This window comes from Colias philodice, chromosome 26 (genome assembly GCF_061535455.1).
Source record: "Colias philodice isolate Cphi_HAF_F1 chromosome 26, ilColPhil1 Martin Lab GWU primary, whole genome shotgun sequence".
NCBI lineage: Eukaryota > Metazoa > Arthropoda > Insecta > Lepidoptera > Pieridae > Colias > Colias philodice.
This window is the reverse complement of record NC_143111.1, coordinates 9,700,393-9,823,070: the sequence shown is the minus strand read 5'-3', so window position 1 is coordinate 9,823,070 and position 122,678 is coordinate 9,700,393. Positions and strand designations below refer to the sequence as shown.

The window sequence follows — 122,678 nt, the reverse complement described above, 5'->3', positions numbered from 1 at the left end:
AATCTACGTATCAATTATATAAAAAATGTACTAGTTCAGAGAGCGTACTACAGTATTCAGGAATATATGGACGATAAAGACCCATGGAGGGTTGTCGCGTAAAAACCACAGGACAGTTCTTTGGCATATTATGATATATTATTATGTAGTTAGATATAAGTTACATCTTATATATAAAATTCTCGTGTCACAATGTTAGTCTGCATACTCCTCCGAAACGGGTGGACCGATTCTCATGAAATTTTCTGTGCATATCGGGTAAGTCTGAGAATCGGCCAACATCTATTTTTCATATGTACCACGGGCGAAGCCGGGGCGGACCGCTAGTATTATGTAATATTGACATGATTTAAAAGAGCAACTATGGAGTTTCTTGCCGATTCTTCTCCATAGATACTGCTTTCCGAATCGGTGGTAAATGTTAAAAATACTTATGTAATGACGATTCGAAAGTGCTACTAAATAGTAGTCTAATTGAATAAATGAATGTTTGAGTTTGAGTTTGAGTTTGAAATTAAATTACCAAAATATAGCTTTTGAAAATTGCCCACGTCTATGTGACCCCCCCCTGGCACTAAGGCTGGATCCGCCCTTGACAGAAACATGATCATGTTTATGGTTTTTCTTTTTATTTAAGTGAAATACATTTAAACCAACTTAATACAACTTTTAGGTCTATATAGTTCATTAAAAGAGGAGTAAACTAAAGAAATTAAATTAAAATAACACTAACGACTAGATTATAGGAAAAAAAAAGTCGAGAGAATGAATAAAATCAGTAAAAAATTTTAATGAACGGCGAACGTCACGCTGCCGTAGACCCCCTGTCCCCCCCTTGTATGCGAACGTATTTTATGAACGGCCCCTTATGTCTTTCTCTTTCCAACTTACATTTATATGTTTCAGATTCCAACACTTGACAGGAGGCTTGGTGCTCAAATTGATCATCTTCACAGAGGAAACCCTGGCAGAAGCAGCAGCGGAACACTCGGCCACCATGCTCCCACACACCTTAGACAATTTTAACATTTTAATAAAAAAATTTACAAAATAGATTGTGTAAAGAATGAGTTCTTATAAATGTATACCTCTTTCACACTCAATGCAGACAGCATCAGCTAGAGGGCAAGTGCATGCGTGGGATTGTAAGCACTTCCTTCCATGGCACACCCATGCCTCGCAAAAGTCACAGATTGCACCCTGTAATCAAAAATTTGAATAGCAAGTTGTTTCAAAACATCTAATCGCAACAAGATGCGATGCGAACAACGAAAACACCGAGATTTCTAAATATTAAAACAAATGCTACTGACCACCATCCCCATGCCAGTGGTGTAGACGCCCGGGTGGCGCACCACGCAGTCACCGGACTTCAACATACATTTCACCTTCCCGCATTGTGCGCACACAGGCAAGCGCTGCAGGGCTGAACAGAAATAACAGAAAGCCCGACTTTTCTGTTTCCTATAAAACAATTAACATGTAAAATCAGGCAAACAGCACATGATCAACGTAACTATTGAATGAGAAAACATTTACTTTTGGCACTTATCGCATTCCATGGGAAGATTGCAAGGATGTTGAGCTAAGTCAATTTGCCCTCTTGCATTACGAATTTCCTTCTGCCGTAGCTTTTGCTTTTCAGCTTTTTTACGCTGTCCCGTCTTTTTCTTTGGCATATTTACCCTTTAATTGATAGCTGTAATTACTGAATTAGTTTCACCGACTTTCAGACTCTAATCTACTAATAGAGTAGACCACCACCAAAAAATTTTACTTTCACGTTGCAAATTGCAAACCCTCAGTGCAAACCACTGCTTGCAATTTGCTAAAGACAAAAGTCAAAACTTTGAAGTTTGAAATTCTACGTCAATATAACATTGTCAATGTCATAACTATGTCATGAAAACACAGTTGTAGTTACAGAGCATAATGCGACTCAGTGGCGCACAATGCCGAATTAAGCTGATGATTAATTGGAACGTGAATTTGTTTTCAAATGCACCAAGTATATAATAAAATGCAAGTATATTCCTGTAGACAAATTTGTTTATAGATTCGAATTCTAAAATTGTATTCACATTTTAAATGTGAAATATAAAAAAAAAGTCAATGTATGTACCTTAGAGTATAGATAGTATCTATAGAGTGCGAACAACCAAGTGGGAACAGTAGGCACAGGTGAGAACAACACGACGCTCCCGCCGCGGCCCGCGAGCGCCGAGCGCTCGCAGTCGTGGTTGAGTGCTCACGCAGTGCGTTGCTCTGGATTTTTTTTCATATTTACGAATAAACATGGTGAAATATGCAGTTCTATCTTGCAAAAACGATACTAGAAAATACACAAAATTGGAATCCACTATCACATTTCATCAGTAAGTCGATTGTTATACTTATTTTTATGAAAATAAATCTAGCATCGCGGGGGTGAGGGGGAGGTGGGAGGCGGACACGCGCAAGCTTGCTCGCGCGCCTCACTGCCGCCATGTTATCGTAGTGATGTGACCTGATCAACGCTGTACTCGATATAAAGTTTACTAGAAGAACTATATTTTAACAAATTATTTATTTAACTTTAAAATTAAAACTCTTTTAAAAATGTATTAATATAAATAAATTTGTGGTGTGTTTTGTATGATACACTTTCTAATATTATGAATGCGAATGTATTATAGTGTAAATGTAAAGTATGTAATTTTACGATATATTTTCTGAACCGCTAAATTGATTTTGAAGATTTTGATAGTAGAATGGAAAAAATGAATTAATTTTTTTTTAATATTATTTATTATATTATCATTTTAAATTATTAATTATTTCTTATTTTTATTTAACATTTTAAAACACTGTTAATTATTGTTTGATTTATTATTAAAGAAATAGCACTAAACCCGACATTTTATTAACTTTATTATTTAAAAAGTACTCACGTTTTTCTGATATTCCAATTAAACATATTTTTTTAAAGTACTTATAATTAATAGAAGAAATATTCAAATGGAATAAACAAACTTAATTCAGTTGGTAAACAAATTTAAAATTACATATTTATTCATATATTTTTCCTTTAATAACTTATTGAACATAAAATTTACTTATGATACATATTTATTTACATAACTTATCGATAGTTCAACACGCAATTGATACCTACCCATCCCTATTTGTCACACACACATCGATATAGTATCTATAGCTCATCTGCCTACGATGCGCACTATGCAATTTGTGCAATACACGCGCTCTATACTATTGTATTAATATATACTTTTAGGTATCTACATTCGTCCATACTTATGTTTATTTTTTTAACACAATTTGAATTAACTTTGATTATTTCGAAAAAACTAACTACAATGAAACGAAAGCTTTAAAAATTTTTCCAACAATTAATAATATTACTAACGATAATATATAAACAAAACATTTCGATCAATGGCATCGATTGCACGCATCAACTTACGCACATTACTTTTAAGTTTTAAGAGTGCTCGATTGTGCGAAGCACAGTGCGAAGCGTTGCTGTAGTTGAAACATTCAACGTTAAGCATTATGCCGCATAATGCGCTCTAGTGCTGTAATTGGAAAACGGGGTGTTGAATATGGAATCACCATCCAGTCATTGTGAAAACACCATGAAAACAAAACAAAAATGTGAAACCAAGGGTGAGACAGTTACATCCAAGTTACATCAGTCAGAATCGACATTCGAAATCGAAAATTTAACAATAATTCCAAATGTTTTCAAGTGAATGGTTCACTGGGACGACAACAATTCATTTTGCAACCTTGTCCGCAGTCCGGAACATTGTTAAAAAAATATTTTTTTGCTGTATGGTCGTGAAAAAAATTCCAAAAGTTCTGCAAACTTGGGAAAGTTTTCGATATAATATTTCATATCACGTATTAAATTTGCAACCAATCTAAGTGTACGGAACATTGTTAAAATTGCAATTAAATTATTTTTTGCTGTATGGTCGTGAAAAAAATTCCAAAAGTTCTGCAAACTTGACACAGATATCGGAAATATATACCGAACGGTTGTATAAATTTGCAACCTTTTTCGTTGAACGTAACATGTATATTTTTAATTCGTGGTCATTTTTTCGAGTAAGGTGGTCTCGGAATAATTACAAAAGTTTTGGAACTAAGATGTTAATAATCAAGTTTTCACTTCTGCCGGCACTCCCGGAGTGCAACCCGTCATTTTTTTATCTAGCAACTGAATTTGAAATTCAGCTTTAAAATAATAAAAAAAAAACATATATGTATCTACTTATAGGGGGAAATTTAATATTGGTTAAAGTATATTTTATTGCTACGAAAATATAGTTATAGTTGCGTTTCCGAACATCTTAGTATTATGCTACAAAATTTAAAAGCTCTAAGCATGCCATAGACTAGTCTGGATAGCAAAGATATTTGTTTTTGTAGGTTTATCATTACGCATATTTAGCTTCAAGGATCAAAATATTTTTATCGTTCTTCGTGGGGGAGGGCTCGTTGGGCTCGTTGATACGCTTCCTTAATCGGAATCATTACAATATATTCAAACTTCAATTATTATTGTTCATTGAATATAGGTAGTTGTTCTGAAAATATACTAACTTTGTTGTATACGTTGATTCTTTGTTCGTATGCATGCAGTTTCATTTAGTATCTTAGAATTAATAGTGTGATTTTTAAATTATTGTTCGAAAAACACACTGCCATGGTATCGCCAACAAATTGGGTAAGTACAAATATTTAAAAATACCTATTCTATAAATAAAAATAAATAAACATTGAATTATAAATTTTGAAAATTTTATTCCTGATTATATTTTTCGGTATTTATTTATTCAATAATTCCAAGCTATATTTTACTTCTTTTTAGTTAGTTACCTATCCATCGCAATAGATAAAATTTCGCAGCAGAACGAATAATAATTTATTTGTGCACAGTAACTTGTTAGTTATTGCGTATTTTGAAATTTGAAGACGAGACGCCGAGAGCCGAGTTCCCATTGCTCAGGAAAACGATTTGGTGACGTAGATAGTTTCATAAAAAATCAATTCTTTATGTATATTAAAGGTATATTATGTTAGAGATATAAATGTCTAAATATTACTACCGCTTATTAAAATAGTCCATATTTTCAATACATATTATACCTAATGAAAGAGATCGAGTTTAAAGCTCAATGTACATTGCACTTCTTTATAAATACCTTTGGGTGGTTTCAGCTACATACTTCATATTTGTTTATTTTTTATAATATTTACGTATGATATTATGTAGGTCATCGTAAACGAAAAAACAAAATACCTAAAACCGGCGCTGTGCGAGTCGGACTCGCAGACCGAGAGTTCCGTATTTGAAAATTGAAACCTGTTTTTTTTTTAATGTAGTGGGTAACTGTTAATTTATTATTTTCACAATTTCCCTTTATTTGTGCCATAAGAAGTTGCTTCGTACCAAATTTCGATATGCTGTGTTCACGGGAAATACCCTGTAGGTTTTGATTCCCTTGCGAATGTCGAAATTTGTCGAAAAATTTCAGCATAAACAGGCAAACAGCTGTATCTTTTGATTGCGATTTTTTCAAAACTTCAAGGGAGGGTAGTTAGTATTCAACATAAATTTCAGCTTGATACCTCCACACGTTCCTGAAAAAGGGTCTTCACAGACAGACAGACGACGAAGTCGGGTTATGAGGGTTCGGTTTTTTCCTTTTGATATTAGGAACCCTAAAAGGCAATAAAGGTTCGCATTTATGTGCAAGAGCAACGGACCTTGGCAAGTATTTTATTTATAAAATTTATTTTTTTGTCTTAAAAATAAAATAACTCTTGCGAAATTTTATATTTTATGTTGATAATTTAACACTCAGGGGTTTCGGTGAAAGAATTCTTGTTAAATAGGTCCAGCGGTTCAGTTAACATTATAAGTATAGGTAGTAGTGTAGAATTATATGTATTACAATATGTGTTTACACACATCCAATACAACATTCGTGTCAAGTAGTTGGGTAAAAATCAAAAGAAAATGTTATCCCGTCGGGCGCAGGACCCGCTACTCGTATCACGTAGGTAAGCATTGGCCTTCGCAGACGCTGTGCACCGCACACGGCCCGTCACGTGCCTGCAGAACAGAATTGTCACAGTCCGCTACACAGTTCATTACCTACAAACCATCCTATATCTATATTTAAAGTACGCTTCATCACTTTATAGCGTGTACATATACGTGAAACCGGTATAAATGGAAATTAAAATATGAACCTTGAATTTTTTATCACCTATGTAGCCTTTTTATTTAGTTACCTAGGTACCCAATTTCCCAAATAAGCAGGTTTGCATGTCGTTTTCTTTATGAAGGGTCGCACAAGGGTCGCACTACCTTACTAGTTATATTTAATATTTATATAATAGTAGCTAACAAAAACAAAAACTAAAACCCGCTTAGTTCCCGTTCCCGTTGGATTTCTGGGATGAAACCTGTCCTTTATTCTTTGTTATGAAAATTGTGCTTGTTTTTCTGTCTTTCACGTCAAAACTGAGCGAGATTTTCAGTACAATCCTCCTTTCTGGTGATAATTGGAATCCTAGAGAGTGATATCCCGATTCCCGATACTTTTTATGTCGCGGCCACACACTCGACGAGTGATATGGGAAGTAACGAGGAAAGTAGGCTGAGAGTTGAGACATAGTGTGGCCACGTTACTCGTCATGCCACTCGTCGTGCTCATCGTCCTGCTCACTGCTTACTATTTTGTCGGTTTTTGCGCGCGTGTCAAAGGACCGGCAATACGAGTGTGAGTGCCTGGCCACATACAGGGCGACGAGCAGAGCAATGAGCTGCGCGAAGAGCATAGTGTGGCCGCGCCATAAAAGTGGTGAAAGTTGAAACATTTCATTTTCCTTGGCCTTTGACCATGCGAGCGAAGCTACAGGCGGAGAGCGTTTAGTGTTAAATATTAGCATCGTGCTTGTGATAATGTGATTGAGCTCTATGGTAAACCACGAAAAAAAATATGATAAAGTATACGGAAATCATGAATCATTAAATGTCTGCAAGTCGCATACAATATGCCCGTTGCGTATTTCCAAACTATACATAGCCAGAACGCAACCATAGGAAACTGCTCGTGTATACTTTGTAATGTTGTTTTTAAGTTTGTTATTACAATATATACACGAATTTTGCGTACTGGTCGTGTATACTTTGTAACACGGATTCTTGCTTCTTCGTTCCAAACTATACACGATCAGTACGCAAAATATGTATACCTAACTAAATATAGCTACTACACCACTTACGCTTGAGCGAAATAATAAATATATAGGCAATCAAAGACTTGTACAGCTATATCTATCTACTTTTATTCTTCTTGATTGATTCAGTAAAATATGGAATAAAAATATTATTAGGTAAGTTTAGAAAAATAAATAGGTAACAGATATAAGGGTTACCTATGGGTTAGGTAAGGTTCGTGTTTTAACTACACAAAAAAGGAGCCCCGCGAAGCGGGGCTCCGTCGCCTCGCAACCGTCTTCTTCTGGACTTATTAGATTCTTACATTTTAGCACTATTGTCAATTGTAAGTCGTGCAGTATAGTCGGGAACGAAGACGCAAGCATCCTCGATACAAAAAATATACGATCAGTACGCAACATTATAATATACACAATACACATGCATTTTAATAATAGATTTCAAAACAGCAATACAATTATATTATAGAGGTAAACACGAGCAATGGAAAGACGCCGCGCTTACTCCGAAACATACACGATTAGTCCGCATGCGTACTGGCGCTGTATGTTTTGGAGCGCTATTCTTACTTACTTCACTACAAAGTATACGCGAGTATTTGCGTACTGCTGTTGTATAGATTGGAAGAACTTTGTAAAAAAGTTATTTCCAAACTATACGTGATTAGTTTCACACCGTTGCGTACTGGCCTTGTATAGTTTGGAAAGACGCATGACCGTTGACCATCGAACTATGATGAGATTCATTAACAATTTATCTCGCTTATCTCGATTATACACGGTAAAAGTGTCTTATCTTTATGCTTAGTCGCAAAATGCTTTATACGCAATAAACCTCACAATTTATGTGTTCTTTGTTGAACTATTGACGACGCAATTGTTTACCTACGTCTTCTATTTTACCTTCACCATTTATCAAATGCATGTATGATATCGGTCAGCTGAGGGCATCCACTCGAAGGATAATAGGTAATTACTTATTTGTTAAGTGATTTACTTGAGGATTTGAAATATATAGATAATTGTGCATTTGCCATCCCAGCAATGACGTGTACAAAAGTTATACAAAGGTTCCGTTTAGGGTTCCGAACCGAAAAGGAAAAAACGGAACTCATAGGATCGACTTGTTCTCCGTCTGTCTGTCTGTCTGTCAAGACCCTTTTTTTACACGAACGCGTGGAGGTATCATGCTGAAATTTATATTCAATACCCAAGTACCTTGAAGATGAGAAAAAATTAATCTTATAAAAAGATACAGCCGTTTATGCTAAAAATTTTCGCGAATTTCGACATTCGCAAGAGAATTATTAAATCCTACAGTGTACTTCCCGTAAACACAGAGTCTTGAAATTTGGTAAAAAGCTTGGTAAAAAGCGTAAAAAGCAACGTCATATAGCACAGATAATAGAAAAATTACTAAAAGCATAAATTTAAGGTTCCAATTGGGTTCCAACATAATAAAAAAAAAGGTTTATTCGGAGGCCTCGGTGCGCGACAATACGCACTAGGCCGGTTTTTTAAAGCAAGTTTAATTTTTTCAGATACTTTAATATATCCCAGAATTTAGTAATAAACTGCAATAATTAAATTTAATTACAAGTTTTATCTGCAAGTTAGAAAAATAACTTAACGGCACCGGTTTCCGACTAGCCTCCTCTATCCGACCATTTTGATTTTTATTTGATAAAACGTTTAAAATACGCGCGACATGCGTGAAACTGAAGGCTTTCGATCCAATCATTTATCGTACGTCATCTGTCCAAAATTGGGTTTCAAATTTTAACCGACATTTCGTCAATCCAAGAAAAGCTAGACGAGGGTGTAGTTTGTATTGGATTGAATGCGAAAAAAACATAAAACGGTGAAAATAAACATTTGGATTTTTACGCTAAATACTCTGGTAAGTTTGTGGTTAATTTACTTTAAACGTTTTATTGGTGTTTTAAATTATTAATTTTAAAATATACATGCAAAGATAGCGTGTTTTTATAGGTTTTTTTGGACAAATAATTATGGACGGAATGAGGAGCTTGTCAAAATAACAACATTCCGAAATCCGACCGAATCGGTCGGTAAAAGGAATTTCGCACTTTTTAAAAGAAGGTAATTTTCTATTATGCATGTTGTTTTGTGGAGGTTTCGTATTAAGTTATTTATTCTAAACGCTATGCTTACATACAACACCTGTATGCGACCAATGCTAACTTTAATGGATTATTTGTAATATTCGTTTTAACTGACACTCTTTTTTGATTTTTTTGTTATTCATTTACAAAGACCGGTCTGGTTTAAAAACCCTATATTTTACGTTTATGACACATAATTGCATAACTACGAAATTGTGAGATCTTTATAAGTGTACATATGATATAGAAATGAACTAAAAATGAATATCAATTTCGGTTTAGAGGCTTTATTACGCAAATGTAGGTTTGGTCGGAATCTAGGTGCGATATAATTCCCTGTTTCCGTCCAACTGGGTTGCTTTAGCTTTTGCTTGCGCTGTGCTTGAGTGAAATTGCATGCGTTTATTTCAGGTCATCATCATGAGTGATAAAAAAGAGGCTGAAGTATTCTCATTAGCTGAAATAATACTTTTGGTGAAATGGATTTTAGAATTGGGCAAAGTAGTCAATGGGACATTCTAAATTAGTGTGGATGACCAGTGAGGCATTTTATGAGTTTGAGTTTGAGTAAATGTAATTTTAAACTACTACAGTCTAACATAGAGTTAGTTTTTGTTATTATAATAAATGCTCAAATATTATTTAAAACTAGCGGTCCGCCCCGGCTTCGCCCGTGGTACATATTTAAAATTTCTCTCCATAAGAACCATCCTCGTACTCAAGGGCGGATCCAGCCTTAGTGCCAGGGGGGGGTCACATAGACGTGGGCAATTTTCAAAAGCTATATTTTGGTAATTTAATTTCAAACTCAAACTCAAACTCAAACATTCATTTATTCAATTAGACTACTATTTAGTAGCACTTTCGAATCGTCATTACATAAGTATTTTTAACATTTACCACCGATTCGGAAAGCAGTATCTATGGAGAAGAATCGGCAAGAAACTCCATAGTTGCTCTTTTAAATCATGTCAATATTACATAATACTAGCGGTCCGCCCCGGCTTCGCCCGTGGTACATATGAAAAATAGATGTTGGCCGATTCTCAGACTTACCCGATATGCACAGAAAATTTCATGAGAATCGGTCCACCCGTTTCGGAGGAGTATGCAGACTAACATTGTGACACGAGAATTTTATATATAAGATGTAACTTATATCTAACTACATAATAATATATCATAATATGCCAAAGAACTGTCCTGTGGTTTTTACGCGACAACCCTCCATGGGTCTTTATCGTCCATATATTCCTGAATACTGTAGTACGCTCTCTGAACTAGTACATTTTTTATATAATTGATACGTAGATTTAAAAAAAAATGGTCAAGTGCGAGTCGGATTCGCGAACCAAGAGTTCCGTACAAACATTTTTATATGTTTTAATATTAAATTTATGCTTTTTGCAATTTTTCCTTTATCTGTGCTATAAGACGTAAGTTTCTAATAAATAAAGATTAAATATCAAGATTCTGTGTTCACGGGAAGTACCCTGTAGGTTTTGATTCCTGGCAACACTTGCGAATGTTGCAAAAAAGCATGAAATGTATGTTTTAGTAATTTTTTCCTCCATCTGTGCTGACATTGCTTTTAACCAAATTTCAGAACTCTGTGTTCACGGGAAGTAGTACAATACCTACCTATAGATTTTGATTCCCTCGCGATAAGGTCGAAATTTGCGATAATTTACAGCATAAACGTCTGTATCTTTTGATTGCGTTGGCTTATAAGTTTGATTTTTTCACAGCTTTAAGGAACCGTAGATTTGAGTATTCGGTATGAATTTCATCTTTGTCTTGACAGGACAGGCAGACAGACAAACTTGAAAAATATATATTTTTTGCAATTATTCCTGTATCTGAATCAATTATTCCTGTATAAAATGTTGCTTTGTACCGAATTTCAAGATTCTGAGTTTACGGAAAGTACCCTGTAGGTTTTGAGTTTTGATTCCCTTGCGAATGTTGAAATTAGCGAAATTTTTCGGCATTTACGGCTGTATCTTCTGATTCGTTGACATAGAAGTTTGATTTTATTATAGCGTAAAGGTATTTTAGACTTGAGTTTTTGGTATGAATATCAAGTTAATACATGTCAGCGTTCATGAGTAACAGGGTTGTAAGTTAAATTTTTTTTAAATATTTTTTTATATTATAATCTAAGGAAAAATTCATGCTTTTCACAATTAGTAAACAAAGTCGTTGTCTCTGTGCCTATGTCCCTATGTATGATTAAATCTTTAAAACTGAGTACGCAACGAATTTCGATGCAGTTTTTTTAAAGATAGAGTGATTCAAGGGGCATAGTATATAATTTATAAGGATATAGAAAAAGCGGGCGAAGCCGCGCGTGGTTAGCTAGTCTGCGTTATAAGACGTTTGATTGTACTAAATTTCATGACTCTGTGTACTCGGGAACTACCCTGTAGGTTTTGATTTCTTAGGGAGTGTCGAATTTTGCGAAAAATTTCAGCATTTACAGCTGCATCTTTTGATTGCGTTGGCTAAAACGTTTGAATTTTTCACAGCATCAAGGGACCGTAGACCGTAGGATTTCGACATTAGCAAGGGAATCAATACCTGCAGGTAGCACCCTGTCCCGTAAACACAGTCTTGAAATTGAGTAAAAAGTATCGTGTTATAGCACAGATGTAGTAATAACTGCGAAATCCCTAATTATTTAATTAAATAAAATAAAAATATACATGTATTTCATTGGAGGAAGGCGTCGATCGTCTCTAGCACAGGTATGTTCCTAGTTGAGGCGATCGTCGTGTCTAATTTGTTTTGTATTTATGTATTGTTTCGAAATAAACGATTTTTATTTATTTATTTATTTATTGATATTCACATCAGAACTCAGGTCTATAATAACTTAAATCTGTTATTTAATTCAAATTCTATGTCAACGCAATCTGAAGAAAAAGCAATTAGAGCCGCATAATCTGTAATTCGCAACTATACTTGCAAGGGAATCATCAATCAAAACCTACAAGGTACTTCCCGTGAACACAGTCTTGAAATTTGGTTAAAAGCAACGACTTAAGCACTTACAAGCACAGATAAAGAAAAAATCCTTTAAACAAAATTGTAAGATACAACATAATGAAAAAATATGTTTGCTCGGAATCCTCGGTGCGCGAATCCGACGCGCATTTGGCCGATTTTTTGTTGTAATTTGACTGTATTTTCTATTGTTCATTTAAAAAAAAATTTGCTATTTTATGTCTTATCCACGAACTGGGATATTTCGATATTTGAGGTTTTGTGTGAAAAGTGTAACAGCAAAAGTTGTAGAAAAAAAATTAATTACATACAACTTTACCATTAAACTTTATTCCGCAGTTATAGATTTTTTCAAAAATCGAAAAACCTGTTTTTTGTCCTTAAATTACGACCACAGGTCGACCCTAATGAACTTTTTCTATAATTTTTGTTATATTCTCTTCCGTTACCGTTTGTAATTGATTTCATTGTTCTATATTACTTTTATGTCTCAAAATTCAATAAAAACATCATGTTGAACAGTATTAATTTGTTAATTTAAAAAAGTTAATATTTAATTAGTGGTCCACTTAGGTCGTGGACCTAGCCCAGGGGGGGGTCATGACCCCGTGACCCCCCCCCTGGATCCGCGCTTGCAGTCGTACTTCAAGTAATATAATAAAAAAAGAATTATCGAAATCGGTCCACGCGTGATGCAGTGAAAAGACGAAACGGGTTTTTACGAATTTCCATTGTATTTCTATTATCATAAAGTTGATTTTAGTAGAAAATATTTGGCTGGTCGGAATCTAGCTACTCAGTGGTCGGAAACACGTGTATTTGTACTCAGTCGGTCGGAAAATGGTGCTTTCAGTTAATTTCCAGTCGTGACAGTTAAAATCCAAATTTAGGTAATAAAAAGCCATTATGAAATACAATTATGTGCATATTTTAAAATATAAGTTCGTAATCTTTCATAATATCATTTTTTCTTATGACCTCTAGAGTATTTAATTTATCTTATAAAGGATTCATTTAGCCGTATCAATCAGTGGTCGGAATTCGGTGCCATTACTAAATTGTTTGCTACCTACCCTAAAATATTCACGCACGGAGTCACGCAATTTAATCACGCGATTTGTTGTTTCGCCAGTAGGCCAGTAGAAATCGACACTAAAAAACCCTAAATTCGCAAAGCACGATGTAGATTTGAATTTTTGGTATGTTGTTTGGATCAGTTAGGGTGATGTAAATCCCAATTTGCAACTTCGAAAAAGTTGTGCTCGCTGCGCACCACGTGATAAACTGCGAAAATTTTGGACTTTTTTCACTTTTTGCTCTAAAAGTCATAAACTATGCGTTTCCGACAAGTATGATTCAGTACATAAATTAAGGTTATTAAATTTGCAACAATTTAAGCCTAACCGCAGCTCTCTAAACCTTATAACGACTAAACTGTGGCCATTCGAAGATGGTTCATTTTTCCGGAAATATTGAAATTTTTAGTTTTGCTCCCGTTTGAAGCAAAATATTGGCAAAAACCGCTCGTTCTATGAGAAGTTCGTATAATAAAGTTGTAGTGCATTTAATTTTCTTTCATAAGAGCATAGAACAAAGTCTGTGAGACAAATAGTTCACTCACAATATCTGAAAAACAAAAAGAAGGTAGAAATAGATTTTTAAAGAATTGAAACTGAGGGCATATAAAATCATAAAAAAGATAATACTTTTTCATTTGCAGGATAGGTAATTAACAAAATTACAAAGATAATTAAATTTGCAACAATTTAAGCCTAACCGCAGCTCTCTAAACCTTATAACAACTAAGCTGTGGCCTTTCAAAGATAGTCAGTTTTTCCCGAAATTTTCAAATTTTTAGTTTTGCTCCCGTTTGAACCAAAATATTGGCAAAACCGCTCGTTCTATGAGAAGGTCATAAAATAAAGTTGTAGAAAATTTAATTTTGTTAATTACCTATCCTGCAAATGAAAAAGTATTATCCTTTTTATGATTTTATATGCCCTCAGTTTCAATTCTTTAAAAATCTATTTCTACCTTCTTTTTGTTTTTCAGATATTGTGAGTGAACTATTTGTCTCACAGACTTTGTTCTATGCTCTAATGAAAGAAAATTAAATGCACTACAACTTTATTATAAGACCTTCTCATAGAACGAGCGGTTTTTGCCAATATTTTGCTTCAAACGGGAGCAAAACTAAAAATTTGAAATTTTCGGGAAAAACTGACTATCTTTGAAAGGCCACAGCTTAGTTGTTATAAGGTTTAGAGAGCTGCGGTTTGGCTTAAATTGTTGCAAATTTAATTAGCTTTGTAATTTTGTTAATTACCTATACTGCAAATGAAAAAGTATTATCCTTTTTATGATTTTATATGCCCTCAGTTTCAATTCTTTAAAAATCTATTTCTACCTTCTTTTTGTTTTTCAGATATTGTGAGTGAACTATTTGTCTCACAGACTTTGTTCTATGCTCTAATGAAAGAAAATTAAATGCACTAGAACTTTATTATACGACCTTCTCATAGAACGAGCGGTTTTTGCCAATATTTTGCTTCAAACGGGAGCAAAACTAAAAATTTCAATATTTCGGGAAAAATGAACCATCTTCGAATGGCCACAGTTTAGTCGCTATAAGATTTAGAGAGCTTTAATTAGGCTTAAATTGTTGCAAAAATAACCTTAATTTATGTACTGAATGATACTTGTCGGAAACGCATAGTTTATGACTTTTAGAGCAAAAAGTGAAAAAAGTCCAAAATTTTCGCAGTTTATTATTTGCGTATAATCTTTTTTCCTACTTTCCCAAATTTTGTAATTTTGTTAATTACCTATCCTGCAAATGAAAAAGTATTATTCTTTTTATGATTTTATATGCTCTCAGTTTCAATTCTTTAAAAATCTATTTCTACCTGCTTTTTGTTTTTCAGATATTGTGAGTGAACTATTTGTCTCACAGACTTTGTTCTATGCTCTTATGAAAGAAAATTAAATGCACTACAACTTTATTATACGAACTTCTCATAGAACGAGCGGTTTTTGCCAATATTTTGCTTCAAACGGGAGCAAAACCAAAAATTTCAATATTTCCGGAAAAATGAACCATCTTCGAATGGCCACAGTTTAGTCGTTATAAGGTTTAGAGAGCTGCGGTTAGGCTTAAATTGTTGCAAATTTAATAACCTTAATTTATGTACTGAATCATACATGTCGGAAACGCATAGTTTATGACTTTTAGAGCAAAAAGTGAAAAAAGTCCAAAATTTTCGCAGTTTATCACGTGGTGCGCAGCGAGCACAACTTTTTCGAAGTTGCAAATTGGGATTTACATCACCCTTTTTTTTTTTTTTTTTTTTTTTTTTTTTTTTTTTTTTTTTTTTTTTTTTTTTTTATCGTTGGGAAATGCTTTTACGCATCCCCCTCGGCAGTTTTACTGTCCAAGGGGGTATGTGGGACTCGCTGCGAAGCCATACCCACTAAAACCCAACGGTGGCCGTCCATCACCCTTAACGACGGGGGTTAACAGCCAGGCCTTATACCCCCGCCGTCTGCGTGGCGACTGCCGCGTCTTGGCGACCCTCCGAGGCCCGGGAGCGTGTAATGGGCGCCGATATTAAACAATATCGCCGTTCCATTCCGGACCTATCCTAACCTTACGTCACGGGGGGATCCGGTTTCCTTGCCGCGGGCATAGCTTTAGTATGCGCGTATCTACGAAAACCTCCCCCCGGCCATTTCTCTCTAGGGTGTTTTACGGCTGGCGCTGGTCATATAGACGCCTGCGCCTGCCGGGTCTGCGTCGTCGCAGAGGATCCGCCCCTGGGTCGTTTTCCCGGGCCCTCTCTGCGTCCTCCTTTCTCTTCATTACCGTCGCACAGAAAGTGGCGACGATCTTCCATGCGCGGTCACCGTCGGAGGAGACCATGGTCTCTACAAGAGTCTGCAGAGTCAGCTGGGTGTCTACTCCCAGCAGGCTCTGGAGGGGTCCACGTTCGTCAGTCCAAGCTGGACAGTCTGCAAGGGTGTGTAAAGCCGAATCTTGTAGGCTGCTACAATGATGGCAAGCGGGAGCCGGCTCACGGCCTATCCTGTGCAGGTAGTTGCCGAAGCATCCGTGGCCAGACAACACCTGCACCAGTCGGTAGCTGAGCGTACCCCACCGCCTATCCACCCATTCCCTGAGTACCGGGCTGATAGCGTTCAACGTCCAGGCCCCCACGCAAGACGAGTCTAATTCCCGACGCCATCGGCGAAACACCGCGTCGCGGGCTTCTCGTTTCCATTCTAGGAGCGTTTCGGATGAGAGGCCCTCGTCCTTCGCTCTTGCCTCCGCTCTGCGCCAGTAAACTTGTGAGAGGGCAGCGGCTTCAAGGTGCCAAGGTGCAGTCCCGGCAATGACGCAAACCGCATCATAGGAGACGGTGCGATACGCCCTAGCCACTCTTATGGCCACCACTCGTTGTGACCGCCGCAGTACGACTGTATTACGCGTCAGTAGCTTATCTGCCCATATTGGACACCCGTACAGCGCTTGTGATCGCACAACACCCGCGAAAAGTCGACGACAGCCCCAGCTCGGCCCACCAATATTCGGCATAATGCGGCAGAGGGCCGCTGCCGTCGTGCTGAGCTTGGTGGTCAGTGCCGAAAAATGACTCTGGAATGTCCACCGCGGATCGAGCACCAGACCGAGATATTTCAGTCTGGGCCCAATTCGGATGGGCACCCCGCTCACGACGATCTCTTCCCCCGGCGGTGGGGCCCTCCGGTGACCGTGAAAGCATATAGCCTCAGATTTTTCAAGGGCTACTTTTAGCCCGAGGCTTTTGATTCGAGCGACCACCTGTGCCACTCCAGCCGTGGCTCGAACTCGCGCCTCCCTGAAATCCCGGCCCGTGGACACCACTAGGGTGTCGTCGGCATAGCAGATAGTGCAGACTCCCTGCGGGAGCCCTCCTCGTAGCACGTGGTTGTATCCGATGTTCCACAGAAGAGGCCCCAATACAGAACCTTGTGGAACACCGCATGCAACACTGTGACTACCCCAGCCGTCTTGCCTTTGGAAGGCAATTTGGCGCCCGCAGAGGTATGCGCAGACAATACGGCGGAGATAAGGTGGTAGTTCGTGTCCGGCTAGGCCGTCTAAGATTTTATCCCAGGGGAGGGTGTTAAATGCATTGGAAATATCCAAGGATATTGCCAGTGCTACCCCCCCTTGGGAGACGGATCCTTCACAGATGTCACGCAGCCGAGCTATCGCATCCACAGTAGAGCGCCCCCGTCTAAAACCAAATTGCGCCTCGTGCAGGTCTGGTCCTATCTGCGTCAGGTGGGTCTGAATGCGACTGGAGATAATTCGCTCGAAGAGCTTGCCAGCTTCATCCAGCAGGACGATCGGCCTATATGCAGATGGTGAATCCGCTGGCTTGCCGCTCTTTCTTAACAAGACAAGGCGACCCATCTTCCAGCGCTCCGGGAACCTCCCGCTCTTCAGACATTCAGTTAACAGATCACAGAATCGCTGGTCCAATCCGTGTGACAGAGCAAGGGACCACACTCTACCGTGCACTCCATCCGGGCCCGGAGCGGTAGTCTTTCTTTTCAGACGGTCTACCGCTGCATTCAATTCAGCTAGGGACACGTCTGGAATAAGTTCATCACAGGTCCGGTCTTCTTGATCGCTTCCGACTCGGCTCGCAAGATCAGTTACACTGGAACTATGACCTGGAAATAGGGTTGTCACCACCCTTCGCAGCAGCGCTGGCTCCAATGTGGCTGTTAGAGGCGGGGCCCAAGGACGCAGCTTGTTCATTACCAGCCGGTAAGGGCGTCCCCAGGGATCCAAGTTCAGCGTGTCTAATAATTCAATCCAGGCTCTTTCCTTCGCGACTGCGATGGCATCTCTGAGAGCCTTTTTGGCATTCTGATAGATGGTGTATCTTTCAGTCTCCTCAGCATTAGAGTAATCAGCACGTCTCCTTCTTCGCCTGTATTTGGTAAACCGGCGCCTAGCAGTCACACATGCTGATCGAAGCCGCTCATGTTCCCTCGACCACCAGTAAACTTTATTCTGTGGGAGGGATCTTCTCAGTCTTGACATGGCGGCATCCGAAATTTGCATCATTGTCTCGGCAAACCATTCCGCTTCAGCATCTACATTTATAGCGTCGGGTTTCGGGCACCACGCCCTGATTAAGGACGCTAACTCTAGTAAATGTCCATCCAGACTCTTAAGGGACCATCTCGGATTCTTTTCGGCAGGTGCAAGGTTTATGTTCCTCGTAGTACCTGTCGTAGGGAGAACCTCGAATCTGATATATTTGTGATCAGATAAGGTCTCAACCTCCGACAGGACTCGCCAACCCTGGACACGGCAGGCAAGAGCGGGACTCGCGAAAGTCACGTCCACCACTGAGCCGCCCTGCATGCGCACACATGTGTTTTCGGTGCCTTGGTTGAGTGGAACCAAATTTTGAGCAGCGAGCCATTCTACGAGGATATCCCCACGGGCATCCGAAGCCGCAGAACCCCAGGTCACGGATTTAGCGTTAAAGTCCCCAGCAACGATGATTTGGTTAGGGCGACTCCATTGGATCAGGGAGCCCACTTCCCCCAAAAACGCTTCAAACTCAGGAAGAGTTTTATTCGGTGAGAAGTATGTTCCGATGACAACCGTGTCGATGAGCCTAACAGCCACGCATCCGTGACCCTTCATGTGTGCGCGAATTGGGGTTGTGCCTTCCGCTTGTGTCACCACTATAGCAGCCACTTCGTCCAGGTCTCCAATCCAGTTATCCCGCCCACTGGGGACAGCGTAGGGTTCTGATAATATTCCAAGATGTATCGACCACTGTGCCAGGCTCTGGATCAATAAGTCCTGAGCCCTGGCACAGTGGTTGAGGTTGGATTGCAGAAACCGTAGGGCCATGTTACGCTGTAACGATTTCTACAGTCTCCATATCTGCTCCTTCTGCCTGGGAGCCCGCAGTTGGATTATTGGGTCTTCTTTTAGGCGCCTTGTCAGCTGAGCAGCCGCTGCCGCCCAACCGATGGTCTGCTTTCCTGCCTGCAGCCGCACATACTATGCAGTTCGGCTTAGCAGTACAATTTGCGGCTTTATGGTCCGGCTGCCCGCAGCGGTAGCACAGCCGGCTACGATCGCATTCCGTAGCGCAACGGTTTGCAACGTGACCAACCTCGAGGCAGCGGAAGCAACGTAGCTCCCGTGGCTTTTGAACACTTACCCGCGCTGCAACCCATCCAACGAGGAAACGCGTCTCGGTGACTTTTTTAGCCGCTGTTATAGGGCAATTTACCCACGCTGCGTACAGTCCGGTTTTGTCCTGTTGAATTTGGCTCACCCTGATCTGTTCAGCCGAGCATTCGCCCTTTATAGCTATGGCTTCCTTCAGGTCGTTCGCTGTAATAGACGCGTCTAGGCCTGACACGCGTAAATCCGCCATTTTAACAGGCCTAGACACTTTTATGTTTTGGTCCTTAAAGATGTTCTTCAGTTTGACCGACAGCAAGTCAGCCTTATCGCTGCTGCCAGGTCCAGCAATCTGTATAACAGTGGCTCCCGTGACCGCCTGGCGAAATTTCACACATTCAATTCCGGCCTCTTTCAGGTCAACTTTGGATCTCGCTTCTTTGATAACCGCAGCGTACGTAACACCTTTGGCCTGAGCCTCAGCTGGGATTGTCAGCACGACTGCCGCGGACCTCGGAGCCCTTAGCCTTGGTTTGGCTGGTTGAGACGCCTTACCCGATTCCACCGTGTGCCCAGCGCGTTTGGCCTGTTGAGTTTTGTTCGCGCTCGCCCTGCCCTTCTTTACCACAACTGACCATCCCTCACCAGAAGAGGTGGCTGTAGGTATAGCGGGCGACTCCACGTCTCGGCTTGTGGGAGCCACGACTGCGGGGGACAGAGTAGGCGCAGGTTCTTCTATACGTATTTCCTTGTCATTTATCATTGAACCCTTTCCCTTTCCCTTTTTCTTCTCCTTCTTCTTTTTCTTATCTCCTTTCTTTTTTCCATCAACTTCTTTGGTTTTTGTCACATCCTGAGTAATTTTGGATAGAGTTTTGGTTGCTCTTAATCTTGGTCTCGTATCCTCTAAAACTTCCGAACAACTCTCCTGTCGTATACCAGTGACCTGGCTTCCCGCCCTATCCGCCGCATTGAAGAGTTGTGATTGCGGACTTGGTTGAGGCTGCAAGCTCTTAAGCCGCGCATCGATAAGCTCTTCTAGTTGGCGAATCATTCTAGATTCGAAATCCCGCGACAGCTCCGTCGTTGGTGCAGACGCAACCGGGCCCCGATGCATGAGCAGTCGCATTTCTCTCATTTCGCTTTGGAGAAAGTCTAGTCTTATGCGCAACCGCTCATTTTCTGCGCGAAGCGCACTCGTTTCCTCAGTTAGCGTTCTAAAAGCAAGGGAATCAGCATCTTCCCTAATCGCCTTAGCAGCGTTTCTAAGGTCAGCCACGTAGGTTGTCTTTAGGTGGTTGGACGCTTTGGCGATCTTTTCCACCGTCGCCAGGTTTACCTCAATTCGTTTCCGTACCTCTTCAGTCGCTGTGTTTGCTCCGGTGGTGTGCAGTGAAATCGCGGGTGAACGCACAGGTTTTGGCTCTGGATCTCCTGAGCCTGACACTCTCAGTTCTTCTTCCGCTTGGGTATCCTTCTCTACCCTGTGCGCCTTGCGTAAGCCTGTTCGAGGTTTTCTTCCAGAGGAGGACGGGATGGAAGTATCACTAGAGCTTCCATCATCCAGCCGAGAACGCTTTCGACATCGCCAAAAACGTGACTCCTTGTTTGGTGTGCATAGAGCCTCCCGACGAGCCAGGGGACTCATAGCAGTTCGCGAGTTGATGCTCGTCATAGAGTTGGGAGAGTCCGACTCTGCGGCAGCATCTGTAACCACAAAAGAACGGCTGACCGTTCCACCAGTAGCTGTAGTTGGTGTTGGGGTAGCGCTTGTCACACGTTCCAACACAACGTTACATCTTTTAATCGCCGATTCTCTCGGCATATCTCCTTCCACTTCAAGTTGGGGTTTCATAATGTACTTGGTAAGTTCCCACGAGCATGGGGGATGTATACGGTCCACCCGGGCGGTGCCCCCTGCACCCGGGTAACCCTGTTACGCCCCGGAGGGCGGGCGGTATCCGGGGGTTGGCCGCTACGACTTGATCCACTCGCCAAGCCACCTGCCACCCAGTTGGAAGCAGGAATTCGACGCCGCGCGTAGGCCCCGGGGGGGGCGCCCCAGCGCCGAATTGGAGGGGTTTTTTCTGAGGTCACCTTCCTCTTGGGCCGGCCGATTAAGGCAAGCCCCCTGGTCTCTAACGTGCCGCTAGACATGACGGATTTACATCACCCTAACTGATCCAAACAACATACCAAAAATTCAAATCTACATCGTGCTTTGCGAATTTAATGTTAATTTCCACTGGCCTACAGTGAACGTACGGCGTTCCAAAAAGCGTATTGTAACTTAATTTACCAGTAATCGGCCAGTTACTACAACTAATTATTTTAATTAGCTTACATATAAGACAACACAAATAAAAAAGATTTTCGAAGTTAAATAACACGTGAAAAAAATGATATTGTTGTCTCGTATCCCGATTCCCGAATAAATATTTTTTACTTCTAATGAGATTTTAAGAAATTAGGTAAGATGAGAAAATATTAAAGAATCAAATCTCCCGGCCACGTGTGATCAAACCTGAGCAATCGAATTTATTCTACACTTTCAGTTTTATGTGCTTTAGGAGACACGCCACAGTATTACAATATTATTTCCATTGTAATAATACTGTGGACACGCCATCTATTGACATGATCAAAACAACCCTCTCAACCGATAAATAACCGATATGAAACATTAAAATTAAAACTGAAAGAGAAGAGTCTTCACATTTATAAAGCATTTTAACGTTTTAAACTAAATAAATAATGATAAGGTAAGATGCCTTATCTTTTCTACCACGATTCATGAATGGCCAAAAGAAAAGAATTCTATAGCGCTATAGCTTTTATGTTATTCAGTTGTGCGATAATATACTGAATATTATTTTTATTTAATTTCAGCTAAAGCGGGTGAGCGAGAGCGGGCGGCTCATCCCGTTCTTCAAGTCGGTGTGCATCTACTTCATCGTGGGGTGCGGCGCCGCGCCGTCCGTGTGGCTGGCGGCGTTCAAGTGCGCGCCCGTCGTGTGCCTCGTGCTGTGCGTGGCGCTGCAGGCGCGCGACCGCTCGCCGCGCGCCGCGTACGCGCGCCGCATCGCCGCCGGGCTGGCGCTGTCGGCGGCCGGCGACGCGTGCCTCGTGTGGCCGCAGCACTTCGTGGCCGGCATGGGCGCGTTCGCGGCGGCGCACGTGGCCTACATCAGCGCGTTCGGGCTGCGGCCGCGGCGCTCGCTGGGCGGCGCGGCGCTGTACGGCGCGGCGGCGCTGTTCGTGCGCGCGCTGTCGCCGCCGGCGGCGCTGCGCCGCCTGGTGCCGCTGTACGCGCTGCTGCTGGCCACCATGGCGTGGCGCGGCGCCGCGCGGCCCGGCCAGCAGCGCGCCGGCGCCCTGCTCTTCCTCTTCTCCGACGCCATCCTCGCCTACAGCCTGTTCGGCGGCGAGGTGCCCTACGACCAGGTCGGTGCGACCGCTTTACGCTTCCGCTTTAGCTTTCAGCGATTCCAATGATCGATTGAATGTTACGGCTCGCTTTTTAAAGACTTATGATAATGCTGCCATATTTACTTTTCAATTTATTTTATTGCGTTTTATGAATTATCGGGATGCTTATCTGATCCATTTTGGGCAGATTATGGTGATGTCGACCTATTACTTGGCCCAAATGTGCATCGCAGTGAGCGCCCTGCGGCCGGCGCCGCCGCGTGGCGAGGCAGCTCTAGCCGAGCCGAATGTCATCGCAGCCAATTAATGAGCCACCGCATTTCTTGTATGAGCGCCGCCAATGATGTCTTCCCACCGGACCGGCTCGCTAATGTTTACTTTGTCTCATCTAGGTATGCGACACGCACGTGTATTATTTTATATGTTACTTAGACGTTAGAACAATGTGGCAAAACTTCTTATTACTATTACTTATTGTAACTATTCTATTTACACTAGTAGTGCCAAAGGAACATTTATGTTAGAACTATTAAGTTCTTAAATCTAATTTTATTAAGTCCATAATCCATTCATATAATATACGTAAAGTCTTCGAAATCGTGTATTACTTGAGACAATATTGTATTTATCTCAATACGATTCCATACGAGAACTACACAAAACTACATCGAGATGCTGATGTTCAGCCGTTTTATATACCATGTTAATTGTTGGTTTAATCTATGTATATATTAACTATGTATTAATAAGTTTATTCTTTAAGTAATCGAACAGTGATTGTTTTCTTCCTGTGCGAAGTGCATGAATACCATATGAATACCTAGTGAGATCGGATACAATTTTTCTGTGATACTGCATCGGCTTATTCGAGAGAACTGTCCGAGTTCAAAGAACAAATTAACTATTGGTGACCAGCTGCTGTCGTTACTCGACATCGTATTCTTGGCATTCCATACCAGTTCTTTTCTAAAAGTGAAAACTGGTAAACATAATCATTATGTGTGGACCACGAAATACGAGTAATTGTACTATTCTCCAAAGTAGAAAGGGAAGTAGAATGGAAGTAGGTATCACTTACATATTTATGCATTTGTTATTTTCTAATCAAGTATGAATTAGAAGTTTGTTCAGCTTCTAGTAGTATCTCATTATCTGTGTGCAATGTACTAGTTGCCATTAGTGAATCGATAAGCCCTTGGTTTAGGTAACTACTGTAGTCTTCCTAGTTTTCCTAGTATGTAAGTGAATTTCTTCTGAACACAGTTTTTCACGTAGGTAAAGATGAACGCACAGTTAAACTTCAGACCAATTGAAGTGTTCGGTAGTTCTAGTTTATAAGACTGAGTAATATATTATATAATATTATATTCTACTTATATATTTATATGATACTGTCGATATTATTGTATTTTACGAAAATGTTTTTCGTTACATTCCACTGATCTATAAATTATAATAATTGGAATTTTAAAATGAAAATCTCAAAATATTCTCTCGTATATTCTAAAGGAAAGATTTTATATCTCAGCTAATTATTTTGTACGGAATGTTTTAACTGTATTGCACGCCTCATAAGCGAAGCGTTGAGGTGGGTACTACTGTCACTTCGCGCAAAACATCTGATTTTTCAAACTTAAAATGTCTTTATGTATCATACATTGCACTTGTAAGATAATACATACACACACATATTAAGAAAAAACACTATTTTTAACGTTCATGATATTTTTGATGTCATTTTTGTTATTTAAACTAGTTAAAAAACAGTTTAAAAAAGTTCTGTCTTGGACGTCCGTGTGTCTGTATGTGCGGATCCTTTTTCTTGTTAACACGATAGCGACCGAAATACTTTACTAATCGAGTCTTTTTTTTTCTCTTACGCTTGAGTATGCTCAGGAATAGAACCCTTTCATTTTTCAGGGTCTGATTCGATGTGGTTTAATTGTTATTAAATAAACAAAAATAATAATTAATAAATATTTATTAAAAAAAATTATGAGGCGTGCACTTTTGGATTTTCCAAATTATTTTTTTTTATATTAATTTAGAATTATAGGTAAATAATAAGTTTTACAATAATAATAATTGTAATTGCGTTTCTGGGATATAATATAAAATACTTAAATTATTTATTTATTTATTTATTTGATTTGCCAACAGATGTACATCTTATATTTATAATATATTTTGAGTATGTGACATAATTAGCATGCATAGCAAGATGTAGATCCAATTACAGGCAAATACAACATGCGTTTTTGAGTTGTATCAAATTATAGCTTCTAATCGTAGTGTAAATTCTAATCAGAAAACATTATTCTTATCAGTATAATTTTTATGTAAAACGTTTTTATATGCAAACAAACTAAGGAAGTTGATGTCAACTTTTGTACTATTATATAATCTATTATGTTCCCGACAAACTCTAGCAATGACGCTGTTGAAGCCTAAATTGGTTCTATATCTTTTGACAAAAAATACATTGGTTTTCCTAGAGTATCTCCTCGGAACAGCTATATTAATTTTTGATAGAAGATTAGGACAAATGTACGAATTAGTAACAATTTTGTATAACAACATTTGATCTGCCATCCATCTCCGATGTTTAAGACTTTCCATTTTAAAAAAGTTTAATCTGAGGTCGTATGATTTTAAAGATTTAAGTTTTTGTTGATGAACAGTAAGTAGATAAAGAAATTTTTTCTGGACAGTCTCAAGTCTCTTTATATGACATCGATAAGATGGATTCCAGACTGGTGAACAATATTCCAAGAGAGATCTTACTAATGAACAGTATACAATTTTTAAGGGTAATTTTTAGGGTTTATAAATGACGTCATCATATAGGTAATCTATTTTAAAGAATCAAATCTCTTTGGAATCGAAAGTATTTTATATTTTCGACTTTTGTGTATGTATTTTACGCACACGAGTATATATAGTTATTATATATACAGGGTGTAATCGTTAAGTGTGCACAGGCGATTTTTCCGTAAGTATTACAGATAACAAAAAACTTTAAACTGATATCGAAAGTACTTAGCCTAATGAGTAAAATGGCCGTAATAAATTTTTAAAAATAAATCGAGAAATATCAAAAAAATTATCTTTAAACCCTCCCATACATTAAGTATGAAATATGAATATCCCGTATACATTTAATATGAAAGATTTTTAGCTTTCTTTTTCTTTTTTGGTTTTCTGCTTTAATTACTTCGCAAATTTGAAGTGGCATTTTCCACGCTTTTTCCGGACATTTTCCGGATATTTTCCGGGGATTTTCCGAGCATTTTCCGGGCATTTTCCAGGAATTTTCCACGCTTTTTCCGGACATTTCCACGCATTTTCCGGATATTTTCCAGACATTTCCCTGGCATTTTCCGGTTACTTTCCGGTTATTTTCCGGGATTTTCCAGACATTTTCCGGGAATTTCCCAGGCATTTCCCGGGGATTTTCCGAGCATTTCCCGGGGATTTTCCGGATGTTGCCCAGACATTTTCCGGACATTTCCCTGGCATTTTCCGGGAATTTTCCACGCATTTCCCAGGCATTTTCCGGACATTTCTCAGGCATTTTCCGGGGATTTTCCAGGCATTTTCCGGATATTTTCCGGATATTTTCCGGGAATTTTCCAGGCATTTTCCGGACATTTCCCTGACATAGCCTGTAAATGTCTGGAAAATCCCCGGGAAATCCCCGGAAAATGTCTGGAAAATCCCCGGAAAATGCCTGGGAAATGCTCGGAAAATGCGTGGAAATTTCGGGAAAAACCGTGGAAAATCCCTGGAAAATGCCAGGAAAATATCCGGAAAATGCGTGAAAATGTCCGGAAAATATCCGGTAAATGCGTGAAAATTTCTTTCTTCTTTCTTCTTTCTTCTTTAAAGCTAAAATCTTTCATATTAAATGTATACGGGATATTCAATTATTCATATTTCATACTTAATGTATGGGAGGGTTTAAAGATAATTTTTTTGATATTTCTCGATTTATTTTTAAAAATTTATTACGGCCATTTTACTCATTAGGTTAAGTACTTTCGATATCAGTTTAAAGTTTTTTGTTATCTGTAATACTTACGGAAAAATCGCCTGTGCACACTTAACGATTACACCCTGTATATAACTTGCGGATCTTGTTATCTTCCGGTGGCATATTACATATAAGTATGATATATACATTTTAATGTAACAAAATTTTAATGTGGCTAGCAGACTCCTAACTACATTTTTCTTTAGGAATTTAAAATAAAACATGAACTTTTAAAAAACAACACAAAAGATGGTAACTCAGCTAACTATAACTCATCTCACTATAGGTAATAAGTAGACATCGGATTATATGCATTTGCATATGCAAATGCATAAAACTCGCTAATTACGGCGTTAGTGCATATTTTAGCCTTTTTCCCCAATAGTGCATATTTCGTTAAGTAACGGGAGTTTTGATTGGTCGACTAACCTTTATTAGCCAATCAGAACGCTCAGCGAGTAAACAAACCCTATTTTGGCATGGTAAAATGGCGAAAAATTACAAAATGGGCTCCATTTTAAGTAAATTTTGAGCTATTCAAAATAGGGCTAGATTACCCTAAAACTTAAAACATGGGTTGAATTCCAAAAAAGGGCTAGATTTAGCCCGGAAAGGTCTAAGGTGGCAACACTGGGCTCGCGCCCGTGACAAACGTCACAAATTTGCGCTCGAAAATTAGGTAAAAATGCCTAATGGTATATTGGCACAAAAACTATACTAAATTTCATGAAAATTTCACTGTATTTGTACAATCTTTGATTTAAATATATAAAATAATAAAGGTTTTTTGATTTTGTATTGTGCATATTTTAGGCATATCAGTCGTTTTTAGTGCATATTTCGGCCTTTTTTAGTGCATATTTGCATGCATATTTTGGCATTTTGTTAGTGCATATAATCCGATGTCTAGTAATAAGTAATATAATCATTTTTAGTGGTCCGTTTGTTGTTGGGGATTATTTTGTAATGTTTTGATAAGCGTTTAAATTATTTATATGTTGTTGGTTAGAGAATACTCGCTCCAACCATCATCAGATCTTTTTAATGTACCTATGCCATGACACATTATAAATATACGGTCTACTGTACTGTATTCCGCGGAGTTTATAAGCTTCTTATATATGTAATACAATATTAATTAGTCATTAATCATTATATAATATCTATACTTAAATCTCTGCACTTAACAATACATTGGTCTACTTATATATTTTAGTAAACTTGTAGAGTAAGAGCCAGGCAAGTAATACATATCTTATTGACAAGATTTGCTATTAATCGATTTAATGTATTTTGTGATAATATTATTTACTATATTATGATAACTAATACTTGACTATCGTAAAGGGTTATTTCAGTTTTATTAGACTATCGATTAAAATTACGTGCTATGGAAATCTTTAAAAGATCATCTTTCGCTGAAAACAAAGCAAACGCTTAAAAAGATTGTGGGAACTTGATGGACCCTTAGATTTTGGTGACGAACACGTCTTCCCATCATTTGCCATTTATAAATGCTGTAATTTGTAATGTTCTACGGTTATATTTAGTCTCGTAACATTTGTGTGGTTATGCATGAGATCCTTATTTTGGGATTAATTTTGTATTGTATCTATTACTTTAAAAAATTTTAGTTTCCTCTTTTCCCAGTATTATTACTTACAAATTTTGTTTAAAGAGAAATTACATTTGAAATACAATCATACAACTTGTAAATGTATTCAAGAACATTATTTTCAGCATAAGCACATACATATTATGTATGTACATGTACATATTATATCTTCATAGCACGTGACATACTTCCCGGTGGCAGTGTCTTACAGCGCATTTACACATTCGTGTTTCCATTCGTTCGTCACACGGAATATTCGTGTACGAATGTCGTCGCGAACTGGTAGTTCACACATTCGTAAGTAGTTGTAAGTTCATGTTCGCTAATTTATGTGCTCTTTTATTTGCTCCGGAGTCTATACCCGAGGTGCAAGACGAATAGCGAGTGCACTATTTACACAGGCGTGTTCGTTTTCCTTATTCGTACGAATGTGTAAATGCGGTATCTTTATTATATTATTATAATTAAGTCGTCGAGCGTAGCTTAGACCACTTCGATTTATTGTAGAAAATATTATTTTTAAGTATTTATTTAATACTATGTACGGGCTGTACAGTACTATTTAATATTTTAATGTTATCCTATTAGATGTTTTTGGTTTTATATCGATGTTATTATGTACAATATAAAATAATAAATATATCGTCGTGTTTTATTGTTATTAACCAATACTTCTGGAGGTTTAAATTTTCTTTTAATTGATAAGGAAGAAAATAAAAACCAATATACTTAAAAATGTTATATATTTTATAAGTATTTACAAACTTAACAAAGTAATAATTTTTTATCATTATTCGTACATAATATTACAAATGTAAGACTACATAAGCTCAACGCAGAAAATATCAGTAAAACAACATGACCACTTACATGTCCTTTCGGCGGACTCTCAGTGGCCAGTTAAAATATATCATTACATAATAGTGTGGGTAAAAGTTTACTTTATTGTACAGTCACGAGCAATAATATATGCCTAGGGGGCGATGTGCAAAAATATCTGTCACTAGAACAAATTCAATAATATATGTCTGCCCGTATACAGCAAAAATATCTGACATTATTAGGCAGCATAATAAAGTGGCATCAAAATTATATGACGAAAATGTAGAGCAAATAATTGTGACAACCTCTCGAAGCATAAATATGTGACGTCACCTAGGAGGCAATAATATCTGACACAATTTTATATTTCTGTATTGTAAAATATAATTGATTCCTCACAAAAAGCATAAATATGTGACACTAGCTTTCCGCCCGCGGCTTCGCCTGCGTTTTCACAGAAATACCGCATAGTTCCCGTTCATGGCATACATATGTGACATCACCTAGGTGGCAATAATATCTGACACAATTTCATATTTCTGTATTTTGCATCGATTCCTCACAAAAAGCATAAATATGTGACATCAACTACGAAGCAATAATATCTGACACAATTTCATATTTTGCATCGATTCCTCACACAAAGCATAAATATGTGACACCAACTAGGTGGCAATAATATCTGACACAATTTCATATTTCTGTATTTTGCATCGATTCCTCACACGAAGCATAAATATGTGACACCAACTAGGTGGCAATAATATCTGACACAATTTCATATTTCTGTATTTTGCATCGGCTCCTAACAAAAAGCATAAATATGTGACATCAACTAGGAAGCAATAATATCTGACACAATTTCATATTTCTGTATTTTGCTTCGATTCCTCACACAAAACATAAATATGTGACATCAACTAGGAAGCAATAATATCTGACACAATTTTATTTTCAATTTAATATTGAATTAATATAAAATAAATAAATTTTATTTTAACTACGTTGTTTTAAAACATGATTACCATATTAATTAATATGTGCCGTCGTTGTATACTACATATTGTATGTCTAGATATTATATCCTACTAGCTTAACACCCGCGGCTTCGCCCGCGTTTTCAAAGAAAAACACGCATAGTTTCCGTTCCTGTGGGATTTCCAGGATAAAAGCTCTCATAAGCGTTAATCCAAGTTACCTTCTATGTGTTTGCCAAATTCCATTGTTTTGTCTTTTATTTGTGTGAAAGAGTAACAAACATCCTTACATGATACGAACTTTCGCATTTATAATATTAGAAGGATATCATATCATGACAAAATTAAAGTATTCATATACTTATATGAATACCCACTTGGGTAGATCTATTTTATTTGAAGGTTCAGTGTAACCTTCGTGTATTATTTAGAAATTGTTTTTTTTTTATATTTGACGTTAGCGGCGTTTGACACGATTGCTCCGTTATTCATTTGCATTTACCTATAATATTGCTATTATTTTATTGAGTATCAAAAATTATGGCAAATTATCATATTATCGTAATTTCATTTAAATAAAAAATATTTACAAAATAGAATGTGTCTTTTGTTCATATTCTTACCCCAGCAAAATACAAAACACTAATTCAATAAAAAAACGTTTGGCCTTTTTAAAATCCTATCCTATCTTATCCTACTAGTCCTACTATAATCCTACTTCCTATCCTACTAATCTAGTATTATAAATGCAAAAGTTTGTGAAGATGTGTATGTGTGTGTTTGTTACTCTTTCACGCAAATACTACTGAACCGATTACAATGAAATTTAGCAGACATATAAAGGGTAACTTGGGTTAACACATAGGATAGGTTTTAGCCCAAAATTCCCACGAGAACGGGAACTATGCGGTATTTCTGTGAAAACGCAGGCGAAGCCGTGGGCGGAAAGCTAGTGTCACATATTTATGCTTTTTGTGAGGAATCAATTATATTTTACAATACAGAAATATAAAATTGTGTCAGATATTATTGCCTCCTAGGTGACGTCACATATTTATGCTTCGAGAGGTTGTCACAATTATTTGCTCTACATTTTCGTCATATCATTTTGATGCCACTTTATTATGCTGCCTACTAATGTCAGATATTTTTGCTGTATACGGGCAGACAGATATTATTGAACCCGTTCTTATGACAGATATTTTTGCTAATCTGCAAATAGTAATATATTTATGCTTCTGACTGTAATCATATTGTATAAATTATTATTGTACAGTGACAGGTTGTATTAATCTGTGGTACAATCTCATATATTTATTTAAATTGATACTGTCAGAAGTTAGATTCTTGACAAAAATTATTGTTTTACTTCAAATTCAAAATTCAAATTTCTTTATTTGCAGAATGTAGATTTACAAAGATGTTAGGTAGGTACATATTACATAGGCTTGTTCACTCAATAGATTGCGATGTTGTTTTTGCTTGAGCAATTTCTACATTGTATTTAAGCATTATATATTTATTTATTATATTATTAGCAAAGCATAAATATATTGTATGTCTTAACAGATCGCACAATCACTGTGAGGGAACAAATGGGAGTATGTTTATTTTATTCATGCACCCTCCCTTTTGATTATCATATTATTTTTTACTCAACAGGCAATTTATAGATTGCGAGAGAGGTGAGTACCATGGACCTGTGTCATCAGGTGTGTATGTGGCGGGGACTGTGTAGGTGTAGGTGCATGCGCATTCGGCATTGCGCGCGCGCGCGCGCGTGTGTGTGTGTGTGTGTGTGTGTGGGACGGGGGGGGGGAACATCCGTAAGCGGTGGCTCACGTGTATATATACGCATATGGTGTATGCGTATGCGTGTGTGTGAGTACGGGTACGCGGGACGGTTCACTCGCGGCGCAGGTTGTCGAGGCGCGCCTGCAGCTCGGCGTCCGCGTCGCTGAGCGGCGCGCCGTTGGCCGTCGCCGGGCGGCAGGCGGCAGGCGGCTCACTCGCGGCGCAGGTTGTCGAGGCGCGCCTGCAGCTCGGCGTCCGCGTCGCTGAGCGGCGCGCCGTTGGCCGTCGCCGGGCGGCAGGCGGCAGGCGGCTCACTCGCGGCGCAGGTTGTCGAGGCGCGCCTGCAGCTCGGCGTCCGCGTCGCTGAGCGGCGCGCCGTTGGCCGTCGCCGGGCGGCAGGCGGCAGGCGGCTCACTCGCGGCGCAGGTTGTCGAGGCGCGCCTGCAGCTCGGCGTCCGCGTCGCTGAGCGGCGCGCCGTTGGCCGTCGCCGGGCGGCAGGCGGCAGGCGGCTCACTCGCGGCGCAGGTTGTCGAGGCGCGCCTGCAGCTCGGCGTCCGCGTCGCTGAGCGGCGCGCCGTTGGCCGTCGCCGGGCGGCAGGCGGCAGGCGGCTCACTCGCGGCGCAGGTTGTCGAGGCGCGCCTGCAGCTCGGCGTCCGCGTCGCTGAGCGGCGCGCCGTTGGCCGTCGCCGCCGTCGGACTCGCCGGCGTTTTCGCTGCAACCAACACAATGCATTGTTGTAACGAGTTTCTATACACATAATGATTTTACTATTATACATTCGCACAATCGCTTAGAAATATTTCTAACTAAAGAAATTACAGTTTCGATCATAGATATTAATGTTCTGGTTGGACAAATGTGAAATATTAGTCTATTTATTATTTTCTCTTTTAAATTACCTAAGACAGCATTTTATTTTATTTTTCACGCAAAATAGGCGCTTGACGTCGAGTTGCGGAGAAATGCCAGTATATTACTATTATTTACCTGAGACAGCAAGAGATCCAGTGGCTTGAGGCAGACCTGACAGTGTGTCGGTGAGCTGCAATCCCAACTCATCCAGAATTTGAGATACAACAGCATCACTGTAGAAATAGATAATTTGATAAGAGAAGATAAATTAAGAAGGTCTATTGCTTTTCCATTTTAAGTAAATTAATTATAAATGGATATTAAAGGTGTTATTTGTTGCAATACTGACTCCCAACAATAAGTCAAACAAAATTATATGATTAAAAAGATAGAAAATGAAGCACAATATACCTTTCCTCTTCATCATCATCACCCTCCATTGCTTCATCAATTGAGTCATTCATCATCTCCTCCTTCATGTCCATTATTTCTGATTGTTTCTCAAATTCCTAAAAGACAAGTTTTCATTTATCTTATTGAATTAGTAGTAATATTTGCCTGATGAGTGTTCTTGTAAGGGCTGATTTTTCAATCCTTGGTTAAAACTTATTAGTAGAATAATGTATGAAATTACTAGTATTCTAATTGCCCATATTTGACAGTTTACTTGACATTTTAATATTATCGTGTAATACTTTATTGGATGGATAAGTTAAGATAAGTTAACCAAGCATTTAAAAATCGGCCCTAAACACAATTTCTAAATTCTATGATCTTAACTCTTATATTTCCTAAATATTTGTTAAACTAACAAAGAACAAGAAAGCTAAGACGAACCTGCAATATCTTCTGTATCTGCGGCACATTGAGCTGGCGGTTCATGGAGGCCATGGCGCGCGTGACGCCGCGCATCGCCTGCGCCATGCTGCTCTGAGACTTGAGCGTTTGGATCTTGAGCGACACCGCCTGGATGTTGGCCTTCATTATCATGAACTTGCGCACATAGCGACGCGTGCGAACCAGGTCCTTGGCCATTATTTTCACAGCATCCTGCAATTAGTGCTTTGGACTTATAAATTTTACAAAAATGTATTATATTATATCAATCCTTAAAGTCACTGGAATGAAAGGAAAACACCACCAAAATAGAGTTAAGTAAAAGAAGGAATTATGAATAAGATTTATTTTTATGTTTCATGCAAAATATTAGTGCAAGAAGCACAAAGAAGACAATGTAAATGATATTTGCACAATGTAAAATCGCTTAATCTATAATCACCATTCCCTTTACACACAACACAATAGACATTTGTATAATTTTCCTTCAAGAAGTTCCTATTTTGTCTGAAAGTGCCACAAGAAACAGTTAATTATTGAAAAGTTAGTGCAACATACCATCTGTCCGTCCTTGGCCAGTTTCTTGATGTCGGCAATGACCTTCTTCTCCTGCTGCTCCATCTTGAGGCGCTCGCGGTCGAGGTCGCGCATGGCCTTGTTCAGCGCGCGCTGGTTCTTGCGCAGCATCTCCTCGGGCGTCATGCGGTGTCCGAACAGCCACTCCATTCTACTTGCTTCTAATACATTCAAATGAAAACGTCATGTCTATAGGTCCAGTAAGCTGCTTGTTCTTTTCGTAGTGCTTGTTTAGTTCGTTTCATAATTATTTTCAACTGTTTGGTTGATGTAACATTAATATTAAAAAGGTCTTACCTGATGATGGATAATAAAGTTAATATTTAATTGTATATATTGAGTGATGATTCATCAATCAAAAAAGTAGTATAGGAATAATATTCAGCTTCGTCATATAGCTTAACCTTTGAATTTGATCGCTGCAATAGAATAAAACTAAAAGATGAAAATATTAAAGGAGTTTTGCATTAAAATAATTAAAAAATATTAATCAACACAATGAAACATTAAACATGTTTACAAATTACAACATACAATTTACAAATTACAATGACGGATGACGTCAAAGTTCTAACTCATTTTTTTGTCAAATTTGAGAGGAAGTCTTTTGGTCGCATTTTTGCTCTCAATAATTATTATCGTTGTAGGTTTGCCTTCAAGACGATACTTAATTGAATTTTACGCTACAAATTTATTTTTTACATATCTTTTTTCGTAAAAAAAAACGTTATATAGTAGAATTACTTGAAAAATATTCCACCACAATACCAATGCTACTGGGACGAAAAAAATCTTAAAAAAGAAATATGTCAATTGACTGATGTCAATTCATAATGTCATTTAACATTTTTAACCAGGACGCGGGATTCTAAATGTCATAAACTGTTTTTGAACTTTTTGAATAATTCTTTCAGCAGGAAATTGTGAGAAATCTCGATTAAGTTTATTTATCAAATTTATTGCAAAATGAGTGATGATGATGTTACTATTATGGAAGTGGACGAAGCAGGACCTGCGCCTCCCAAACCTTCGACGACGTCCAGTAAGACAGCACATTTACCGTGGATAGAGAAGTATCGTCCACAAACATTTACTGACATAGTTGGAAACGAAGACACCGTATCTCGATTAGCTGTGTTTGCAAAAGCTGGCAATGCACCTAACATCATAATCGCTGGCCCACCGGGTGTCGGAAAAACAACCACTATTTTGTGTTTGGCTCGAGCTCTTCTCGGTTCCTCGTTTAAAGATGCAGTTTTGGAACTCAATGCCTCAAACGATCGTGGTATAGATGTTGTCCGTAATAAAATTAAAATGTTTGCGCAACAAAAGGTATGTTATGAAGTTAATAGCAAAAAATCTTGTTTAATAAGCATAAAGTCAATGAATGGTAAAATGCATGTTTTTCGTGTTTTAGGTGACACTACCGGCAGGCAGGCATAAGATTGTTATCCTGGATGAAGCAGACAGCATGACGGACGGAGCCCAGCAAGCTCTCCGCAGGACTATGGAGCTGTACTCGAGCACCACAAGGTTTGCTCTGGCGGCTAACAACAGTGAGAAGATCATTGAGCCTATCCAGTCCCGCTGTGCTGTGCTCAGATATTCTAGACTTACTGATGCACAGATATTAGCTAAGGTTTGTTTTAAGTCTGATTTTAAATAATTTGTTTGTTGAATAAAGTATTAAATCTTTTTAGAATCTTTCCAGAATCTAACAGATGCAGTTAATTCTGGAACTCTATTAAGTAGTAGCTAGATAAAAAATTACTTAATTAATTATGTTATCACATGCACTTTATTTCTTAAATAAATTAGCAATTTATTGTCATAAAAATAAAAATTTAAATTAAATGTAAAAACCATGTTTTAGGGTGTTTAAACTATGTACAGATATTAAAGTTTATATTATGTGAATGTATGATATGTATGAATTATTTGCTAATTAAATGATTATATTATTTCACAACTTAAACTTTGTATTACAGGTTATTGAGGTGTGCAAGAAGGAAGATTTGTCTTATACGGAAGAAGGAGTGAATGCAGTAGTGTTCACAGCGCAGGGTGACCTGCGCTCAGCGCTTAACAACCTGCAGTCCACCGCACAAGGCTTCGGCCACATCAGCCCCGACAATGTGTTCAAAGTTTGTGACGAGCCCCACCCCATGCTGGTCAGGGGGATGCTGGAGTCTTGTATCAAAGGAGATATACATGGAGCTTATAAGGTAATGTTAATGGGGAATAATTGGATTTATTTTAAGTTTTTTCACAACATTTAATTATAAACCTCGAGTATAATCAAATATTTCTACAGCTCATGTGTTTTCTAATGTATACTTAAACTACTACTGTAAATTTGTATCTTAATCTGTCTAGAATTTTTTTGTCAATGAGAAACAAACATTCATATGCCCATCCTTACAAACTTAGTATTTTTAATATTAATTAGCATTAGGATTTTTATGACATAACAAGTTTCTGAAATCTGAATGATTTTTTTTTTACTAAATAATATATATTTTAATTTTAGTTTGTGTATAGTAAACATTTTGTAATTATCTGTGCCTTTTACCATACATAAACATAAACTAAATGCAAATGTATCACTCCACAGGTGATAGCGAAGCTGGTGAAGCTGGGGTACGCGGCGGAGGACATAGTGAGCAACACGTTCCGCGTGAGCAAGACGCTGGACGCGAGCGAGGAGGTGCGGCTGGCGCTGATCCGCGAGGTGGGACTCACGCACATGCGCGCGGCCGACGGGCTCGGCTCGCCGCTGCAGCTCGCAGCAATGCTCGCTAGGATGTGTCGCGCAGTTACTGGCGCCCAGGAACTGTGATAGTGGTGTAGTGTGGGGTAGTGGACAAGTGTGGTGATGGTGGAAATGTGTGGAGATAGTGTCAATCGTTCTTCTGGGAGATTGTTAAACTGTTGGAATTTTAGAAAATGTTATAATATAAGAGATTGCCGTAAAATATCTAGTATTATGCCAATGTTGGTTGTGTGATACAAGTTGTAAATGAATTGGGTGCAGGATATGTTAGATGTTAACTTTGTATTGTATCCATAAACAGAATAAGTAGATTGTAATTTTTTATGTTAAAATCTAGACATTGTTGACCTTTGTCTGTAAACAACAGATGAATTATTATTGTGTAATATCTAAGTTAAATTTAATAAATTAATTTTCTAACATTCAGAAAGAAACATCAGTGCCAAAGCTATGTGAACTTGGCAACAGACTTAAGAGCGTTACTCCCGTTCAACGCGTACCGGCCACAGACATGCCACAGAGCAAGTAATATAGGTAGTACCGGCCGTTACTGAGCGCGAGCACGGTATTACGATAATGTTTATTGTACTACTGTGGCGCGAGTTCATTTGGAAGCCATATTTAGAGCAATTTTAAATACATAATTCGTTGTTAAAAAAATACACATGTTTACTAAAATTTTATTGTAATTCTTAAATTTATTTATTTATTTATTTATACAAAACCATTCCTACCATTACAGTTTACCCAATGCGATAGGGAGGTCAAATTTACAATACAATTTATTCATTAATACAAAAAGAAAAAAAAAATTACATTAATTAAGATCATAATATACAACCGCTACAATTATGTTTGATATTCTAGTCAAATATTATAATGATTAATACATTATATATAAAGCTGAATAATTCACTTTTTTTAATAATGTCAAATTTAAAACATTTAAATTAAAATATTATACACTTACTTAATGTAGACACAAACAAAATAAAAAATACCACGCATTTAAAACAAAAATCACACGGAACTATTTCGAAAACTACAAAAATATGCGTATAAGTGGATTGTTTTTTAATGTAAATTTGTGTATTTTTGCAGCCAAGAACTAGTAAATTAATCGGTTTATTGAAATATATTAAAGCTTCGACCATGAACTCCAAAAACGGCGTGTAAAAAAACCTTTATAGTGGGAAAACTATACGAAAAATGTTTTTCAATCAAGAAACCAATTATGAAGTGGCAAATAATAATATATAAATATAATTACTTAAAACTTAATAAGTCATATTTTTTTCGTACTTCTGAAATCAGCATTTCCGGCTATAATCAGATTCTAGGGCATGAAATATTTCGCAAAAAAGTCGTCCCCCGAAATTGCAAATAACATTTTTTTCCCATAGTTTCTTTGTAGTTAGTTGATTGTAGTGCATTTTTATTCCTTATACATACAAATATTTTTCCACTACGAACCTCTTGAACCATTTATCAGTCATTTTTAATCTTGAATGAACAGAAAAAATTCAGAAAGAAGACAGCAAAAAATTTTTGCTATATAACTATAAATGATTTTTTTTCCAATACATACATCTTGGACCATTTATCAGTCATTTTTAACGTTTATACTTTGTAGTAATTGTATTCTCTCTGAAAAATATATTTTTTTTTTCTATTCAACATCAAACAAAAAGAATTGCACTATTTTATATCTACTAGAAACAATAAAAAAAAAATTATAAGCCAAAAAAAAAAAATTATAGGCAGTAATGCCTATAATTTTTTTACACTACAAACAAAACGTTTCACTACTTAGTTACTACATCATATCTAAATCTTTCAAATGAACACAAATGTGTTCTTTTTTATTTGCGTGCCAAGTTCACAATGCCCATAGCCAAGTAGCAGAAAGTTGAAGTAAAAATGAATGAGGCATTATAAGTCATAACATAGATCAATATCATTGAGCTAGCTGTTAGATAAAAGAGAAAAACTATTGAACAGCTAATTGCCACAGGTTAGCTAATCTATACATATAATAAATCTATAGAAGGGTCAATTCTGTACATTGAAAATATTGAAAAAATAAATAGCAGGGGGTGTTACTGGATCGATACCAAACCCAAATATGTGAATAAAAAAATTTTTGTCTGTCTGTATGTGAAGACATCACGTGAAAACAAACGGTTCGATTTCGATGAAACTTGGTATAATTATACCTTATTATCCTGGGCGTAAAATAGGATACTTTTTATCCTGGAAAAATACGTAGAAAAAAAATAATCTTAATTTTTCAGTTTTATCCATACACGTTGTTCTGTAGAACCGCGAACACACGTTGGGTATTATAATAGGCCTAGCCGTATTTGGGTCCAATAGATATTTATAAGATGTTATTGTCAGAGTTACTCAAAATGGAGAAATAAACCATCCACGCGAAGACCCACATCCGCGCGGACGGAGTCGCGGGCGGAAGCTAGTTTTATAATAAAATCAATCATTAACCAAGGGTAAAATAAATTCAAATACAGTAGCACAGACAGTAGAGACTCAGACTAATTAAGTAAACACCAAAATTATAGTTAGATGTGTTTATTGGTGTTGAACATGTTATTTTATAATTAAGGCTTTTTTATGTATATAATAAGTGTTGTGTATGAGAGCTGATTTGATTCAATGTATTCGCTGTACCACCTATGTAAATAAATGATATTTTTGCATTTCTGGTCTTTAATTTATTTATGTTAAAATATGTACATAACTCTTACTTTCCATATTCATAAAAAATCTCGCTGGCTGCTTCGCTCTCGTTATGATGAAAAAAACAATAAACTTAGAGCACTTTCTAGGGCCTCCGGACAAGATCCAGACACAAAAATATTATAAAGCTTATTACAGCTTAGCACAAAAATATTATATTTAGTTTATTTGTTATAATTGTTAAACGCGCTAATCTCAAGAACTACGTGTCCTATTTGAAAATTTTTTACAGTGTCAGATAGAACATTTATCGAGGAAAAAATGTAAGTGAAACTTCTTTATGACCTTATTTTTCAAAAAATAATTTACTTTAGGCAACTTTACAGAAATACGTCGAATCACGCGTGGTAGGGATAAGAAAAAGATGGCGCGTAACGGAAAAATGTCACTCGTAACGAAAAAATTTTACACTACATTTTTTTATAGTGTTTGGGAATTGGGCAAGTCGTATACAAAAAGTAGTATAATAAATTAATACAGGTCGTACAGCTGAGTCGGCGCTTTATACCACAGAGCAAGTAGGTATTACACGTAGTATATTATTATTAGTCTGTGGTATTACTTATAGTGCTTTACACTATAATATAGTTTCCAGTAAAAGTCCATCTTTACACTGATTCATCTCATATCACTGATCTCATATCTGAGATATGAGATAGAACAAGAGAAGCAAGGCCGCTAGACCTCACCTTTTTCTGACGGATGAAATGTGGAGGATTGGATAGTGTTAGTACCTATAAATTGTGCTACCATCGTACCGCGTACGACACTACACTCTAGCTTGGTCAATAGGCCAATTTCCATATATCAAATGATCAAGGTTCATAAAAACAGTACTTCACATATTTTCTCATTAATGATTTTCACATATGTTTTAGAATATACCTGCAGTTAAAAAAAGATGTCAGTACTCTCAGGCACTTCCCGTAGGTCATATTTTTTAACAGACACTTAACACTTTATAGGTGTCATAAAAGTCATCGAAATTTCATCACAGAGTTCGATTACGGAGACTTTTTGAGTCACGACCACGAGTCGGACTCTAGTAGATGAGCTTCTGAGATCTATTACTCGACCTAACCTATACCTCGTGTAATACACAAACCTACATATTGAATACAAATAACAAAACTACATATTTTTAAAACATATTGCTAGCCTTTGCAAGCATATTGCATATGCATACGGTCTACTGCTACTGCTCGACAAAACCTAATCTATCTCAGTAAAAAAGTGACTCAAATTGAATAGCTTTTGTCGAGATATTTTCAAACATTACATAGTTACTTAGGTAGGTACGAACAAAACCTAGTCGAGTAGAGTCTTACCGCCTATTGATTAATATTGGTAACAAATTGAATAGCATTTGTTGCTACAATGTTAGAATGAATAATTATTTATCGAACAAAGTCTACGCGATTTCGGTAAATTTTTGTACTTAAACAGATACTTATACCTTTGTAAATTCACGTACGGGACGCGAATTTCAAAAGGCTAAAAATATACCATTAGAGTGAAAGTGGAAATTGAATTGGCTTAGCTTTTGTTTGTGGAAAACTTTACGAAACGGTGACTTTAGGGCGATTAGCTACCTACTTACCACTAAAAAAAAATTAACTAGTTATGTAAGTTTTACAACTTGATAGTATTTTTATTTGCGTTATTAAGTATATTTATTATTTTTATTTATAACTTTTATTATTATCGTCAAATGCTTTTTAGTTAAAAAGAATTTTGACGTGCTTTTGGCACACATTTGTAAAGGTTTTCTTCTTTACTTTACTTTCTGAATATGAGAGATAATATTATTACGTTTTTTTATGTTTAGGAATAAAATAATAAAAGGAGTTTATGAATATCGAATTTTAAAGTCGATAATGATCATTATGACATCAAACGTATGGCTAGATGATGGCTAGTAAAGTTTTAATTACAAATGTTATCAGAAGACAGTGAACCATAATAGTTACGAAGTAACTATTCTCTAATCTGTGATAATAGGCTTAGCATATAGGTGTGATATAGATATGTATATAGCGCAGATATAAATAATCTCGAGTAATATATATTAACTCGAGTAGGTTTTGTTCGTATGTAATGTTTGAAAATATCTTGACAAAAGTCAAAAGCTAATCCAATTGAGTCACTTCTTTTACTGAGATAGATAAGGTTTTGTGAGCAGTAGTAATAGACCGTATGCATATGCAATATGCTTGCAAAGGCTAGCAATATGTTTTAAAAATATGTATGTAGTTTTGTTATTTGTATTCAATAGGTAGGTTTGTGTATTACACGAGGTAGGAGGAATATTGAAACAACAACAATACTATAAAAATATTTTTATTTATAAAAAATCACGGAAACCATTATAAGTAAATTTATGTTATCCTTAATATTATATAGTCATAATATACGAGCAATACATTGAGCATATACACTATGAGAGACACGAAGGTAACTGCTGGTGCACACCGCGGGGCCATCACCGCGTGCCCTCTATCAGCTTATTGTGCTCTCCCATCAGGCTCTGTAACACCCATTTTACATAGAGATTTCTGACTTTTTAACAATAAAATTAACTTTATAACTATAATATATTATGTTATACGCTATACAGTAACGATTTTATAATTAATTCTACATAAGCTCTAAGTTCATTTTTAAATGTGTAAAATATCTGATATGAGAGCACCTATAGTATTTTTTATTACATAGCTATAATTATAGTATCATTTAAAACAGTGTGACGTCTGAAATTTGGAATGCATTGGAACGTGTGTATATAAGTCAGTGCGCATTAGTATTTGCTGCAGCATCAGGTCGTGAAGTGCGTTCGTCGCGCGGCAGTTGAGTGCCGGCCGCCACAGCAAGTAATACCGGCCGCCGTCAGTGCATGACGCGCTGCACGGACACGGGCACGCCGTCGATCAGCTTGAGGTGCTCGTCGCTCAGCGCCTGCGCCACACACACAATCACAGTCACACCACTACACTCGCCATTTACATTTTCATTTTACATGCAAACGGGTGCAATCGACAAAATTTCCAAGCGTGAAGAGGTGTGAGTGTGCCCCATGCATTCCTCTCCAGCTACCGAGTTACTCCCAGGCATACAAAATATCTAATAATTAATTTATCGAACTAGGTTTACTTAGTTTAAACCAACTTTATCGTGCTTATCAATTATCATACTGTATATATACATTTTTGTTCCAAATAACTTGGGCTTATATAAGAGGTCATTTAAAAAATTATATAACTACTATCCCATTTCGCAAGCTAAAAAACATAGGCCAAATTATGAAAAGGTCAGGTTTTTCCTCTCGCCAAGCCCAAGCGCAGTAACAGAATGCGGCTCACCTTGAAGTACTTGACAGTCTTGACGCGCAGCTCACTGGTGGCGGGCTCGTCGCACACGAAGAGCGCCTGCGGGTGCTGCTGGAAGGCGGACACGGTCCACATGTGGTTCACGCCCTCCTCGATCGCCTTCGACAGCGCCAGCGCCTTGTGCACGCCCGTGATCAGGATCATTACCTGACACCGCACACGAACATTTTATAGACATTTGGGGAGGTGACTTAATGTGCCATATATGTATTTCTGAATTCTCAAGTCAACCCAGCGTAATGAAAGTTATTTTAAAAGAAACTGCTGTCGACAATGGACTAAACTGAATTAGTTTATTGTTCTATATTTTAAATTTTCTTATGGAATCATTAAAATTAGTAAATACAGTTGTAACTTGTCTTTCAATGGCCATATCTTATTCACATAGTGTCGAAGTATCTCTTAAGTACCCACCTCCTTGGCGTCCATGACGGTGCCGACGCCGACGGTGAGCGCCTGCTTGGGCACCTTGTCGATGTCGTTGTCGAAGAAGCGCTTGTTGGCTTCCAGCGTGTCGGCCGCCAGCGTCTTGACGCGCGTGCGCGACACAAGGGATGAGCCCGGCTCGTTGAACGCGATGTGACCGTCCGGGCCGATACCTGCAAAGCGAAAACATATCAATTTATTACTCATGCTTTGCATGTATTAATATTGTTGATTTTGATATGATATAAACTTAAATGAAAGAAACTGGGCTAGGAATTAGGCACTCAATTTGCAGTACTATGATTAAACTTTGTTTTGTTTAGCTAATCTATGTGTAGGTAACTAAAGTATGATCTTCGGAATTCGACAAAGTAATCCTCGATTACAAACGTATGACGTATTAGCGAATATTCTACAAATTTTATGCTATAACAATACCTCCGATAAACAGATGTACGCCCCCAGCCTCCTTGATAAGGCTCTCGAAGCGCTGGCACTCGGCGACGAGGTCGGGCGCGTTGCCGTCCAGCACGTGCGCGTGCGCCGGGTCGATGTCGATGTGCTTGAAGAACTCGTTCCACATGTAGTAGTGGTACGACTCGGGGTGGTCACGGGGAAGACCTGAAATTGTGCACAAATTATTAATTTCTTCATCAGTAGTTTTGTCTTAGGTTAGATATAGTAGTTTCATGAAGAAGGTATAATTACTCATTCCTAGACAAATAAAACTGAGTTGTATTGTACCGTAATGTTGTAGTTATGTATTAGCTTAAAAAAATTGTTGTTAGTCGGCTCAATTTAATTAAAATTCCCTTACAAGTTTTTAAATTATTAAGTATTATCTAACTTAAAAAACATTATTTTATAAAGTTATATGAAATCAGAGGACCTAAAGTATGTTTATGTTCAAGAAATTGAAGCGATAAGTATACGTACCGACATACTCATCCATGTTGAACGTAGTGACGTACTTGAAGGAGACCTTGCCCTCGCGGTGGAAGTCGATGAGCCGGCGGTACATGCCGAGCGGCGTGCCGCCCGTGGGCAGGCCCAGCACGAAGCGGCGGCCCGGGCCCGGCGCGAACTCCTTGATGCGCTGCAGCACGAGCCGCGCCGCCCAGTCCGCCACCGTCGCCGCGTCGTCCAAGATTATCAGACGCATGACTGATGTGTTTTACGCTATTTGTGGTAGAGTGATTTCGGCCTGAAACTTCCTGAAAAATGTAAAATTGGCTATAAATTTAAAGAATTCTTGTAGTGTAAAATAACCCAAAAGTATGGGCGCGTACATTCTCCTGTAAAAATTAAAATATTTTTACAGGAGAATGTACGCGCATAGGTACGCACATAACATTAATAAGCTCCTTCTGTGTACAAGAAAAAAAGGTGAATACTTATAAGACTTTTATGAATTATTGTTCTATATATGTATGTGTATGTAATTTAAACTGGTTTAAAAATTATTGTTATCTAATGTCAGTAATGTATGATATCTAAGTCCAGAATCAAGATTAACGTTAACTTAAAACTTAAAATAATAAAGCTTCACTTTCGAATGAAACTCGCTCTCGACTCCGTCATTGTTAATTTCCTACTACCTATTTCAAGAATCAAGGACAATGGGTCGATTCTGATAGGTCACGGGTCATTGAACTCTAATAATCTGAAGACAATTTGAAATGGTATTATTTCACTGTTCGCATATGGAACCATAAAAGCCATAAAACATACAAAGACCGCTTCGCTTTAGTAAATTTCTTTGATTCTGGTAGTAGGTACTTTAGTTACTGGTTTTTACTGGTTTAGTTACTGGTTTACTTTAGTGACATAAAATATGTATTAGTTACTTAGTGATTTTATATTTGAATATTGTCATGGACCAATATACTCGACTTGTGTATATTGGTCCATGATATTGTTCTAAGATTAGCAGAGGGTGGCATTATCTTTGCTGTGGTACTAGTGTCAACAATATCAGTGCGTATGACCGGCGCGGGCGACCGCGGGCCTCGGCACGCGAAGTGCAATCCACTCGCTGAGTGGGGAGATAAACAAGTCGTCGACCTACATAATAATATAAATAAAATAACAACAATAAAATAAAGATAATATTTGATCTAAAAGTATTTTTATTTATGAAGCAATTTTATTACAGCTAAACAACAATTGATTGGTTGTAATTATGTATTTGCGGTTCTACATAGAGCCTCCTTTGCTCGTACGCCCTTATGCGCTATGTATTCCGTGTTGGTCTTATTATTACTCTGTGCTGTTTTCCTACGATTAAGATCCTTTTAATGTTTTCACCAAATGACAGCATGGTTCTTGAAGATTTTAGTATAACCATATAACATACCTGTTAAATTAATTTAATTTGTAAAATTTTAGATTACGCGGGCAAAATGCTAGTTTGTTCTATAGTATAAAAATAACAAAATCCGGTCTATAATAGTAATGAACACGTTATAATTAAGTATGCATATCTACCTATTACAAAAGATCAAAACATGCAACATAAATTTTCATTTAAAAATTAATCAAAACTAACCAAGTATAAATTTTTATTACAAATTCGTTGTTTGTTTATACTTTGCTGAGTGCTAAATCGTTGGACCAGTTTTGATAAGATTTTATGTAAAGATAGTTTGGAGAAGGTAAGGATAATTATGACATTATCTTACTTTGCTATTTAAACTCTACACTACTGGGCTAGATGATATCCATCTTACCTTAGATTACAAAATAAAAGTATTTATTTTATTTTGTAATTTTTACCATATAAAAATTCTATAATATTATGTAAAGCCAAGCAACTAGTAAGTTCAGATGAAAATCATAAAATCTATTTTCATAAATAATTATTGTACTAATAAGACACCCTAAAGTCTAAAGATTAAGAAATGTTTTTAAGCTAAATAATATATTAATATCATGTTTTGAAAGACTGACTACTTAATATTTAATTATTATAAGCGAATGCCAAGAAGCTTTATAAAAATAATAAACTCCGGTATACCATCTAACTATACCTTTTTATAATAAATAAAAGTAATATAATATACGAAGAGATACAAAGAATCAATTTTAAGAGACTATTTATTTAAAAAAATGTTTGGATTTTGGATTTTCTAAGCTCAAATGGCTTCCCATTCGACTTCGCCGAAATACTCATATCCTTCACCTCCTGTACTGTGTTCTGTTTGATCCGAAAACACCGCAATATTTAAAAGAGAGATTTGAGTTCCTTGTGTCTAATTTACACCCAATTCGATCTTCAAATAAGTCTCGTCTGGTCGTACCGGGGCATGTAAATCATATTTTTAATTCTTCCTTTACTGTGCGTGCCATCAGGCTATGGAATGATCTACCATTAGACATAAGAGAAGCTCAATCTCTACTCACATTCAAAACACTGCTGAAGCGATTTTACCTGTCCAAGTCATGAACTCTGATCTACCTGTTTCATTTAAGTTAAATATTGTTGTATTGGTGCTGTCACCGTATGTGTCTGTTTTTCAACTAGTAAGTAGCTCATTTCTATGTGTATGTATATATGTATATATGTATGTATGTGTATATATGTATGTATATAATAGGGATGTATATATATGTACTTTGTATTTGTATTATTTTATCTACGTATACTACTTTTATGTATGTATGTATGTGTATGTAGGTTTATGTAAGTATATGTATGTAGGTATATTATGGATGTATATATGTTCGCTGTGTTTATACTATTTTATTTATGTATTTTAAACTATAAATGCACCTCTTGCCCATAAACTAATACTTACACTGTTTTTCCTTGACCACCAGGTTGTCTGGAAGAGATCGCTGTCTTAGCGATAAGACCGCCTGTTGTGCTCAACTGTGTCTATTTATTTTATATATTTACTTTTGTAATTTTTATTTATTGGTGCACAATAAAGTATTTTTGTTTGTTTGTTGTTTGTTAATGTCTTTTATTTAGCGAGTGATTAACCTTTAAAAGAGGTCACTAACCTTTTTCGCAGTCGGCCGGTTGTCGCGCTGTCTCTCTGTAGTGTGAACACGGACTATCGCCCTAATGTGCTCTAATCGTTATAAAACGAGTTCACCCTGACAGTAACAAACCGATCACCTATTTATTTACTTTTTTATCATCGGTTTATATTGCAATAATAGATATGAATATGAATGATATCTCGTACGGACTGTCACGTCAACAGTCAATTATGCCCATTGACTTATTTACGAGCGACCAATCGGAGACTTTAGCGTATGAACTGCGTTGTCATTGACTTCATACGAAAGTCGGAGCGCCGCGAATTTTAAAAATAATTTTCAAGCTGTACTTAATTTTTGGACAAATATAATCAGCCTAGTCGTAAACTTAAGTTAGTAAGTTAATCATAACTCTTTATATAGTATGAGCTGAATATTGTTTAATATCCTTGCAATGTGGCCAAAGCTATGTTCATAGGTAATTCTGTTGATAATTCATTCATATACCACCAGACGACCCGTACTACAGACATTTAGTTACCTTACGTTCGCTTTTTATTGTACTTAGGTACCATAAATTTTAAATAGGTATATATTGTGGTAAATATGGCTATTTTTATTAATATACTGACAAATAATGTATGTACACCCAACTCTAACATTAATTTGAATTACCGTAAATAAAACACAAAAAATATTTTAATAGTTTTTTATTATTATAATAGTACTTATGTACGAGATTATATATGAACGTAGGAGCTTCAGTAACGAATTCCGACAGCATTTGTAACACTTAGTCATTCAAGATCCAAACAAACAAGTTTCCACTCTCCTCATGGACAAACATCCCAACAAACAGACAGACACCAAGGCCCGCCTCGCACCTTTCATTTAACGCTACCTATCACTAGACACTAACATTGGCTATATTGTTTAATACATACGTTAATGTTATCGCACAGTCAGCGACTAAAACAACCACGGTTTTGTATCAAGTTAAAAAATCAGAACATCTTGCCATTTACAATAAAAATGTTTTAAACAAAATATCATTTAATTATTCTAACTAAATAAATCTATATTGTGCGTGAGCGACCTAACTAGTGATAGTCGTCAAATTTCAGTAAAAATATACTTTACAACTACATATAAATAAATATAACTCGTAATATCGAGGGGACTTCAGTTAACAAGTGGTGATGTGGGCTTTAATATTAAGAGAGAACGAGTATTAACAGTTGAGCCCCCCGAGTGCGGTGTGATACAGATTCAAACGAAATAACTTTACACATGCGCCACAGGTCCACAACTCACAAATCACAGGTTTCCTTGGCCAACATTCAACCTCCAACAATAAACATATTTCTTAAATTAGATTTTACAGTCTAATTAAAAACTCGTAGCTATTTAGCACTGTATTAAAACCGATTAAGCAACTTATCCACATAAAACAAGAGGAGACACGCCATTGCCAGAGGCACACACCAAACATACTCTTTGAGACATATTTTAATAATATTACTATCCAGCTACTTTTACAAGTTTATTTCTTAATAATATCATATAATCATCAAATTACCATCAATTCTCGGAAGTTATTAAAAGTTCAATTGTAAAATTATATTTGTCATATTTAAAATCCACAATATTTCAAAAATGTTAAGTATTTGTTAATTTCTTGATACTATAAGACGAAGTAGAGCCGACATGCAAATTAAAGAATAATTCAATTCAATATTTTAATTTATAGTCCTGTAGTGAATGGGTTTGTTCACGTTCAAAAAGTAAAAATTAGCTCCAACAATTTAAAATCTAGATGATATCTGTCACCTTTGTATAATGTTTAATTTGACGTTAAAAGTAACACATAATAATTATACTTCCGGATTAGCAACTCACCTTCGACAAACAATTACAATACCACAATTCGTGTTTACGAATTAAGTTATAACAGGAACTATGCATTAACACAACTGTGGAAATGTAAGAGCGTTTCGAAGTTAGTTACGTAACCAAATATTTTTGAATGGAGAGACAGAAATATATAATAATAATAATATGAAATAACAATGTAAAATTTCGCAATTTTGCTTCATAATATACGAAGCACAATACAGCTAACCATGTACATCTAACTCTTATAATACAAATTCTAAAATAGCGTCTCTTTTCACTTTTATTCATAAATATCATGATGTTTCGTAGTGGGCCGTTGAAACCCAATGTTGATCAAATACGCTTGTACATTAGCAGTTAAAATATTATAATAACAATTATTATGACAAATTATTAAAACAATCAACAGAACCAAAATCATTCTCCTTTCGCACTGTGACATTGTACGTTACAGATTTAAGATCTGTCTAATAAAATTCTTACACAAACAGTTTATAGAAGTTGCGTTTATATTATATGAAAATTCCGTATTTACACGAATCGTTTCACTTTTGCACACACAGTTCACTTTAGTGGGGCAGGTATCGTCCCGGGTACACGTGGTGATAGTTGAATGGTGGGGCGAGGGGCTGCGGACGCACCACCAGGGGTAATGGTACTAGTGACATAGATGACATGGCTGGCGATGGCATGCCAACCATCGCGGGCGACATCGGTGACATGTACACCATGCCGGGCGACATGGCCATCCGGGCGGGTGATGACATTTGTGATGACATTGCAGGTGAAGACCTGGGCATCCGGGTGGGTGACATTTGCATCATGCTTGGTGACGAAATTTGCATCATGCTTGGTGACGACATTTGTATCATGCTTGGTGACGACATTTGCATCATGCTAGGTGATGACATTTGCATCGTGCTAGGTGATGACATTTGCATCATGCTAGGTGATGACATTTGCATCACGCTAGGTGATGACATTTGCATCACGCTAGGTGACGACATTTGCATCGTGCTAGGTGATGCCATTTGCATCGTGCTAGGTGACGACATCGGCCCCATTGCTGGTGATGACATGGACACGCGGGCCGGTGAGGACATCGGTGCCATGGCCCGCGAAGACATGGCCACCACAGCGGGCGACTGCATCATTGCCGTGGACATCGCCATGAGGTGTCCCAGCGAGGGGTTCTGTGCGTGCGCGCTGCAGGAGGGCGCGGAGGGCTTGGCGAACGTCGCGGTGCTGTTGGCCAGCACGGCGCTGGTCAGTATGGAGGGCTTGAGCAGCGGCTTGCTGGTGCTGGTGGTGTGTGGGGGTCAGTCGACGCGCGCGCGCTTGGCGGGCGGCTCGCCCTCGCCGCTCCAGTACGCGTACTCGGGCAGCCACTTGACCAGCTGCGCGTCGAAGAACTCCTCCAGCTTCTTCGCGTCCTTGTACAGTTGCGAGTCCGCCTGTAAATTGTATCATGATTATTACCCTTATTAAAAAAGTTTTAATCACAATTATTATAATCTGTTCGTGTGTAATTGTGTTTCAAGTTTTTATATGAAAATAAACATCCTATAACTTGTGTATTAATTCTGTATAAAATGAATGCATGGTAAATTCAATAAATGAGCGAAAAATGAATATTTAATATGAATCTGCGTGTCGTTCGCATATTTTTTCACGTGTTTACGTTTTTATGTATATGTTTGTGTGTGTGAGGGTGTATTTTTATGTGTATGTGTGTACTCACGGGCTTGTGGCGGTACACGTTGCGGAAGAGCGCGCGCACGTCGGCCACGAACTGCGCCTCGTGCGTGTAGCGGCCCGCAGAGCGCGGCTGCAGCTTCATGCGGATCACGTCCAGGCACATCGTGTTGCTCGTCTACCAAACCATAACAAAAAAAATTGGTTGTCTGTAAAGTCAGTTTACTGACGATAGTTGAACGTGACAACGTCCGATTGTGCTTCTTTGTCGCTCGTTCCGCGCTCTCGCTTGCACTTCAACCCTTACATGGAACGCCTCAGAGCGAGGTAACGCCGCATGAGTCATGTTTTTTCGTGCGTGCAGCCGGCTCTATCGAATTATAAGACGTTGTCACGTCAAAACATATCATACACCTCTCTACACACTCATTTACTTAAACAATCCTTTAAAATATTTACAAGCATTGATTTCAAGCAACATCCGGCTCGAAGGACCATAGATGTACGGTTCGTACACCTGAGGATGCTGCTGATAATTAAAACTAAGCTGCTAAGATGAAAAAGAATATGCTTTAATATTGCTATGCTCTGCTATAATGCTATGAGTTGCACACGTACGCGGCACGCGACGTTGTGAACTAAAACTATGAAAATGATGTGACATACAAAAAATGATGATGTTGTATTATTTCCAATGTGGGGTGACTCACATCAGTTGCGTATGGCGGGTGCAGGTGCGCGGCGTCGCGGAAGGGCAGCGACAGCTCGTACTGGCAGTACAGCTCCAGCGTGATGCGCTCCACCAGCCGGCGGCGCCGCCCCACCAGCCCCTCCCCCGCACCCCCCGCACCACCACCCTCCACCGGCTGCTCCGCGAAGTTCACGCACAGCAGGCACTGCCACGACTCCGTCTCCCTACCATATACAACATACTCGACATTCCACAACGCGCTCTTCTATATAGTTTTGCATAGCATTTCATTTCGGGCACAAAAAACGTTATTTTTAAGATTTGATCACGAATAAAGCATTTTGAAAGCAAAAAATAAAATCTATGAGATTTAAAACCTGAATAATATGAAGTCTTTAGCCTACATTGTATAGTATATTTGCCTTGAATAAATATTACTTTTAATACGCAAAAAGATTTTCAACAAGCATTTGATTATGTTACACATAAAAATTTCAGTTAAAACATCTATATTTCATAAAATTTTTCAACAAATCATTACATTAATCAACTTATTAATAATACCTAATCACATTTGCAACAATTCCCACACTATTAGTATACTATAAGGTGTATTACAATGGGGGGTGTCGCAAGGTTCAACTCCAGGGCCGGTACTCACTCGGGCAGCTTCTCGACGGCGGGGATGTGGCAGTACTGGTGGAACACCTTGGGGCACTTGTCGCAGCACATCAGCTCGCCGCCGTCCATGCACACCGCGCACCAGTCCTCGTTCGGATCGCTGCCACCCGTTAACGCTTTACCTGATTATATCAACATATTTTCAATAAATAAAACATTTTTTTTTCAAGTCACTCATACAAATATTAAATGACTGAAACCCAATTTTTTTTCATCCGGCTCGAAGGACCAATGTTACATTGTAATTTAAATGTGATAACACCTAAGAAATGTGATAATTATGTCAACCATAATGTTAAATATATGTGGGGTATACGAGATGAAGAGCATATTGCTATTTATACAAAAATGTGTGAACTAAAATTTACTAATATACAAAATAAATATGATAATGAATGTAATTTTATATGTAAAGACTGTGATAGCAATTGTATAAACAACAATCATTTTAAATTATTGGATCAATTTTACTGTGATATTATTTCGATTATGCAATCATCAGCTGAAAGAAGTATTAATAATAGGAAAAAATGTAAATATAAAATAGTTGGTTGGAATTCACACATTAAACATTTTCATCTACTCGCTAGGCAAACTTTCCTGGAATGGGTGTCCTACGGTAAGCCGCGTTCGGGATACTATTTCGATGCTATGTTCTCGGCACGTAAAGAATTTAAGACTGCATTAAAATATGTTCAAAAAAATCAAGACAAAATAAAGTTAGATATTTTAGCTCAAAATCATTATACCGGAAATTTTATTGAATTTTGGAAGGAAACTAAGAAAATGGATTACAAAAACGTTTTACCTGCTTGCGTAGATGGACAACAAGATTCTAAAGCTATAGCTAATCTTTTCAAGGCACAGTTTAATACGAACCCTATAGCTAATGCAAATGTCAATGGTAATGTGTATGTATCAACTTCAGCTGAGACCGTACAATCAACTGAGAAACATAAGCAAAGTAATAATATCATAACATCTAAGGACGTTTCTCAGGTGATTAAAAATATGAAGCGCGGAAAGTCACCGGGTCATGATGCTCTTAGTATAGAACACGTTTTATATGCTGGTAAAAACATCTACCCTGTTCTGGCTCAATTTTATACTCTCTGTCTCAAACATTGCTATTTACCTAAGGATTTAATTAAAACTATAGTTATCCCTGTCCCTAAGAATAAAACCGGTAGTATCTCGAGCGTGGCTAATTATCGACCTATGTCGCTGGCAACTATTGTGGCCAGGATACTTGAAAAAATTTTGCACTCCAAATTGTCACCATATATTAATATTGACGATGCCCAATTCGGTTTTAGACCTGAATTGGGAACTGATATGGCTATATATACATTAAAAGAAATTGTTAACTGTTATAATAATCAGAATACTAGTGTATATGCATGTTTTTTAGACTTAAGTCGTGCCTTTGATACCTTGAACCATGATATATTATGGAAAAAAGTTCGCAGCAGTGATGTTTCTTCCGACGTTGTTGGTCTTTTTACATATTGGTATGATAATCAGACGAACAGCGTTAGGTGGGGCAGTACTCTGTCCGACAGCTATATTCTCCCGTGTGGTGTTAGACAGGGTGGAGTAACCTCTCCCGATCTGTTTAACTTATATATTAATGATTTGATTGTGGAGCTGAGTAGGACTGAAGTTGGACTTAAACTAGATGGCAGATATGTCAATAATTTGAGTTATGCTGATGATATGGTCCTACTCAGCCCCTCAATCAAAGGGCTACGAAAACTTGTTGGCATATGTGAAAGATATGCTCTTTCACATAGTCTACAGTATAATGTAAAGAAAACAGAAATGTTGATATTCAGATCGGGTAAGGGACCGGATAACATTCCGCCAATCTGCATTAACGGTCACCCTATTAAAATAGTAGATAGCTTTAAGTATCTTGGCCACATTGTTACATCCAAAAGAAAAGATGATGCCGATATTGAGCGACAACGACGTGCCCTCTGTGTCGTCGGCAATATGATCATCCGGAAATTTCGTAGGGCATCCAATTCCGTTAAAGTTCATTTATTTAAGACTTTCTGTCAGTCCCTCTATACTTGTCAACTTTGGACTAATTACACCAAAAAAGCATACGATGGCATTCGAGTAGAGCACAATAACATCTTCCGATATTTGATGGGGCTCGACAAATTTTGCAGCGCTTCGGAGATGTATACCAACTTTAGAGTAAACTCCTTGAATGCCATCCAGAGACACAGGATTGCTACATTTATGTCCAGAGTTGACAAGTGTAGAAATAAAATTGTACGCAGTCTGGCTGACAGAAATATAACTAGTAGTTTGTATAAAACTTGGATCTCAATTATTATGAGATAATTAAGTAATGGCTTTATGTTTTTATTGTATTAAAATTATTAAAATTGTATTCATGTACATTATGGGACTAAATTGTTCTGAAATAAAGAATTTATTATTATTATTTTATTATTAAAATTTAATATTGGTCCTTCGAGCCGGATTAAAAAATCAACCATTTTACCATTGATTTATTACATTCAAAAGCGTTTCTATAAGCAATTTTATTGTATAAATGTGTATGTTTTATTGTCTCGAACGTCGATCGTGAGGAAACGTCGAAGAATTAAAAGTTCGTCGACGTGTACATCTGCCATCCCGCACTTGGGCAGCTCGGTGTATTATGGCTTGTCGCCTCGCAGTGGGAGGGTATATGGGCAGACGACAGTGTACCGTCGGTGGAGGAGTGCACGGGCGCGGGCGAGGCGGGCGAGGCGCGCTCGGCGACCACCTGCACGCCGTTCGAGTCCAGCTTGGCGATCGTCGCCATCAGGTCTTGCACAGACTCCGCGCACACCTTGTCCAGCTCGGAGGCGCCGCCCTGACGAACAATACATTCAAAAAAATTCAAAATAGCTACTTTCATACACACAATTAGTTAATAACACAAAAACAAACATACACACATCCATCCATCTAATCTCACAAACTGGCTATTAATAAGAAATAAGATAATATGCGACTAGCAATAAATGTCAGTAAATAGATGAGGTACGTACGTTGAGACTAGGGCTGGGCGTCTTGGGGTTGGTGGAGGAGACGAGCGGCGCGCGCGCAGAGTGCGGGCGGCCCAGCGTGATCTTGTAGTCCGCCCCGCCCCCGCACCCGGCCCCGCCCGCACCGCTCTCCGACACACCTGCACATTCGTATATAATATGTCTTTATATTCATTTGTGCTTTTAGACACTTTTCAAAATTTCTATGTTTATTAAAATATAAAATAAAAACTTTAATAAAGAGATATATCACAGATAATTATAATTATGTCATTTATAAATTATTTATGATTTCTGCATTGCTAGTAAATTAATTTTAATTACTAACTAATGAAATTTAAACAAAAATTATATTGCTTTTTAATCAGCTCATATAATCTTAATATATATAAATCTCGTGTCACAATGTTTGTCCTCAATTAAATAAATAAATAAATAAGGGTCGTTTTCAAAATAATTGTACATTACTACAAAATGTTTGTCCCCCTAAAAAATCTTCGAAAAAAATATGGTTACGACTGAAATAAATCATTGTTAACGTTTTACAGACTAAACTTAAGCATACTGCATATCATTTCTGATGAAAAGCAATGAATTGCGATTCAAATTCTTACATAAATTTAATGTGAAAATAAAGTAACAAAAAAAGCTCCATACATTTTCTTATTGTCCCCTATGTGGACGACAATGAAAACCAATATTTTTATCAGAATTTTTGTATGAAACTTCCTATTTTTTTGTATCATAATTAAAAAGCAATGTTTGAAGTGTTATATCTGATAGATTAAACTATTTAAATTACCTTAAATAAACGAAGAATGACATATTATAAAATGTCCCTATCAATCGTTACAATTTCGTGACACTGATATATTGACATAATTAACCAACTTCTTGTATCACAAAGAAGAGGAATCTAACTCTAATCATTGGCAAAACTGGTCATGTCACGAAAAGTAAGGTCACATTAACGCGCCGCCATTTTGTTCGTCGTCCAGACATGGAAGAAGTCCTGTAGTGTGCTGTGCAAAAAATTTAGTTACATTTTCCTAACGACGTATTCTCAACAAAAGTAAGTACATTTTGAAGAATTCACCTACCGCAATTGTAATATACTTAAATTATGACTAGAGTAATAGATTACACTTTCAATGTAATGGTAAATGTGATTATGTTTTGTGTAAAAGTATTTCTTAGGTTATTTTTTACATGTTACTGACGAACAATTTCTTGACATTTACTGACGTCAGTAAATTGTAGACGGTAAAGCTGTGGTCTCATGTGTAAAGTATGAAAATAAGATATTAAAATGTGTGTTAAATTAATGTAACGAATAAAAATAAAGGAGAAAAACAATAAATCTCTCAAGATTATTTTTTTGTAACTACAGGCCATACTTTTTTAAACCATGATGTAGGGTTAGTAAAGTCGGGCTTAGGGACTTGACTTTTCCTGGGATCTGATAACTTTTTTATAGTGAAAGCGGATCAGTGAGTCTTGGCCTCCAATTTTACAAGTGGTTTCTGATGGGATAACGCTTGCCTTATTGCATTTAGTGTTGATCGCTTTTCCACCCACACGAGTGATGCTTACTTTTGTTTTTATTTTTATTCAAAATACATATATCCAACAGCTTTTTTTAGTTTCAGAATGCCGCTAACCGGTGCCGAACGGCAAAAAAATACATTGAAAAACTAAAAAAGCAAAACCCTGAAAAATATGAAAAGAAAAGGAAAAAACACCTCGAGAAAGTGAAACAAAGACAAAGAAAAATATCAGATCTTAATGACAGTGAAAAAGAAGCTCGAAGACAAAAATGGAAAGAAGCTAATGATAGAAGAAAATAAAAGGGAAACCAAACAGAGAATTATAAAAATTGATTGTTTCTTGATTATTTTGTAACTAAAAATATATTTTTTTTTTAACTAGTGACTTCTTACTTTTTTATATGTTATATTACCTTATTCTGAATGCAGCCTTACTTTTACAACTTCCTGACATTTCCTAACGAAACAGTTTACTGACAATTTCGTGATGTACAAATATTTTGAAAATGACCCATAAATATTATAGGACATTATTACACAATTGACTCCTAAACCACTTAACCGATTATAATAAAATTCGCACACCATGTGCAGTTCTATCCAACTTGAGAGATAGGATAGTTTAAATATGTAGGTACCACGGGCAAAGTACATAAGATACTAAAAAAAATGTTACATTTAATAAATTAAAATGCCTATTCTACAATCAAATGCGTCTCTACGTACCGCTTTGCCCATGCTGCGGTATGTGCCACTTGGCGGGCGGCGTGTGCGCGTAGTGCGGCGCGGCGGGCGGCGGGCCGGCGGGGTGCGCGGGCGGCGGGCCGGCGGGCGCGGGCGGCGGGCCGGGGTGCGCGGGCGGCGCGGGGGACGGCGTGCGCGGCCCGCCGCTGCGCCGCCCGCTGCCGAACGACCCGCCACCGTACTGGCCCATCACTAAACACGCACACACATGTTACAAATTTATAACTCATATACATATTCACAAAAACTACTTTGATTTAGGATTTCACAATACACATGTCACAATTTTTTAACAGAAAAAATGAGAAACTGAAAATTCATGATCAAAAATTTTATTTTATTTATTTCAGGTAACAATGCAGTAACAGTTAAATTAAATATTAAGAAAGTGATATATTTGTGTTACTGATATATTTTATTGTTAAAAAAACTCTTCAAAAAACAACACCATATATGAGTTCAAATACAAAGCGGTGTATAAAAAACGCCTAATTCAGTATAATTAATATTGTAATATTGATAATAAAACGATCCACGAGCACTTGTATTAATTCCACTTTCAAATTAAGTTTAACTATAATATATTCATCAAATAAAGTAATTTCATCATGTATGTGCACGTGTACCACTCACTGTGTTGGTACGCGTGGTGCATGGCCTGCGCCTGCGCCTGCGCGTTGTGCGCGTGCGCGTGCGCCCCGTGCGCTCCGTGCGCCCCGTGCGCACCGTGCGGCAACATCGCACGCGCGCCCGCACCACCGCCGCGACCGTTCGCGTTCAATAGACCGCGCAGGTTCATGTCGTTCATGCCTGCAAATCGTTATTGTGTGTTCATTTTAGTCAGGTTTTATCGGCCTACACAAGTTGTAGTGCAGTGATCATAATTAAGCTCCTACTTAATTTCGAATGAGTTAACTTGGTAAAACATTCTAGATTTATTAATAAGTGTAATAAAATAAATTTAAAAAATAATCATGATAAAATGAGGTAAAATTGTAAATATGTACGTCTGTTAAGCATTTATACAAATTTGATTTATTATGTACTAAATATAAGCTCAAATCAAAATTTTCCAAAAATATAATTTGTTTAAAAAAACGTTATTTAAATTAAAATTGAAAAGTGGCAATACCAATTTATGTCGTTTCCGACACGTTAATAATTCATAGATAAATCAACGAAATGTAGGGTAAATATGCTCACCGTGCAGCTGGTGCGGGTGCGTGGTGGAGGTGACGTGGGGCTGGCGCAGCGGCGTGTGCGCGCGGCCCCGTCCCACGCCCATGTACCCGCCCACGCCCACGCCCACCCCGCCCACACCGCCCGCCGCTTGCACAAACGACTGGAAACACGCACGTTTCTAACATAGTAATACATCAACACATCGACACACAGTAAACTTCTAAACCTTGCAAAACTACAACTAATTCTTTATAGTATGGTAATTCATAAACATAAAAAGTATATTACACAAATAATATTAATACAAATTGTAATTATGTTATAATTTGACATTACCTGAGTTTAAAATAAACTTACATTGCAATTTAAATAAAAACTTTTCAAATGATGCGTGTTAAAACGCAACTGTGTCTGTTTTGTCAGAAGTAGGTATAAAAATGAATAAACATGCAATGTCTTTGATGATTTAAATTCTTAATAAACTTCAGATTTTAACAAATCATTAATAACACCTACACAACAAATCAAACACCCAAAAATATTACTACAAAAGATACCACTACTACTACTCCTACTACTCCTATCTACTACAGAACTAATCCTACACTAATTTGTGCACATGAGATAACTGTGAAAATCTACTTTGTGCAAAGGACAGTGTTATCGGAAAAGAATATTCTACATTCTACTAGAATTTATCTAAACATTTTAACTAGATAATCAGTCTCATGTACATATTACAATTTTGAATAATTAAGTCTATTTGTAACAAAATTTTTTTTTTCAAAATAAACTAACCTGGTATCTTGCCATGGACTGAGACATGAAAGGAACAAGAAAAGGAAATTTAATATTCGCCAATTATTGTCCACACTTGGATATGATATCTCATGAAAGCCAGTCAGTCAATAGGTTTTTCTTTGGCTTTAATGTTTAAATTTTGTAACAGTATTATAGATTGAAAACTTAATTATTTTATTTCGTATCGACACAAATAACTGAAATTGCAAAATAAATACAGGGTATTTGTTGTAGTGATGTGCAAAGTGGGGACTACATTTGGATTGTAGGAATCAAATTGCACACATTGATCAAAACTTTATAATAGGCATGACGAAAGATTTTGAAATCCTCTTCCATAATGTGTGTATACGTTTACTATACAAGAAAAACCCTATATTTCGGTAATATACTTAAATTTGACGAAGATAAAAGCCATTTTTCAAAAAATATTTATTAACTGTGCCAAAACAGCTCGCAGGTGTCATGGCGTAGGCGTGACGTCACACTTTGGTAAATAAGTAATTATTTGTACGCGTTGCGAAGAAAATTAAAAAAATATTTATTTAATATGTGTTATAGAAACGGATTTCAAAGTTTATAAGTGGTGTGCAGTATTGCAGTGTGAATCCACATAAAAATAATGCTCAAAAATGTGTTAGTAATTATTTTAAGCGAGAAAATAATAAGAAATGATTGTATAAAGTTGGCGCGGAGAACCCCGAACCATGTATTCGTGAACTCGCAATTATATTTCTGTTCTGAGTCGATAAAGCATACGTGAAACAATAGAAAATAAATAAAAATGCGTATTCTCAACATATTCATAACAACAAAAAACATCTGACGTGAGTTGTTTACTTAAGCGTGACGTCACGCGTGTTTTAGTCAAAATGGCCAACTGCAGTATTTCAATGTTTTATTTTATTGATAATCTCATTAATCTTAATGTTTTTAAGATTTCTAAGTCACTATATGTAATTTATCTATTATACATTTTCCCTTAAAAACACTAATACGATCATTTATGGATACTGTCGTCATGCCTATTATACTGTTTCTTTCAATATGAAATAATATAGTGCGTATTATTATAGTGTAGTTATTATAGTGCGTACTAGTGCCTTGCACTTAATTTTCGCAATCTTATTTGTCAATATAATTTAGAAATTTCGTATTTCTAAATTATAGAGGTGTTTTGCACTTTTACAATATTTTACTAGCATCATGTATTTATTCTGTTGCAAAGTGTATACTAGCGTCTAGCACTTTAAATACTATTGCAATATACATATAGTGATGACTCACCTGGTGCATAGCGACTTGCTGCAGCGCCATCACGGCCGAATGCGGTGCGGAGTGCGGCACGGGGCCGGGCGGGTATCCCGCACCCGCACCGGTACCGGTACCGGTACCCGTACCGCTCATACCGGTATTGTTGCCCGCACCGGTACCGCTCGTGGTACCGGGGCTCGAGCTGCCGCCGTCCACTTTACCATCTACTACGATCGCGCCGATCGTTGATAACACTGCAATGGTGTGAAAGAAGCGTTAACAAATTGAATTGTTAGATTTTAAAGCAAGTTTGAACTTTGAAGGGAGTATTACTGGAATTGAGTAATTTAATTACAAAAATTTTACAGACTGTGTGAATATGTATTTTTTTTTCATATTAAATAGCCAAGCTTTTGAATGCCTGATGGTAAGTAGCAAATAGTGATGCAGTCTACGTTTATGTTTGCAGTATATGTGTGCGTACGACTGCGTGCGCGAATGTGTAGGACGGGCGCCTCGTCATGCGCGAGCGTGACGTGTATGTAAATGAATAATTTATTTGAAAAAATGTAAATATGTGTGTGTTAATGTTCGTGTGCGTACGTGCGTGTATGTGAACACGTATGTGTGTGTGTGTGTGTGTGTGTGTGTGTGCGGGCTCACCCCGGACGAGGTCGGGCAGCTTGTCGAGCGCGAGCGTGATGCGCACGGGGATCTCCGGGTTGGGGATGTCGGCGCGCCGGCTCTTGATGCGCTGCAGGTGTGTGTGTGTGTGTGTGTGTGTGTGTGTGTGTGTGTGCGGGCTCACCCCGGACGAGGTCGGGCAGCTTGTCGAGCGCGAGCGTGATGCGCACGGGGATCTCCGGGTTGGGGATGTCGGCGCGCCGGCTCTTGATGCGCTGCAGGTGCGCGCACACCGCGCGCTTGCTGTACAGCACCGCCGTGTCGCTGCCCTACACACACATAGACAAACTTCATTATTTATTGCTATTGCTTGTGACAACACACGTCACAACAATACATTTATAACAATTGTATTTGACACTAGCTGTGCCCCGCAGTGTTCCGCTCCTGTTCGTCTTAGCGTAATGATATAAAGCATCCTATCCATAAATAAATGAGCTATCTAGCACCGAAAGAATTTTTCAAATCAGACTAGTAATTCCTGAGATTAGCATGTTCAAAAAAACTCTTCAGCTTGATAGTATTAGTATTATTATAGATGTGTATGATTGAAATGGTGGATGATTGGACAGCAGTTTCAGATACAAAAAGAGCTATGTGTACCTGGTCAAGCGCAGCTCCGACGAAAGCGAGGCAGTGGTCGGTGATGGCAGCGAGCTGAGCCAGCGCTTCCTTCTTCTCGCCGAGTGTTCGCTGCTTGCCGTCACAGACTTCGTTCAGCCGCAGTACTAGCTGCTTGCCGCGCGTGTTTATCGCGTTCGTTAACCTGAACACAACCGCTCCATATTACTACATAATGCATACAAACATTACTACTTAGGGAAGTGCGTATCATCTTAATATCAGGCGAGATTGTGGAGCATTTCCCTATGGTAAAAAAAAGATAAACTTAACTAAAACATATTAAAACATAAACTGAAACAACAATTTTTTTAATAATTCATGCATAATTGAATAGAAGTGTTTATGTAAAGTTGCTGTGTATTTACGTTATCTGTAGACCATATTTACTATGTGGGTAGTTATGAAATAAAATCAGTCTTGATTATATCTCGGTGTATGTTCATTGACTTCCCGTATTGAGTATAATTCCTTATTTCTAATCGTTTTAATATAACATTAACGTAATATAGATATGTATATAAAAATGAATCGCAAAATTTGTTGGTAAGCGCATAACTTGAGAACGGCTGAACCGATTTCGTTAATTCTTTTTTTATTATATTCCTTGAAGTACGAGGATGGTTCTTACGTAGAGAAAACGTAAATATGTACCACGGGTGAAGCCGGGGCGGACTGCTAGTATAGATATAAAAAAAAAATTGTTGTTTGTAAAGTAGGTTTACGATCGAGATGTTTACGTGATAACGTCTTATTGGTGGCAGCGCTCGAGATTAGACGGGAGATCGGTCCGTCGCTCTCTCGTTATACCTGCGATCGCGCTCGTGAGGTTTTGGTGTGACACAAATTTCTGAACATGTCACCCGACTAAAACGATTTTAAAAACGTTATCACGTTAAAAACACATTATATATGTCTCACTTGACAACGGTCTGCGTGATCTCGTGCACGAGCGCCTTCTTCTTGTCGGCGATGAGATGCTGTCGGTCGCGGATCACCTTCATCGCGGAGCCGAGCAGCACGCGCTTGTAGCTCACCTCCGACACTAGCGCCGCTATACTGGCGCGGGCCTGCACAAATTAAAACATGTGGTTTAAATTAGAAAAAAATATTTTCACAACAAGTTTCTACAAGACTAGAGGTTACACTAAATGCGGGTTGGAAGAGCATTATTTTTTTAGTTAGAGTACTGCTTTGAACGGAGTTTGAAATTTAAATTTAATCTACATAGTACATAATTCAATTGAGATGCGTGTACAGTTTCAATATAAAAAAGAGCGTGTGTGCTGAGCACACGTGTCAGACGTGAAATTTCTTTGGTAAGATTCAAAGATACCAAAATCGTCGCTTTACTCCAAGTGACGGTATTGTAATGACGAGGTCTGAAATTTTATTCTCAACTCGCCTAAAAAAGTTTTTTTTTTCAAAATAAATAAAAAAAAATATCTACCCGCATAGAGTTTACGCTATATGCGGGTAGGAAAGAGTCTTATATATTTTTTAATTAGAGCTGTATCAATACATAAAAAACTGCATTCAATTCTTACTAATATTTTTAGTGCGCGTGCGCGTGCGTAAAGACTGCGCTATTCCCGACAAAAAATAAACTTCTGTACCAAATTTCATACAGGTCAGAACACCTGTGTTGGTACGATTGAGTGACAAACAACCACCATTCCGTATAGTAGTATGTGTGGGGTGTACCTGCGCGGCCATCTCGGTGCTGAACTGGTACTTGTGGTCGCGGTGGTGCTGCAGCTGGCAGTCGCGGCACGTCAGCCGGTCGCACGTCTCGCAGAACAGGCTCAGACGCTCCTGCATATAAGTAACAAGTTTGAACACATGAGTATTTAGTCCATTGAATGAGTGCCTCCAAGGGGGGTCTAGAGTGCGTGAGTTAGTAACGTAAGATGTTTCTTCGGAAACATGTCAAGAGTCCCTAGGTAATAAACATACTAAAACCCCGGGACACTAGGAGGAGCCCCGGAGTGGGGGGAGGGGGGGAAAGGGTCAATTTTTTAATTTTTCGCTTAAATCTCAAAAACGGTACATGTTAGAGAAAAACTTTCAAGGAAAAGTTGAAAGGCCATAAAATTATCTACAAGTTGTAACTACATCATTTTTTCCTATATCCTACCGTTTCTGAGTTATACGCAGTAAAAAATGATTTTGGCTCAAACAATTTCCCCATACTACACATCAATCGATCAAAAAATATTTATTTCTTCCAAAAAACTCAAATGTGCAACTTGTGACCGGTACTGATAGATTGCTCTTAATTAGATCTATAATTGGTAAAATAAACACATTCCTCCATGGAAGCCTTTAGGAGGAATCGATTGTCAAAATATTATATTAGGGCAGTTTGAGTTACGGAACTTGATCTTTTTATTTTTTTCTTCCAAAAAACTCAAAAGTGCAACTTGTGACCGGTACAGATAGTTTGCTCATAATTAGGTGTATCATTGATAAAAATACCAAATTCCACCACGGAGGCGTTTACGGGGAATTGAATTTTATTAGGGTAGTTACGATACTTGAACTTTTTATTTTTTTTCTTCCAAAAAACTCAAAAGTGCAACTTGTGACCGGTACAGATAGATTGCTCATAATTAGGTCTATCATTGATAAAATTACCAGATTCCACCATGGAGGCGTTTACGGGGAATTGAATTTTATTAGGGTAGTTAGTTAAAAAGTTCAAGTATCGTAACTACCCTAATAAAATCCAATACCTCCTAAACGCCTCCATGGTGGAATCTGGTTTTTTTATCCATGATAGACCTAATTATGAGCAATATATCGGTACCGGTCACAAGTTGCACTTTTGAGTTTTTTGGAAGAAAAAAAATAGAAAGTTCAAGTATCGTAATTACCCTAATAAAATTCAATTCTCCGTAAACGCCTCCGTGGTGGAATCTAGTATTTTTATCAATGATAGACCTAATTATGAGTAATCTATCTGTACCGGTCACAAGTTGCACTTTTGAGTTTTTTGGAAGAAAAAAATAAAAAGATAAAGTTCAGTAACTCAAACTACCCTAATATAATATTTTGACAATCGATTCCTCCTAAAGGCTTCAATGGAGGAATGTGTTTATTTTACCAACTATAGACCTAATTAAGAGCAATCTATCTGTACCGGTCACAAGTTGCACTTTTGAGTATTTTGGAAGAAAAAAAATAAAAAGTCCAAGTATCGTAACTACCCTAATAAAATTAAATTCCGCGTAAACGCCTTCGTGGTGGAATCTGGTATTTTTATCAATGATAGACCTAATTATGAGCAATCTATCTGTACCGGTCACAAGTTGCACTTTTGAGTTTTTTGTAAGAAAAAAATAAAAAGATCAAGTTCAGTAACTCAAACTGCCCTAATATAATATTTTGACAATCGATTCCTCCTAAATGCTTCCATGTAGGAATGTGTTTATTTTACCAATTATAGATCTAATTAAGAGCAATCTATCAGTACCGGTCACAAGTTGCACATTTGAGTTTTTTGGAAGAAAGAAATATTTTTTGTACGATTGATGTGTAGTATGGGGAAATTGTTTGAGCCAAAATCATTTTTTACTGCGTATAACTCAGAAACGGTAGGATACAGGAAAAAATGATGTAGGTACAACTTGTAGATAATTTTATGGCCTTTCAACTTTTGCTTGATAGTTTTTCTCTAACATGTACCGTTTTTGAGATTTAAGCGAAAAATTAAAAAATGGACCCTTTCCCCCCCTCCCCCCACTCCGGGGCTCCTCCTAGTGTCCCGGGGTTTTAGTATGTTTATTACCTAGGGACTCTTGACATGTTTCCGAAGAAAAATCTTACGTTACTAACTCACGCACTCTAGAACTTTTTATTCAATGGACTAATTGCACAGAAAATAATTAACAGATAATTAATTAATGAAATCAAGTATCGCCAGATTACAGAAATTATATAGATCAAGAAATTACTTTAGTCAGCACAATTAAATATTTTCGTTTTAATTTACGTCTAAACGAGAAAATAACATTTTATTTAATCAATCATCACTACATAGTATAAAACAAAGTCGCTTTCTCTGTCCCTATGTCCCTTTGTACGCTTAAATCTTTGAAACTACGCAACGGATTTTGATGCGGTTTTTTTAATAGATAGAATGATTCAAGAGGAAGGTTTATATGTATAATAACATCCACTAAATAGTGGAGAAGTACTGTTATTTTTGAGGTTTCTAATGTGATGTCGTAAATAGTTACATTTTTTCCGCTTACATTGCAAACGCAGGCTGAACCCTACGAGTTTTATCAAAATATTGTACTAAGTATTGTACACATTGAAAAGGTCTACAGAAAAGTCCGCGATAGTATATCATATACTATCGCGGACTTTTCTGTAGACCTTATACTGTATATGTCTATCTCTTATGGATAACCCACAATAACTTTTTTTTGTCATTTACTTTTTACGACAAATAATGGCTAATTTTCGAAGCGATTTTAACCAATACAGCATTAATCCTTAACCAATTAAATACCTGGAAAACTCTTTTCAATCAGGACATCCTTTATAACAGTTTACAACCTATTCTATGACCTACGGAATATATGTACCCTTTAAAATTTAATAAAGAAATCGATCCTTATCCCTATAGAATTATTTCATTATAATATAGAACTTTATAATATTAAAGTAAATATATTGTTTACAATATTTAATAGTGAATGGATATGAATGTGATTGTTGCAATTTCACGCAAAATCTTCACAGTCGTTTTGAAAAAAATTTGCTATGCAGATTGATTGGAATGAAATAACCATTGACCGTAAATAGATAACACGTTCCGTTCTAAATTTCTGATTCAATGGTTATTTTATAATTATGTAATATTATGCTCATCTATCTATACTTTCTATAATAATATTATAAAGCTGAAGAGTTTGTTTGAACGCGCTAATCTCAGGAACTACTGGTCCGATTTGAAAAAAATAGTCCATTTATCGAGGCTACTATAGGCTATATATACATATATAGCCTAAAGCGCGATGATATTATCATCGCGCTATAAGACCAACAGCCCCCCTATGCAAGTGGCTTTCTGTTAGCGTAGCGTTCAATAGAATAGACTACGAATGTATGAGATTGACGTAAGCTGTAGATAAACTTATCTCATACATTCGTAGTCTATTCTATTGAACGCTACGCTAACAGAAAGCCACTTGCATAGGGGGGCAGGAGCGGAGCCACGCGGGTGAAACCGCGGGGCGCAGCTAGTTATACATAAAGCAAATATTTATGAGACAACAAATGAATTTGGTAAAAAGAAAAGCAACTGCATGTGCACCTTTGCACGCATTTGCATGTGTGCGTACGAAAGTTTACAGGCGTGCGTGTATATGTACGTGTATATTTAGTATTTGCACGTGTCATGCGTACGTGCATATTTGTCAATGTGTGTGTGTGCACGACCGCGTGTTTATCTATTTGTGTGTGTGTGTGTGCGTGTGCGTGTCTCACCTGCGGATGGTCGCGGCAGAACATGTCGTGCGCGTTGCGCGCGCCCTGCGCCGCCTGCAGCTCGGCCAGCGCCTCCTCCTTGCACTTGTGTGTGTCTCACCTGCGGATGGTCGCGGCAGAACATGTCGTGCGCGTTGCGCGCGCCCTGCGCCGCCTGCAGCTCGGCCAGCGCCTCCTCCTTGCACTTGTGTGTGTCTCACCTGCGGATGGTCGCGGCAGAACATGTCGTGCGCGTTGCGCGCGCCCTGCGCCGCCTGCAGCTCGGCCAGCGCCTCCTCCTTGCACTTGTGTGTGTCTCACCTGCGGATGGTCGCGGCAGAACATGTCGTGCGCGTTGCGCGCGCCCTGCGCCGCCTGCAGCTCGGCCAGCGCCTCCTCCTTGCACTTGTGTGTGTCTCACCTGCGGATGGTCGCGGCAGAACATGTCGTGCGCGTTGCGCGCGCCCTGCGCCGCCTGCAGCTCGGCCAGCGCCTCCTCCTTGCACTTGTGTGTGTCTCACCTGCGGATGGTCGCGGCAGAACATGTCGTGCGCGTTGCGCGCGCCCTGCGCCGCCTGCAGCTCGGCCAGCGCCTCCTCCTTGCACTTGTGTGTGTCTCACCTGCGGATGGTCGCGGCAGAACATGTCGTGCGCGTTGCGCGCGCCCTGCGCCGCCTGCAGCTCGGCCAGCGCCTCCTCCTTGCACTTGTGTGTGTCTCACCTGCGGATGGTCGCGGCAGAACATGTCGTGCGCGTTGCGCGCGCCCTGCGCCGCCTGCAGCTCGGCCAGCGCCTCCTCCTTGCACTTGTGTGTGTCTCACCTGCGGATGGTCGCGGCAGAACATGTCGTGCGCGTTGCGCGCGCCCTGCGCCGCCTGCAGCTCGGCCAGCGCCTCCTCCTTGCACTTGTGTGTGTCTCACCTGCGGATGGTCGCGGCAGAACATGTCGTGCGCGTTGCGCGCGCCCTGCGCCGCCTGCAGCTCGGCCAGCGCCTCCTCCTTGCACTTGTGTGTGTCTCACCTGCGGATGGTCGCGGCAGAACATGTCGTGCGCGTTGCGCGCGCCCTGCGCCGCCTGCAGCTCGGCCAGCGCCTCCTCCTTGCACTTGTGTGTGTCTCACCTGCGGATGGTCGCGGCAGAACATGTCGTGCGCGTTGCGCGCGCCCTGCGCCGCCTGCAGCTCGGCCAGCGCCTCCTCCTTGCACTTGTGTGTGTCTCACCTGCGGATGGTCGCGGCAGAACATGTCGTGCGCGTTGCGCGCGCCCTGCGCCGCCTGCAGCTCGGCCAGCGCCTCCTCCTTGCACTTGTGTGTGTCTCACCTGCGGATGGTCGCGGCAGAACATGTCGTGCGCGTTGCGCGCGCCCTGCGCCGCCTGCAGCTCGGCCAGCGCCTCCTCCTTGCACTTGTGTGTGTCTCACCTGCGGATGGTCGCGGCAGAACATGTCGTGCGCGTTGCGCGCGCCCTGCGCCGCCTGCAGCTCGGCCAGCGCCTCCTCCTTGCACTTGTGTGTGTCTCACCTGCGGATGGTCGCGGCAGAACATGTCGTGCGCGTTGCGCGCGCCCTGCGCCGCCTGCAGCTCGGCCAGCGCCTCCTCCTTGCACTTGTGTGTGTCTCACCTGCGGATGGTCGCGGCAGAACATGTCGTGCGCGTTGCGCGCGCCCTGCGCCGCCTGCAGCTCGGCCAGCGCCTCCTCCTTGCACTTGTGTGTGTCTCACCTGCGGATGGTCGCGGCAGAACATGTCGTGCGCGTTGCGCGCGCCCTGCGCCGCCTGCAGCTCGGCCAGCGCCTCCTCCTTGCACTTGTGTGTGTCTCACCTGCGGATGGTCGCGGCAGAACATGTCGTGCGCGTTGCGCGCGCCCTGCGCCGCCTGCAGCTCGGCCAGCGCCTCCTCCTTGCACTTGTGTGTGTCTCACCTGCGGATGGTCGCGGCAGAACATGTCGTGCGCGTTGCGCGCGCCCTGCGCCGCCTGCAGCTCGGCCAGCGCCTCCTCCTTGCACTTGTGTGTGTCTCACCTGCGGATGGTCGCGGCAGAACATGTCGTGCGCGTTGCGCGCGCCCTGCGCCGCCTGCAGCTCGGCCAGCGCCTCCTCCTTGCACTTGTGTGTGTCTCACCTGCGGATGGTCGCGGCAGAACATGTCGTGCGCGTTGCGCGCGCCCTGCGCCGCCTGCAGCTCGGCCAGCGCCTCCTCCTTGCACTTGTGTGTGTCTCACCTGCGGATGGTCGCGGCAGAACATGTCGTGCGCGTTGCGCGCGCCCTGCGCCGCCTGCAGCTCGGCCAGCGCCTCCTCCTTGCACTTGATCGTGTGGTCCTTCGTTATCTTTAGCCTGCACGATTATAATTTTATTAATCACATAACACAATTAAACATTTACCATTATAATACTTTTATTAATCACTACTCACAATGAAACAATTTCCACTAATAGGCATGACGACAGTATCCATAAATGATCGTATTAGTGTTTTTAAGGGAAAATGTATAATAAATAAATTAAATATAGTGACTAAGAAATCTTAAAAACGTTAATGAGATTATCAATAAAATCTTCTTCTTAGTCGTGCACTCTTGACATAGTGGTCGTGGTTATGGTGATGGTGCTCTATTCCTGTTAGATGTGGTCGCTTCTTTGTTCACTCCCTGTCCAACAATATGTCTCCATTTCTCACGATCGATAGCATTGCGAGCACATTCTACAAGGCTGGACTGGGTCGTTTTACCGATAAGGTCGGTCCAACGTGTAGGTGAGCGGCCTCGCGATCTTTTGCCTTCAATTTGTCCCTGCACCACAAGTCTCTCCAAGGAATCCTTATTTCTGGTGATGTGGCCAAAGAACTTCAAAATTCGCATCTGCACAATCGACGAAGCCTATTTTCGATGTTAAGTTCCTTGAGTATCGAGACGTTGGTTCGGAACGACGTCCACGGTATTTTCAACATCCGTCTCCAACACCACATCTCCAGCGCATCAATTTTTCGGCGATTCTGCATTTTGAGCGACCAGGTTTCCGCACCATATAGAAAGATAGGAAATACTAGACATTTCATTAGGCGCACTTTTGTGTTCTTGGTGATGCGCCTGTCCTTCCAGATTTTATTTAGTTTTTCTACTGCAGATCTTGTGATAGCGCATCTACGTCCAATTTCCTCTTCACATCCTCCTGTGTTGGTAATGGTGGATCCGAGGTATATGTAGCTATTTACGACTTCACAATTAACGACATAAAGTGGTCCTTCATTTTCTTGTCCAGTTTGATCAATTATCCTGACCTTCGTCTTATTTCTATTGAGTGTCATACCGAATTGCAGGCTTGTTGTTTCTAGACGACTCAAGAGTTCTTCCAGTTCTTGTTTTGTTTGGGCAAGAATCGTAGTATCATCAGCGTATCTTAAGTTATTTATCACACGACTACCTAATATTGATATACTTCCATTCTAGAGCAGGCTCCAAGGAGATGTTCGTTTGCAAAAATAGCGGACCTAAATCTGACTTCTGATATATATTGTATAGGTCCCAGACATCCTATAGACAGATGTTGCCAACCAGTTTTGTGGTCCCCCTGCCCGCACCCGGTAATTAAATATGGCATACAAAGAAAAAAATAAAAATTTCCAAAACATGCCGTGTGGGGTATCAAATGAAAGAGCTTATTGAGTAGATCACGAATATATAGTTAGCATACTATATACATTTCTTACACTTTCTCTAAGATTTTTTAGAAAATTTACGAAAATGGTCCATTTTTGAGTTAACTTTAAACCACTATAGATTGAAAACTCATGAATATATTTTTTAAATTATTATTTTAAATAATTAACAATAGTCCATTGTTTATGATTCAATAGTTCGTAATATAATATAAGTGAGCTATGTGGTGGATTTGATGAAAATAACTATATACTATATGAACTTGAAAATATACTCGCCATCTTTGAATGCTCCCCCCACTCCCCCATGCAACTATTTCACTGTACGAAATATTGAATCGTAAACAATGGACTATTGTTAATTATTTAAAATAATAATTTAAAAAATATATTCATGAGTTTTCAATCTATAGTGGTTTAAAGTTAACTCAAAAATGGACCATTTTCGTAAATTTTCTAAAAAATCTTAGAGAAAGTGTAAGAAATGTATATAGTATGCTATATATTCGTGATCTACTCAATAAGCTCTTTCATTTGATACCCCACACGGCATGTTTTGTAAATTTTTATTTTTTTTCTTTGTATGCCATATTTAATTACCGGGGTGCGGGCAGGGGGACCACAAAACTGGTTGGCAACATCTGTCTATAGGATGTCTGGGATCTATACAATATATATCAGAAGTCAGATTTAGGTCCGCGATTTTTGCAAACGAAACTCCACTGAGAGTCCGGTCTATTCCACACATCCAGGACAATTCTCATTATGTATTCCGTATAAATATTGAACAGCAAAGGTGACAATAGACATCCCTGGCGAACTCCACGCTCAGTTTTGAAAGAGTCTGAGAGCACATCATCTACCTTTACTACCGCTTTACCATCCTCATACAGACGTTGCACCAGAACTACAAGATGTCTCGGTACCCCCATTCCCAATAGATACTTCCAATTGACTGTGTCAAATGCTTTATGAAAGTCAATAAAGCAAACAAAAAGAGGTGAGTTAAAAATCAATAAAATAAAACATTGAAATTCTGCAGTTGGCCATTTTGACTAAAACACGCGTGACGTCACGCTTAAGTAAACAACTCAAATCAGGTGGGTTTTGTTGTTATGAATATGTTAAGAATACGCATTTTCATTTATTTTCTATTGTTTCACGTATGCTTTATCGACTCAGAACAGAAATATAATTGCGAATTCACGAACACATGGTTCGGGTTTCTCCGCGCCAACTTTATACAATCATTTCTTATTATTTTCTCGCTTGAAAATAATTACATACTAACACATTTTTGAGCATTATTTTTATGTGGATTCACACTGCAATACTGCACACCACTTATAAACTTTGAAATTCGTTTCTATAACACATAAATAAATATTTTTTTAATTTTCTTCGCAACGCGTACAAATAATTACGTATTTACTAAAGAGTGACGTCACAACTACGCCATGACACCTGCGAGCTGTTTTGGCACAGTTAATAAATATTTTTTGAAAAATGGCTTTTATCTTCGTTAAATTTAAGTATATTACCGAAATATAGGGTTTTTCTTGTATAGTAAACGTATACACACTTAAAACTTTGAAATCTACTTTACGAAAAATTATTTACATGTTTTGAATATAATTGAATAAGTGGTATACAGTAAGTGATAAATACCTCTGATGTGCCTGCACACAGTTGTCACAGATAAATTCCGCACAGTCCACACAGTAACTGTTTGCTGGCTCTGTGTCTTCACAGCTGTTGCATTGATGTTCGCCGCTACCTGCACCTTTTATTGTTAAATGCAATTTTTACTTATAGAAGAAGTTATAAACATGAAACTTTTACTTTCTGAATTTTAGTTCTATAAATGTTGAAGTGAGTACCATTTTCAAACACTGATTTTAATTAAAACACAAATTTATAAAATAATACGCACATTTATTTGGTATTATTTAGATTATAAACTTTTTAATTTAAGATACAAACTAAAAAGTTGAATTGTAAATTGAAATGAACATTACTTACCACTGCTGCCAGCTTGTTCGACAGCAACTTTCTCGAGCACAAACCGCTGATCGATCATGTTGTTTGGCTGGCACTGCAGCCGGCATGTACCGCATTGTATCGTGACGCGACCCGCTCCTGCAACATTACGGCGTTGGTTAGACGAGAGATAATGTTATAAGAAAAATAGCTACTTCAAAAAATATATTTTCTTTAAATATGTTTAGTTAAATATGGTTCCAAAATATGTTAAATATGAAACATGATGAACTATTCATGTTTCACTAATTAGTAATTATTAAACATGCAAATATGTGATCATAAACACAAGAATTGGAATTTGAAGCTAAAAGTTTATAGGTAATGCTAGAATGTTCAAAACATACATGTTATTAATTACCAAATAAAACATGTATTGTTAAAATGGTTACTAAATGAAAACTGAAAAAGTGTACAATTTGGGTTTGTTTATGGCAATAAAAATAACGATAAAACCTATTCTAGTCCTTCCTCAGGTCACTAGCTATCTCTATCTAGCGTAAAGCCATAGAAAACAATAAAATCAATTTTTGTTATCTGTGACCCCTGATTTTAAAACTTGCAACCATCTAATTATATGTGAATTTAAATAACAGATTTAGCATGCCAAAATAATAAGTACCTAAAAAGTCCCGGCTCCCAGCCAGTTTCTCCTCAACCTTCTGTTTAACACAAGTTTCACAAGCGGAGTGGAGGCACTCCATCAGTTTGGGTATACCCTCAGTTTGTGACAGTAACACCTGACAAAAAGCACATTTAGTTGAGAGGAAGCTGGTGCGAGCGGCCGGCGAGGCCAGTGAGTCGACCCCATCTCCTGACTCCCCTTTGCTTGCATCAGCCCCACTACTACCAGCTCCATCTTGCACACTGCTCACCTGAAACAGATAGCAGAGTTTATAAAAATAAATCTTACATAATTGATAAAATATGAAATGATTAATGAATCATAAAAAATAACTTTAGACAAATGATCTCATATTATGTTGACTATCGGTCCGCCTCGGCTTCGCCCGTGGTTCCTACATGTCTATGTTTTTTTTTCATAAGAACCATCCTTCTACTTCAAAGAATAGATTTCGCAGCGCACGTGATTACAGAATTTTTATTAAGGAATTTTTTACACCTTGCATTTTTGGTAAGGATCTCTAATTTTTTTGAAAATGCAATATAGCCTATGTTGCTCGTGCAGCTTTCTAATGGTGAAAGAATTTTTGAAATCAGTCCAGTAGTTTATGCGTGAAAACCATACATACATAATTACAAACCTTTCTTCTTTATAATATTAGTATAGATAACATTATGATTGAAAAGAATAAACATGTTGAAAAACATTATCTATATATAGGAAGCATTTGTTAAGAGATTCATCTATGTATAGATGATACTTTTTTTTTCATAGTAATTAAGTACATAATAAAACTCCATCATAAATTATTTAATTGGGCATTCATTGAATATACTACTTATTAGATTTTCACTTTATGGAATGAAAATTGCAAATTTGAAATTCTTATTTAATTGTAAGAAATCTAATAACTAGGTATTCTAAATCTTTAATATCTAAAAATTAGGTTATTTCAGTAGTTTTAAGAAGACTTTCCAGGCAGTTAAATAGCATTTGTATTATGATTTTAATACTTTTTTATCTTAAAAAGTTTTTCAGAACGACTGTAGGTTTGAAAAACTAATTTCACTGGCAAACGTATTTATTTTTATCAGAAAAATAAATACGTTTGGCACAAAAATTTTGTGATCGATAGGTTCTCGGTTGATTAACTCGCAAGTCCATCATAAAAAAAAAAACAATAAATATGTAATAATTATATTTATAAAATCATACATTGGCGCGGGAAGCAGCAGTGCTGTCCGAAAGCTCGTCCGGCGCCTCCTCCTTGATGGTGACTCCAAGCAGCGGTCCCAGGTCCATGAGTGCGCGTTCTATCTCCTCGCCGCACTCGGCACCAGCCGGGAAACCGCTGGGCTCCATTAAACCGACGGTACACTACACTTTATTTTACTTTATATATCATTTTATCAGAGAAAACTTGGTCCAGAACTTTCACTGTAAAAACCTTCACGAGCACGTCAACATAACTATAATTGATCACTTATTTCAACGAGACAAGGGTACTTGAAAGCGTTTTCAGGGAAAAAGTTCCTTGGGATATCCACTTTTTCAAAAAAGCATAATCACATTATGTTTATGATTTGTAATTAAAAGCATATAACAATGAAAAGTTCTCCTGAACTTTTCATTTGCTTTCTTTTTCATAAAAATATCTAACGTTGCGTCCTTGTGATACTTCTATAGAACATAGACTAAATAGAATTTTATGAGAAAAATAAAGATTTGCCATTAATTTGACACAAGGGTCTTTTATCTTTGAATTTTTTAAGCGACAATTGCAGTCTAGCAAAATTGCGTTTTCAACAAGTTATTTGACAATTTTTTCCCGGCTAATGAAATGATAAACTGAATTTTTTTTTCTTGTTTATCAATTAGTGTTATATAAGAAATGCGCTTGAATTTTTTCACATTTATAAAGTTACTTTATGTTACCTTAATCAGGCCTTCAAGATAAGTCTCTTTCCCCCAAAGACATTTCGAGCTAAGTTTGTGCACTCACTACGTTGCAACCGATTACAATTTACACAATCTGATCAGCGCATTATTATCCTTATATAGTCGTTATTAAAAACTGCTGAATACAATTGGCGAAAAACTTATGATTTTCCTAATTAGAACGTTATAAATTCATTAAATTTCCCATTTTTTGCCTTACAAAATCTATTGATAAATACTCCTAAAAGTTATTTTTTCCATTAATTTATTCGAGTTGGTTGAAGACCAATGAGTATTAATCCTTTTAAAAAAAAATTTTTTGAATTTTGATAATTCTTTAAATATTAAAAAAATATTTAAAATAATTAGGAAAAATCCTAGCGAATTTCTTTAGTCGCGCTCCTTGGGCCGGAGCGTTCTGACGTGTGCTCTACGCTCGATTTTCCTTCATACCGAAGTGAAAGTTGCTCTACTTCATTAAATTTAATATTTTTGTTAATTGATTATTTTTATCTTAGTTTTGTGCAAATATTCGTATTTTTAAACATTTGATTTCGATATGGAAAATAAACGGAAAAAATACGCGTGTAACTACTAGAAAAAAAATTATCTTCGAACATAAAGTTAATGAAACCAAATAGATTGCAAAGGTGATTGGCAACAATTTCTTTTTTTACGGAGTGTCAGTAAAGGGATGTATATTTCTTTAAAACTAAAGTAAGCTCATAAATTTTCTTATAATATAATTTTTAAAGTGAAACTTTTATTACATCGTCTCAAACTTTTTGGTCTGTGTAACGCATGTCGCGTGTATCGCGGCTGCCGAGTAGGTAGGTATACCTACTCGGCAGCCGACCGACACGCGACATGCGCTACACAAAGCAGTGTTCGGAACCGTTCGAACAGTTTCACTTTTACCGTGGTTTCATAAAACCACACAACATTTTTTTTTTGAAGTTCCAAAAATGTTTATTTTTCGTTTGAGAAATACGAAATATAATATAAACTTGTATTGAGAACTTGAACTTCCCAAGTTCATCCGGGGAAATCCCCAAGCAAAATGATTTGTTTACTCCAAAATTATATGCCGAGGGGTTTTAATTTTTTGTTCTAGTCATTTTCAACGTAGCGGCATGTTGTTTGATTATTAATTTTGTAACTTAAATACAGGATGTTGGTTTTATATTCTGATCTTACAGGCGCGCTGACAAATTTAGTCCGCCATTTCTAGTTTAGTCCACCAACTCTAAGTACCAATATTAAAACGAATGGATTATCATCACATCATCAAAACTCAGATGTAATGGAAGATCACAATAACATAGAAAATTCAGTGGGTGTTGAGAACTAAACAAACACAAGTAACAGAGACGCGAAGAATAAAAAAAGAGGACGAAAACGATAATTCGTTGATGCTTTCCCTTTTCGACGTATTGTTAGGGTACATCACCAATCTGCAAAAAACAAAACTGATGATTCCCAATTGCTGATTAAAAATGAAAAACAAATAATCGACAACAGTGGTGAAAATTTGCTGATCACAATGAAACATCCTTCAGTGGTAGCAGATTTACTCATTTAAAATGTATCGGTGAACAGCGTAAAGAAGAGGAGGACAGGAAAACATTATGAATGTGGATGGTGGATTGTATACAGGGTGTAATCGATAAGTATGTGCAGGCGATTATGACGTTATTATTGCAGGTATCAAAAAACTTAAAACTGATATCGAAATTACTTTACCTAATGAGCAAAATGACAATAATAACTTTTTAAAAGTATAACGAGAAATATCTAAAAAATTTACATTATACACTCCCGTATCAAAAAGGGAAAATGGGACTAGTAGAAGTTAAACGGCAAAAGACATGAATGCGGTAGATGCAGTTAAAAATAAAAAATTTAATATTTGAAATACAATGCAAAAAATAACACTTTTTTCATAGATAAGAATCATGACTATTTTTTCCAAATTCAGGGACAACTAAACGTTACAGAAGCAGAAGTCTGCTTATTTGCTGTTTGGACTGGAGTGAATCATTCGTTAAAAATAGAATATATAAAAAAGTATGTAACGTTTAGGCAAAATAAAATGATGGACCATTATCAAGATTTTACATAAATTGCCTACTGTCAGAATTGATTGATTCGAGACTTCAGCATTCGATGCTCATCAAGGACCCATCCTATATCATTCAAGCGATTGAAAAAAAAAGAGATAAATCCAGTGCAACCGATAAAGCATCAGAATGCTAGCAAAAGATTTATTAGGTTTATCAATATAAATCTATATATTATACATAATATAATAAATCTGTAGAAGACGCGAAGACCGACATCCGCGCGGACGGAGTCGCGGGCGGAAGCTAGTCAGAAATAAATATCTTTTGTTTTCATTTGCGTATTTTTCTATTTTATAATTTTTTAACACAAACATTACATTTTTTTTATTATATATACAAAATTTGTTTATCCGTTTTATTAGTTAAACTGAACAACTTTCACTAAGAAACTTAGGTCGAAAAAAATGTATAGAATTATGCATTTTGTATGGAAAGCTTATTTTTTTTATATTTCGTCCAAATTTCTTTGTAAAAGTTGATCAGTTATATAAACATGAAGTTGAAGATATCAATAGAAAGTATTCGCAAATTTTGTGTACTGATAAAAAAAAATCACCCGGTGTAATTTTCACGAAAATTGTTTCAAATTGTCATTTTTGGTACTTATTACGAATATTAAATTATGCATACGAATGATTTAATTTTTAAAAATTAAGTGGAGCAACTTTCCCTTAGTACATTTGTATTATTTACATATAGGATGACAGGATGCATTTGTTTGCACTACTAGACCAAGCCCTTAAGGTAAATATAATCACAAAAATTGGTATATTTAATCAAACGCCTGTAGCGACGACAAGCCAATTTACGAGTTACCGAATTTCAAGTGTAGTACCTACTAAGAAAGTTCACACCATAGGTTCACACGGTAACTCGTATATAAACAGTTTGTGCGTTATGCATAGACATTAGACAGTCACGGGCTTGTCGGGACGCGGGTGGGTCGCATTAGGTCGAATATTAATTACATATAGGTCTTCCAGAATCTGATGGCATATCTAAATTTAAGAAATAAAAGATTTTCATGTGGCAACTTATTTGACAACTATCAAATTGGTTGTCAAATTATTTGTCTTTTTTGCAGTTGATGAATAATTTTTAGGATTTTGTCTAAAAAATCTTCGAAAATGTCGAAAAAGCCGCTGCGATCACAAGCAAGAGGTATTGTTTATAATGTGTATAGAAAAACATTCGATGAAGAAGGGTCAAACACACATTGAGATAATATTACTACGTATGGAGGAGACACCACGAACAAAATCTGTGCGCCATTTTTTTGCTCTAACTAAGTTTTAAAAATGATTATCTAGTTAGGTGCTTAACGATGAAAGTTATTCCTTTGCACTTTTCCGTATTATTTGTATTATTTGTGCAATATCGTAACACACACGAAGGCATATTTGATGCGTTTCACTTTAAAACCATTAAAAATACCGCTCAACATACGTCACATGACGTATGTTGAGTGGAACATAAGTGATGTAGGCGGTGTCGTCTCCATATTAATATTATCTCAATGCAAACACATCACAATTTTCAATTTTGAAGATTTTATTGGTAAATTGGACTTACCCGTTTTGATACTTTAAATTAAAAAATATTATATGTAGGTAAATATAATAGTGTTTGTTGATTAGAATATAATTTTTTGAAAACTTATTACAGGAGTTTCCAATACGGCTATTCGTCAAGTCCAAGCTGTCCAAGTCAATTTTATAATGTGTGTATATTCTGTTAATACTTACGAAAATAAATATAGTTTTATTTTATTTTTATTTTATTTTATAAAAAATTATAAGCAGTCTAGTTTTGATTTACATTATCATTATATCGATATTTTCACATGGCATACTGATAATGAATATATACAAATATAGGTATGTGTAAATAATAATATGTATTACCTGTATAAAAGTAATTAATATGTATATTATACATGTAAGTATGTACCTACATAATATTAAGTGGATATCTCATTGTTTAAGTTATAAACAGACGTTCGAATTTGGTACGGACCGCACCGTGACCTTGGTGCGCTCCGGACCATATTCGATCATGTGTACGGTGGTCCGCCGGACATAATTATTATTATTGACGGTACGGTTGGTTCGATGGTTTTTTCATCCGAACTTGGTGCGGACCGTACCAAATTCGCGCGTGTGGACGGGCGATCGCACCGGACAGCGCATTAGTCATAGACTATATAGTATATACTTATTACAGCTTTAGTCATAGTTCCCAGTTCTACCGCCAAACAAAACGGACGTCGGTCGATCGTTATCAATGGCGATGGCGTCGGATGACGTGGCTAATACTGAAAAAAGATTAATAATATAAATTTTAGAACTCTACAAAGATTTATGATATGACTGCATATATCTGAATGAATCCCTGTCTTTTAAATATAATTTTGCCCATTCTTTTCTCGTCGTTTTCTTCTTTTCAATGGTTGTAACTTGTACTTGTACTTGTACCAAAAGAAGCCTTGAACTGAGGTCTACATGTGAAAAAAATACAACATTCTAACCACGAATTTATTACGAGAAATAGATTTTCAAGGAATTCGGTTTGACTTTAAATGAGATTACTATGATCAATGCTCGAAATATTCACAAAAAAAGGAGATTAATTTGTATTAATTTGATATTATTGAATTGTCTTATAAATCTAAGATATTTTTTTTGTTCAGTTAATTTATTACATATAAAGATTATGTACCTACATATAATAATATATTGAAATATCGACTATAACTAACGATTAAAACATAAACAAAAACTTGGTAATAGATAGATGATATATATAATTTTGTTTACTAGGGACAACCATGACATTCTTTGAAAATCTATATCTTGTAATAACTTCGTGGCTAGAATGTGGTATTTTTGTCACATGTAGAACTCAGTTCAAGGTTTCTTTTGGTACTAAACAGAGCTTCTACTAACGCCTGCATATAATATAAAAAAATAAAAACGAAAATCAGTAAAAATTACAATACTTTCGCCTCTATCGACAATATCGAAAATTTCAAAAAGGGATAATTTGCGCCTTTAATCACTTAATATATTAGCAACGTAATAAATTATCTAGTCACTAGTGTATCTATTTTTTTATACGAATTTATTTAGCTCAGTCGGCCGCGAAAATTCCAATATTTTAAATGTTTTTTTAAAAATCGTAAATTTAATCATAATTTTTAAACAAAGAATATTTTCTTTGTGTGGCAATGCCTGGACGGATAGCCGAAACCAATTGAATATTGAAACTGTAAAGGCGAAGCTGCAAATTAATTAAATGTAATTTTAAATTATCTTGCAAAGATTTTTATACATTCGCTTTAGAAAATGAAGAGCTATTAAAAGCTGTTTCTTCCAACAGCAAATATAAATGCCAAAAATAAATTTTCTCTATTTAACATTGCTGTTTTAATTATCTCCCGTAAAAAATAACTAAAACTCGTATTTTTGATGCTGTTAACCCTTAAATCAAATACTGGCAACCCTAGGTGCGGTGCGGTCGTGTGGCGAGTCGATCGCACCGCACGAGTACGGTGGTCCGGTCGCACCAGTTCGAACGTCTGTTTATAATTGTATTAAGTATAGTCACACCCCGGACACTCCATACAAAATTATCGTTTTGACAGTCACACTGTAGAGACTGCAAATGTGTGTGTTAACGCTTTATGGTTGGCACATTTGTGACTAGCGTAAAAAAAATTCGCGTTTTTCTGATGAAATACATCCGTAAACAGCACAAAATCTAGCCATTTTCTACGTAAAACGATAATCATAAATCCAAAATAATAAAATTACATTAAGTCAATTTGATTAATGTTGTCAATCTTCGTTGCGTTTCGTCTAAGACGTCGTTGGTATCGTCCTTGCGGGAAATGGGTACCATAATATGGCTGATCGTGCGGGTGGAGGTAAGTGTTTAATTTTGGCGGGGGGCGGAGAGTGTCCGTTCTGTAGCGATTAGCTACTATTATGTATTCTGTGGTATAGTATTGTCCACGTCTTATGTAATGTGACTAATGAAATTGAGGACAAAATAAAAAATAAGCAGTATCAAGATCGTTCAGTCCATTTTCCCTAGGGTTGCACACTCAAAATTTAGATTTCCCTAAGACAGTGCGCGCACGAGCAACTTTGTCTCCGCAACTTTTTTGTCTCCGCAACTATTTTGTCTCTCCCACCCATGGGCTAGTATGAAAGTGCGCGCACGTAGCGACGCAACTCCCCATACAAATTGATGGGAGAGACAAAATAGTTGCGGAGACAAAGTTGCTCGTGCGCGCTAGCTCTAATTGCCATCAGATTCTGGTTTACCTATACGAATAAATATATGTAGTTATATAACTAAATATAACCTTTGCGTAGTTATTGATCTTTTATTACACCCGCACATAACAAGCCCCTACATTGGTGACCCCTACACGCCATACATTATTAGTGGCTATTACTTAAATAAAATTAAAAGCCATTTAAATTTGTAAAGAGAAAATATTTCTTTCATAAAAAAGGTCACCATGTTCCTGGGGAGGAAGTTACAAATTACTCCAAATTCTAAATTGAAACTGATTGAAACCTTTAATGACAACAATTTCCCTTGCAATTTCCTATCGAACAAAAAAAAATGGTTGCCTGTAAAGTCGGTTTTACGGGCGAAGATTTTACGTGACAACGTCTTTTTCTCGATCATAGTTGAGTGGGAGAGAGACGCAAGACATTCGGCGGGCCTCTCTCTCGTTCGGTGACTCATCGTAACGTTACCGAGCGTTACACTTTTTCATAAGTGACTCCCAGTCGCAACCTAATTTAAGACGTTGTCACGTCAAAAAAAATGGTTGCCTGTAAAGTCGGTTTTAGGGGCGAAGATTTTACGTGACAACGTCTTTTTCTCGATCATAGTTGAGTGGGAGAGAGACGCAAGGCATTCGGCGGGCCTCTCTCTCGTTCGGTGACTCATCGTAACGTTACCGAGCGTTACACTTTTTCATAAGTGACTCCCAGTCGCAACCTAATTTAAGACGTTGTCACGTCAAAAAAATCACTTCAATCGATTGAAAATTCCATGAAAATTCATATTCAAATTGAGATTTGAGAAACTCATAGCTTCCCATTTAGCTTCCATAGTTTTTGGGAAAAGTGAAGTGTCACGTGATTCGTGAACAGCTATATTATATTGGTAATAATAATGAACAAGCTAATGAAGTTGTGAATGATCATTCAAAATCCTGTAAGCATAAAAGTCTTGTAGTTTCAATATGTCTTGTTTTAGTTTTAATATCATATGATCAGTATTATTAAAATTTTATAAGCTGTTCTAGTCATTCTAGAGTGCGTTTCACGAAAGTGTTCCCCTGCCGTTATGTTGGCTTACCTGACTGTCAAAAACGAAAATATTTTTTTTAAATCAAAAATGACAGAGAAAATATTCTCCTTTCTAGGCAGCCGACCCCGTAAGATAAGATAAGATAAGGCTAGGAAGAAAGGAGAATATTTTCTCTGTCATTTTTGATTAAAAAAAATATTTTCGTTTTTGACAGTCAGGTATGCCAACATAACGGCAGGGGAACTCTTTCGTGAAACGCACTCTAGTACAATATCTATCTTGTTGTCCATGAATTTTATTTGTCAATAAAATGTGACACGAACTGACAACACGACTAAAAATGTCAAATAACTCAAAAATGGCTGACGGAGGTCCTAGTAAAAGTGATATTGAAGCCGTTTTTCAAAGATTACGTTCAATTCCTGCCAATAAAGTGGGTGTTGTTCAAAAGTTTATGTGTAGTTCTATTATGTGTCAGTGATAGTTATACACAATGTTGCTATTTACAGGTATGTTTCGACTGCAATGCAAAGAACCCTACGTGGTCGTCGGTGACGTTCGGAGTGTTCATCTGCTTGGACTGCTCCGCGGTGCACCGGAGCCTGGGAGTGCACCTCACCTTCGTGCGCTCCACACAACTTGACACCAACTGGACATGGAAGCAGCTGAGAAACATGCAGCTGGGCGGGAACGTCAATGCGGTACGAGCTCGAGACGTTTGCGAACATTACAACAGTATTTCATCAGTCATAACGCAATTTGTTTTGTTTTGTAGACGCAGTTTTTCCGCACTCATGGGCTGGTGACGGACGACGCCCGTCAGAAGTACAGTTCACGAGTTGCACAAATGTACAAAGATAAATTAAGTGCGCAGTCGGAACAGGCAATGAAAACATATGGCACTAAAGTAAGTAGACTCACTGTTTGCAAGAATCTATTAAATTTCAACTTGTTTGTTTAATGTTAAATTTTAATACCTTTTATTTTCTTTGTATTTTAGTTGCACATAGATGCAGCAGCGCCAGAAGTGAAGGAAAGCAAAGAAAGCAAGGAGGTAGATTGGTTTGCGGAGCATGGTGATACCCCCACTAACTCTGACAGCCAGGTAACATGGCACTGCCACTAAACACATTGGCAGAATCACACTTCATCATTAACTGTTTTGTAATATTAATTGCCTAATATTCACCTTGGAGCTGTTTTTTTTTCATAATCTACATAATATTATAGTTGAATTAATATTTATATGTTCTTTGTGGTTTTATTTACTAATATCAACACTATTTATTAACTTTCATTATAATTATATATAATGAGTATGGCTTAATGTGATTTGATTGAAATAAATAGTTATTGTATACTTGAAAAGTATTTTTAACTAGAATTGTACACTGCAGGTAAATCCAGTAGTGGCTCCAGTAAACAACAGTCTTGGTGAGGATGCTCGACTGTGGGGTATGAGCGAGCCCAACTCAAACTCTGGTGCAAACAATAAACCTGCCGCTAGACAACCCGCCAGAAGGACAACTGTGAGTATCTTACACTATGATAAAGTGGTTTTTTTTTTAATAAAATACATATATTTGTATAATTTTTGAAATTTTATAAGTATTTACAGTTGTTGGTTACCATATTATTTAAGGTTTAAGACTATCTTCACATTTTAGCTCGGAGCTCGCAAAGGTGGCCTTGGTGCACAGAAAGTGACTGCAAACTTTGATGACATTGAGAGAGAAGCCATCATGGCTGAGAAACTGAAAATGGAGGTGAGATTTTCATTTGAAATGTTATTAATAACTAGCGGTCTGCCCCGGCTTCGCCCGTGGTACATATTTACGTTTTCTCTACATAAGAACCATCCTCGTACTTCAAGGAATATAATAAAAAAAGAATTATCGAAATCGGTTCAGCCGTTCTCGAGTTATGCGCTTACCAACACATTTTGCGATTTATTTTTATATTAATATAATATGTTTAGTGATTTAAATTCATATTTTAATCTTATACAGGGTGTCCCACTGTTGGTATACTAAGCTCAAAGGAGGTTATAGTTTTTCATACGCTGAGTACGTAAAAAATACTTATAAAATTCCAGACGTAGTTTTTTTTCAAATAGATGGATTCTTAAAACTCTATGTGTACATCCATAATTAGCAATCCGCCCAACTTTGCCACCAGCACGTGAGCTATCGTTTAAGATTGTTTTCATAGACAAAATGCTCACATAATTCTAGCGGTATATGCCGGCTGCGCGAAGCTAGAGAAGAAAACATGGATTTTCAGGAAAATTTAGCAAAAAATTTTTGATGTAAATTTTTTTGTTTTAGTATTTTTTACGTGATCAGTGTATGTAAAACTACAAGTCCCTTCGCGCTTAGTATACCAATAGTGGGACACCCTGTATATAAAAATGAATCGCAAAATGTGTTGGTAAGCGCATAACTCGAGAACGGCTGAACCGATTTCGATAATTCTTTTTTTATTATATTCCTTGAAGTACGAGGATGGTTTTTATGTAGAGAAAACGTAAATATGTACCACGGGCGAAGCCGGGGCGGACCGCTAGTATTCTATAAATCTTGCAGTGTCATTGAACATTTTATGTTAAGGTTGATGTTCCGACCGTCCCTCCATACATTTTTGATTACCTCTAAACACTTAACACAGACACTATTTCTTTAAAACTAATCATTTTATCACTTCTCTATAATGAAATGTGTGCGCGTTCGACCTTTTTAATCAATAATTTACAATATTTACTTAGAAAAACAACAGTAAAATACCGGAAAAATTTGACACTTCTACAGTAGTGTGCGTGACTTTTGCCAAGCGAAACACGACATAAAGCACGACATCTAGCGCATAGACTATATACTTATTACAGATCTAGCGCGTCAATGTCTAAACGAAAGGCGATGTTTAGACATTGACGCGCTAGATGTCGTGCATTCGCGTTCGTTATCTTATGCATAATGAGCATAATTCTAATAAATCAAAGTTCTGTGTAAAAATTGAGTAATTTCATTTCCAATCGTTCAAAGAAAATAACAATAAAATAAAATAAAACTAATGACCTTAGAAACTATGTTTTTTTTTATTTATTACTCATTATTGTTCGTCCGTCGTAGGTCTGTAAACTGTATTGTACACTGAAGGTAAATGGTACTGTAGGTACTTTAGTTCGGCGTCGTCGCTCGTCGGCTTGATATAAAATTACATTCTTGATTTCATTGACACGCGCTATGATTTGCGCGCGGAATTTCTTGTGTTGTGAATTTATTTTTGTATGCTATGCATTTTAATTGATTCAAATTGCAATGTTTCTCTAGTATGCATTTGAGACTATATTGTAAATTGTAATAATTGATCGTGGGTATAGTAATTAATTATTCTAATAACGCAATTAGTAATATATGTATTTTCGGTGGGATTCAAAACAAAAAATTGGCCCGTGATTTTTATGAAATTTCACCACATTGCAAATCACATCATGTATGACGAAAGTGATTAGTATTGTGGCTAACATTGACTCATCAGTTCATCACTGAAACCAGTGATAAATCAGTACCTATATCATATTGTGTTTGAATATTTTTAAACAATGATATAAGTATACAATTATTATTATAAATCGGTAAACTATCAAAGTAATCACAAACTTGCAAACATTGGTAAAATGTCCAGTAGTTTATGAGCCTATTCATTACAATCAAACAAACAAACAAAGTTTTCCTCTTTATAATATTAGTGTAGACAAACACTATGAATACGATCACGAATGCAAATTCGGGGATTTTCTAATTATTGCTAAATAATAATTGAATTCGTTTTGAAATACTCTATAATTTTTAGTGTATAAATAGACATTTATAATATGGTGCTCATTTTTTTTGTACTGCTAACGCTATTGTAGGTACCTATTTTCGTTGTTTTATTTCAAGTGAACACGGCCATACAATTTTGTCACGAGCCGCCTATGATTGTAGGTACTTTTGTTAGGCTCCTTCGTCGTCCGCGTCGGCTCGAAAGTTCTTGATTTCATTGTCACGCGCTATGATTTGCGCGCGGATTTTCTTGTGTTGTGAATTTATTTTTGTATTATTATTATTTTTTATTTTTTATTTTTTATTTTATTGATTCAAATAAAATATTTCACTAGTATGCATTTGAGACTATATTGTATTATGTATAATTTATCGTAGGTATAGTTATTCTTATAACGCAGTTATATTTTCGGTGGGACAATTTGACCCGTGATTTTTCTGAAATATCACCACGTTGCAAATCACATCAATCATACACACGTATGACGAAAGTATAGTGGCTATAATTGACTCATCAGTTCATCACTGAAACCAGTGATAAATCAGTATATCATATTTTATTGTGTTTGAATATTTTTTAAACAACGATATATACAATATTATTATAAATCGGTAAACTACCAAAGTACTTCCGAATTTTCAGACAGACAAACAAGTAGTTTGAACACGCAGTTTTCTTATACTAGTAGCAAAAATCAAAACCATAATATTATGTTTACCTACTATATTTTACTAAAAGTCGAGTGCGTCGAAATCGTAAATAATAATATGTTTTTCACCTTCCTGGTTATTTTCCCATAGTAAATAGTGTTTTAGGTTTGTTGTTGTAGGTAGGAATAATAATAATTATTCTTACATGTTGGTTATGAAATGTATATTGAAATAATTTACTTTTACAAATCATTAGTGATATTAGTTTTGAGTGAAAATGCTTGGATCAGCATAATATTATATGGTACTTCAAATACATGTTTTGATAAAAAAAACAATAGTGTAATAAAATAAAACTGCGTTTTATTGTAATCAATGTTGACAATTTTAAATTCCAAAATTATTGATCAATAAAATAGTTTACACCAACAAATATAACTTTTATTTTTATAACAATCGTTCATAATATAAACCGTAGCAGGTGGCGTTTTGAAGTTCTGTCTACTCATACAGAAAAATGGAAAACTTGTTTTTTTTGTAAACAATTTATTACTCATGTTGTTTGGCAACTCGAAGCGTGGTCGTCCGTCGTAGGTACTTTTGTTCGGCGTCGCGTCGTCGTCCGCGTCGGCTTGATATAAAACATTCTTGATTTCATTGACACGCGCTATGATTTGCGCGCGGAATTTCTTGTGTTGTGAATTTATTTTTGTATGCTATGCATTTTAATTGAATCAAATTGCAATATTTCTCTAGTATGCATTTGAGACTATATTGTAATAATTGATCGTGGGTAGGTATAGTAATTAATTATTCTAATAACGCAATTATATTTTCGGTGGGATTCAAAACAAAAAATTGGCCCGTGATTTTTATGAAATTTCACCACATTGCAAATTATATATTATACAATTACAATTACAATTATTATAAATCGGTAAACTATCAAAGTAATTACAAACTTGCAAAATATGCTTTTCCGAATTTTCAGACAGACACACAATTTTATTAGTTTGTTTTAGCAAAGTAGGTACCTATACCTATACGCTTACGTCGCGCGTCGCAGCTCCGTCACGCTGGAACCCGCTTTAAAAAAAACCTTACTTTTTTTCAGCCTATTTTACCTACAAACGATGCTAATAAATGTAGTTAAGGTCAATTTTTTGTAGTCTTATTAGTTACTTAGAAAACATCATTGATATCGTTCGAAGTAAAAAATATAAATAATAGCGTGTTGATTAGTTTTGGAATGGGTTCCAAATTGATTGTAGTTTATTGTAGTGGCAAGAAAATTCTTTATTTGCGTTGTTTTATCTCAAATTATTGCAAGAAGGTCACAATAACAAGATTTAAAAAAATAAATAACACTTGTTCAAAAACTACAAACGATGCCAATAAATGTAGTATAGGTCAATTTTTTGTAGTCTTATTAGTTACTTAGAAAACATCATTGATATCGTTCGAAGTAAAAAATATAAATAATAGCGTGTTGATTAGTTTTGGAATGGGTTCCAAATTGATTGTAGTTTATTGTAGTGGCAAGAAAATTCTTTATTTGCGTTGTTTTATCTCAAATTATTGCAAGAAGGTCACAATAACAAGATTTTAAAAAATAAATAACACTTGTTCAAAAACTACAAACGATGCCAATAAATGTAGTATAGGTCAATTGTTTGTAGTCTTATTAGTTACTTAGAAAACATCATTGATATCGTTCGAAGTAAAAAATATAAATAATAGCGTGTTGATTAGTTTTGGAATGGGTTCCAAATTGATTGTAGTTTATTGTAGTGGCAAGAAAATTCTTTATTTGCGTTGTTTTATCTCAAATTATTGCAAGAAGGTCACAATAACAATATTTTAAAAAATAAATAACACTTGTTCAAAAACTACAAACGATGCCAATAAATGTAGTATAGGTCAATTTTTTGTAGTCTTATTAGTTACTTAAAAAACATCATTGATATCGTTCGAAGTAAAAAATATAAATAATAGCGTGTTGATTAGTTTTGGAATGGGTTCCAAATTGATTGTAGTTTATTGTAGTGGCAAGAAAATTCTTTATTTGCGTTGTTTTATCTCAAATTATTGCAAGAAGGTCACAATAACAAGATTTTAAAAAATAAATAACACTTGTTCAAAAACTACAAACGATGCCAATAAATGTAGTATAGGTCAATTTTTTGTAGTCTTATTAGTTACTTAGAAAACATCATTGATATCGTTCGAAGTAAAAAATATAAATAATAGCGTGTTGATTAGTTTTGGAATGGGTTCCAAATTGATTGTAGTTTATTGTAGTGGCAAGAAAATTCTTTATTTGCGTTGTTTTATCTCAAATTATTGCAAGAAGGTCACAATAACAAGATTTTAAAAAATAAATAACACTTGTTCAAAAACTACAAACGATGCCAATAAATGTAGTATAGGTCAATTTTTTGTAGTCTTATTAGTTACTTAGAAAACATCATTGATATCGTTCGAAGTAAAAAATATAAATAATAGCGTGTTGATTAGTTTTGGAATGGGTTCCAAATTGATTGTAGTTTATTGTAGTGGCAAGAAAATTCTTTATTTGCGTTGTTTTATCTCAAATTATTGCAAGAAGGTCACAATAACAAGATTTTAAAAAATAAATAACACTTGTTCAAAAACTACAAACGATGCCAATAAATGTAGTATAGGTCAATTTTTTGTAGTCTTATTAGTTACTTAGAAAACATCATTGATATCGTTCGAAGTAAAAAATATAAATAATAGCGTGTTGATTAGTTTTGGAATGGGTTCCAAATTGATTGTAGTTTATTGTAGTGGCAAGAAAATTCTTTATTTGCGTTGTTTTATCTCAAATTATTGCAAGAAGGTCACAATAACAAGATTTTAAAAAATAAATAACACTTGTTCAAAAACTACAAACGATGCCAATAAATGTAGTATAGGTCAATTGTTTGTAGTCTTATTAGTTACTTAGAAAACATCATTGATATCGTTCGAAGTAAAAAATATAAATAATAGCGTGTTGATTAGTTTTGGAATGGGTTCCAAATTGATTGTAGTTTATTGTAGTGGCAAGAAAATTCTTTATTTGCGTTGTTTTATCTCAAATTATTGCAAGAAGGTCACAATAACAATATTTTAAAAAATAAATAACACTTGTTCAAAAACTACAAACGATGCCAATAAATGTAGTATAGGTCAATTTTTTGTAGTCTTATTAGTTACTTAAAAAACATCATTGATATCGTTCGAAGTAAAAAATATAAATAATAGCGTGTTGATTAGTTTTGGAATGGGTTCCAAATTGATTGTAGTTTATTGTAGTGGCAAGAAAATTCTTTATTTGCGTTGTTTTATCTCAAATTATTGCAAGAAGGTCACAATAACGAGATTTTAAAAAATAAATAACACTTGTTCAAAAACTACAAACGATTTTTACGTTTTACGAATAAAATCTACAGATTCAACCCTAGAATCTGAGGAAAGTCTAAGATCAAGATTAAAGATTGTTTACACCGATCGATCGAAACGTCAAACGCGTGAGATATATATGTTATTGACACGCTCAAACTGCCATTTTCGAACAGAGGTCTATCTGTAATCTGTGATCCGTCCTCCCACAGATAGATTGGTTTTTGAGATTGCAATTTCGATCCACGGATTGTTTATTGGCACACTTAACTTAAAATCCGGATCACATTTTCGATCGAAAATCTGCAGATATTAGATTGGATTGAATATTAATTTCGGCCGTAAGTAACTAATAAGACTACAACAAATTGACCTATACTACATTCATCAGCATCGTTTGTAGATAAAAATAAATAAAAAAGAAATATTTTTTTGCTCTTGAATCACTATAAACGCAGTATAAGGCTTTCGATGAACCAATTTTTAGTCTTCAAAAAGCTCTACAGTTTATAAAATCGTTTGTAGTATACGATCCTTCAACTGTATCGTAGCTGTTGTTAAAAATACTAACAATTACTCTCTGATTATTGATTAACAATTTTCAATTATCAAAAAGTTTTACACTTTCAGAAATTATAATTAAAAATTCAACTCATTTGCAGCTCAAGTTTTCAATACTTACGAAAGTCCGTGTATAGTTGGCTGTCATTATTTTTTAATACGAAAAACAGCACATACTTGTAAGTCCAACGATTTTGAATTTATATTTTGAGGTATAATCGATGCTACATTTACTGTAGGCACTATAGTAACTGTAAACTTGTGTACGCACGCTTATATTTAATCGGTAATGTCCATATACATATAAAGGTATGCTGTCGGAAGACAAACTGTGAAACTACGAACGATTTCCTTTTCTATTTTCTAACGTCTTAAAATGTATCACTCTATCAAACACTAAGTAGATTTATTCATTCGCACTTTAAATCAGTAATAAGCAAGACATACAAATATAAAGGTACTGTGACAATTGTTCATATCGTTTGTAGTTTTTATGCCAGTGTCATTTTATTATACCACTACAATTTGGCTAGTTTTATCTGATTTTTCTTGAAGTTATTTTAGAGGATAAATTATTTTACCAGTACTACAATAAACGATAAATGACAATATTAATTCCAATTTTTTATATTGCACTATTTTGAGTTTTTTTTCGTTTCGGATGGAATTTATCCATTATTTCATTTTAATTACTTTTGTCGTCTCAGCAGTTTCGGATTATTAAGTGACTTTGTAACATTGAACAGCAAACTACTGAACATTAAAGATATCCAACTCTTTTTTTTTTTAACATATATCATGTGCAATTTAATGTACACTAAATTACGAAACTCCCACACGCATACACAAACACGCACGTGTGCGAAGATGTATGTATGAGCATGAATATTTTTTTTTCTAAAACTACAAACGACACGAAATCCAAGGCTCATAATTGTTTTGAATATATTAACTTATTGAACACTAAATTTTTTGTTTTTTATTGCTTACAGGGGTTCAGCAGCCACTACAAACATATGAGTTTAGCTACAATCAACTACATTATTTGTAGTTTTTGAACAAGTGTTATTTATTTTTTTAAATCTCGTTATTGTGACCTTCTTGCAATAATTTGAGATGAAACAACGCAAATAAAAAATTTTCTTGCCACTACAATAAACTACAATCAATTTGGAACCCATTCCAAAACTAATCAACACGCTATTATTTATATTTTTTACTTCGAACGATATCAATGATGTTTTCTAAGTAACTAATAAGACTACAAACAATTGACCTATACTACATTTATTGGCATCGTTTGTAGTTTTTGAACAAGTGTTATTTATTTTTTAAAATCTTGTTATTGTGACCTTCTTGCAATAATTTGAGATAAAACAACGCAAATAAAGAATTTTCTTGCCACTACAATAAACTACAATCAATTTGGAACCCATTCCAAAACTAATCAACACGCTATTATTTATATATTTTACTTCGAACGATATCAATGATGTTTTCTAAGTAACTAATAAGACTACAAAAAATTGACCTATACTACATTTATTGGCATCGTTTGTAGTTTTTGAACAAGTGTTATTTATTTTTTAAAATCTTGTTATTGTGACCTTCTTGCAATAATTTGAGATAAAACAACGCAAATAAAGAATTTTCTTGCCACTACAATAAACTACAATCAATTTGGAACCCATTCCAAAACTAATCAACACGCTATTATTTATATTTTTTACTTCGAACGATATCAATGATGTTTTCTAAGTAACTAATAAGACTACAAAAAATTGACCTTTACTACATTTATTAGCATCGTTTGTAGGTAAAATAGGCTGAAAAAAAGTAAGGTTTTTTTTAAAGCGGGTTCCAGCGTGACGGAGCTGCGCGTCGCGTCGTCGAAAACGGTGCGCCCAGAAACAAACATACCTAATTCAGTTACAATCCTTTTTTTGTTCCGTAATTTATTGTATTTATTCTAATACGATTTTTTTTATTCGTCGGCCAGTTCTACTAGGTATAAAAAGATAAAATTGAAATATAATTATTGTAGCGACAGCCATATTATGTTACTATGTTTTCGTAAATATGTTTTTCACCTTCCTGGTTATTTTCACATAATCTTATCTTATATATAAAAATGAATCGCAAAATGTGTTGGTAAGCGCATAACTCGAGAACGGCTGAACCGATTTCGATCATTCTTTTTTTATTATATTCCTTGAAGTACGAGGATGGTTTTTATGTAGAGAAAACGTAAATATTATGTACCACGGGCGAAGCCGGGGCGGACCGCTAGTATATATATATATAAATGAATCGCAAAATGTGTTGGTAAGCGCATAACTCGACAACGGCTGAACCGATTTCGATAATTCTTTTTTTATTATATTCCTTGAAGTACGAGGATGGTTCTTATGTAGAGAAAACGTAAACATGTACCACGGGCGAAGCCGGGGCGGACCGCTAGTCTTATATATAAAAATGAATCGCAAAATGTGTTGGTAAGCGCATAACTCGAGAACGGCTGAACCGATTTAGATAATTCTTTTTTTATTATATTCCTTGAAGTACGAGGATGGTTTTTATGTAGAGAAAACGTAAATATGTACCACGGGCGAAGCCGGGGCGGACCGCTAGTCTAATATAAAAATGAATCGCAAAATGTGTTGGTAAGCGCATAACTCGAGAACGGCTGAACCGATTTCGATAATTCTTTTTTTATTATATCCCTTGAAGTACGAGGATGGTTCTTATAGCTAGAGAGCTAGTTAGTTTAGTTTTAGTGCAGTGGCAGTGTAAATGTTGTTGTTGAGGTTATGTAAATTTAACACTTTAGTTAACTACCAAGATATAAAGAAATGAGGATAGGACACAATAACTATTGGTTGAGGTATTTATAAACTCATAATATACTTTTAAAAAAATCACGTTTTAATAAATTTCTAGAATTAAATTAGAACAGCGGATTCAAAATAGCCTAAAAAATCTTAATAATAATAATTACGCTTCACAGCAAGAAGAAATGTACCATATGTACCCGCACAAAGTCGATATTGTGTTGCCTACCGTTCGACTCAATGGCTAGGGTTGTAACTACCTTTAATAATTATTACCAAACTAATAAACCGAGTGATGCGAAATAACCATAATTCTTTTAGAGTTTGATAAAATGATCAGGCAGGTATTTTCTTTAATCCTCTGAATTCTCGGTTACTAAATTGTATCGTTGAAATTATTCTTAATCGCGTAAATTTAATAAATAATCATATGGAAAACACTTTTCATTTGTTTTTTTACTTTCACGCCCAACTACTATACAATAATTACGTTGTTTCGGTATTTTGACGAGAAAACGCAGGAAACATCCGTTGTATCATTTTAGATAGATTGTATATTTTGTATCTGTAGAATTGAAATCAAAGCTATGTATATGTTGTCTCCATTCTTTTCTTATCGGATTGTTGATCCCAATGCGAATGCGTCACTTAAATTTTATAAAAGACAATTAAGAACATCAAAAATAAAGTGATACGTAAATATTTCACAGTGCAATATATTATGTAATTAATAATAATTATATATTTATGAAAAAATAATTACATCAGATTTAATAATAGCAATTGTTTTGAATGTACATAATATGAATAAATGATTACATCATAATAGTAATAATCACAATTGTTTTATTTCCCATTTGTTGCAACCCTAGCATATTTTCATGTAGCAGCAGAAGTACCTACACTGGCGGCGCGGCGGCATCGTGCGACATCAAAGGCATTGCCTTACTAGGTAAGTTTATAATGACTCATTTCTTTTATTATATAATTTACGTTTTACTTTTACAGAATCCGATTCAATGGATTATGAAGACGAGTCACACAACGCCATACGATAGTGATGATGAATGAACATTTCAATAAATGCATGCGTGTTTTTTTTATGTTGTTTTGTAATTGTTAATTGTTTCTTAAATAAAGAAATAAACTAAATATTTAAATGATGATTTGTTATTTGCAACACAACTTTATATTTGAGATTCTTTACAAATGTATATTTAGTTTTGTATCATCAAATTTATAAATTTTATTCCATAGTTTTCAAAATTAAATGTAAATGACCATAAAAACATTAATAAAGTAAATCATTGATGTAAGGTCAGGGAACGTAATACATATATACATCTGACCATGTAGAAGCTAAGTCTTGTTGACTGCTGAAGTCTGTATAGTTTTGTTGTCTGCTGAAGTCTGTACGCAATGAAAATGTCTGCCGTTTCGAAAATAAGTTTTTAAGACCCTAATAAATAAAATATATGAATGGCAGATCTGGTCAAATACTTTCAAAATTGTATTTTTTTCAGCACTTTCATAAGTGTCTGCCAGAATGTTATCCGCGTGATAATGGTCTGCCATTGTTATTTTCCGATAGTAATAATAATCTATTTTCAAATATCAAAATGGCAGACGTGGTCAAATGGTTTCAAAGTTCGCCAAAAATTTCCACCTGTCTTACCTAAGCGCGCGCCCCGTCCACCACTCTGGGCTTAGTGACTCCTCATCTCATGTATAGTAGTAGGTATAGGGGAATCAACACACAAAAATCCAGGTCTGGTCAAATACATACAGGTAGCTTTGCGCTAGCTCTCTAGCTATTACTTCTTATGGAGAGAAAACGTAAACATGTACCACGGGCGAAGCCGGGGCGGACCGCTAGTAAATAATAAAATAATAAATAGTGTATTAGATTTGTTATTGTATCTTGTATACCTACGAATAATAATTCTTACGTCTTGTTGGGAAATGTTCAAATACCTACCTATTGAAATAATTTACTGTTACAAATCATTAGTGTTATTAGTTTTGAGTGAATAGGCATGGATCAGAAATTCAGAATATAATATGCTACTAACTACTCAAATACATACATGTTTACACAACAAACACCACTGACCTCTATAACTATAAGTTATAGAGGTCAGTGACCGTCAGTGACAAACACTATGGATACCTACGCTCGCGAATGCAAATTCGGTGATTTACTAATTATTGATACCTAGTCATTGAATTCGTTTTGAAATAGCCTGTACTTTGTAATTTTTAGTGTTATAGACATTTATAAAATGTGGTGCTCATTTTTTTTTTGTAATAAATTATCCTGCTACGCTATTGTATTTTCGTTGTTTTATTTCAAGTGAACACCCATACAATTTTGTCACGAGCCGCCTCTGGCCTCTGGGTGAAATCAACCAGTCAAATGATTTTTGTTCTAATTGTATTTTGGTAGTAGTTTGTTTAGAATTTACATTACCATTGTTTAATTTTTATTTTGTATTTGCAGTAAAATAAAAAGATGAAAAACTTCATTAGGTATATTGTACGACACCTCACTCTGAATCGCGCTAGCGAAATTTTTTCGTTACAGAGCACATATACAACTTTCGGACAATCTTCATTGAGGCCGGCCGGCAAATCGAGTATGTCGAGAAACTTCACTTATTCGATGGAGGTATTCTACCTTCCTTCCTCCACAGTTGTGGGACCCCGACGTGCATTGAACACGCAGCTTTCTGATACTAGTAGGCAGTAGCTAAAATCAAAACCACAGATATGTCTGTGATCAAAACCATAATAATATTTTTACCTATTATTTTACTAAAAGTCGAGTGCATCGAAATCGTAAATATGTTTTCCACCTTCCTGGTTTTTTTTCCATAGTAAATAGTGTTTTTGATTTGTTGTTGTATGAATAATTATTCTTACTTGTTGGTTATGAAATGTATATTGAAATAATTTACTTTTACAAATCATTAGTGATATTAGTTTTGAGTGAAAATGCTTGGATCAGCATAATATCATATTTGCTACTTCAAATACATGTTTTGATAAAAAAAAAACAATAGTGTAATGTAGGTAATAAAATAAAACTGCGTTTTATTGTAGGTAATCAATTTTGACATTATTTATTTCCCAAAATTACAATAAAATAGTTTACGCCAACAAATATAACTTTTATTTTTATAACAATCCTACTTCCTACTAATGCGAAAGTTTGTGAGGATGTGTATGTGTGTGTTTCACGCAAATACTACTGAACCGATTACAATGAAATTTAGCACACATATAGAACGTAACTTGGACACTTTGAATAGGTTTTATCCCGGAAACCCCACGGGAACGGGAACTATACGGGTTTTTTTTTCGTTCATAATAATATAAACCGTAGCAGGTGGCGTTTTGAAGTTTTGTCTATAGGTATATTAAGAAGAGCTGGAACGTCAACACATTTACACATTGCACATGTTAGGCCGGGAGATACTGACACAAAATTTCGGGCCATTTGTAACAGGATGGCGGTCTAGAGGGGTCTTAGTACGCAATGACAAAAAGAAAAATGATGGTCAGAACGCTGGTACCGGCGGACTAGTCGCGTGGGCGTTAGTCACACTCGTCGGATAAATAGCGAAAGTCCAACGATTTGTAACACAAAAATTTTAGAATTTACCGATAGCCCTTAAAAAAGATGTAGGCGGTAGTGTCATGCCATACAGTTACGATGTGACTTACAGTCCGCCATACCGACGTGAATGCGTTGATTTAAAAAAAACAATTCAACCATTTGTACAGGGCTCACTTTTGCACAGGTAACCATCGTCGTGCAGCCATTTACTAAAATCGCCATGCCATACTTTTCGGACGATTCCAAATGGTCGCCATACCGCGGAAAAGTCAAACGATTTGTAAATCGTTTTTCGCTATTTATCCGACGAGTTCAACAAACGCCCACGCGACTAGTCGGCCGGTACCAGCGTTCTGAGTTCTGACCATCATTTTTCTTTTAGTCATTGCATAATAAGACCTCTGTAGAACCGCCATTCTGTTACAAATGACCCGAAATTTTGTGTCAGTATCTCCCGGCCTATGTATGTGTCATATTTTGCAATTGTTTATAAATACAGGGTGATGTAATTGGTGTAGTACGAATATCTAAAAATCTATGAAGAATTTTGTGATACAGTAAATGGAAGAATATTATAGACTACTAGCGGTCCGCCCCGGCTTCGCCCGTGGTACATGTTTACGTTTTCTCTACATAAGAACCATCCTCGTACTTCAAGGAATATTATAAAAAAAGAATTATCGAAATCGGTTCAGCCGTTCTCGAGTTATGCGCTTACCAACACATTTTGCGATTCATTTTTATATATAAGATTTTACAGTATTTAATAAAATCATTTAATTTTTTGTTCATTTTCATTAGAAATGTCAATTTTTCTCACCAAGGTGGAAATTTGGATGATAAGGATCTTGTTAGAAAAATATAAATTTTGACTAAAATCGGCATTTTTTTTTCAAAAATCAAATAACTAATTAATAATCAGAGTTATCACATTATTAAAAAAAATAAGCCAAACTATACACAATTTTTACCTACTTGATGCAATCCTCAAAGATCATGGACATAGTGTATTGCGCCTTCCACCATACCATCCAGAACTCAACCCAATAGAGTTACTATGGGGCATAATTAAAGGGAAAGTAGCATCACAAAATGTGAACTTTAACTTGAAAACTGTGTAAGAATTATTTAGAAAGGAAGCAAATGCTATTAGTCTGGATATGTTTAGTGACGTTTGGAGAAAGACGCGAGAACATGAGGAAAAATATATTCAATTAGAACCAAAAGTAGATAATTACACTGACTCATTTATAATAACATTAAGAAATTCCGACAACGAAACATCGAGTTCTTCGAGCGATGAAAGTTACAGTGAAGTAGAAGATTACGATTATGATTAAATAGATTCTTCTTCTTCTCTATAGATACTGCTTTCTGAATTGGTGGTAAATGTTAAAACTGTTAAACTGTTTTGACGATTCAAAAGTGCTTCTAGAAGAAGTCTAATAAACATTTATAATGTTTGAGTTTGAGTTTAAAACCAATAGTGTGAAAATTATACAATAAACATGTAACACATATTTGTTAGCGCGTATTGGTAGGTATTACGTACTTACTACAAATATAATATTTCTTAGATATCTTTACTCGACCAAAGTCAGGAATTTAATTATTATTTGATAATTGAATTATTATTAATACTTTTATCCAATTGATTATTATTAGAATAAATAATTAACTTCATCAATTGATTTACTTTTAAATTATAATTTTACAGGTAAATTATGAGAGCTTTCATAAGTAATTATATTTGCATATACATATCTACAACGCACCCATTTTACAATTCAAGTCTAAAATGAAACTAGAGTCACATTTATTTTTGAACATACTGTAAGTGAAATTGCATAAGTGTGAGTACTGTGAACATGCCAGCTTTCCCTAATTGACCGATACCCATACAGAAAAATGAAAACCACAGGAGATTGCCCAAGTGACTATGGCACTTGGTATCGCAATCAAACTTATTGTGTCAAGATGAAATATAGCTCAATTTAAAGCTTGATGTTAGTACTTTTAGATATGATTAAAGTTTTTATGTAAATAAGCCGCAGTTCGCGACAATAAAAATAAAACAATAGTTTTATTCAACACTTCAAAAAACTACTTAATCGAGTTTAAACTAACGATGAACGTTAAGTTTTACATTTATTACATAGGTAATATTTTAATTTACAAGACAAATGTGAAAAGTAAATCGTAATTTAAACATTATTTCAAAATAACATCGAACAATGCGTCGAACACATTCATTTGACATTTCAAATAGAAACTATGACATATGACGTTTGCAAGAGAGATAGATATAGGTATGTGTCAAAACAAAACTTTTACTTTTATTTCTATTTATTCGGTATAATTACAACTTAATAGTGATAAATATGATCATTATAAATACAAATAGGAATTAACAATATCACGAACACGTGACACAACTAGTATTTTACCGATTCCATACGTAGTCATACATGTTTCAAAAGAAAAACTTTTACTTTTACTATTATTTCAATTTATCCGGTTTAATTAAGACTTAATATTGATACATATGATCATTATAAATACAAATAGGAATTAACAATATAACGAATACGTGGCACAACTAAAATTTTACCGATACCACCCGTGGTCATTCTCCTTTGTGGGTCATTTGTAACAGGATGGCGGTTCTACAGCGAAAAAAGAAAAATGATGGTCAGAACGCTGATACCGGATACCTTAAGATACTGTAATATAAAATATTACTAGATTAGATAAAATATTATAGGTAGTATCTTCACCGTGTGTGACGCGCTTTACATTCACGCCATCTAGAGTTAAATCTTTATCATTTTTGTATACGTCTGTGTGTGTAAACGACCCTGTATGCAATGACAGATGTTAAAACGCATAATTTTACCGAATTGGGTGGATTTTAAGGCAATGATATAACATATTTCAATAAAATATAATATTCAGTAACCGCCATGACTATTCCTAGGTTTGATGACTATTCCAATTACGCAAAAACTCAAATAAACTAGAAATGTAGAATTCAGCGCCATCTAGCGGGATATTGGCTGGGAACAGATCGTAGCAATCACCTTAAAATGCTATCTACAAAAATTACTATTGTATGTTACACAATTTTTTTGTTGTGAACAAGTTTTCTTCCAGTTTTCCTTGCTCGCTAATCAATATAATCTAATAATTAATTTGTGCACAGTCAGCGAGTGCAGCTCGTTCAGTGACAGCAGAGGAGGTGGTGGAGTGCGTGGCGTCTCTGCGGCTGCAGGACCGCTCGCACCCGCGCCGGGACGACGAGCGGCTCGGCATGGCCGCCGCTAGCCAGCACAGGTCGCTAGCCGTGATAATATGTGTGATACTAGATGTGATTTTTAATGCTTGGGGGCCTGGTGACCCGTTTTTTATACTTATCGCGAGCACCAGTCTTTCACAAATGCATATAGATTAACAATGTATGTGTTGATTGTTTATTTGTGATGAGAAAATAAATAAATTTAATTTAATGTAATATGCAACAAACTATGGCAAATGAAACAAACCGTTACACCAACAAAGGAGCTGTCACACATTCGAAACTAAACGTGAAATATAAACTTAATAAAGATAGACACACAAAACAAGCTGTTTCAGATACAGTTGTGACAACCACATACTTAATTAGCTATTGATTTTAACAAACAATTCAGGTGACAGGAATTGCTACATTATCTGTAGCAATGCTAAAATGTAACGAATGCATTAGTATAATCTGCTAACAATAACATTTTCTCGGAAGTTTCAAACAATATAAGGGCCAATTTGGTTGGTCAGGTTTCGAAAACAGATTGCCTTCAGACAACAGACAAAAATGTAAAAAATAAATAATAATTAGTATAATTGAGTATAATCTGTTATCGTGTGTGTGTAGGGGCGGCGTGTCGCACAGCGCGACGCACGCGATGCAGAGCATCGAGCAGGAGGACGGGCCGCAGCCGCAGCACGACATCGACGACTTCGCCGCCGCCTTCACGTGCATACGGTGAGTGCACCCGCACATATTGCTATACTAGTGGTCCGCTTAAACTGTCCTATCTCTCAAGTTGGATCGAACTGCACATGGTGTGCGAATTTTATTATAATCGGTTAAGTCGGGAGTCCATTGAGGACAAACATTGTGACACGAGATTCATATATATTAAGAAGATAGTCACTGTTGATAAAGTACTACACATTCAAGGTAATTTACTAATTTTACGCACAGATTTCCTAATCATCAGTTTTTAATAGAATTTTTTTTCGAGGTGGGATTTTGCAATGCTACATGTTAAAAAGACCCTATTTATTACTGTTGAATAAAATATCAAATCAGTATGTGCTTTAACTTAACTTTTTTTTAAAACTATTTAATAAAATGTAATTTTTTATATTTCTAACAATTCTAGAAACGAGCCATTCCTTAACCGTTCCCTCGACCTGGGCACGCCGAGCAGCCCGGCCAACGACGGCTGGGAGACCATCGAGCCGGAACCAGCGAGACCAGTTCGTTCCATGTTCAGCGCTGAACCTTCCAGCGTAAAGGACTCCAAGGACCCGAAAGACTATAGAGATAATAGAAGTTCCAGGGACTATGGTAGCCCTGCTAGCCACGCCCGCAGGAACAGAAGACAAGCTGATGATGATGATTCCGCAGTCAAGAAGTTCGGTTCGGCTAAATCGATCAGCTCGGCGCAGTTCTTTGGAGATCAGGTTGGTGCTTGCTGTCTTTGTTATTTTGGCATTGTATATTGATGTGATATTTAGATTCTTTTATCACTAAATAAACAACGTGCTGTATAACACGTTACAACACGCTGTATAACACGTTACAACACGCTGTATAACACGTTACAACACGCTGTATAACACGTTACAACACGCAACAGCGCACTACAATTTATACAACACTAATACACCACACAATATGCTACGCATTACGCCAGAAACCTCTAAAATATTAATTATGATTTTGAAGATAATAATTTATAGATTCCTTTTTTTTATTCACCTCTTCAATCCTTTCCTTAGCCCGTACCTTTTATAGCTGTAGTCAATACATTTGTAGAGTGTTCTAAGAACACTCATTAGAAAAAAAAATTGGTTGTCTGTAAAGTCGGTTTACTGACGATAGTAGAACGTGACAACGTCCGATTGTGATTCTTTGTCGCTCGTTCCGCGCTCTCGCTTGCACTTCAAGCCTTCATGGAACGCCTCAGAGCGAGGTAACGCCGCATGGGTCATAGAGCAGGCTCCAAGGAGATGTTCGTTTGCAAAAATTGCGGACCTAAATCTGACTTCTGATATATATTGTATAGGTCCCAGACATCCTATAGACAGATGTTGCCAACCAGTTTTGTGGTCCCCCTGCCCGCACCCCGGTAATTAAATATGGCATACAAAGAAAAAAATAAAAATTTCCAAAACATGCCATGAGTTTTCAATCTATAGTGGTTTAAAGTTAACTCAAAAATGGACCATTTTCGTAAATTTTCTCAAAATCTTAGAGAAAGTGTAAGAAATGTATATAGTATGCTATATATTCGTGATCTACTCAATAAGCTCTTTCATTTGATACCCCACACGGCATGTTTTGGAAATTTTTATTTTTTTCTTTGTATGCCATATTTAATTACCGGGGTGCGGGCAGGGGGACCACAAAACTGGTTGGCAACATCTGTCTATAGGATGTCTGGGATCTATACAATATATATCAGAAGTCAGATTTAGGTCCGCGATTTTTGCAAACGAAACTCCACTGAGAGTCCGGTCTATCATGTTTTTTCGTGCGTGCAGCCGGCTCTATCGATTTCTAAGACGTTATCACGTCAAAAAGGGTTTGCAATGAATCCACGGCAATATTGTAATAATGAGTTGTGTGTTACAGGACAGCACGGCGGGCGGCGAGTCGGCGATGTCGCGCTTCGAGGGCAGCTCGAGCATCTCGTCCGCGGAGATGTTCGGCAACACGCGCGCGCAGCGGCCGCCCGGCTTCACCGTGTCCGCGCCCGACCTGGACGAGGTGCGTGCTGCTTCATGTTTCAATCAAAATAAGCCTGTGTGCCGAACACACGTGTCAGGAGTGAAACTTCTGTGGCAAGATTTCTTTGATATTCCTGCTTTTGAGTTGAATTTTTATAGACAAAAAATGTTTTTTCTTTGTCATATGATTGGACAAAAACTATAGATCTTATCTTACTATATATAATCTTATATATAAAAATGAATCGCAAAATGTGTTGGTAAGCGCATAACTCGAGAACGGCTGAACCGATTTCGATAATTCTTTTTTTATTATATTCCTTGAAGTACGAGGATGGTTTTTATGTAGAGAAAACGTAAATATGTACCACGGGCGAAGCCGGGGCGGACCGCTAGTGTGATAATAATTATTAAAAAAACGTGTTTCTTGAATCTTATGTATTTAATTATATTATCTTCTATTAATGAGTAAGAAATTTACCTATTAATTTTATTTTTTTTAATTACAAATAATACGAACAAATTAGCCGTCATTATAATTTCAATTCAGCTAGAAAGGACAAAATACTATATTTATAATTTGTTTTACGTATACAGGTTCGCGAGTCAGTCCGTCTCGGTGTGACGCGCGTGGCTGGTCGCTTATCTTCGCTCGCCAACGGCGTAGTTTCCTCCATTCAAGAGAAATACGGTTACTGATCCGCGCTGCCCCCGGGGCCACCGGAGCCCCACGCGGGGACGGGGCCTCTAGAGCCCCACACGGAGACGGGGCCCCAGAAGCCCCACACGGACTACGTTACACTAACGCACTAGTTTACACGTTTTTGCCTAAGGCTGATTTGTAAAATTTCCAAAATTTTTCGTTTAGTGATTAAAAGTTCAAATTAAAAATGAAAGTGCATTCTTGTATGATTTATGGATGACTCAATGGTGAGAATTTTTTTAGTGACTCAATCTTCAAAATGAATAGTATAACAATATTATGACTAAATAAATAATTGTAAACTAGTGTCATTGATTTTTTTTAATTGATTGTAATACGGATTTAGCCAATGTCCAGTATTTATGAATAGTGTAGAGTTTGTCGCTCAGCAAATATGACAAATGATAAAATGTTACAGGCTTTAGCTTCTGTTACCCATAACCCACCCAGCTAGCGAAACTGCTTATTTTGTCTATTCCAATATTTCTACTATGTATTTGTAAATAACTAAAGTTTATGGCTTGTTAAACTTTGATACTTTAAATAAATTGGTTTTTCTATGTCGGTACATTATAAATTATTCATTTAAACTTAAAATTATTTCGGTATGATTAACTGTATATACCCATTATATACCTTGTTCATTTGTGTATTTATCTTATAGGTATTTGACTAATCAAACAAAACTGTTGTCTGGATTTCTCTCATTTTTATTTTGTTCCTAAAACGTCTTATTACTTCACTATATTGAAAAATGTGCCACTTATAATTTGACCTTATGCCAGGTATACTAATAATTTTTTGGTGTTTATTTTGACCACGATTATATAAAATATTATATTAAACATATATAAATTTATTTAAATTTATAATAGAAATAACTGAATGGCAATTATAATGAACAATAAGTAAGGTTATAGAATTCATTAATTATGTACAATATTGTAATAATATATGGTATTAATATTGTAGGGTTTTGTACAGTCACAGCTAGCGGGCACGTAATTGTAGAGTATAGTTGGCCAGATATATTCAATAGAGATCCTATTTATTCATTATCTATGGTATATTAGGGGCTCGAGTATTTTAAATAATTGGTTCTAGGTTTTGAATAAGTCTTCTACTTAGCGAAGGTTAATTCTAACTTGCTGGTAAAGAAAATTGTCATTTGTCCATGCTAGAAGTTGAATAAAGAATTGCTTCTGTGATGGTTATGGTACTTCACTTAATTTTCCAATTTACAAGTATCATTATAAAATATGTAATATTAATTTGTTAAATGTGTAAATTACACTGCTTTCGGTTTCGCCTTAAACATAAAACGGTTTTCAAATAAAAATGCTAATCAATATTATACACCATATAAGCACTTAGTAACTAATTGGAGTCGATCCTTTTAAAATAAATTTGCTAGTTAGACAAATTGTAAGATGAGGCATTAGGCATGAGATTGATCTAAAATAACTGGTGATGTAGCACAAGGCTAGAATTAAGGCGTTTGTTTCCAACGGCTTGACAATAAGCATAATATTGTAATTACTTGGATAATGCTGTATCCATTTAGAATAATTCAAAATACACGATGTATGGCGATGAGTAGTTACGAGATGAACGGTGTCTTTGTATTTGGTATTGCGTATTTAATATGTTCATAAGATTTTTATAGCAAGGAAAATTCTTGTATGGCCATATTTTCATCTTTATTTCCCATTAGCCATCTTTTTTTTGTGATCATCTCTAGCATTTACATAAAATTTGAATATCTATAGCCATTATATTGATTTAATGTTATTTTTACGATTTCATAAGACCTTTTTTATTTTTGTTTGTTACAATCATTTACTTTATAGGTTATTATAGTAAGTTTATTATTTGGTGTAATGTGGCTACACTTTATGCTTTCTTCCATTATCATAAACGTGTATGTAAAGCGCGCTCTACATTCTCAAGAGAATCTCGCGAGAACGCGAGAAACATGCGAGAAACGTGAATGTGGAAGCGATTTCTCGAGTTCTCGCGTTGTTCTCCAGCTTTTCTCCACTTTTTGTCGGTTTTTTGGCGCGAGACAAAGGAGCGCGAGAACGTGAGAACAGGCGAGAACGTGTATCGACTCCACACTCGCATGTTTCTCAGTAGCGCGCGCGCCGCCGACTTGAACGGAAGTAATTGTGTACCTTATGGCGTCAATATGAGCGTACACTTTATTCAATAAATATTCAAAATCCACCGAAGACATTCGAGTAAACTTTTTAAATTCATTTGATGGTTCGATGAATACTTGTCGTCCACTATCTTCTTTTTCGCCACTTCTTTTTAATAACTTTTTTCTCTTTAGCATACGCATAATTATAATATGCGAATGCGCATAACAATAAACTTGTCGCAGCGGTTACTTCTGCGTCCATCGTCATCGAACGCGAGAACTGTAGTGAGAACTTTGTGAGAGTGTGTACCCAAAGAAGTTCTCACTACAGTTCTCGCAGAGAATCTCCGGAGATTCTCGCGTGAATGTCTCGCGTGAATGTGGAGCGCCCTTTAAACATTGTGAATACTTTGGCATTTCTGTAACACGGTTATATATTGTGTATAGATTTAATAAATAATTTTATTATAAAATAAAACATTATATTTGCATTTCATGTTTTATTATTTTTTGGCTATGATGCAAACGTTTTCGAGTGAAACGGAACTGTGGACGTAATACGCTAGTCGAGCATCGAAGCCGCAGCCCCTGAGATACAGGACGCGTCCCCAATCCAGCAACGCTTTGGCCCGGCGACCCACTTCCTCCCGAGCTTCGCGGGACAGTCCTAAATATTTGGTTCCCACTTCTTTTACTAAATCATCACTATTGAGGGGTTTATTTTCTTCGTCAGGGCTCGAGTCTAGTTTCTTGTCCCGGCTCCTTCCGTCCCCGCATGTTGCCCACGATACCACGCCAAGAATAACATTGAAATCATCAGCATCTACACCCAACTCCTGAAAAAAAAACATATTTAATTTCATCACATCGTATAGATTTCCTGACATAGACTACCTAGTACTAATTTATTAGATGCTTAGATCGATTTAATCTTTCTATTACATTTAACTAGTGTTTAAAATTAAATGTTTAAATTTAGATATTATAAAAAAAAGTACCGCAAGTTGGTGGTTGGCTACATAAGCGCCGCGCACGCATCTATGATGGCAGCACGTCGCCAGTACGATCCCGCGCACCTTGTCGAGCGAGCCCGGTGCAGTCAGACAACGCAATGAGAAATCTGGGGAAGTATGGGGTAATTAACCATTTCAAACTTATATGATAAGAAGATCCAGTTTTGAGGATGGGAATATATTTATTAATTTATAATTCCTCTAATTATAATAAAAAAATTTAAGATTTCTTATATGTATGTGAAGTATGTAGTAGGAAAAATACTTGTAGGTATTCTATGATTTTTAAGATAGTAAATTATATACCTGTAGCAACTCCACATAGATGTTTAGCAAAACCCACAACTGCATCACACAACATCACAGCAGGCACGGCATTTAGCACTAAGTGAGCCAAATCTGCTCTCAATCTAAATGATAAATTGTCTGTTGACTTATTTTCAACATTTATATTTGAACTCTCTCCAATTATATTTCCATTTTCAATATTGCTTTTTTCCTCAAGTTTTCTTTCAATTTTCTTTACTTGCTCATTATCAACTTGATTTTGATTATCCATATTATGGTCTGCATTGTTAACAACATTTTGAACAGGTTTCTCATTAGTTTGATTCAATAGGACATCTCGTATTTTGTTATCCCGTTTGTGTCTGAGTGCGGCGCGTTCGACGAGCAGCACGCGACTGCGGCTCGGCGGCGAGCACCACGCCTGCCACGCGAAATATGATAGGTGACCTGGGGGAAAAATATAAAATGATGTTTATTGAATAATGTGCATAATGTAATGCATTTAATTTTAAAATTTTTGTTTAAGTATATAAATGTAACTCTTACTTTGCATTTGTGTGAAAGTAAGTCACAAATAAATGTGTATTGGCGAATTGTATAAAATATTATATCCTTTCCTTTCAGAAATTATAACAATAAAAAAAATTGTAAGAGTTGTACATTTATTTTTAAGCTGTGTTGTCAATATGTTAAACGATTTTTGTCCTTATTGCTTTCTAAATAGGATTCATAATTAATTATAATTTAAAAAAGATTTATTAGGTGTATGGATTATACCTTTTCCGGCACCAAGTTCAACATAGCAAGTGTTATCATGCACTAGAGATTCATCTTCAATGAGGTACATGAGTCGGGAGGCCTGGCGCAAGTGACGCAGAGAGCTCTCTGTGCGTCCGTCCGTCTGCCACTCCTCTTGCACTGCTGTGTGGATATCTCTCTCTGATAGTGTTTCTATTTCATCTTTAATGTGCTCTGAAAATATTTCATATGAAGTATTGATAGGAATAATGTATTGAAAAGTATTTGGTCAGATTTTTAGATGTTTGAATAAATGAATCTATACTTTAAAGCAAATCCAAAATTAAATTCTGCTCGAAATATAAAATTCTTAAATATTATGGTTTACAAAAAACTATTGCTATATGTAGTTCACATAAAACTATTAGTTTTTACACAAAACCAAGACATCATTTATTTTCACATTAATACTCACTTTCATATAAATAATTGACTTTATCAATGAGTTTCATAATGCTTATCAGAGATGTTTGAGAGAGTGGCTTTCTTTCAGGTCCAGTTTCAGGAGGAGCATTCACATCATGTTTTATGTACTCTGGTATTTCTTGCTGCCGAGCATTGCATATTGCAAGATGCTTTTCCAGCTTGCTGACATAGCAGGTGCTGCAAGTTTAATGGTGTAGTAGAATTATTAATATGTAATTTCTTTTCTCTTTATAAACATCAGTCAACATTATCTAGTATTGTTGTGGATGTTTTTAATTAAGAAGACTTTTAAAACTTACTGTTTTGGATCATTTGGACACGGTACTCGAGTGTCATCCTAAAAGAACATAATACTTTTTATTTTTCTTGCTTAAATCATAATATATTGTTACCATTCGTCTTCTAACCTACAAGTTATCATTAGATGAATGAAATATATCACTTGCCTGACCTTCTTCAGTTCGGGGCTGCGGCTCATGTTCGCCACAATAATTTCTACCTGGTCGTACAGTCATACGACATAAACGCTTCTTTCTTACAACGAAGAACTGGCATTGTGGTTTCTCAAGATGTTCCTTGGTCATTTTATAAATTGAGAGTAGTTTATAAATTATAAAACTAGCAGTAAAGCAATCTTCTTTATTTATTTTATTTATAATATTAAGTTCAATTCAATTCAATATTGACAAATCGACAACACAAACATCTGTTTATGTCAAGCTCGATGTCAATTCACAATTGTCAAGTGTCAACAAACTTGAGCACAACGTCCACACTCCACAGACACCGTCAACACATTATTTGTGACGTGTAAGCGAAAGCGAAAGACTGACATATCGATATCAAGTCGATATCAAATAAAATAATTGTAATGGTATTGATGTTAAATTCATTTGATTTGTTGGTTCTATGGCATTAATTTTATATTTAAATTCATTTTTCATGTGACCTTGTGTAGAAGTTAAAAAAAAATCCGTTCCGCCGTTTTTCAATAAGAAACAGTGCGGGTTTTCTTCATGTTTTCAATGCTGTATTTTTATAAATAATTTAACAATATAAAAGAAGCTTTTGAAAATCTTCTAGCGAAAATATTTTAAAAAATCTTTGATAAAGCAATGGTCAAGGTATGGTCAAGGTCTATTGAAGTTAGTAGATAACAATACTTAATACTATATTACATGCTCTGTGGATAACAACTGGCAACATCTTAAATAACGTCAATACATTATTTTTGAGGTTAGGCGTCGCTTGGAAATTCGTATTAATTTTAAATTTGGTTTTCGTTTGTGTATTATGTAGTATTGTTATGACAATATGAGTTCACCTAGAAACGATAGTGAAGAGCCGTCTTCCAGCTCTACAGGGAAACGGAGTTTTAAAAATGATGCCAATGACGCCGGCGCGTCGGGACAGCAGCAAGCCGCGAAGCGACGACTTTCGAATACTGTAATAGAAATATCTGATACAGAAAGTGATGATTCTGATGTCTGTGCAGTTAATTCTTACCAGGCTTCTGCTGATGAAGTCAAAAGGATTCGAAGAGGTGAGAAAAGTTTGTTTTGCGACAGTGACAACAAACCAAACCGCGATGTTTTCGACGCGGGAATTTTGAATTTTTTTTCGTATTTGGCATTATGAAACCAAAAATCAATCCAAATATTACAGTTCCTTCTATTCTTTATGTTTTGTTTAGTTAATATCATAACTTATGTAAAGTAAAACGTTAATATCTGAGTAATTACATTTTTTTGATGATATTCCCGCAGACTACACATCATCATCGTCGTCATCGTCAGACTATAGTTCAGACTCGGAGTCCCCATGGGAGGATGACTCTATTGTAGTTAAGGATAAGTTTGAAACCAAAGCAACAAAGGCACATCTAAATCCTAGAGCCAATAGAATGGATGACCCTAATATAAATCCTGCATTGAAGGTATGTATGATGATAATATAATTTTTAAGTTCATATATAAAATCAAATTGTGCTGTCAATAAAACATGTATTTAAAAGCTGATTGATAAGCAGTGTTTTATAAACTCCTTTTACTTTTCAGGGACAAGATGTTATAGAAAGGCTCACCACACACTGGAGCGAGGACAAAGACCACACCAGTGAGGAGGTGACCCTTACATGTGAACCGTTCAAACTATGCCAACTACACAACTTCCTAGCCAATCCCGAGATTATAAATAACATTGTGGACGATATGAACACATTAGATTGGACAAGGAAAAAGATGGACTTGTATGAATTCCACCAGACAACAGATCTTGCCAATCTCACGTGGCAGCGGAGTATAAGAGGCATTTATGAGCTGCTAAAGACTGAATTGAAGAGTTGGGTAAGTTTATGTTTTTAAATTCATGCATCTTTAAAAGTGCAGCAGTAAGTTTGTAAAAAAAAATTGTGATCTGAAACATTTTGTTGCAATTAAATGCATTATTATTGTTATAACGCAGTCAAATTAACTTGACGCATCTCTAGTATACGAGCGTCCCAATAGATATTGATAATAAAGTAGGTACGCATTGCAAGATTGTCTTATAAAATCCACGCCCAAAAATCAAATTAGTAGTTTAAATAATTAGCGATATCTTTTTTGCAAATCAAACCTGAGAGAATAAATTCACAAATGCCAAGCGTCAAATTAATGTGATCGCGATATAGATCTATAATCTCAATCAAGTCACAGTGAACATTCTGAAATGGCATTCAATAGACTGCACTGCATACTCTATTCTGATGAGTTTTTTTTGTTGGTTTGTTTGTGGCCATCATGCTAATAAAGCATGATGCGTTATAGGTATGAATGAAAGACATTCAGAGGCATTTTGAATATTTATTGTTTTACTACAACTAAAAAGCTACATACAGTAAATTAAATATTTTAACTTAAAATGATGTTTATCCTCAAGATCATTTGTTATTCCAGGTGTCACAAGTGACGGGCATAGAACTGGAAGGTGTTTCAGCGTCCTGCTCGCTATATGGCCCTGGGGACCACCTGCTGATCCATGACGACAGACTGACGGACCGGCGCGTAGCCTTCATCTTCTACCTCGCGCCGTGGCAGCCGCCGCACAAACAGCACTCGCTACAGAACGGAGGAGATGACAGTAATCATAAGGTATTATACCTGCCCTCACCCAGAATATTCTATCCCAAACAAATTTTTGAAAGAAATTTCCGACTTTTTTTCTTCTAATGTGTTCCCCTAATAATGATGTTCCTAAATTATCTTTAAAAAAAATTGTCTGTCTGTAAAGTCGGTTTACTGACGATAGTTGAACGTGACAACGTCCGATTGTACGCCTTAAAGCGAGGTAACGCCGCAAGAGTCATGTTTTTTCGTGCGTGCAGCCGGCTCTATCGAATTATAAGACGTTGTCACGTCAAAAATAGCAATTTAAAAAATTATCTTTTAAAAAATGATAGGCTATATTACTAAATAATAAATTAAATTATACAATTTATAACACTTATTGTTATGTTATACTTGTATACGGTACAATCCCATTTAATAAAGATTGTTGTATTTTATCCAAATGAATTGTATTGAATGGTCACAGAGCGGGTCGTGGAGCGGCTGGTCGGCCGCAATGGGCGGCGCGCTGGAACTGTTCGCGCGGGACGCGGCCGGCGCGCCGCTAGATGTCGCGCGGAGAGTCTATCCCGCTAATAACATGCTGGCCTTCTTCCAAGTCGGCAAGGAGTCCTTTCACCAGGTGCGTGAGCAGATATATTATTATTTTTGTGCTATAAACCTAATATGATACTTTCTTCTATGGAAAAGAAAAGATTTAATTGAATATCAAAAGGTTTTAATTCATAATTTACAAATGGTGGTTAATGGAAATTTCAATTATTGTAACTTTTTGTTGTGCCAAATGTAGTATAATATGTATAGTTATACGCGTAATTTAGCATTTAAATTTTTCTGTTTTTGTCATTTGTAATTTTTGCTTGTTTATATTTTATGCAGGTGGGCGAAGTGCTGTCGATGGAGCTGCCACGGTTATCAATCAACGGCTGGTTCCACGGGCCCGCGCCGCCGCCCGAGCGCCCGCTGCCCGACACATTCACTAAGCAGCGACTGCACTCTAAACTTGTGAGTTTTCTACCCCGTATGGCTTGATTTCATATTTATATAGTTTTTTTGCTTATTGTGCACAAAATAACTTCTATTTATAATTTTTTTCTAATCAGATCAGATCATTGATTGGAATTCTATGGCTGAGAACACAGTGTTAAAATGAAATAAATAATAATTAGTCGTGTTTGTTTCCAGGTGGTACTGCAGCAGTGGGTGGAGAGCACGTACATGTCTACCCGCGTGCGCGCGCAGGTGCAGGCGCAGATGGAGCGCGCCAGCGAGGTGTGCCTGCGCGACCTGCTGCAGCCCGCGCGTGCGCAGGCGCTGCTCCACGCGCTGCAGGCGCCCGGTGAGCACACACACATACACACGCAGGTGCAGGCGCAGATGGAGCGCGCCAGCGAGGTGTGCCTGCGCGACCTGCTGCAGCCCGCGCGTGCGCAGGCGCTGCTCCACGCGCTGCAGGCGCCCGGTGAGCACACACACATACACACGTACACACATACACGCACATATACACGCGCACACAGACCGACCCATAAGCAGGTGCAGGTGCATGAGCGGATGGAAAATACTGTGTATTGACGACGCGGGTACAAATTAAAATGTTCATAATCCGTGCGCACGCACATATTCGTACAACAAGCATACACACATTTGCATATGTCCATTTATATCTACCCTCTGAATCTAAATTATGACATATTTACAGTGTATTAATTAATGTTTTGCTGCATGTTGCTGCAAAGTTAAACCAGTACAATAATAAAAATGTGTCGTTTTCTAGACGTCCCGTGGGAGCCGTGTGACGGGCGGCACCAGCGGCGCTACGAGCGCGTGTCGCCCGCGTGGCTCGAGGCGGACGACGGCGGGGCGGGGGCAGAGGGGGCAGTGGGGGCAGCTAGTGAGGGGGAAGGGGCAGCGGGGGCAGCTGGGGCAGTGGCAGCTGAGGAGGGGCACGCGGTGCGCGCGCTGGCGCGGCTGGCGGGCTCGGCCGCGTGGGCGCGCCTGCTGGCCGACTGCACCGACCTGGCGCTCACCGCCTACTGCCGCCTCGAGCTGCAGCGCTGGACCAGGGGCAACTTTACCGTTTGTCGCTTTTTTATTTGCCATTTTATGAGTATAACATGCTGTCAGATTTTGTATAATATGTAAACTTTTTGAAGAATTGTCAATTAATTAAAATTGTGTAACAAAATATTCGAAGGTAAAAAATTAGTCATATTATGCATATTCTATTTGTTTGTAAATTTGTAACTGCATCTATAATTTACTGTGTACTTACATAATATCACTCTCATTCAATATATTATTATGTGTATGTTGGCAAACCGAACACTTGAATGAATGTTTGCATATATTGCAGCTGCTCCCTACGCGCGAGCAGTACCAGGAGCCCCGCCTGGAGGCGACGCTGTACCTGGGCGTGCCGGAGCACCCGCTGTGCGGCGGGCAGACCGTGTACGTGGCGCCCGAGGAGGCGGAGGGCGAGGCGCCCGGGGGCGAAGCCCTGGTCACCGTGCCGCCCGTGCACAACGCGCTCAACCTCGTGTACTGCGACGCTGGGGCGGCCTCCTTCACCAAATACCTCAGCAAGCTCACCATGGCCGAGCACGAACAGTTCTACATCCTGACGTGTACTTATAGCGAGTGATAGTGACAGTGTACAGTGCAAGTGTAAAGTGTTAGTGCATAGTGCAAGTGTCAAGTGCCCATGGACCCAGAACAGCGAGTGTATATTGTAACGGTACGACTGTGTATATAGTTTGACTATTGTTCGACAGTTTTCTGTAATTAACAAATAAATTTAGTATACAGTGTTTGGACGTTTTTTTACATCACAGTAGCTGTAATGTTTTGTGTACTCTTTGCAGAGTATGTCAACTATGATTGTTAATAATTTTCATCAATAATTTGTTTTATCACATTCAAGTTTGTGGTATAAACGATAATATTCAGTTGGGATTCATAAAAAAATTACGATTTTTATGCACAGGGTTTCTTTAATATAAAAATGAATACAAACTAATTGTTAATTAGTGACTTTATAAAAAATCTAAATCTTAAAATATAATGCGATGAAATGCAACTTCATTCACCTTTTACATGATTTAGCAGCACCAGGGCTGGACTCATTCATTTGCTAAAATATTTGCTAATAAAATCATTAAAATTATTTTAACTATCTAAGGAATGTCTACTTACAATTATTTTATTTATTTAAAATTTTTTTGTTAATTGGTTAACTTGGTTTTAATCATAAAATATATGAATGCTACCTAAAATATCTAAATAAGTTATTGGTTTAGGTTTTACCCTGTGTATTGTTTTTTAATATACTCACTACCACAATTGGAGAAATGAATTATTGACTATTAATCTTTTTTGTTCTCTTTTTTGAACCTATTTAATGCAATTTATTTTGAATGTTTAATTAGTCGGTAATAAAAACAATATGTAAATGTGTCAATTGTATTAGTTTCAAAGTAATTCTTAAAATTCAATAGTGTTCACTTTTGACTAATAAACTACAATATTGTAAACTCAATGACTGATGAAAGGAATTTATAAGTTAGTACTATTTTAATTTTAAATATGTAGTAGGTACTTATCACGTGAAATAATCTAGCGAAAATAAAAATTTTAGCAAATATTTTTACTACACTTATGTAGGCACTTACTTTAAAGTACAAAAAGTTTATACCCTTCAATACAGGTTTTATAAAGTATTGCTTTTATGGCGGAATGTGGGCCATCAAGGGATGCCTGGCAGATGTGAAACATCGACATTATTTTGCACGACGAATTTAGTGAAAACACTACTGTATAGATTTATCACATCGAAACGATGAAGAAAAAGATGATTGAAATAATAAATTGTAATTTAACTAAATGAAAATGCAGCAAATAGCAATTTATTGTATTCAAATGGAACCACAAAGTTGGTAGAGCAATAAAATCTTTGATTTGTTTATTTTGTGTAAATTATTTGTTCTCATTAATAAAATTGTAAATAGTAATTAATTGAGTGTTTTCATTTGACCCCGCAACAGATTCCTTTACATAATTTAAATTCGTATTAGTGTGTTTATCTGCAAAATGTTTCGGTTATGATTGCCATGCAACAGTCTGAAACAATAAACAGATTTTGTATCGATAAAATGTTCTAAATACAATTTCGAAGTCATTTACAATACAAGTAACCAAGTAAATAAAGTTACCAAGTTGGTTATTAAAATTTTATTTCTAATCTTAGTTCAAGAGAGAAAGAAAACGTTAATTATTGGTATTAAAAAAATGAGTGACCTACAATGCAAAAACTTACGAAAATTTGCTTATAACGAAAAGGGTTTGGACTCAGCAGTTCGAAATGTAATAAACTTCCAACTTAATACATATAAATTATTATGTATCAAAGTCATTAATTTTTAAAAAACTTTGGTACATGCTCGGTAGTCGGTACTCTGTATTTGCAAGAAAGTCGTAAACATGGCTAAATCACCTAACTAATTTTCATTTACGTAAATAGTGTCCACGATTACTATTAATATACAATAAGCTCCCAATGAAATTAGTTAACCGTGCATGAACACCATATAAATGAAATATATGAATAATTCAAGAACATGCGTATCTGTAAGATAACAAGAAACAAATTGTATTAACATAAAATGACTCTATTTCGCTTAGAGCTTAGAAAGGCAAGTTGTGTGCGCATCAAGCCGATATTAAGGTCGCCGGCTGATCCTTCGATATTAAATATTCGCTTCACTGATCGCACGATCACTATTTTAAAATTACTTATTTACTCGTGTCATCTCTTTCGCTAACTGAAAACTAAAACAACTTTGTTTAAACTACACAAATACAGATACAAACGGTAAGCATAATACGGTTAATCATTTCCTTGTTTGTACCTCTACGTTCTGACTTCTTGTTATCATACAAACAGAAAAGTTACAGATTTTAAGTACCTAGAGCGTATGCATGGGCGTAGCTAGCCATGGGCACAGGGTGGGGCAAAAAAAAACCGGCCAAGTGCGAGTCGGAGTCGCGCACCGAGGGCTCCGAACAAACCTACTTTTTATTATGTTGTAACTCTAAAATGTGTATTGTTTTAGCAATTTTTCCTATATCTGTGCTATAAGACATTGCTTTTAACCAAATTTCAAGACTCTGTGTTCACGGGAAGTACAATGTAGGTTTTGATTCCCTTGTGAAAATTTCGTTTCTGCCGAGTAGGTATGATACATGCGACATGCGCTACACAGACCAAACAGTTTGAGACGATGTAATAAAAGTTTCAATTTAATAAACCATTTTAAATAACTCAGTAAATAAAGCAAAACCTTGCACTTCCGATTTCATATTTGTTTTAGGTTAATGGTCACTTATTGACCATAAAAACACAAAATGCAGACAGATCCAGGTGGAGCTTTGCTCGCAATCTTATTTTGACCGATATCTTTCATTTTTTGACCGATATCTCGAAAACTATCCACTTTAGGGCAAAAGTTTATTAGACTTTTTTGTAGAAAGTAAAATTTCGCATATTTTATACCATGTAAAATTTTTTTTCATAACTTACTATTTACGGTTTATGGCCTATTTGATGAACCGGTTGATCGTTAAAATATTGGATTAATGTATAAAATGCATGTATGTACATATATAGTTTTTAGGTCACATTATTCTCTACAAGTTTTGTTTGAAATTTTTTTTCTAGTGCCCATATTTTTTGAGTTGTTCCACGTAGGTATAATGTAGAAATGCCGCCGCTCGGCGGGTGACGTGGCAGGCCAAAAGTTTTTTACGGATGTAGTAGACGAAGAGAACGAAGAAGAAATTTCCAATGCAAGTGGATTTTTACCGTTTCCGAAACGGCAAAATTTTTGATTTTTTTTTTTACTTATAGAAAATTTTTAATACATTTTTAAATATATTTTCCTTTATTTTATTCTTGCATCCGAATATAAAATAACTAGTTAGTCAATATTATTTAGTTGTACGAAATATATACGAAACATACCTTGAAATTTACTATTAGGTAATCGCCAAACGTTAAATAACTCAAAAAGCATTAGAAAAAAAGTTTCAAATAAAGTAATCTTAATAAATGGATAATGCATATGTTTAATGCCTATGCATTTCATTGATTAATCCAATATTTAAAGAGTTACTTGCCAAAGATGATTAACCGGCTCATTAAATAGGCCATAAATCGTAAACGTAAAGTTTTACAAAAAGTTTACAAAGTATAAAAGATGTAAAATTTTACTATCTACAAAAGAAATATCGGCCAAAAACTTTTATGTAAGATTGCGAGCGTAGCTCCACCTGGATCTGCCAGCATTTTGTGCTTTTATGGTCAGTAACTTATCCTAAAACAAAAGTGAAATTGGATGGGAAAGGAGAATGGGCAAATTGGGCCTGAAACTTGGGCTAAGACCAATACACACGAAATATTGTTTTTGTGATAGATCATTACACATAACTTACGAAAAAAAAATAAAAAAATAAATTAACCGGGTTCTTGTACAGTCAAGGCAAAAAGTTTTATTTATTTGGCTATTATTTTGCGCACAATAACGGTGTTTTTAATTCGAGTGAAGTAAGTATAAATCTAAATGTCACTGGAGTGACTGAGTTTAACCACAAAAAACGTCTAACTACGTTAAATTATAATAAACACGGTATAGGTACCTGTTACAAAACATAATATTATATTAGTGTATTTCGCTTATTAGAAGGCTTACGATTAGTACGTATTTGTAAGTGAAAGTGAATTGGAGTAACATAAAGATATTGTCATTGTCTTATAACAGTTATTTATTGCAAAAAATATTATACACAAAGAAATAAAACTTGATGTGACTGTACAAAAACCCGGTTGATTATTTTTTTATATATATTTTTCCCGTTATGTATGTGTTATGATCTATTATAAAAACAATATCTCATGTGTATTGGTCCAACTCAAGGGTTCAGGCCCAACTTCCATAGTAAAATGCCCATTCTCCAAGTGCGAATTTTGCTAAATAAAAACAGCTTTGAATGGGGTAACAGTACTACACTACTTTGTCGGGCACCAAAAGTGGTTTAAATCCTGTAACCATAGCAGCGCAAGCTTTTTGTTTAGATCTCATTTTTTTTGTGTCGACTGACAATTTTCGAGTGAGAATTTTTTAACGGATATTAAGTTTTGTAGTCAGTACCTAGATAATTACGTTTTTTAGATTTGGTTAGGTACCTTCCAGGTCAGATCCAGGGTGGGGCAAGTGCCCCACCCTGCCCCACCGTGGCTACGCCCATGAGCGTATGTTATTGCATCAATTCTATTTAATGTTCATGCTTATTGCATAAAGCATTGTACGAATTTGAATCTTACGAGCTGGATAATAATAAATTCAAATAGCAAATAAAAACAGTTTTAATCCTCGAAATTAATTTACGATGTGTGTGAATTTTATTAGGTACGCTGCTACCGCGTCTGAAGGATTTAAGTTATTTCTGCCAAAGAAACATTATTATTGAAGGTAAACTCTAAAATACTAATAAGAATGTATTGAAGCGTGTTTCGTTTGAGCGTTTCCATTAGCAATAATCCCTGGACGATCTCTGTAGTCTGTAGAGTTAGAGAGTGGAGACGATGCAACAGATTTGTGTAGACGCTCCGTCATCAAATACGCTTACCGAAGTGTGACTAATTCGACGTCTAATGTCTGTGATTAGTGAAATTTGCATTGGTTGATGTGGAATACATTCTGGATTCTGTAATAAATGGCTTTTCATGTACAAATACACATTTAATAAAATACCTTCACTACATCGAAATCGACATAGATCATCGAATACATTGCGAAATCCGCCTTTTGTAAAAACATTTATATTCAAAGCGTTATCACTTTGTGTAGCATAAAAAATATTGTATGTCATCAGTTTGAAAGTACATATGTAAGTTTGTAAAGAAGTTGTTTAGATCTGATGCAACGTAGGTGTGGAGACACCAGAGATTTCTTCAAGTCCCAAAGTTATAAAGACGTTTCATTGCTTGCCCCACTTTAAGATCACGTATCTGCGGACACTGATTGCCTTCCCGAGAGACTTCGTCCATGTGTGTGTGATCTAGCTCGGCCTCTAACTTGTAGGTACTTAATGTCTATGTGTGTTTAGATGTTTGTAACATCGTGTACGCTCAGCCAGATTAAATGATAGTTGTTGCTTTTATCAATTAATTATATCTCTCGGAGGAAATAGTTTAATAGTTTTTGTTAGTTTAAATCATGAATTGAAATTAACTAGAGACATCACAATAACTTCGCAATATTATTCTCGTAGTGTTATAATTTCCAATTGTCCGAATACTAAACGATTAGATATATTTTGTTTTATTGTTTCAGAGATTATAATATCTCATTCTAGTCTGAAACGTTCTATTCAGTCTGGATTAGCATATAGATTTCTATATATTATTATATTCAGGTTTAAACTAAATCAAACTAAAAACATCAAGGTCTCAATACGTTAGATCAAGATACTCTTACTCTAAAATATTAAAGTGCATCCAACACAATATAACGTGGGATGTACCTATCGCTCGCTCGTAAACTGGCGGCAGTTATCGAGACAGTAAAATGTTTAACGGCGGGTTAGCGCTATCACAATAAGTGATATTGCTTTATAATCCAGCTCTTAGTCTCTTTTAGGTGGAATAGAATTGGCCTGTGAAAACTACGACTTTACCTAATCACCCAATGAAGAAATAAAATTTTTAGTAATTATGTTAAGTAGAGCATTTTGATATCTAGATAATGATAAGATCAGCAGGTAGGTATACAGTGTGGAAAATTTCGATGGGCCCTGGAGGGAAAGTATTTGAATACTTTTTTTCATTACTTGAAATTAACTTAAAATAAAATTGTTAATGTTAATGTTAACGTAAACGTTAATGTTAACGTTATGATTGATATGACTGTTAATTAAAAAAAAAGTTTGAAAAACTAAGAAACACGCTTTTTGGAAGAATTTTTAGTTTTTCAAACTCTATTTATTATAAATTTTTATCTTTCGCAAATATTACATTAAAAATGACGATGAAGATTGCAAAAAATCAAATATAATACAGCTACAAGCTTAGATTTTTTCTTCTTTTTACGATCGCTTCAACCGATTCAATCTGTCAGAGCTTTCAACTTTATCTTTTAACACTAAAGAATATAGTTTTCAAAAAAATTTAATAAAGTATTCTCGAAAGTTTATCATTGAACGCGATTAACCCTTATATCCAGAGAAAGTTTTATATCTATGAGTGCACTTGGGGCCCCGCATCGAGCCTAACCATTGCTTACACGATTTATAAGCATCTTGTGTTGTGAAGGAATTATGGTTATTTTAAAATAATACGAATTGATCGATATA

General features: G+C 36.6%; 9 protein-coding genes across 14 annotated transcripts; 4 read left to right on the top strand and 5 right to left on the bottom strand.

Moving 5' to 3' along the window:
• Positions 1–790: 790 nt before the first annotated feature.
• On the bottom strand, positions 791–1,833 carry Noa36 (zinc finger protein 330 homolog Noa36). Its single transcript, XM_089711336.1, has 4 exons — positions 1,540–1,833; positions 1,314–1,464; positions 1,089–1,200; positions 791–1,011 (listed from the first exon to the last, which is right to left on the bottom strand). Exons 1-4 carry the CDS (start codon positions 1,677–1,679, stop codon positions 806–808), a joined length of 609 nt encoding a protein of 202 aa, XP_089567462.1. The 5' UTR covers positions 1,680–1,833; the 3' UTR covers positions 791–805.
• Positions 1,834–2,247: 414 nt separating this feature from the next.
• Positions 2,248–24,651, top strand: LOC149477113 (lysoplasmalogenase TMEM86B-like). 2 transcript variants are annotated; one of them, XM_089711558.1, is made up of 3 exons: positions 2,248–2,375; positions 22,483–23,037; positions 23,210–24,651. In XM_089711558.1, exons 1-3 carry the CDS (start codon positions 2,306–2,308, stop codon positions 23,452–23,454), a joined length of 870 nt encoding a protein of 289 aa, XP_089567684.1. In that variant the 5' UTR covers positions 2,248–2,305; the 3' UTR covers positions 23,455–24,651. The 2 variants fall into 2 exon arrangements, with proteins under 2 accessions (XP_089567684.1, XP_089567685.1); XM_089711559.1 differs by lacking the exon at positions 2,248–2,375 and adding an exon at positions 4,467–4,732 and having other exon boundaries at positions 23,210–24,647.
• A 7,061-nt stretch (positions 24,652–31,712) lies between these two features.
• Vps2 (vacuolar protein sorting 2) lies at positions 31,713–35,081 on the bottom strand. 2 transcript variants are annotated; one of them, XM_089711327.1, is made up of 6 exons: positions 34,829–35,081; positions 34,514–34,692; positions 33,956–34,168; positions 33,530–33,627; positions 33,254–33,351; positions 31,713–32,978 (listed from the first exon to the last, which is right to left on the bottom strand). In XM_089711327.1, exons 2-6 carry the CDS (start codon positions 34,679–34,681, stop codon positions 32,875–32,877), a joined length of 681 nt encoding a protein of 226 aa, XP_089567453.1. In that variant the 5' UTR covers positions 34,682–34,692; positions 34,829–35,081; the 3' UTR covers positions 31,713–32,874. The 2 variants fall into 2 exon arrangements, with proteins under 2 accessions (XP_089567453.1, XP_089567454.1); XM_089711328.1 differs by having other exon boundaries at positions 34,514–34,689.
• Positions 35,082–35,372: 291 nt separating this feature from the next.
• RfC4 (replication factor C subunit RfC4) lies at positions 35,373–37,996 on the top strand. The gene is made up of 4 exons (XM_089711326.1): positions 35,373–35,863; positions 35,949–36,170; positions 36,520–36,756; positions 37,146–37,996. Exons 1-4 carry the CDS (start codon positions 35,498–35,500, stop codon positions 37,368–37,370), a joined length of 1,050 nt encoding a protein of 349 aa, XP_089567452.1. The 5' UTR covers positions 35,373–35,497; the 3' UTR covers positions 37,371–37,996.
• Positions 37,997–42,385: 4,389 nt separating this feature from the next.
• On the bottom strand, positions 42,386–48,105 carry Oscillin (glucosamine-6-phosphate isomerase Oscillin). 3 transcript variants are annotated; one of them, XM_089711563.1, is made up of 7 exons: positions 47,879–48,105; positions 45,834–45,937; positions 44,810–45,087; positions 44,312–44,494; positions 43,862–44,046; positions 43,421–43,594; positions 42,386–43,016 (listed from the first exon to the last, which is right to left on the bottom strand). In XM_089711563.1, the coding sequence occupies exons 3-7, from the start codon at positions 45,033–45,035 to the stop codon at positions 42,948–42,950; spliced, it is 837 nt and encodes a 278-aa protein (XP_089567689.1). In that variant the 5' UTR covers positions 45,036–45,087; positions 45,834–45,937; positions 47,879–48,105; the 3' UTR covers positions 42,386–42,947. The 3 variants fall into 3 exon arrangements, with proteins under 3 accessions (XP_089567689.1, XP_089567688.1, XP_089567690.1); XM_089711562.1 differs by lacking the exon at positions 45,834–45,937; XM_089711564.1 differs by lacking the exon at positions 45,834–45,937 and having other exon boundaries at positions 42,386–42,588.
• Positions 48,106–51,071: 2,966 nt separating this feature from the next.
• Positions 51,072–76,208, bottom strand: LOC149477109 (E3 ubiquitin-protein ligase TRIM33-like). The gene is made up of 19 exons (XM_089711085.1): positions 75,722–76,208; positions 74,504–74,756; positions 73,864–73,980; positions 73,510–73,624; positions 70,406–70,520; positions 64,411–64,521; positions 63,628–63,776; positions 62,689–62,851; positions 62,210–62,354; positions 61,435–61,655; positions 59,368–59,506; positions 58,798–58,974; positions 58,147–58,356; positions 55,877–56,013; positions 55,551–55,698; positions 52,804–52,945; positions 52,162–52,366; positions 51,498–51,629; positions 51,072–51,210 (listed from the first exon to the last, which is right to left on the bottom strand). Exons 1-19 carry the CDS (start codon positions 75,866–75,868, stop codon positions 51,076–51,078), a joined length of 2,961 nt encoding a protein of 986 aa, XP_089567211.1. The 5' UTR covers positions 75,869–76,208; the 3' UTR covers positions 51,072–51,075.
• Positions 76,209–84,202: 7,994 nt separating this feature from the next.
• On the top strand, positions 84,203–106,063 carry ArfGAP3 (ADP-ribosylation factor GTPase activating protein 3). The gene is made up of 11 exons (XM_089711553.1): positions 84,203–84,334; positions 84,411–84,602; positions 84,677–84,808; positions 84,902–85,006; positions 85,299–85,430; positions 85,569–85,667; positions 101,998–102,128; positions 102,706–102,816; positions 103,220–103,523; positions 104,698–104,832; positions 105,390–106,063. The coding sequence occupies exons 1-11, from the start codon at positions 84,242–84,244 to the stop codon at positions 105,489–105,491; spliced, it is 1,536 nt and encodes a 511-aa protein (XP_089567679.1). The 5' UTR covers positions 84,203–84,241; the 3' UTR covers positions 105,492–106,063.
• Positions 106,064–108,105: 2,042 nt separating this feature from the next.
• On the bottom strand, positions 108,106–110,794 carry LOC149477107 (tRNA:m(4)X modification enzyme TRM13 homolog). Of its 2 annotated transcripts, none has more exons than XM_089711554.1 (7): positions 110,610–110,794; positions 110,463–110,500; positions 110,153–110,340; positions 109,717–109,911; positions 108,958–109,386; positions 108,637–108,758; positions 108,106–108,474 (listed from the first exon to the last, which is right to left on the bottom strand). In XM_089711554.1, the coding sequence occupies exons 1-7, from the start codon at positions 110,745–110,747 to the stop codon at positions 108,142–108,144; spliced, it is 1,443 nt and encodes a 480-aa protein (XP_089567680.1). In that variant the 5' UTR covers positions 110,748–110,794; the 3' UTR covers positions 108,106–108,141. The 2 variants fall into 2 exon arrangements, with proteins under 2 accessions (XP_089567680.1, XP_089567681.1); XM_089711555.1 differs by having other exon boundaries at positions 110,615–110,770.
• Positions 110,795–111,359: 565 nt separating this feature from the next.
• Positions 111,360–117,276, top strand: sud1 (Prolyl 3-hydroxylase sud1). Its single transcript, XM_089711295.1, has 9 exons — positions 111,360–111,706; positions 111,930–112,099; positions 112,221–112,508; positions 113,100–113,294; positions 113,737–113,892; positions 114,150–114,275; positions 114,456–114,732; positions 115,048–115,349; positions 115,627–117,276. Exons 1-9 carry the CDS (start codon positions 111,478–111,480, stop codon positions 115,912–115,914), a joined length of 2,031 nt encoding a protein of 676 aa, XP_089567421.1. The 5' UTR covers positions 111,360–111,477; the 3' UTR covers positions 115,915–117,276.
• Positions 117,277–122,678: the final 5,402 nt, after the last annotated feature.

Excerpts from the sequence above, each read along its gene's own strand:
- LOC149477107 (XM_089711554.1), bottom strand. The coding sequence starts at position 110,747 with ATGACCAAGGAACATCTTGAGAAACCACAATGCCAGTTCTTCGTTGTA. Across the intron at positions 109,387-109,716 it reads TGAACTTGGTGCCGGAAAAG|GTCACCTATCATATTTCGCG; the intron begins GTATAATCCATA and ends TTTTTCCCCCAG. Across the intron at positions 108,475-108,636 it reads TAGCCAACCACCAACTTGCG|GAGTTGGGTGTAGATGCTGA; the intron begins GTACTTTTTTTT and ends TTTTTTTTTCAG.
- LOC149477113 (XM_089711558.1), top strand. The coding sequence starts at position 2,306 with ATGCAGTTCTATCTTGCAAAAACGATACTAGAAAATACACAAAATTGG. Across the intron at positions 2,376-22,482 it reads TCCACTATCACATTTCATCA|CTAAAGCGGGTGAGCGAGAG; the intron begins GTAAGTCGATTG and ends ATTTAATTTCAG. Across the intron at positions 23,038-23,209 it reads GCGAGGTGCCCTACGACCAG|ATTATGGTGATGTCGACCTA; the intron begins GTCGGTGCGACC and ends CATTTTGGGCAG.
- LOC149477109 (XM_089711085.1), bottom strand. The coding sequence starts at position 75,868 with ATGGAGCCCAGCGGTTTCCCGGCTGGTGCCGAGTGCGGCGAGGAGATA. Across the intron at positions 56,014-58,146 it reads ACCGCAGCATGGGCAAAGCG|GTGTGTCGGAGAGCGGTGCG; the intron begins GTACGTAGAGAC and ends ACGAATGTGCAG. Across the intron at positions 51,630-52,161 it reads ACCCGCCATACGCAACTGAT|ACGAGCAACACGATGTGCCT; the intron begins GTGAGTCACCCC and ends ATGGTTTGGTAG.
- ArfGAP3 (XM_089711553.1), top strand. The coding sequence starts at position 84,242 with ATGTCAAATAACTCAAAAATGGCTGACGGAGGTCCTAGTAAAAGTGAT. Across the intron at positions 102,129-102,705 it reads GCCGCCGCTAGCCAGCACAG|GGGCGGCGTGTCGCACAGCG; the intron begins GTCGCTAGCCGT and ends GTGTGTGTGTAG. Across the intron at positions 103,524-104,697 it reads CGCAGTTCTTTGGAGATCAG|GACAGCACGGCGGGCGGCGA; the intron begins GTTGGTGCTTGC and ends TGTGTGTTACAG.
- sud1 (XM_089711295.1), top strand. The coding sequence starts at position 111,478 with ATGAGTTCACCTAGAAACGATAGTGAAGAGCCGTCTTCCAGCTCTACA. Across the intron at positions 111,707-111,929 it reads AGTCAAAAGGATTCGAAGAG|ACTACACATCATCATCGTCG; the intron begins GTGAGAAAAGTT and ends ATATTCCCGCAG. Across the intron at positions 112,509-113,099 it reads AGACTGAATTGAAGAGTTGG|GTGTCACAAGTGACGGGCAT; the intron begins GTAAGTTTATGT and ends TTGTTATTCCAG.
- RfC4 (XM_089711326.1), top strand. The coding sequence starts at position 35,498 with ATGAGTGATGATGATGTTACTATTATGGAAGTGGACGAAGCAGGACCT. Across the intron at positions 35,864-35,948 it reads AAATGTTTGCGCAACAAAAG|GTGACACTACCGGCAGGCAG; the intron begins GTATGTTATGAA and ends TTCGTGTTTTAG. Across the intron at positions 36,171-36,519 it reads ATGCACAGATATTAGCTAAG|GTTATTGAGGTGTGCAAGAA; the intron begins GTTTGTTTTAAG and ends TTTGTATTACAG.
- Noa36 (XM_089711336.1), bottom strand. The coding sequence starts at position 1,679 with ATGCCAAAGAAAAAGACGGGACAGCGTAAAAAAGCTGAAAAGCAAAAG. Across the intron at positions 1,201-1,313 it reads CCACTGGCATGGGGATGGTG|GGTGCAATCTGTGACTTTTG; the intron begins GTCAGTAGCATT and ends TTTTGATTACAG. Across the intron at positions 1,012-1,088 it reads CTGCATTGAGTGTGAAAGAG|GTGTGTGGGAGCATGGTGGC; the intron begins GTATACATTTAT and ends AAATTGTCTAAG.
- Oscillin (XM_089711563.1), bottom strand. The coding sequence starts at position 45,035 with ATGCGTCTGATAATCTTGGACGACGCGGCGACGGTGGCGGACTGGGCG. Across the intron at positions 44,495-44,809 it reads CAACATGGATGAGTATGTCG|GTCTTCCCCGTGACCACCCC; the intron begins GTACGTATACTT and ends GCACAATTTCAG. Across the intron at positions 43,017-43,420 it reads AGACTGTCAAGTACTTCAAG|GCGCTGAGCGACGAGCACCT; the intron begins GTGAGCCGCATT and ends TGTGTGGCGCAG.
- Vps2 (XM_089711327.1), bottom strand. The coding sequence starts at position 34,681 with ATGGAGTGGCTGTTCGGACACCGCATGACGCCCGAGGAGATGCTGCGC. Across the intron at positions 33,352-33,529 it reads GATGATGATGAAGAGGAAAG|TGATGCTGTTGTATCTCAAA; the intron begins GTATATTGTGCT and ends CTATTTCTACAG. Across the intron at positions 32,979-33,253 it reads TGGATCTCTTGCTGTCTCAG|CGAAAACGCCGGCGAGTCCG; the intron begins GTAAATAATAGT and ends TGTTGGTTGCAG.